This window comes from Chlorocebus sabaeus, chromosome 7 (genome assembly GCF_047675955.1).
Source record: "Chlorocebus sabaeus isolate Y175 chromosome 7, mChlSab1.0.hap1, whole genome shotgun sequence".
Classification (NCBI taxonomy): Eukaryota; Metazoa; Chordata; class Mammalia; order Primates; family Cercopithecidae; genus Chlorocebus; species Chlorocebus sabaeus.
Window position 1 is genome coordinate 39,425,652 of NC_132910.1, and position 121,896 is coordinate 39,547,547.

The 121,896-nt window shown below is 40.1% G+C and overlaps 2 protein-coding genes, 1 long non-coding RNA gene and 1 other non-coding gene across 10 annotated transcripts; 3 read left to right on the top strand and 1 right to left on the bottom strand.

Annotated features, from left to right (window-relative positions):
• The first annotated feature begins 17,568 nt into the window (after positions 1–17,568).
• Positions 17,569–25,401, top strand: SPP1 (secreted phosphoprotein 1). The gene is made up of 7 exons (XM_007999203.3): positions 17,569–17,764; positions 18,839–18,906; positions 19,016–19,054; positions 22,014–22,094; positions 22,361–22,402; positions 23,445–23,768; positions 24,477–25,401. The coding sequence occupies exons 2-7, from the start codon at positions 18,853–18,855 to the stop codon at positions 24,879–24,881; spliced, it is 945 nt and encodes a 314-aa protein (XP_007997394.1). The 5' UTR covers positions 17,569–17,764; positions 18,839–18,852; the 3' UTR covers positions 24,882–25,401.
• Positions 25,402–27,057: 1,656 nt separating this feature from the next.
• Positions 27,058–50,561, bottom strand: LOC119621176 (uncharacterized). 6 transcript variants are annotated; one of them, XR_012093378.1, is made up of 5 exons: positions 50,441–50,561; positions 41,775–41,928; positions 33,940–34,034; positions 31,389–33,312; positions 27,058–27,168 (listed from the first exon to the last, which is right to left on the bottom strand). It is a non-coding gene; the product is annotated as an uncharacterized lncRNA (long non-coding RNA). The 6 variants fall into 6 exon arrangements; XR_012093382.1 differs by lacking the exon at positions 27,058–27,168 and having other exon boundaries at positions 29,960–31,536; positions 33,034–33,312; XR_012093379.1 differs by lacking the exon at positions 27,058–27,168 and adding an exon at positions 37,797–37,885 and having other exon boundaries at positions 29,960–33,312.
• LOC119624103 (U1 spliceosomal RNA) lies at positions 41,767–41,931 on the top strand. The gene has a single exon (XR_005240186.1). It is a non-coding gene; the product is annotated as a U1 spliceosomal RNA (small nuclear RNA).
• Positions 49,686–121,079, top strand: PKD2 (polycystin 2, transient receptor potential cation channel). Of its 2 annotated transcripts, XM_007999207.3 has the most exons (15): positions 49,687–50,403; positions 62,203–62,316; positions 79,322–79,455; positions 81,333–81,583; positions 86,313–86,537; positions 89,875–90,103; positions 95,258–95,425; positions 99,202–99,383; positions 101,072–101,192; positions 105,055–105,153; positions 108,104–108,225; positions 108,489–108,606; positions 110,613–110,776; positions 118,104–118,251; positions 118,751–121,079. In XM_007999207.3, the coding sequence occupies exons 1-15, from the start codon at positions 49,806–49,808 to the stop codon at positions 118,985–118,987; spliced, it is 2,910 nt and encodes a 969-aa protein (XP_007997398.1). In that variant the 5' UTR covers positions 49,687–49,805; the 3' UTR covers positions 118,988–121,079. The 2 variants fall into 2 exon arrangements, with proteins under 2 accessions (XP_037845767.1, XP_007997398.1); XM_037989839.2 differs by lacking the exon at positions 95,258–95,425 and having other exon boundaries at positions 49,686–50,403.
• Positions 121,080–121,896: the final 817 nt, after the last annotated feature.

The window sequence follows — 121,896 nt, forward strand, 5'->3', positions numbered from 1 at the left end:
TGAGGCCTTACTAAGTTCCAGGCACTTGGAACTAAGTAATCTTTGTATGTGTGAGCTCATTTAATCTTTACAACAACATTCTGGAGGAGGTGCTATTTCTGTCCCTATGGACAGAAAGGCCCAGAGAGGTTACAGAGGCCCAGAGAAAGTAAATAGCTTGCTCGAGTTGCCTCAGTTAGGAAGTGACCAATACAACATTCGAACTAAGGCAGCCTGACCACAAAGCCCTTGCTCCTAACGGTAGTGCTGTAATAAAATGTAGAGTAGTGAATGGATCTGTGATTTATGAAAAAAATAATTTTTTTGAGACAGAGTCTTACTCACTCACCATGGCTAGAGTGCAGTAGTACAATCATAGCTCACTGTGGCCTTAAACTCCTGGGCTCATGCAATCCTCTTGCCTCAGCCTCCCAGGTGGCTGGAACTACAAACACACGCCACTGTGCTTGGCTTATTTTTTGTAGAGATGGGGTCTTGCTATGTTACTAGGGCAGGTCTTGAACTCCTCAGCCTCCATAACTGTAAGAAATAAGTTCCTTTTCTTTATGAATTTCCCAGTTTCAGGTATTTTATTATAAGCATCAGAAATGGACTAAGACATCAGTACATTCCCATTTTCTCTTCCACTTTTCTGTGGCTACATATAGTCATCCTTTCCCATCAGAGAGCTATTACTCAATCAAATTTTAGAAATTTTAGAACTCATGTAGTAACTGGTCAGTCATCCAATGATATTACATCATGAGGATAAGCTTCAAGGAATAGTGCATTTAAAATTGCAAAAGAAAATATAATAAATTAATGTGCAAAGGACCTTGACACAAATGCTCCATGCTTTGGGACATTTATTGAAATTTAGTTGCAGACTATTTCCTTATTGAGTTTTGCTTTTCTGCTTTCCTGGAATACAGTCATAAAGCCAAATTTGACAACTTTATGCTGGTAAATCACATTCTGCCGCATTACATTATTTCTTTATACTCCCACAGAGATATTTAATGACTATTTTAGAAGAATAAAAAAGATGATAAAGACTCAAAAAATGTAATGTTCAACTTTTATAAAGTATTTTAAAATAATTTCTCAGTTTCAAAAATATTCTTACCTTAAGCACTTATTATATGTTATTTAAAAAAAAAATTCTAGGATGTGTTAAAAATCACCCCCAAAACAGTAAAGTTTATAAGCTAATAGACATTCACGGCAACTTGCTCTGTTCTTATCCAATTGATACTTTCTTATCTTTAGTCAAAACAATGGACATTTATAACAACTTGGTCTGTTTTTAATAAATTTGGCACTTTCTTACCTTTAGTCATTCCCTCAAAAACTCCTATAACAGGCTTCTCTGTCTACGGAGTAGCCATCCTTTTATTCCTTTACTTCCTTAGTAAACTTGCTTTCACTCTACGGACTTGCCATGAATTATTTCTTGCCTGACATACAAGAACCCTCTCTTGGGGTGCGGATCCAGATCCCTTTCTGGTAACATCTTTCTGGTGACCACGGAAGGTACTATAGTGAGGAAACCCCCAACTCAAAAGCTACCTTTGGGTAAGTGATGGGGTCTGGTAGCATCTTCCTGGCAAACCCTGAAGGGACAATATTGAAGAGACTCCTGACCCAAGAGAAAATCATCTGTGTGCACCAATTGGCTGACTTTGGGCAAGTAGGATGCATATACCTGGGCAAAGGATGGGATTGGGTTAGAGGCCCAATTTAGGGGAGTTACATTCTCTCCTAAAACAGAGTGGGTAAAAGGTCCTTCTTAAGAAAATGCAAGGATGCTTGACCAAACTTGGGTCTGAGCCCCAACTTAGGAAGGTTAGAGTCCTTCCTAAGATTTAGGGAGTTAGAGTCCCCTCTCAGTAAATGGGTTTGGCACTATGGGATGTTAATTACTATCCTCTTTGGATTAATCTGCCTTGCACTCTTTGCTGATCACTGTGGGTAACAGAATTAGGCATGTACAGGACCATGGGACATGAGGAGCTTTTTCCTCCCCAAAAAGGGAAACTGGAAAGCTGATGGGTCTGCTGGAAGAGATCCCTTCACTACCGACAAGTGGAAAATGCCATATTTTCATTTGCTAAATCTGGCGTCCCTATTGTCTAAGTCCATTTGTGCTGCTGTAACAAAATACCTAAAATTGGATAATTTATAAAGAACAGACATTTATTTATCACAGTTCTAGAGGCTGGGAAGTCCAAGATGAAGGCACTGGCAGGTTTGGTTGTCTGGTGAGGGCTTCTTTCTGTTTCCAAGATAGTGCCTTGTTGCTGCATCTTCCAGAGGACAGGAATGCTGTGTTCTCACTTGGTAGAAGGGAGAAGGGCACAAGAGGGGCAAACTTCTTCTGTCAAACTCTTTGATAAGGACACTTAATCCCACTCTTATGAGGGTGGACTCCTCATGACTCAATCACCTAACGGCCACAGCTCCCAGTACTGTTGAATTAAGGATAAATTTCAACATGAGTTTTGTAGGAGACAAACACATTCAAACCATAGTACTTACCATAGGGTTAAATACAAGTTCCTGTTTTATCATGGGTTAAAAAATGGTGATGGCCACCCAATAAGATTTGCCAGGTATCAGTGGAGAAACTAGTATTGATCATCCTTATAATCTTTTAAACTTTTAAATAAATTATTTGAATAAAACAATTTAGTTTAAAAATAAATAACTTGGATAGAAAAATCTTGGCTGTTCAGGCAAACCATCTTCTGAGACCTGGTCCTGCAATTAAGTAAGTATATGCCATTGGAAAACCATTTATCCTCTACAAGTTTGTATTAGTAAAATGAACATAATTCCTTTCTTATTGTGTTGCGAAGGAAAGAGGTAGATTCAATTGTGAAAGTTTCTTTATACCCATTCGTCTCTCACTCTGCTCCGTAGACATAATCATTGCTGACCATTGGATGTGTAGCATTCTCACCATTTTGTATACATTTGTATATTTGTGTGTATGTGCACATGTTCTTTTTTATTTACAAAAATTGAATTATATTTTACATATTGTATTGAGACTTGTGTTTTCATTTAAGTCTTGGATATCTAAAAGCACTTTTATGTATTTAATTTTACTAAATAGGTAATACATATTCTTTGTGCTGGGCTGAGTCCAAAATAGCCCACCATGATCCCCAATTTGTGGTATTCATGTCCCCCGTGTAATTCCCTCCCCTTGAGTGTGGGATGGCCTAACAACTTGTTTTAAGGAATCGAATATGGCAAAAATAATGGGATGACATTTTCATGATTAGGTAACACAAAATTTTGACTTCTGTTTTGCAAGCAGACTCCCCTATTGCCTTCTCAGCTTGTGTGCTTTGATAAAGCAAGCTGTCATGTTGGAGAACTAGGGATGCCTCCAGCAAACAGGTAAGTGGGAATTGAGGCCCTCAGTCCAATAGTCCTCAAGGAATTGAATCCTGCCAACAACTATGTAAGCTTGGAAGCAGATCCTTCCACAACCAAGCCTTTGAATAAGACTCAACCCTGACTGACACTTTAATACCAGCTTCGTGAGACACTCTGATACAGAGAACCTAGTCAAGCTGTGCTTGCATTCCTGACCCACAGAAACTCTGAGATAATATATGTGTGTTGCTTTAATCTGTTAAACTGGTGGTAGTTGGCTACTCAGCAATAGGTAGCTCATTCACACATTATACAAAATTTAAAAGCTATAAAAATTATTTCTCTGAAAATTTGTTTCCCTCCCATTCTGTCCTCTAGCCAATCAGATCCCTTTCCCAGAAGCAAACAAACACTGTTACAAGCATCAATTTAGATAGTCAATCTGAAAGCGCTTCAGATTTTTAAAGGACCATGCATATTAAAGGTACTGATACTATTCTTATTACAATTCAGAGATTTATAGATGATTCTAAGATCTTTGATTAGTGAAAGTGAGAACATGAGACCAACCTGGGCAACATAGTTAGACCTCATCTCTACCAAAACAAAAAAATTAGCTGGGCAAGGTGGCATGTGCCTGTAGTCCCAGCTACTTGCTAGGTTGAGGTGGGAGGATCACTTGAGCCTAGGAGGTCAAGGCAACAGTGAGTCATGATTGGGCCACTGCACTCTAGCCTGGATGACAGAGAAAGACCCTGTCTCAAAAAAAAGAAATTTTTTTTAAAAGAAAGTGAAGACAACAGGGATAACTACAGAAATGTCTCACAAGAAACTGTAAAGAAAAGGCAAAAAAATTAGCAGGTAAGTAACAGATAAGTGTCAGATAATTTACATGTCAAATGCAAGTAGGAATACTTACACCTGGTATAAATTCAAAGTACATTTACAAGATTTTGTAAAAGGAACTGTTACTTATTACCAGAAAGGGATCAAACAATTATTAAATACTTATCCCTAATACCATTGATTCAGTGACCCATGCCGACCATAATGCAAGACATTATCAGGATGCACGAAAACAAAAGACAAAGCATTGTATTGAATGGTTCAAAGCTATGCTCATGCATCTGACACAGTATATGGAATACAGTCCATTGCACCTCAAAACTGATTTGATGTAACTAGAAATGACAGGGTGGGGATGAGGGTGAAGGATTGACTCATATACTTGAGCTAAATAATAGACTAAAATTAAAAAGATGTTTCATCTGGAAGAGAGGTGAGCAGACTTTTTCTGTAAAGGGTCAGAGAGCAAATATTTTAGGCTTTGCAGGCTATATGGTCTCTATCACAACTATGCAACTCTACCGTTGTAGCACTGAAGCAGCCATAAACGATGCGTAAATGAATGGGTGTGGTCATGTGCCAATAAAACTTCATTTACAAAAATAATCTATGAGTGGGTTTGGGCAAAGGGCTTTTGAGCTCCTGATATACAAAGATAAAGACAAATGATGCAAGCAGCTGAAGTCTTTTAGTTTCATATGATTAAAAGCTTGAAGATATCAGAAAAGACCCAGATGCCAAGAAGAAACCCATCTCTCCACCTCATAATGTCAATTCCAGTACTGCTTTCTGAGTACATGGAATCGACTATCATTGAGGGCATCTTTTTCTGTTTGAACTAAATCTGCTCTAATCTTCATTCCTTGTGATTTTCTGCCCTTTTAGAATTTAAGTTGTCTTAGAGCTGAAATGAAGCCACAAGTCAAGAACCATCCCCTTTTTTCTCAATGCCCTGCCTTCCTACCATCTGTCTTCCAGCTGGGAGAGTCTAGGACTGGAATCATAGTGCTAGATAGGAAATACTGTTTTTAATAGAGGTCTCATTTTTATCTTTTGAGATTCCTATCACCCTTTTTTTTCAAAAATGCATTTTGGTTAACTGCATAGATACATACAATGCATATTTTTAAATCATAACAACTGAAATTAATATTTTTATTTTGTTGTTTCAAAGCAACTAAAATTAACATTTACATGTCAATGTGTAGAACTAAATGTTTTATATTTTGTGCAATATTTACTCCAACACTTAGCTTTCTTTTAGAATTCTTCCTGAATTCTTAGCTTTCTTTTAGTAAATTCCTCAACCGTTTACTATATACTTTTATGTTTCACACATTTTTGTTAAAAAAAAAAAAAAACCACTCAAATCCTGTGTGTGAAAGAAAGATCTACACACAACCGTGTACCCACTCAAACCTGGTACAGTAGGATAAAAGTTTAATCTTATTTCCTAGTCCTAATCTGCCTGTCCACCTGGTTAACACTCAGACTAGAAGATGGGACCACGAAAAATAACAAGTCAGCTGCCAATTTTGTAAAACTGCTGTGGAAGTAAAACATGTTTTAGAAAAATAGATTTACTGTATGTAGGATTTCCATCCTTCTTAAAAAGTAAAATTTTTATACTCATTTGTATTCTAGTCAGGGATTACAAAATGTTTGTAATCTTTGTAATCATCATCTTTGTAATCTTTGTAATGAAACTCTGTCACCCTTTTCTTTCTAAATTCAGAATAACATCATCTCTACCGTAAGCCGGATTCCTAAGAGACAAAGCTTGATGAAACAACATGTATGTTTTAAATCTTACTAGAGGTTAAGACACCACAATTTCACTTGTGTCTGAACCAACTCCTCGTAAACAAAAATAAAGCTGAAACCCCAGTCTGAGATGCTTTGGCACTGTCTAAAAACAGAAAAAGGCCACTTTGCTGATCGCAGCCTCCACTTCCTCCCCAACCCAGACAAATGGGTGTACCCACTCTGCTGATATGCCACACATAACCTCTTTTGCTACTTCACTAAGAACTCTGGCTAACCCCTTAGCCCAGCTGTGACCCACAGACCAAAAGACCACCAAAGGTTTAGGAATATCAGTGAAATAAATATACAGGAAAGGATCAAAACTTCAGCCCCCAACAATAAACCGTTTCTTACATAATCTACTGTTTCCTCTAATTATGGTCATCTCCATATGAGGATGGTAGAGTGCTTTAAAATTCTTCAAGTTTCCTAGAATTTACCTCCCACACAATATTTGATCTGGTGAGAGGCAACTAAAACTAAAATTAATCTGTGAACACATCCTTACTGGTAAACGGAAGTCATTCAAAACTTTCAGAAAACATGACTTTAAGTTCTCAAATATAACTAGATGGGTTGATTTTAACTTGATCTCTTATTTATTTATTTATTTATTTATTTATTTATTTATTTATTTATATAGAGACAGGGTTTTTGCCATGTTGACCAGGCTGGTCTTGAACTCCTGAGCACAAGTGATCGAAGTGCTGGGATTACAGACTTGAGGATGGAGCCTGGACAATTTAACTTGATCTCTAACTGCCACTGTCTACTTGTTAGCAGGTCAAAAAGCAAAAGGTATCAAAAAAACAGGTAGCCTAACTAAGAAGTAAAAGCTTCTTTTTTAAGCTTTAAATGATGCTGTGCCAACGATTCAGAAGCTGCGAGATGAATTTATCATTTAGTGGAAGGCAGTTGTAGCCTCTTTCTTCTCAGAAACAAGCTAACTTAACAATATTTAATTATGTGGTATAGGCAAGATAAAATTCAGGTTCCCAGATTCCCAACGTTGGACACTATCCACTAAAACCTATATCGAAGCTGATTCTCTTCTTGCAAAAGTGGGAAAAACAAAAACAGAGGATCAAGAGAAGCCCACTATCCTAATCACTTATCTCCTGATATTGCATACCATTTTCTTGTGGAAATAAATGAGTCACCTATCTATTGTATAAAATAATCAACTTCAATTTTAACATATTAGTAACCTCGCATAAGCTTATTCTGGCTTTCAGAAATGGGGGAGCAAAAATTAATAGAAAATAGATACATATAAAGTTATAGCACCATAACTTAAATTCAGTTTCACGAGTCTAGTGACCTGGAACACAGATGATAAAACCCAAAAGCTATGAACTGAGCAATATTATGCATGTGACATTGTGTCAATTAAGGTAACATCTGCTGTCGTAACAGATATCAGACACTTAAGGCAATAGAAATTTATTTCTCATTCATACTGATGGCAACGGTGGGCCATCTGGAGCAGTTGCTGTCACCTTGGCAGCTGCAACTGGGAGGCGCCAGCAGTGGTGGCAGGAGCAGCTGTAGGAGCAGCCCTGAGGGGGAGGGAGTACCTCTGTGTCCTGTGTCCTGTGTCCAATGTCCAGGAGGCAGCAGACTGTGCCACCCCCACCCTAGCATGGCCGGGCAGGACACACCCCCAGGCCCAGAGCCTCCGTAGCTCGGACCCTGGCCCTGCGTTGCTGCTCTCACCCGCTGCTGCTGCAGGGAAGACGTGTGGAAGAGGCGGACAGTCCCCGAGCCCCACAGCCCTGGGGGCCACCACAGTGGGTCCAGGCCAAGTCGTTCGCTGGCAGCGGAGCAGCGGTCAGGCAGAGGGGGTCTCCAAGGCAGAGCTGGGTCCGGGGCAGTGTGACGCTTGCACACAAAGTGTGGTGGCCAGGCCAAGGCTCTGACCTGAGGTGCACTTCAGGGCCCCATGGCTGAAAGTGGGAGCAGTGCCCGCTTTAGGACCCGGCCAATGGTGCAGTGACAGCCCCCACCCCACCAAGCCAGGTTCCTGCACCTCGGGAGAAGACCCTGCACAGGCTGACTGGGGCTGGGACTGTGTCCAGGGGGTCCGTTCAGCATTGAAGTGGCCACCGGGCCTGACACTGTCGACTGCGGGGCCGGGTCCCCGATCCACTCCCAGAGGGTCCCCCTCAGACAGGGCTGCGAGCTGGGTGGGCAGGATCCCCGCCCTCCCAGGAGCAGGAACTGGATGTCTCTGCAGTCTGCACCCTAGGGGGCCTGTCTGCTCCTGCTGCCTGGTCTCTTCCCACTCCTGGCACCCACTCCAATCTTGGAGTGGGGTTGGGGCCAAGCCAGAGAGCTGTCACAGCCCTGCCAGGTGTGCACATGCTCGGGACAGCACTGACACACCAGCCCCCTGCCACCTCGGCCTCCTCCAGACTTTAGGCACTGATGAGTGTTGTGGGGAGGGAAGTGGAGGTGAGGATGAAAGCAGCTCAGTGCTGACTTGCAGGTGCCCCTTTGTGCAAGCAGCCTGGGTGCCACGGACAGCCACAGGAGGCAGACCAGCTCCTGGGCAGAAGGGGGCAGGTCCAGGTGAGGCCCCACCTTCAGGCCAGGGAGAGCCTGAAGGCAGGGGGCCAGGCTGCCAGTCCCACAGACTGGAGTGGAGAATTGTGGTACCTTTTCCAGGCCTGTCCATGATTGCCCATGGACCAATTGGTATGCACTTCTTCACCTCTGAGGTCCGTAAATGCCCTGGGCTCAGCAACACCAGGGCAGAGGATGGAGAGATAACGGGACAGCCAGCAGCAGAGAGGAGCTACCCACTCTGCTAAGAACTGAACACTTTTCGGGATGACCTGCCTATATCTCTGATAGGAGCTGAACACTTATCAGGACACCCTAGCTATGGAGAGGAGCTACCCACTGTGGGTCTTCTCTGAGGTGTTCTGTTGCTTAATAAAACTCTTCTTTGTCTTGCTCACCCTCCACTTCTCTGCGTACCTCATTCTTCCTGGTCACAGGACAAGAACTCAGGACTTGTGGAATGGTGATGCTAAAAGAGCTGTAACACAGACAGAGCTGAAATATGCCCCTTGCTCACCACTTTGTGGGCAAAGAGGAGAGAAGAGCTGCAGCCCTTCAGGGAGCCCAGACCTGGGATCTCCCTGAGCTAGGGCTGTGACTCCCTTTTTGAGACCTTGTGGTTCCCGGTGTCTCTGAGCCTCTGAGCACCACCGCATTCCCTAGTATGAGCCAGGAAAGCTGCAGCCTTGCAGAGAGCTGGCACCCATGTCAGCACCTGGAGCTTCCTGCCCCACAGCAGCAGCTGGCATGTCTGACTGCATAGTGGCCAGACCCTATGCTCACTCACACCCCATTGCCACTCCATGCCTGACTCGTGGCCTCCCTTGGAGGCATGGGATCCAGACCAGTAGCATGAGCTGAATGCAGCCTGCCAGGCTGAGTGGGCAGAATGAGTCCAGTGGGCCAGAGCAAAACTCAGGCAAAGGCACCACCGGCTGCAGGTTTCAGGCCAAAAAAGCAACACTCCAAAGATCCTATAACAATATGATATCTAATGCTAGGGTTCCAGATCAGCAGACAGCTCAAGCCATGTTCCCTCCGGGCTCTGCTATCCAAAATGCTTGAGTTCTCTTCATCTGGTGAAAGGGTAAGGAATAAGACTATGGGGGAGGCACACTATTTGAAGTTTTTAGGCACTTCCTCCTGGAAATGAAACATATCACTTTGGTTTACATTCCCTTAGCAAGAACTAGATATGTGGCCACATCTAAATGCAAGGGAGGCTGAGAAATATAGTTTCAGCTGCTTCCCAGCAACTACTCTGAAGACAACACATCTTTGGTGTACAGCCAACAGTATCTGCACAATTATTATTGTAGGTGCTACAAAGAATTCAAATGTAGTAAAGACATAAGCCTATGAAAGGTGTCTTTCTGTAGAAATATGATACCTGTTAAAATATAATAAGCAATTTGTTCAAAGTTTAGAGAGTTAAGAAAACTAATATTTAAGATCATTATATCTATTAAGCATGAAGCTAATGATATTAACCCACAATCAGTAGGTGTGTGTTTTGAACAGGTGACTCACAGCAGTTTGAGATTAGCAGAGACATACTGACATTCTCCCACACTGTATGACTCATGACCATAGCGTGGCATTAGCTGGGTGGCATATGTGAAAAAAATAAGCTTTTGTTCTTATTAGATTTGAACTTGTTAGAGGCAAGATTTTTGAAAATCCTTACAAAATTTCTCTCGTCAGTATCACTGGAACTTACAGCTTTTGATGTATGGTTATTTAGATTTCTTTTTTTTTTTTTTTCATTTCAATCATGTTTGGTCAAATTTGGATGCTTATAATTTTGATTCGCATCTTAGAAGTTAGCCTCTGGGGCCAGGCATGGTGGCTTGTGCTTTCAACCCAAGACCACTTTGGGAGGCATTTTAGGAGCTGAGACAGGAGGATCTTTGAGTCCGGGAGTTTGAGACCAGCCTGGGCAACATAGGGAGACCTTGTCTCTATAAAAATTTAAAAATTAGCCAGGTCTGATGGTGCACACCTATAGTCTCAGCTATAGGGAAGGGAAGGCCAGCTACTGGGAAGGCCAAGGCAGGAAGATCGCCTGAGCCTGGGAGGTCGAGGCTGCAGTGAGTCATGATCACACCACTGCACGCCAGCATGGGTGACTGAGCAAGATCTTGTCTCAAATAAATAAATAAATAAGTTTGTCTCTAAACATTAGCTCCTCAACTGAGCTGCATCTTAGCATCCTCTTGAAAGCTTTTGTTAACACTGGTATGTAGAACTAAACACTTCCTTCCCTGGAACCCTACTGACCCTGTAAATATATACCTAATATTTCTGCAAAGAGTAAATGCAATCAGGTAAACAGAAGTGACTGGCACATTAAATGGCTTCTATTATAGTTATCTGAAAAAATTGAAGTCATAATACCAAACTTATGTCATCGTTAGGAATATTAGACAAAATGCATATTTTTAAATCTAGTACTTTACAGGTTTCCCATAAATATATATACAATTACCATTATTGTTGCTGTTATTATTGTTGTTGTTATTTTGAATATCTCTCCTTTTAAAAGGCAAAGACAGAAGTTTTGGGCTTGCTCTTTGCTACCGTAGAAAAAGTAAATGTTAAGGGCATAATAATTACAAGAAAATTCCCTTGTTTCTTAGGGAAAAAACAAGCAGCAGAAATTGTGTTAAGCATGAAATGGGTGAAAAGAGGACAAACTGATTCTGAATGACTCGTGAACAATATCATTAGATACAAAGGGAAATTAATAGGTTGTCTAGACTAGTAAAATCCACAGATGCTTGGAAATGAAGGAGATGTGAATGCGGGAAAGAAAAATCTAAAAACATCTCCAGATTATGGTGAAGCCCTATATGCCTGACCTGTTTGGCAGCAAAACTACCCCCAAAAACCACAAGAGGCATTTTCCAGGAAAGAGGCAAACCAGTCTCTCAGTTTCTCCTTGATCCCCCACTCTGGGTAGTGAAATCTGAAAGAAATTCATGTGACCCATACTGGGAAAATGCCTCTAGAAAACCCATATTGTGGGAGGTAAGAATAAAAAATTCTCAGAACATGAAAGATTGATTTATTAAAGTTGTATGTTGGGATTGATTTACCTCCTTTTTTTAAAAAAAAAGTTTTATTTTTACTAGTATTATTGTAATAATGCTCATTAATTTTTATCTATAGTTTAAAATAAAGCAAAATACATGATATTTTTCTTAAAAACATCATAATTCTTCAACTTTCACCTGTCCACTGGTCCATTAAAGACTCTTTGTGTTAAAATCTTTCTTCAGTGTGAACTTCTCTCAAGACCATCTCTGCTCCTACCATCTGTTTACTCCTCTTGTTGTAATGTCAGTATTTTATTCCTCATGAACTTGAAAAGGAAACATAAATCACAGAATTTTACAGCTGAAATTGACCTCTAAAATAATCCAGATTAACTCTGTCAAGGAACCTGGGACCCAGACAAGAGAAAGCATACCCCAGAACCCCACAGAAAAGAATTTGAGATGGGAGACAAGAAAATCTAGCCTCTTCAAATTCTGCAATGGCAATTTTAAAATGTATATATAAATTATTTTAAGAACCCAGTAAGAGCTCCAGCCTCTTGGAGTTTATACTAAATGTACATGCTACCTGTGGCTACCATAGGATTAAACATTATTAAAATAATGCTCCTTCATTCACTTGTTCCTCTAAGCATTTACTGAGTGCCTAGCAGGAAATTGTGGATACAAACATGAATAAATCCCAGTCCCTGACTGCTGGGAGTCTACTTTTTGGCGTGAGGAGGACAAACATTTAAGGCAATAAAGCATCATCGGTGCTATGCTAGATCAAGTGCAGGCTGTAGGAGGGGTTAAAAAGTGGCAGTTGGTTGTTTCTATTTAGACCAGAAAAGGCTTTATAGAGGATGCTTTGATGCGTGATGTGCAAATATTTCGGAGACAGGTGAGGATGAGACTGGATGGATATTCTAGATATAAGGACCATGCAATGTGAGTAAAGGCATGGAGACCTGAAACAGAACGACACAGTGGGGAACCCACATGGCTCTGCATGATTTTTTTAGGGAGTACAATGGAGAAGTTGGGCAGAAATAAGGCTGGAGAGATGGAGTAATGCCAGACCCCAGAGGACCTCCATGTTATGTAAAAAATAGCAATCACCTGGGCAGTCCTTTTTGGGCACAGAAAGCATGCCTGAAGTTCTCAGGTGTAATTCACTCAAGCTGAACACTACCTCTGTTTGAATCTAAAGACGTTTAATTTAGGGAGCCGGGGGCAGTGGTTCACGCCTGTAATCCCAGCACTTTGGGATGCTGAGGTGGGCTGATCACTTGAGGCCAGGAGTTTGAGACCACCCTGGCCAATATGATGAAATTTCATCTCTACTAAAAAAAAAAAAAAAAAAAAAAAAATTAGCTGGGCATGGTGGTGCATGCATGCCTGCAATCCCAGCTACTTGGGAGGCTGAGACACAAGAATTGCTTGAACCCGGGAGCCAGAGGTTGCAGTGAGCCGAGATCGTGCCACTGCACTTCAGCCTGGGCAACACACAGAGTGAGACACTGCCTCAAAAAATAAATAAATATGCTTAATTTGGGGCTTTATGAAAACACCAGAAAATAATCAGCAAGAATAATTCAATTTATGTAAGAATTATATACATTTCATAAATGAGCTAAATTTCTTCACTGAATAAATATTTTTGGCGCATAAACTGCAGAGGGATTAGCATATCATGGAACGTACACTCTATGAGGAATTCAAACATTAAAGAAGAAATCAAATTTTAATATAGAATATTTTAAATTATAGGTTTAAGAAACATAAATGTTATGCCATGGGATCGGGGCATTAATGTAAATTACGCCTTGACAAGAATTGTCGAAACAAAAATCCTTAGCCAAATGTGACCAGAAAATATCTGATTGAGCTGCTTTTGTTGTCTAGTTTTGCTCCCCTTTCTTCTGATTTTGTTTTCTCTTTTGCACTGAAATTGTCACCTTTTCATATCAACCTTATGATAGATTCTCTACCAAAACTACTCAAACGTCAGATTTTAAGTAAGAATTCTCATAAACCAATTTCGGAGAATGATTTTCTCCCCTCAAATACATTCTGCAAAATGACTGTCACTGACCGCTTATTGCCACAAAATGTCTTTTTCTGAACAAACAAGGTCCTCTTGCAGCTGCTAGACTTTCTATTTGTGTTTTTCCACCCTGTTCTACCTCCCTCTTTGGGTCCTCCCTGATTACAGCCTCCTCTATTGTTCCCCAGGTTGTTACAGATCTTATGTTGCTATGATTGATGCTGAGTGGGAAGAGGGACTTTCTGTTTGAATCCAATCCCAGAATACCGATCCCTTCAACTCCAATGTGGACACAGGGTCTCTACCATATACCTTCTCTACCCAGGGTGCTGCCAAGTTTACTGTTTAGCCACACCCTCTTAATCTCATTGGTTACTCAAGTTTCAAATTTCCTAGCTGATTTTCATGAATAAATGGGCTCCATGAGGGTAAGAATGGTGTCATTTAAGAAAAAAAAATTTAGTAATTTAAGTCCACTTTAAAGAATCTACCATTTAAAGAGCATTAGAATGCCCTCAGAGTTACTAATACTACTTTAATGAAGAAATGCTAGATTTCTAGAGTACTGGCAGATATTAGATATCAATATATGAGATATACTCTGAATTCAAGCATAGTGCCTATGCATTGTATTCATAAGCAAAAACTCTAAGGTCAGAATTCGTTGTCATAGATGCAGGGCTGAGTAGGTAATCACCAACAATTTATTGAGCACTCATTCCATAACAGTTCTATGGGTCTAAAGCAAAACTTTTTTTCATTTGTTTTAAATTGAAACTAATGTTTACCAATAGCAAGACTACTTTTTCAGGAGCTGACTTTTATTGTCTAAGTTATTGAGCAATGGAATAAAAGGTTTTATGGTTTTTTGGGGTTTTTTTTGTTTTTTTTTGGGTTTTTTTTTGTATTTCTGAAATGCTCTAATTTCATGTCTGAACTTGAAAATAGCACCCTCTTATTATCCACCTTTGCTTGCTACCCTGTGATAAATAATGCCCCTTTTCCCAGTCTATATATGATGAATGGTGCTAGGTTTCCAAATAGCTTTAATGCCCAACTTGTTTATGACAGATTTGTGGTGTTACCAAGATATCAGAGTCATATCTGAACCTTGACTTGAGGGAAAAAGTAATTATTTGTAGAGCTGAAAATGCTGAAATAGTTGGTTACACTTTACTAAGTAAAATATAATTAGAAATGTTCAAATAAACTAGAAGTCAGTTTAATAAAGTTGTCCACCAAAGTAGTGACATTGAACACTTACTTTTTATTATATGGGAATTTTCATGTAATTCAGGAAAAAGACCATAAGGCTCTTTGTTTCCATGTGTCCTCTTAGTGTCTATAATTTAAGATCACAAATTACTCTTCGCATTCTAGTTTGACAACTAAACATTTTTTACTTTCCACATACAAGATTTACAGGGAGTTTGTGCATTTTGACCTTTTGATTCTAACAACCAATCATCAGCCAATCAAGAATGGAAATTTTGGAAATATTACAGATAGAGCTACTGTGATTTAAATCATTTAACATGTCAATTCTGACAGAAAATCCTACTCAGAAAAACAACCAGCAGCAGCACTTTTGAGTGCAAACAGCATGAAACATCAAGAAATATGAGCCTCCCCAATAGTCACAATGACGCAGCATCCATTCCCTACTTTACAGAATTGCCTCCCATTATAAATCACTTTATCTTCTCAACTCTGAAGCATCCCAGACACATTCTTTACCCGTGAATTCACAAGACTCTTCTCTGAGAGAGGCCTTGGGACTAGGAACTTTCTGAATGAGTGTAGAAGTCCGGAAGGAGACAATAGTGTCAACCTGGGATTGCCTAAGGCAACAACAGAGCAAAACAAGAACGCTTTGGTTCTCTGGGTCTCTGTCCCTGATTGCATAGTGGATCATTGTTGGGAAATATTTCTTCACCTGGCATTCCAGGAAATGGAGCGCTCTACAGCTGTATATAGTTCTGTCATTAAATACACTAGTGTTCTATCCGGCTGGAATAAGAAAATTCATAGAACCAGATTGTGGTCTGAAATCTTTTTTCAGAAATGCTGCCATCGTGTGGTACTGTGGAGCTATGACCAGAAGAGTCCTGTAAAGGGTCATATGGTTCATCTCAAGATGGTTGGGCTCCAGCATAATCTATTCCTATAATTAATTCTAGCTTCATATTGAATCATTCCCGTGGGCACAGAGTAAACTACAGTAAATCCTGTGGAAATTTTGTTGTTTTTAGAATTTTCGGACTTCCCTCCACTAAATTGACAACATGACAAGCTTATGTGGGTAATATGTTTAAAGGAAAAAAATAGTTTTTAAAAGCAGAAAAAAGAAGTCTATTTTGCAACTTTATAATCCGTGTGCTTTCTATTTTATAGAGAGAGTTGTCATCTTACTTATTAAAATGGGTGCTTATTACCTACAAGCCAATAATATCAATTCATCTGGAATACATCCAATTTAAGAGAGACATATTTCCCCCTACCAAATGTTCATGAAACCTATTTATTAGCTATATACTAACACTGCAAGAAATTATTTAATCTATATTTATGTTAAAAGTAATATTTGGCAAAAAGAAGCTGACACTTTAGAACTAATAAAAACCACAATTACTTTTGCAGCAACCTAATAATAAATAGGACCATTTATTTTTCATCTTAATCACACACAAGTCTTACAATAAAGGTGTAAGGTAAATAAATAGTGCAATCTGCATTTCACAACTGAGAAAGCAGATGAAGTAATCTCAAGACAATGTTAAATATTTTAAAAGGACCCAGAGCTCTGCTATCCCTGAATATTCAGACTTCCCCTGTAATTTTCTTTTATTCAAATACCTTTTAAATACCTAGTAAAGTGTTTTTTAATACAGAAATTTTTAAAAATCTTTTTCTTTTTAAGTAGCCTAATTTACATACCCTGGGAGAAAAACTAGAAAAAAAGATGATTCCAAAATCGAATCTGTTCCTTTAGAAATGTGCAAAATTTCCTTATTGATGCATACCATTTAAAGATCTTACATCTACTCTCATTTTAATAACCTATTCTTTTTAAAGACATTACAATTCGTGACTGCCTGCCCCTCTTAAAAATTTCATACTAGTTAACACACATACACTCCTTAAGATACGCAGGGTATTTGCATCTAATATGTGCTAAGCATTGTTAGTTTAACATACTAATTCATTTAAACCTCTCAAAAATCCCATGACCTAGGTAATAGTATCTGCATTTTATGGATGAGGAAACAAGGATAGGTAGGCTGGGCGATTTGCCCAAGGTTGCACAGGTCAGCAGTGACACAGCGGAATTCAGAGCCACAGTCTGGCTCCTGAAGCAGCCCTTTCAAGCAGTCATCCTGCTCTCAGTCAGAAACTGCTTTACTTCTGCAACATCTAGAATAAAATACCATTCTTCTCTTTTATATAGAACTTTGTATTTTAATGTCACTAGTGTCTTTTGTCTAAGTAACAAGCTACTGCATACTTGAAATCACAAAGCTAAGCTTGAGTAGTAAAGGACAGAGGCAGGTTTTCTGAACTCTTTGCAGGCTTGAACAGTAGCCTTCTAGAAATATAGTTCTTCAATAAGTATAATCATATAGGCAAGAGTGGTTGCAGATATTACTTTTATGTTACTTAAACCGAAAGAAACAAAACTCCTTTCTATTTAATTTTACATTAATGTTTTTCCCTACTTTCTCCCTTTTCCATGGGATCCCTAAGTGCTCTTCCTGGATGCTCAATGCCCATCCTGTAAATGAAAAAGCTAGTTAATGATATTGTACATAAGTAATGTTTTAACTGTAGGTGTGTGTGTGTGCGTTTTTGTTTTTTTGTTTTCACCACAAAACCAGAGGGGGAAGTGTGGGAGCAGGTGGGCTGGGCAGTGGCAGAAAACCTCATGACACATCTCTCCGCCCCCCTGTGTTGGTGGAGGATGTCTGCAGCAGCATTTAAATTCTGGGAGGGCTTGGTTGTCAGCAGCGGGAGGAGGAGGCATAGAGCACAGCATCGTCTGAGACTGGACTCCTGTCAGGCCAGTTGCAGCCTTCTCAGCCAAACGTCGACCAAGGTATGCCTTCAGTTTGCTACTGGGTTGTGCATTCAGCTCAATTTCATGGGGAAGTTCAAGTTCTAAGGAAAAATATTTTTAATTGTAATGCTGTTAAACAGATTTAAATTTTCTAGCCTTTTTAATAAGCAGATTAGATACATTGCAGGTCTCCTGGAACAAAGGTGTCTAGATATTTGGAATGCCAATCAAATATAAAACTTTAAAATACTTCCACTGGGTCCTCAAAAGAACGGAAACTACTGCGGCTAATCAGAAAATAGTAGAATTCAATTCCCCTTTGGAATAATTATACCTATATCATTTTCAATGGGTGACTGCAGGAATGTAAAAGAAAAGGGATCTTTTACACTAAATAAGCCAATTACAATGCTATTTTTAAAATGATGTATCTTATTTTCAAGGGGAAGAAAACCCTTTCTGAATATGTTACTGCTAAATTTAGCTGTTAAAATATTCACCAAGATACCTGCATGACACTATGTAGGCTTATTATTACAAATAGAAAAGTTGTTGGCTATTTTCAATGTTTTCCTTTGCATTTCAAATTTTTAGAACATCTTACTTAAATAACAAATTTCAGAGATAGTTTCATTTCACCTAAGTAGCATCTACTTAATAATTTAAGCTAAAAATCACATTTAAAGTACATATTGGAAAAACGAATAAAGAAAATTTTTTTCATTTTTTTCTCTGTGCTTTTTCTTCTCTAAAAAGTATTCCCATACTAGCTTATTAATAGAATTAAGTTACTGTTGATCTGTTTGTAGGTTTAGTAGAGCTAGATATATAAGGTAGCAATCGTATAATTTCTAGAACTCTAAATTTAAAAGTTGAATAAATATAGACTTGTAAAATTTCCCTTTCCCTTGCCTAATAAAGATGGAGAATAGGTGGCAATATAAATATTAACTTGAAAGACCATAATACTAAAAAGAAAAGGCTTCTTTAAGTAGAAAAGATTTTACAGAAAATATATTTTATTTGTGATTATTTTGTAATGTGGTAGTACAAAAAGGTACCATTGTTTTAACCTATGAAGATGTCAGCTATTCCTTATGAAATGTTTTGCAGGAAAACTCACTACCATGAGAATTGCAGTGATTTCCTTTTGCCTCTTAGGCATCGCCTATGCCCTGCCAGTGAGTACAGCTGAATCTTAAAGAAAATTCCTGAAAATAACTGAATTGTGTGCTTCTATGTGCTAGGAGGACATTCTTGTAATCTTTCTTCATCTTTTCTGTTTCAAAGGTTAAACAGGCTGATTCTGGAAGTTCTGAGGAAAAGCAGGTAAGCATCTTTTAGGTTTATTACATAGTGAAATCATTTACTCAATTACAGCGAGAGGCGCAACAAACATATTTGCTGCAAAATTACTTATCTTCTCAGTCAAATCTATTGGTTTACAAGTATGTATTGACTGCCTGCTATGAATCTAGGCCAGTACCAAGCACAGTATAGTTTTTAATAAATATAAGTTTGTAAAACCAACCCAGATATTTTAAATATAATAATGTCTAGGCCAGTATAGCATGTAAGATGAGTTATATGAAGTTGTGTGACTTTTTTCCCATTAGTCCACATATTGATCTAAAAGCAGAAAATTCCAGCTTTTGCTTTATTTAGTGGATTGCTAAGTTTAAAATTCACATCGGATATTAGCCAGAACTGTTTGTATGACCATAATATTCACAATATCGTCTGAGATATTAGCTGAGAAGCCCATTGTGAAAAGAAAGTCTATGTGTGCTGTTTGTATCTATTGTGATTGTCAGCTGATGTTAGATCACATTTTCTAACCAAACATAAGACCAACCAAACTCTTTATTATAATTATTTGACCAGCACTAAAGATGTACCTACCCCTCCACAACAGATAAAACCGTGCCAACCAAACAACAAATGGGCATTGTCCCCAGAAGCTTGGACAAAAAGGCACACAGAGTTCAATTCCAGTTGAACAGAATAAAGGCCAAAATAGAGTTGCCTTGGGGGTCACTGCAATTAGATTTCTTAATGAAGACATTAAAAGAAGTATTCTGTGTGTGTTTGTGTGTGGGTGTGTGTGTGTGTCTGTTTTCCAACTGATTTGAAAACACAGGTGTTGAATCCTAATAATAAAGCAGAAAAATTAACATCTCCAGAGAAGACAGAGGTCATACTATTTCAGGCAAGAATTAGTGCCTTTTTAATAAATGAAAACATGGCAAAGATGCATTTTAGAAGGCACGTGGAGTCATAACAATTTAAGAAATAAGTGAAGAGCTCAAGGTCCAGCCTTCTAGAATCCCAGAAACTTAAAGCTAGTAAAAAATTGGGGAAGTCTCTAAGGATATATGCCTGAAAATACACACTGGTTATCTGTGAGTGTTAGGATTACTGGATGGTTTTTAGTCTATTCATTTTGCTTACCTTTATTTTCTTCATATTAGGTTTTAAAAATTATAAATTTAACTTATAAATCCATTCTCTCCGAGCCTGTATTACATGTGTCATGAGAATAGATAGACAGATATGAAAAAGTGAAGAGAAAAACTCTGAACCCATCTAGTCCCGTTGTTTTTGCATCTTCTTTTTTTTTCTGGGACAGAGTCTCGCGCTGTCACCCAGGCTGGAGTGCAGTGGCGCAATCTCAGCTCACTGTAAACTCCACCTCCCGGGTTCACACCATTCTCCTGCCTCAGCCTCCCGAGTAGCTGGGACTACAGGCGCCCGCCACCACGCCCGGCTAATTTTTTATATTTTTAGTAGAGACGGGGTTTCACCTTGTTAGCCAGGATGGTCTCGATCTCCTGACCTTGTGATCCACCAGCCTCAGCCTCCCAAAGTGCTGGGATTACAGGCGTAAGCCACTGCGCCCAGCTGTTTTTGCATCTTCTTAAAGCAAGGAACCCCTTCTTTCAGCAAAACCTTTCAGAGAAGCTCAGTATGAAGCCCCTCTGGTTAGAGCCAGCCGTGAGAGAAACTCTAGTACTTCTGACTGGTTTTCTCTCTACCCATCCACCCCTTAGGTGGCTGCAGAAGGGACTCTGTACAACCCCCAGAGTTATTCTGAATGACAGGGACATGTAATGATTGGCCCTGGATGATTCAGCAGATCAGATGACACTTACATAGAACAATTTCCACTCCTCTGCAGTAGCATATTATCAGTATTTTCCAGATAAATAACTTGGCTAAAGAAAAATCCATTTCATTTACATCTTTGGCACCTTAGAGCTATAGAACTTTTGTGCAATGATTTTAATATTATATTTCTGCATTGTCTGGTAAGATAGCTGCCAGATACATATGGCTATTGAGCACTCAAAATGTAGGCTAGTGCAACTGAGGAACTGAATTTTTACCTTATTTCTTTGTTTTTTTTTCTTTTGAGATGGAGTCTCGCTCTGTCGCCCAGGCTGGAGTACAGTGGCACGATCTTGGCTCACTGCAAGATCTGCCACCTGGGTTTACACCATTCTCCTGCCTCAGCCTCCTGAGTAGCTGGGACTACAGGTGCCGGCCACCATGCCCGGCTAATTTTTTTTTTTTTTTTTTTTTTTTTTGGTATTTTTAGTAGAAAGGGGGTTTCACTGTGTTAGCCAGGATGGTCTCCATCTCCTGACCTCATGATCTGCCTGCCTCAGCCTCCCAGGATTTCAGGCAAGAGCCACTGTGCCCGGCCATTTCGTTTTAATTAACTTAAATGTAAATAGCCCCCATGTGGTTAGAGTATACTGTATTAGACAGCACAGCCTTAGAGAGTTCCTTCTTGCTCCAGGGACTGGACACAGTGAAGATCAACAGTAATTAAAGGCACGTCTGGTTTAGATGTGCTTTATCTGAGAGGAAAATTCAGCCAGTAAACATACAAAAAAAAAGCACAGTGTGAAGTTCAGGGTTAAGAGCTAGTTTGCCTGCGTTTGAACCCTGCCTGGCTCTGCCATTTCCTACCACTTAACTGCATTGTGGCTGATTGTAAGGTGGGAATATTAATGATACCCATCTCATAGGGGAATGAGAGGATCAAATGAGTTCATATTTGTAAAGCAATTTGAAAGAGTGCCTAGCCCACAGTAAGTGCTACATAAGAGTGTATTAAATGAATCTGCAAGAAAAAAAAATTACAAAAAGGTACCTAAGGGTCTGAGTGACTATATGCATGCATATTACGCTTATCCATCAAGACTGGTGAAGAATGGTTGTTTTTTCCATTCATCCCTACGTTTCTTTTTTAAATAATGATAAACATGCAACTTTTTTATAGCTTTACAACAAATACCCAGATGCTGTGGCCACATGGTTAAAGCCTGACCCATCTCAGAAGCAGAATCTCCTAGCCCCACAGGTATTTTTAAACTTCTCATAATTAAACTACAACGATGAAAGATAGCTACAAGCAGGCCATTTGGGCTGCTCAGATGAATCCTGCCTGCCCGCTGGCAAGGGTGTGCTTAGGACACTGACTGATCTGCCATGTTGGCTTCTTCCCGTGTTAAGCCATCCACAGATGAGGCAGAAAAATAAAAACTGCTTTGGATTCAAAAGGTTAACTTTTGAATAAAAAAGCTAGGCATGTGTCATGCACACTAACATGTGCCATTCCTTCTTCAGAATGCTGTGTCTTCTGAAGAAACCAATGACTTTAAACAAGAGGTAAGTTCTCATTTTCAATCAGAGGCCCATCATACCTTGAAGAAACGAAAGAAGCCATTGCCTGGATTCTCTTCTGATGAAATTTCATTAGCTAATTTTCCAGTAAATTGGAAGTCTTTAAAACTTGCTCAGAAAGAAAACATGTATTTACTAAATATCAGAAATACTAGGTTTCCTCAGATAAATTTAGCATTACAGAAAATGTTCATTAATGCCTGTTATTTGAAACATTAAGCTGATTGCAATTTATTTAAGGTATTCTGTAGATATCAAATATCTAATAAGCATCTAATTAATGCCTATCAAAGCTAAGATTTTGCCTTTAGGAAAGTTCTCTTTCCTAATAAAATAGTTTATTTGACAACTATTCTTTTTATTAGGATCATTCATATATTTGCTAAGCAAAGAGTAAATTTATTTTCCTTAAGATTCAATTTGAATATACTAAGAATATTAAATCAAGTTAGATAAATTACCTAATATATTTGTCAATCTGAAATTTAATGGACATTAATTGTTTAATTCAAGGACAGTTTTGAGCTGCAGTTTATACACACATGCATAACAGTCACCTTTCAATTATCCATGCTAATAGGAAAGTGGTTATAAATTTTGGTACACACATTAAAATAGGGATACTCTTCTCTTTTGATAAATCTCATTTCAAATTTTAAGAAGTCTCATAATTATGTGTCTGTATCTATTACATCATTGAATTTAGTAAATTAAATAATGTTTAATATGTATAAGGCAAAACAATGCTATTGATATGAAGATTATACTCACATATTTGGCTTGAAAATATCTATGAAAATAATTTTTGTTGGAAAGTAGGAAAAGTTCCTCAGAATGTTATTAATCCCTGTGTTAAAAGAGAAATTGGAAGATGCTCACTTTAGCTCCTAAAAGCCATGGTGTGTACTGTGAATGCAAAGATTCTGAAACTAAATAAAAAGAAAGATAGTAAAAGACTAATGTGCTATCAAGACTAAGGGAAAATAAAAACCCTTACACTAATTTTCCTGGCCATTTTAATTTTCAGACCCTTCCAAGTAAGTCTAATGAAAGCCATGACCACATGGATGATGTGGATGATGAAGATGATGATGACCATGTGGACAGCCAGGACTCCATCGACTCGAATGACTCTGATGAAGTAGATGACACTGATGATTCTCACCAGTCTGATGAGTCTCACCAATCTGATGAATCCGACGAACTGGTTACTGATTTTCCCACAGACCTGCCAGCAACTGAAGTTTTCACTCCAGTTGTCCCCACAGTAGACATATATGATGGCCGAGGTGATAGTGTGGCTTATGGACTAAGGTCAAAATCTAAGAAGTTCCGCAGACCTGACATCCAGGTAAATCCTTTAACAGACACACCTGATAGTTCTGACTAGAGCTCAAGTCTAGGAAACCACAGTTTGCATATTCATTCATTCATTCATTCATTCATCCATTCATCCATTCATTCATCCATTCAGCAAGAATTCATTCATATTCTACTTTATGATCATTGAATACAAATCTTTTTCTGCTTGGTGGTTTTTGTAAGTACATAATTTCTCTCTAGATTTGATTCTCAAACACAATTCTACTTTTTGAAATCCTGGATCACTTATTTTTAGATTAAAATAAATGGAAAACACCAATTATTTAAAAAAATATAATGGTCATGTTTTGAGGTTAAATACCTAAGAGGAGTTGTAGTTGCAAATTACACTGAATCCTTAGTCACAGAACCTGGATTTGACATAGCCTTGCCATTTACTATTCTCTTTATTTTTTAACTTCCAATTCACTTCCTCTTTATGTAGGTTTCAATATAATGAAACCTACCTGATAAGTTTCATTACATATGTAAGTGATGTACTTATTAAACTAAAGGAGACGACATATGTGAAACGGCTTGGTAAAGTACTATACAAAGTAACATGCTAGTATAATTTCAGCCAGATTTAGCCAATTTTTAGTATAAGATGGCCTAAAAGCTAGAGAGCAGAAAAGGATTACCGTATTCCCATCCCTAGCTGTTCATATAATTCTTCTTCATTTGTGCCATGATTCAGTACCCTGATGCTACAGACGAGGACATCACCTCACATGTGGAAAGCGAGGAGTTGAATGGTGCATACAAGGCCATCCCAGTTGCCCAGGGCCTCAACGTGCCTTCTGATTGGGACAGCCGTGGGAAGGACAGTCATGAAACGAGTCAGCTGGATGACCACAGTGCTGAAACCCACAGCCACAAGCACTCCAGATTATATAAGCGGAAAGCCAGTGATGACAGCAATGAGCATTCCGATGTGATTGACAGTCAGGAACGTTCCAAAATCAGCCGTGAATTCCACAGCCATGAATTTCACAGCCATGAAGATATGCTGGTTGTAGACCCTAAAAGTAAGGAAGAAGATAAACACCTGAAATTTCGCATTTCTCATGAATTAGATAGTGCATCTTCTGAGGTCAATTAAAAGGAGAAAAAAAATATAATTTCTCACTTTGCTTTTAGTCAAAAGAAAAAATGCTTTATAGCAAAAGGAAAGAGAACATGAAATGCTTCTTTCTCAGTTTATTGGTTGAATGTGTACCTATGTGAATCTGGAAATAACTAATGTGTTTGATAATTAGTTTAGTTCGTGGCTTCATGGAAACTCCCTGTAAACTAAAAGCTTCAGGGTTATGTCTATGTTCATTCTATAGAAGAAATGCAAACTATCACTGTATTTTAATATTTGTTATTCTTTCATGAATAGAAATTTATGTAGAAGCAAACAAAATACTTTTACCCACTTAAAAAGAGAATATAACATTTTATGTCACTATAATCTTCTGTTTTTTAAGTTAGTGTATATTTTGTTGTGATTATCTTTCTTTTGTGGTGTGAATAAATCTTTTATCTTGAATGTAATAAGAATCTGGTGGTGTCAATTGCTTACTTGTTTTCCCACAGTTGTCCAGCAATTAATAAAACATGATCTTTTTTACTGCCTATATAATGTTTTTAAAGGTTTATTTTGGTTTTAATTGATACATAATAATTGTACATATTTATGGGATACTGTGTGATGTTTTGATACATACATACATTGTATAATTATCAAAGGGTAATTATCATATCCATCACCTCATACACTTGTTATTTATTTGTGGTGAGAACATTCAGTCTTCTTTTCTGGCTATTTTGAAGTATACAATACATTATTATTGACTATAGTCAAGCTACGTTGCAATAGAATACTAGAATTTATTCCTCCTAGCTAACTGTAACTTTGTACCCATTGACTAACCTCCCCTCATCCACTTTCCCACTCTCCCAGCTGCTGGTAATCACTATTCTACTCTCTACTTCTATGAGGTCAACTTTTCTAGATTCCACATGAGTGAGATCATGCAGTACTCATCCTTCTGTGCTTGGCTTATTTAACTTAACATCCTCTAGGTTCACCTATGTTGTCAAAAATACCAAGAGAAAACATGCACGAACTATACATCTAAGAAGGAATTAAAATCCAGAATACATAAGGAACTCAAACAACTTGACATCAAAAAAAAAAAGAAAGAAAAGAAAACCCAAATAATCCAATTTAAAATGGGCACAAATCTGAATAGACATTTCTCAAAAGAAGACATGCAAATGGCAGGTATATGGAAAAAATGTTCAACAACACTAATCATCAGGGAAATGCAAATCACAACCACAATGAGATAACATCCCACCCAAGTTAAAATGGCTTTTATCAAAGAGAAAAAAAATAACAGACACGGGCCAGGATTCGGGGAAAGAAGGACACTCTTACACTGGTAAAAAACGTAAATTAGTACAGCCACTTTGAAAAACTGTATGGAGACTTCTCAAAACAACAAAAATAGAACTACTATATTATTTAGCAATTCCACTGCTGAGCATATAACCAAAAGAAAGCAAATCAAAATGTGGAAGAGATATCTGAACTCCCACGTTTACTGCAGCACTATTCACAATACCCAAGATGTGCAATTAATGTAAATGTGCTTTATGATGAATAGATAAAGAAAATGTGGTATATACACACAATGGAATACCATTTGGCCATAAAAAGAAATTAAATCCTGTAATTTGCAGCAACATGGATGGAACTGGAGGTCATTACGTTAAGTGAAATAAGACAGGCACAAAAAGACAAATATCGCATGTTCTCGCCCATACGTGGGAGCTAGAAAAGTGGACCACATAGAGACAGACCATAAACTGGTGGTTCCACAAGAGGCTGGGGAGGGTGAGGGTAAGGGGCAGATGAAGAAAGGTTGATTAATGGGTACAAATATACAGTTAGGTAGAAGAAATAAGATCTAGCATTAGACAGTACAGTAGGGTAACTATCAATACTTTACTGTATATACATTTCTTGAAAACCCTAAAAGACAAGAATTCGAGTGTTCCCAACATAAAGGAAAGATAAATGCTTGAGGAAATGGATATCTCAGTTTTGCTCATTGAATCACTACACACTATATGCACGTACCAAAATATCACGTGTCCCCAAAATATGGACAACTATTACGTATCAATTTTAAAAAAATCAATAAATTTAAAAGGAAACTATGAAGACATTAGATAAACACATGAGAGAGTAACTTCACAGTCTGGGTGTGGGGAAACCTCTTGTAACGACGAGAAGACAATACCATGCCATAGTCCTCGTAGACGTCATTAGTCAGGTGCAGCAGCCCCTTAGGCTCCCAGCGTCCTTGCTTCAGTGGGCGCTTCCTCACACTCACCTGCAGGAGATGCCTGAATTGATGGTGCTGTTCCTGCAAGCTTGGCAAGGGGCTTGGCACAGTGCCCAAATCCAAGGGCATGACCAAATTCATCCTGGAATCGCTTATTTGAATAGTGGTTCTATTTACCAACCATTCCCTGCACCACTTCTCTATTAGTCAGGGTTCATTCAGAAGACAGAAAAGAGACCAGTCATTTGAACAGGGAAAACTTAATTTAAAGAATTATTAACTAGAAAAAGGGGATTAACCAGAGAGAATAAGAGAAGGTTAACAGTACCATGGGGCTGAAAGTGCCCATATAAGGAACAACTTCCAAAAGGAGGGGCCCTCTCCCCAAGCTGAGATTCAGACTTCACTGGAAAGAGTACAGTCACAGTCCAAGGGATGGCAGAGAAGTCTGCTGTGTTATCCTCAGTCAGAGCTGGTCCACAGTGGTCCAACTGGTGGGGTCAAGTTGGAAAACAAGCAACTTCCCACAGGGGTGACTGAGGCCAGCAAAGAAGGAAAACCATGGGGCAGGCCAGCTGAGCAGGAGGCTAGCTGGAGGGTGAGTACCACAAGGTGCTCTGTGTGCACAGCAGTGTCCCTCCAGTGCCCTCTACTGACAAAGCTTGCCACTGTGCCAGCTGGCAAAGGAAGCATGTTCACAGGGTCCAACTCCAGCAGTATCACAGAGCAGGGCCGAGACAATGGATTTGGAGCAGGGAGGCACAAAACTGACAGCTGGCACAGGTCTTTGGGGAAAAGGCTGATTCCTCCTGGACAACAAGAGTACAAAAATGAGCCTGGGACATTTTTTCATGATAGGATGAAAGCAAGCACGCAAGGACAAAATGGGGTTATATCCAAGGGACCACACAGCAGACTTGCAAGGGGCTTCCATTGGCCAAAACTGGGGTAATTTGAGCAATAACAGAATAATGACAGTAACGAAGTATAACAAATTGAATTTTTAAAATTCCATTAGTATATAGTGATACTACAAGAAAGACAGCATTAAAGAAGGAAAATTCTTCTTTATAGATGAATGTCAACTAGCAATAAAAGGAGAAGGAATGCTAACATTAAAAAATTATTTCATAATCCACAAGGAAATAATTCAGGAAGTGATCACTAATGAATGTTAAAATTATTGTGCAGAAGATGATTGAGAACATTTCATCTGGTCTCAGAATATTCACCTGCTCTCAGAATATTACCCCACAATTATTTAATAACTCACAAAGACAGAAAGCGCTTTTAACCAGAGAGATTTGTAGTTACCATCTTTAGTCAGTAACCAAATTTAATTTCACAAATGAGACTTGTAGATATGTACCACCCAGTGTGATGCAATAAGAAATATGCAACATCATCTAGAAATTTTTGTAAATGTTTACAAAATCAAATCACTAGAAAACAAGCAAATCCAGAATTTGAACTACTCTATAATAGAACTGGTCCGAGCTTTTTTTTTTTTTTTTTTTGAGATGGAGTTTCGCTCTTTCACCCAGGCTGGAGTGAAGTGGCGTGATCTCGGCTTACTGTAACTTCCTCCCTGCCCCGGGTTCAAGTGATTCTCCTGCCTCAGCGTCCCCAGTAGCTGGGATTACAGGCATGAGCCACCGTGCCCGGCAGTCTGAACTGTTTAAAAAGCAGAGTTGTTACATAAAATACACGATACTGAGTTAAATTTGATTTTCAGATAAATAACAAATTAGCTTTTAGTATGAGCACAGGACATTTTATGCTAAAAGATGATTCATTGTTTATTTGACATTGAGCATCCTTTTCTAAATTTTCCAAATCTGCCAATCCAACAAAAAAGACAATTTGATAAGAGAAAAAGGGCAAAAGAGGAGATAGTATTCTAGATTAAAAATATACCAGGTATAAAAGGTAAAACATAGGTCAGGCGTGGTGGCTCACACCTGTAATCCCAGCACTTTGGGAGGCTGAGGCGGACAGATCACCTGAGGTTGGGAGTTCGCGACCAGCCTGACCAGCATGGAGAAACCCCTTCTCTACCAAAAATACAAAATTAGCTGGGTGTGGTGGCTCATGCCTGTAATGGTGGCACATGCCTGTAATCCCAGCTACTTGGGAGGCTGAGACAGGAGAATCGCTTGAACCCAGGAGGCGGAGGTTGTGGTGAGCCGAGACAGCCCCATTGCATTCCAGCCTGGGCAACAAGAGCGAAACTCCGTCTCAAAAAAAAAAAAAAAAAAAAGGTAAACATGAACCTTGATTGGCTCCTGGATTGAAAAAGATACACAGTCATAAAAAACATTTTGGGGACAATTGTGGCAATCCGAATATACACAGTATATTAAATGATATTGTGGAATTATTGAGAATTTTCTTAGATGTGATCATTGCATTGTACATGAAAGTGAATGTTCTTACTCTTGAGAGAAGTATAATGAAATATTTAGGGATGAAGTGCCATGCTTTTTGTAATTTACTTTCCACTGGTTCAGGAAATACCGGCTGGGAGAGGAAACGTGAAGATGTAGGTTAGAGGTTACAAAGTAGCAGACATGGGGAATTAGCAAGTCTAGAGACCCAGTGTACAACATGAGGACCACTGTTAATAAAATTCTACAGTATTGGGGATTTCTGCTAAATGAGTAGATTTTAGCTGCTCTTGCCACACACATAAAAAAGGGTACCTATACGAGATGATGGGGGTACGTTAATTTGCTTCACTACAAAAGCCATTTTACTGTCTATATGTATCCCATAACATCATGTTGTATACATTAAATGTACACAATTAAATTTCTTGTTAGCTTTTTGGAAAGTGGAGACTGAGTCTGCAAATGCTACCCCAGGAGTGGGAGCTATCATATCCCCTCCTCTTCCAATCCATGTTGCAACCAATAAAGGCTGTTTCTACAGTGTTAAAAAAAAAAAAATTCAATGGTAGCCTGTCATGAGGGGAAAAAAAATTATTCAGAAGTCAGAAAAAAGGTATACAGAAAGAGAAGAAACTATGGGCAAAGCATATTATTCTTTTAACTTTTCTCAAGGTTTAAAAATGCTCCAAAAATTGGGAGAGGAGGATAGAGTAGGGAGAACAGAAAAATGTACAATGAATAATGTCCATGAGATAGTGTCTCAGCCGTTGATATAGAAGTCTCAGAACAATTCCTTCATTATTCACCTCACAAGATCATAAAAAAGGCATTCATAAATTTTTGTAAATAAAAAAATGTCAAGACCAATTTCCCATCACCTATGCATTCTTCAATAACCCTGTAGACACTCCCTTTGATGCAGGTCTTCTTTAGTGAGAGAATCTTTTCATCCCCTGCCCATGGCAATCATATGGCCTAATTGTGAATCAAAATATTTTTCCTGGTTCCTGGCATGGCCTTTTCTCTTCTGCCACCCCTAATTTCTCAAGTTTCTGGTAACAATGGCTCCAAATACTGTTTGATTGCAATTATAGCATAATGGCCAAGTTTCCACGGGATTCAGCTTTGTCAGTGGAGCAAGGCAGAGGCAAAGAACTATAATGAGCAATTCTGATATTGACCTGTACTAAGCTTGCAAAAAGGACCTTAAAAACCTATTTGTAAAGATTAAAGAAAAGATCAATTTTCTACTTCACAATTTCATAAGGTGGTTTTTTATACTTCTTCAATTTAGTAGCTCACTTACTGAAGCATAATTATATTTTCCACTCAAAACATCCAGAAAGCATGCATTCTCTAAAACATTGCCAGTTGAACTTCAATATTATTTCGATGCACTCTCTTTGACTTATCTATTTTATTCTAAATACCATAGTGACTCGTGTTTGACTAATCCAATGTGATTATTTTAATCCAGAGTGTAGATAGATATTGCATATTAGATCCAAATTTCTGAGAATATTCCCCCAAAGATGCAAACACATAAGTCCCAGAGACCTATGTAGCTGAATCTGCTCTTCTAGTCACATTGAAAGAGCATAGATCAACAACCAGAAAGAGCAAAGAGCGTTTGCCTCTGAGCCTCCACCAAAAAAATGCGGGGCAGACCTAAGGGGAAATCTAAAAGTAGGGTGCCAAAGGTGTCCTTAGTATTACCGACATCATTTATAATGTATCGAGGTTTCATTTTGAAGTTATTATTGAGTAAAAGAACAAAATTCTTGTAAGGACATGATACATCCAACTTTTTGAAGGTTGGGAGAAAGAGGGAGGGGAGGCCTTATCTAGATACAGCTCAAATACTTGACTTTCCCATACATCTTCTTTATCATTCCAGACACAGGCGGTGGAGAGGAAGCAGAGCAGGTGCTGACGCCATGCAGAATGCAGCCAGGCTGGACTTCGCAGTGCCTCCTGAGACTCCTCGGGTGGTGGTGGGGGTCCAATAAATGATCCAAGTTCCAATCTCAGGAAACCAGAAGAAAAGCCAAACCAACCATCACAGGCAGAAGGAGGCAGATAGTAAAGATATAAATGAAAACCAATTAAATTGAAAACAGGAAAGCAACAGAGAAAATTAAATAAAAGGCTGGTTTTTCTAAAAAATTAATAAAGTTGAAAATCTTCTAGCAAGATGGACATAGATAAAAAGAGAGAAGACACAAATCTTCAATATCAGGAATTAAACAGGGGAGATCACAACAGATCCCGCAGCCACTAAAGAGCTAATAAGAGAAGACTACTGTTATGAGGTGAATGTATTCCCCCCACCTAAAAAGAAATGTTGAAGTCCTAACCCCCAATATCTCAGAATGTGACCTTATTTGGAAACAGGGTCATTGCAGATGGAATTAGTTAAGATGAGGTCATCCAGGAGCAGGGTGGGCTCCTAATCCAGCATGATGATGTCTTTATAGGAAGAGGCCATGTGAGGACAGAGATATACAGGGAGAATGTCATGTGACAATGAAGGCAGAGGTTGGAGTTAGGCAGCTGCAAGCCAAGAAGTACTGCAGACTGCCAGCAGCCACCAGAGCTAGAAAGAGACAAGCAAGGATTCTCCCCATGGGTCTTGAGGGAGCATGGCCCTGCTGACTCCTTGATTTCAGGCCCTGGCCTCTAGAACTGTGAGACAATAAATTTCTGTTGTTTTAAACCACCCTGTTTGTGGTACTCATCACAGCAGCCCTGGAAATCTAACACACTATGAAAAACTTTATACTCATAAATTCAACGACTTAGAAGAAATCAAACAACCTCTTAAAAACCATAAACTATCAAAATTCAGTCAAGAGGAAGTTGATAACCTGAATAGTCTTATAAGTAGTAAAGAAATTCAATTCATAATTTAAAAGTTCCTAAAAAAGAAATCTCCAGGCCCAGATGGTTTCACTGGAGAATTTTACCAAACATTCACAGAAGAATTAACACTAATTCTACACACTGCCTGTCTTCCAAAAAAATAGAAGAGAGCATTCTCCAATACACTTTAAGAGACCAGAATTACTCTGATATCAAAACCAGACAAAGATAGCATCAAAAGAAAAAGAAAGAATAGCATAGATCAATCTCTCTCACAAGTGTAGACACAAAAATGTTAGCAAATCAAATTCAGCAATAGCAAGAATAATGCACCTCGATCAAGGGGGATTTACTCAGGTATGCAAGGCTTGTTCGATATTTAAATCATCAAACCATATATTTTATTATATCAAGAAGCTAAAGAATAAAAATCATGGTAATATCAATAATGTGGCTAACGTATTTCACAAAATTCAACATCCATTCAAAATTTACCAAAAGACAAAAACAAAAAAGCCCAGAAAGTCTCAGGAACAGAGGGGAAGTTCTTCAGCCTTATAAAGAGCATCTGGGAAAATCTACAGCTAACATCATTCTTAAGGATGAATACTTAAGGCTGAATGCTTTTCCTCTAAGATTGGGAAAAAAGCAAGAATGTCACCTCTTGGTCGGGCGCAGTGGCTCACACCTGTAATCCCAGCATTTCAGGAGGCTGAGGCGGGCGGATCACAAGGTCAGGAGATCGAGACCATCCTGGCCAACATGGTGAAACCACATCTCTACTAAAAATACAAAAACTTAGCTGGGCGTGGTGGTGGGCGCCTGTAGTTCCAGCTACTCGGGAGGCTGAGGCAGGAGAATGGTGTGAACACGGGAGGCAGAGCTTGCAGTGAGCCGAGATCATGCCACTGTACTCCAGCCTGGGCAACAGAGTAAGACCCTGTCTCAAAAAAAAAAAAAAAAAAGGAATGTCACCTCTCATCACTCTTATTCAACATAGCACTATAAGTTGTATGAACTGTAATAAGGCAAGAAGAAGAATTAAAAGGCACACCGATTGGAGAAAAGAAAATGAAACTGTCTCTATTTTCAGATAACATGATTATGTGGAAAATTCTAAGAAACCTACAAAAACACTCCTAGAACTAAGAGTTCAGTAAGATTGCAGAATGCAGATCAGCTCACAAACATCAACTGAATTCCTATATTCTAACAATGAGCAAATGGAAACCAAAATCAAAAACACAATACCATTTATAATTGCTTCAAAGAAAATGAAAAATGTAAGTGTCTGTCTAATAAAGCAGTGGCCTTTTTGGCACCAGGGACCCATTTCATAGAAGACAACTTTTCCACAGACTGGCAGGAGGTGGAGTGGGGAGGATGGTTTGGGGATGAAACTGCTCCACCTCAGATCATCAGGCATTAGATTCTCATGAGGAACATGCAACTTTGATCCCTCACATGAGCAGTTCACAACAGGGTTTGTGTTCCTGTGAGAATCTAATGCCACTGATCTGACAGGAGGTGGAGCTCAGGTGGTAATGCCTGCTCGCCCACCACTCACCTCTTGCTGTGTGGCCCAGTTCCTAACAGTCCGCAGACCAGTACTGGTTTCTGGCCCAGGGGTTGGAGACCCCAGTAATAAAGCATGTACAGAATCTGTATGAAGAAAGTTACAAAGTGCTGATTATAAAAAAGAAGACCTAAATACCGGGCGAGACACAACATGTTCACAGATTGGAAGGCTCAACATAGTAAACAGGTCAGTTCTCCCTAAATTGATCTGTAGGTTTAACACAATTTTTATCCAAAAATCATCAGCATTTTTTGCAGACGTAGAGAAACTTATTCTAAAATTTATATGGGAAGGTAAAAGCTTTAAGAATAACCAAAACAATTTTGAAAAAGAATAATAAATCACTGTTTATGATTTTAAGGCTTACAATGTAGCTACAGTAATCAAGAAAGGGTGGTACTGGCAGGAGAATGGAAACGTAGATCTATGGAACAGACTGGAGAATCCAGAAATATATGTACATAAACATGCCCAATTGTTTTTGATAAAAGAAGGAAAACAATCTTATAAAGAAGAAGAGATTGTCTTTGCAATAAATAGTGTTGGAGCAATTGAATATCCACAGGCAAAAACAAAAACAAAACCCTAACCTCACACTTTGTACAAATATTAACTCAAACTGGATCAGAGACTTAAATGTAAAATATAAAACTATAAAGCTTCTAGAAAAAAATAGTAGAAAATATTCAGACTTAGGACTAGGCAAATAGTTCTTAGACTTCATACCAAACGAATAATCCATAAAAAGAAAGAGTTATAAATCAGACTTCATAAAAATTCAAACCTTTGTTCTGTGAAACTTCCCACAAAAAGGATGAATAGACAAATTACAAACAGGAGAAAATGCTTGCAAACCACACATCCTGCAAAGAACTTTTATCTAGAATATAAAGGTCTACGCACTAACTACTCATAGTGCAGAATCTACAAGTTAAAGGGCTTAGACTCACAAGACTGTCCTCATTTCAGACACCAGTCCTCACCAGTCCTGGGTCTCCAGGGTACCCATAACTGATGTCCAACTTGGCTACAAATTCAGGGGTTTCTATGACCTCCTTTCAGGTTTAACACTCTGCTGAAAACAACTCAAAAAAAACTCAGAAAAACATTTACTCATGTTTACCCATGATATAGTTTGGCTGTGTCCCGACCCAGATGTCATTTTGAGTTGTAGTTCCCATAATCCTCATGTGTCATGGGAGGAACACAGTGGGAGGTAAATGAATCATGGGGGCAGTTACCCCCATGCTGTTCTCATGATAGTGAGTGGGTTCTCCAGAGATCCGATTTATTTATGTATTTATGTATTTATTTATTTATTTATTTATTTTTAGATCGAGTTTCGCTGTTGTTGCCTAGGCTGGAGTGCAGTGGCACAATCTCGACTCACTGCAACCTCCACCTCCCAGGTTCAAGCGATTCTCCTGCCTCAGCCTTCCTAAGTTGCTGGGATTACAGGCATGCGCCACCACGCCCGGCTAATTTTGCATTTTTAGTAGAGACAGGGTTTCTCCATGTTGGTCAGCTGGTCTCGAACTCCCAACCTCAGATGATCCGCCCGCCTCAGCCCCCCAAAGTGTTGGGATTATAGGCGTGAACTACCACACCTGGATGATCTGATGGTTTTATAAAAGGCATTTCCCGCCCTTTGCTCTGCACTTCTTGCTGTTGCCATGTGAAGAAGGATGTGTTTGCTTCCCCTTCTGCCATGATTGTATGTTTCCTGGGGCCTCCCCAGCCATGCTGAACTGTGAGTCAATTAAACCTCTTTCCCTTGTAAATTACCCAGTCTCAGGTATGTCTTTATTAGCAGCATGAGAACGGACTAATACAACCAGCTTATTATAAAAGGTACAACTGAGGAACAGCCAAATGACATAGATGCATTAGGCAAGGTATGGGGAAAGAGGGGTGTGCAGAGCTTCCATGCTCTTTCTGAGTGTATTACCCTCCCAGCACCTTGATTTGTTCACCAACCTGGAAGCTTCCTGAAATCTATGCTTTAGGAGTTTTTAATAGAGGTTTTACTGCACGGATATGATTGATTATACCATTGGTCATTGGTGATTGAACCCAGTCTCCAGCCCCTCTCCCCTTTCCAGAGGTCAGGGAGAGGGACTAAAAGTTTCAACCCTCATAACCATGGTTTGCTCTTTCTGGTTACCAGCCCCTGTCCTGAAGCTATCCAGGGACCCTGGCCACCAGTCATCTTACTAGCAAACAAAAGATACTTGCCACTCAGGACAGTAAAGTGTTTTACAAGCTGTATACTTGGAACCAAGGACAAAGATGAAATATATTTTTTATTAAACCACAATAAAGAATTCTCAAAAGTCAAAATTTAAAAATCAAACAATCCAGTTAGGGAATGGACAATAGACATGCCCTGACATTTTAACCAAAGAGGACACGCAGATGGGAAATACACACATGAAGAGATGCTCAACATCCTTAGCCATTAGAGAAAAGCACGTTAAAATCGCAATAGCATATCACTACGACACACCTATCAGAATGACTAAAACTAAAATTAGTGACAACATCAAATGCTGGCAAGGATGTGGAGAAACTGATCATTCATACAGCTGGTAGGAATGTAATATAGCATAACAACTCTGGAAAATACGTTGGCATTTTTTTTTAACTTAAACAGACTTACTTATGATCCACAAATTGCGCTTTTGGCTATATATCCTAGGGAAATGAAAACTTATTTATTTTCATACAGAAATCTGTATATGTTTAGAGCAGCTTTATCTGTAATAGTCCAAAACTGGAACTACCCAAATGTACTTCAATGGGCAAATGCTTGAACAAAGTGTAGTGCTGTATGCATTCTATGGAACACTCAGCAACAAAAAGTAATAAACTACTGATACACACAACTTGGATGAACCTTGAGGAAATTATGCTGAGTGGAGAAAACCAACTATAAAAGGACACATAGTGCAAGAATTCATTCATATAACATTTGTGAAATAATGTAATTATAGAGATGAAGAACAGATTAGTGGTTGTCAGAGATTAGAGATGGAGGAGATGAAACAGTATAGCTAGAAAGTTGTAACATGAAGTAGTTTTGTGGTGATGATACCTTTAAGTATTTTGATGGTGGTGACAGTTATGCAAAGCTACACATGTGATAAAACTGCATAGAGCTATGCACACATGCAATAACTGAAATCTGAGAAAGCTCTATTGATTGTACTGACATCAATTTTCTGGTCCCAATATTGCACCTGGTTTTGTAAGATGTTAACACTAAGGAAGCGTTGGTGTAGGGTACACAGGACCTCCCTGTATATTTCTTGGTACCTTCCTGTAAATCTATAGTTATTTCAAAGTAAAAAGTTTAATTACAAAAAAAGATACATAACTAATCTCCCATCATACCGCCTTTTCTAACTTTCACTAAAATGCCCATGAAGACAGAGAATAAAGACGAAGATTTACACCAACGAATCATCTGAGTATGTCCTAATCTCTCCTAACTATAAGACAAAAAAGTGTACACAGATTTTTCCTCCAGATTTCCCCAGATTTTGCTTAAGGTAAAAGAAATCAAGAAACAGGAGGAGGAGGGAGAAAAGGAAAAAGAGGAGGATAAAGAGAAGAAGCAGAAAGAAGAGGTGAGAGAGGGAACAAAAGAGAGTCAGGGGTGATGTCATGCCTATAGTCCTAGCTACTCAGGAGGCTGAGGCAAGAAGATCCTGTGAGCCCAGGAGGTCAAGGCTTCAGTGAGCTATGACCGCACCACTGCATTCCAACCTCAGAAACAGAGTGAGACCATGTCTCAAGAAAAAAAAAAAAAAAAAAAGAGGAGAGAAGACAAAACCACTTCATACCTGCCCACTGTCTGATGGCTAACTCAAAGATGAAGAACTTGTGCCAACAAGAAAGGGTTGCAGTAATTCCTCCATCTTCCATTAACGATCTGAAAGACAGTAATGTTCTGTACTGTACCCTTTCCCTGATATCTTTATTTATCAGAGCAGAGATGCCAAATCCCAGAAAACAGTTGAACAGGAAATAGAGAAGGAAATAAGCCTATGTAAAATTCTGAAAATTAATTTTCTTGCAGATAAACCAATATATGTGGATTAGAGATAAAAATAACCCTGGTAGCAGTATGCACAAGGATTTTACACACATATTTTTGGTTTTATTTTATTTTATTTTAGACGGAGTTGCTCTGTCACCCAGGCTGGAGTGCAATAGTGCAATCTCGGCTCACTGCAACCTCTGCCTCCTGGGTTCAAGTGATTCTCCCACCTCAGCCTCCCAAGTAGCTGGGACCACAGGTGCGTGCCCCCACACCCGGTTAATTTTTGTATTTTTTTTCAGTAGAGACAGGGTTTCGCCATGTTGGTCAGACTAGTTTCAAAATCCTGACCTCAGGTGATCCACCCACCTTGGCCTCCCAAAGTGCTGGGATTACAGGCGTGAGCCACCGCACCCAGCCTACACACACACTTTATGTTGACAAATTCTTTCTTTACTGGGACATTAGAAAATTACATGTCAAAGAATGCTTAAAGATATCCATTAATAGAATTTAACAGAGGCTATATAGCTTGCAAAATATGAAGGACAAAATAAAGAAAATGGTACATAAAGGGCAACTAAATCATTGAATAACAAGAACATATTTTTAAAGAGAAAACACTGAAATAACAGAATGATGAAAGAAATCAATTGTAACAACAAATATAAATAGACGAAGCCTCTGCATTAAGACAAAGATTCACATAATGGAAAATAATAATAATAGATCCTACATCATTTTTTGTTTCACTTTGGTTTAGGTGTTTTCCTTACAAATAAATTAAAATATTTTTAAAGATTTGCAACATTATTGTCAAATAAGAAGTAAAATGTAAAAACAAATAGCATGAAATGAAACAAAGAATTTATTCCACATTGTTAAAGATCCAATAAAGATATAAATATCATAAACCATGATGCACCAAATGAAAGACCAACAAAACATTATAAAGCAAAAACTATTACAACCACAATGAATAATAAAAACATACAAAGAGTGAAAATTTTTAACTGATTAGATGGAATAACTTAGATTCACTTAGAAAATTGGTGACATACTTAGCAGAATAGTTTCACAAGGAGGCACACAAGACAGATCAGCCTTTACTCTAGACCAGTTTGGTCCTACTACAGAGGCATTGTCCTTTTGAGTATTCTCCTCAACACCTCATATAGTATAAGATTTCTCCCCCTCAGACGACAAAAACTTGAGAAATTTCTCGGTCTACGTGAACACCAGGAATTTTTCCACCTGCTTCTTTCCGGTGGTTCTTTCCCTTGCCTCAGGTGGGTTCCCCAAACGCATGCTCTAAAAACTCAAGGGAGACTCTCTGGAGGGAGCCAGAGCTCTTTCTCTGTGCCAATACTCTTTTTTCTAGCTCTTTGTGAATTCTGTCCACTTTGATTTTCCCCAAATTCTCAACAAACTCTGTCTTCTCAATTGAGTGAGACTTGTAGCTTGGAATCTCTCTCTAGGGAATCAGTGGAGAAACCATAGGGTTTACTTCCTTTGTTTATCTTCTTTGAAAAATTACTGTTTATGCTCCCTGTTGTCCTATGTTTGAGAACCATCCTTTATAAATTTTGTGTGTATTTTTTTTAAGTAAGAGGGTAAATCTGTCCCTGTTGCTCCATCAGAGCCAGGAACAGAAATCCATTAAAAATAATTTTAACTTTAAAAAAGAATGAAAAATATAAAATAAAATACATGACCATGGAAAAATGAGAAATGAGCTGGCAGAATTCACAGGAGGAATTAAAGATTTTAAATAAATAATTAGGAAAAGAAAAGCCACATTTAAAACCACAAAATCATGAATGGTACAATAATATGAAGGTCAAGATTTATAAAAATCCTATTAAAATTAAAATTAGAAAATGACAAAAAGAGAAATTAGAAAGGAGATAATACAGAAACATGACACAGTAGCTCAACATATGCATAATAGGTATTGCTAAATTTACAGAATTAATGAAACAGCAGATTATTTGAAATTATAAAAAAAGAAAACCTTGTTAAAATAAGTGAAAATTTGAATTTGCTGATTAAATATGCCAATACCTCCTAGGTAAATAATTATGCTGAACAATCAACAGAAAGATGTATCTGACAGCAGGATAACAATAACAAAAGTAATAATAATAATTTCACTAAACAGACATAACTTTTGGGCCAAAAAATACTACTAATAAAATAAAGTCATCTACTCAGCCTAAGAGAAAAACAATGGGTTTAATCTGACCTCCTACTTTTCCCATAACAACATTTAATGGCAGAGGAAAGTGGAGGAATATTTAGAAAATCCTAAAGAGAAGGAGAAAAGATTGAGCCAAAAATACAATGCCCAATCCATTCGTTTTATGTCTATGGTAACAAAAAGGCTTTCTTAATTTTGAACAGATTTGGGGAATAATGAAGCTTTAATGGGTTGTTCTTTGGGGAAAAAAAAAAAATACAACTAATAAAAAATCTACTCAAGAAGGATTAAATCAAGAGAAAAAAATTCAAGGAAGAAAAATTCATGTTCGTAAAGTACTGGTAGTAATTAACTATTGGGTACTGTGTTCAGGACCTGGATGACAGGATCTTTCACACCCTAGATCTCAGCATCACACAATATACCCAGGTAACAAACCTGCATATGTACCTCTGAGTCTAAAATAAAAGTTGAAAAAAAAAAGAGAAAACTAGCTTTATTTTTAATGGTTTGCTTTGATATAACAGTGGTGTGTAACTCAGTACAAACATTGAAGGTGAACAGAAAACTCATGAATTTTGATTATAGGAACTGTGGAATATTCTATACATATCTGAAACTTATAGTTACTTGTTTTAGGAGATCCATAATAAAACTCTTTCATGTGGTTTTCTGGGTCATTGTTTTCAGGAATAAGCTTGGTGTATGATATTGAATGCTCTTGGAAGTTGGATCTGCGTATTTTCTCTTTTATCTCTGTAAATTAAACAGTATTAGGAACTATCTTCTATAAAACAGGAATTTAACAAATGTGTTAATGACTATCTATAAAGATAATGTGCTTTTAAAAAAGTACTGGTAGTGAACAATGAAAAATTAAAATATATAAAATAAGTTATATTTACTGTTGTACAACAAAATAAAAGTTTATAGACTTTGGCAGTGTAATAGATATTTATTTTAAAAGGTGTTTGTTGGTAAAAAGTTTACATTTGCTAATATCCTTCTCTTTAGAAGAAAGGTCAAAGGCTACTGTTTTAGTCCGTTCTCACACTGCTATAAACATACTATCCAAGACTGGGTAACTTATAAAGAAAAGAGGCTTAATTAATTGTGCACAAGTACCCTAGAACTTAAAGTATTAAAAAAAAAAAAAAAAAAAGGGTTTAATTGACTCACAGTCAAGGACCTTCTTTACCTGGTGGCAGGAGAGAGAAGTGAGGATGCAGGAAAAACTGTCATTTATAAAACCATCAGATCTCATGAGAATTCACTCACTGTCACGAGAACAGCATGGGGGAAACTGCCTCCATAATTCAATCACCTCCCTCCCTTGACATGTGGGGATTACAATTGGTGATAAGCTTTGAGTGGAGACACAGAGCCAAACTATATCAGCTACTGAAAAAGTTGATAAATTTAAAAAAAAAAAAAAAAAACTGAAGATAAGCCACAGACTAAGAGAAAATGTTTGCAAAAGACCTATCTGATAAAGGATTGTGATTCAAAATACACAAAGAACCCTTAAAATTCAATAAGAAAATAAGTCACCCGACTGAAAAATAGGCCCCAAAGACTTACCAGGCAGGGTAGATACCATGACCACAAGGGTAGTTTTTCCTAGGACAAGGCTTCTCTAGTCCACTGAAGACTTGCTGATCCCTGTGATTTCTCCAAATGTGGGAAACTCAGCTGCGTAATTTGTGGTAGTAGCATACTGCAGTCATGCTTTTCCCTGGTAAATAAAAGGAAAAAAAATGAGCCAACAACCTGAACAGACACCTCACCAAAGAAGATATACAGATGGCAACTGAGCATATGAAAAGTGCCCCACATATATGTCATTAAGGAACTGCAAATTAAAACAATGAGATCCAATTGCCTGCCCATTAGAATGGCCAAACTCCAAAACACTGATAATGCTACTGCTGTTGAGGATGTGGAAAAAGAACTCTTATTTATTGTTGGTGGGAATGCTGTAAATAATATTACAAAGACATATGTACCTGTATGTTCACTGCAGCACTATTTATAATAGCAAAGACATAGAATCACTCTAGGTGCCCATCAATGATGGATTGGATTTTTAAAAACATGGTACACATACACTATAGAATACTATGCAGCTATGAAAAAGAACAAAATCATCTCCTTTGCAGCAACATGGATGCAGCTGGAGGCCATTATCCTAAACAAATTAACATAGGAACTGAAAACCAAATACCACATGTTCTCACTTTTAAATGGGAGCTAACCATTGGCTGCCCATGGATAAAGATGGCAACAATAGACAGTGGGGAATACAAGAGGAGGGAGGGAGGGAAAGGGGCAAGGGCAAAGTCGAAATTTTTAAAAAAATTTTTTAAAAAGGATATTTTTTGGTTCATGGAGTCCAGGGGTGGATCTAGCTTCAATCAGTGCTAACTCAGTGGCTCAAATGATGTCCTGAGAACCTGGTCTTTCTCTGTCTCTTTGCTCTGCTCTCTTAAAATACAGATTCCTAGGACCTAGCTGAGACATAATGAATCAGAATCCCTAGAAGTTAGACTCCAGAATCTTTATTTAAAATAAAACAAAATAAAAAAACCTTCCCAGAAGAATGTCATACAGCTCTTATTGGTTAAATGTTTTATCCATGTATAGCAAGCTAGTTACAAGCTTCTTGCAGGCATAAACAACTTCTTTAGCATCCTAATCATATCTAAGATTGTACAAAGTGGACATAAAACAGGTACTCTGAAAAGTCTGGTAGATCTGGGAATGCTGGAAGCCTCATTCATGTTGGCATCAAAAGGTATTTGAAAAAAAATTCTGATAAGCTTTGGAAAAATCTGGGCTATTGAAAATTGGATTTAAAGTCTTTAAAAAAACAACTATACCCAAAGGGTATTAGTGAATAAACTAGAGTTGATGAAGATAAGAGCCTCACACAGTATTTCAAAGAACTCCATTCTTGGCCCCACATTGTTCAAAATTCTTTTGAACCTGGATAAAAATATAGATAATAAATATCATATCTGCATCTGACAAAACCAGGAGATGGCACATAATAAAAATGTATTTCATAATGTTCTTGAATAGCATGGCCACCCAAACATTAGTTCCATTTTAGTATTGTTCCAGTATCCACGTTATAAATATTTTTTGTATCTCTAGTGTTGGCGCCATTTTTCCCCTGGGCATCAACATTTTGGCTGCCAGCTTGTCTGGACTTACATCTTTACAACTCTAAATCTGGTGGGAAGAAAAGCTTTTCTTTTCCAACAACTGGAAAAAAAATTTCTGGCCTAATCTTTTTTAACAGAACAGGATAACATACTTGTGAAATACCATTCACAGGGGCCAAGGGGACGGGATGCTGATTGGCCAAGCCCGAGCTCCACAGTCACCACTTGGGAGCTAGCAGTGGTGTCAGCCACACCTGAGACACACATAGGCTAAGAATGGCAGCTGGCGTGGGAGGGTGCGGCTGTCCCCAAGAAAACTTGCACTAGAAAGCGGACTGGCTGCTGAGCAGCTAAATGATGGATTCAATAAGCCAGGGTCCCTGCTCTCCAGGAGCTTATGTGCCACTCAGGAAGATGTTTATGTGAACAGATACTTTCAGTATAAGGTGGCAAATGTTGGAATAAAGGTTTACAGGGTAGAGAGGCATGTAAATTCAGGCTAGGGGTCAAGATTGTGTCTATGGAAGGTTCCAGGGACAGATGAAGTCTGAGTCTAGAAAGATTCCTAAGTTTTTATGGGTAGAGAAGTTGAGAATGATCTAAGGATGTTTCCAGGCAGTTTAACTATAAGATTTGATCCTGTTGAAGTTGGGAATCATGTCTTATCTTTGTCACTCTGGAATGCAACACAGTGCCTGGCATGTAGTGGACACTCAGTAAATGTTTATAAATGTATTAATATTCCTTCATTAGTCCTCAACAAAAATCCCGTGGGGGATTTATAAGATGGGTATTTAACCTCATTATCCACAGAAGGAAATTGAGATAGAGAGATTAGGTCATTAAAATCACGGTGCTTGCCAATTATGGTGCCAAGATAACCCCCACAGAGACAGGGATGTATGCAGGTCAATCCAAACCAAAACCTAGTCATGAAGAAGGCCATAAATTCTAGCTTTATGTTATTAAAGCAGCAAAATGAGAAACAAAGTAAAGTCAAAGTCTTACTGTGGTTAGCAGTTCTTCTCACAAAGCCCAAAACACCAGATTTTCTTCTAATGATTTCAGATGTCAAGTGGTAAAAACTGATTTTACAATGTTCTTGAGTAAATAAGTACTGGGGAAAAAAATGAGGAGGAAACATGTTTGTTTGGGTAAATTGCTAAGCAACACCACACATGCCAGAAACTCCTTTTGGATTTCCTTTCGAGGTGGAGACCGCAAAACCAACGGGTACTTCAGTTCGTGTGTTTCATTAGTTCACACTGGAAAATAAAAGCCAAACAGGCAATTCTAATAATACAAGAGTCAGAGGTGTGGAGGCCACTAATATTAAATTAGACTGAAGTGCTTAAGGTTGCCTTTTAAAACGGCCCATTCCAGAGTCCACGGTGGCACTAAGACTGAGGTGGGATTTGTGCAGCGTGTCCAGGAAGATCTAGCACACTGATGGGAAAAAAAAAAGAAAACAGCAGCCAGGCCATGTTATCTATCCCACTTGATAGTTCCAGACTCTGCAGACGATGGAAGTTTGTAATGTGACAACAGGATTGTGGCAATGAGATGAAAAAAAAACTTGGTGCATGTCACTTATTTAATAATGGAAAACTTCTTATGAGAAGTAACGTCTTCAGATGGATATTAAAGGAAGGAATTCTGTGGGTAGGGAGAGAAATTTACAGCCTCAGGGCCTGCTTGAGCAAAAGCTGGGCACTCTAAAGGGGAGAAACAAATTAACATAAAAGCACAAAAGGGAAACTTAGTAAGCCAGAAGGAATGAGTAAGTATTTGAACAGGAAATCCATGAGATGGCTGGTGCTGGGTTTATGAAAGTTAAGATTGAAATTAATATTGAAACTCCAAAATGTAAGATTTAGGGTGCAATGAACCAAATGCTATTTAGGTGGTATTATACACAAATTGCTGTGAATTTTTAATGAGTACATTTCTTGCAATAATTTGTAAAGAAAATTTTGGGTAAGCACACATATAACTCTGAATTATGTATGTGCAGACACATTTCCAATCAATTTGAATTCTTTTAAGGGTGAGAATATAGTTTCAGGAAGAAGATTCCAGATTTTGTTTTAAATAGGAACTGACACTGTAGAAAGAAAAAAAAAAGGCCTATTTATGATATCATTAACTATAGATAGTCTGTATTCCTTAACATGCATCTGAGGCTTCCCATGATCTGGCCCTACCTACCTTCCCTACCCATGCCAGCCTGGGCAATCTCTCTTCTGAATCCCCTCAAACCCTGTAAAATATAAGCTCACCTCTATTAGAGCTCGGCTTTTCCCCTATTTAATGAATTGCCATCTCTCCTAGTATTGTGCCTGGCATATAGTAGGTGCTTAGTAAGTATTTGTCATGGAAGCCTCTAGGATGGGCATGGAGCCCTCACAGCCTCACAGAAACTCACAGCCTAGCTGGAACAAGGATAACCATAAAAACAATTATAATAGATGAAAATAGTTATCATAATTAAGATATAAGAGCTAAGACTAGTTCTAACACTATTAGCACGTACATGTCAGACGGTGTTGTTCCACATGCTATGGTCTGGGTGTTTGTGTTCCCCCATAATTCATACATTGAAATCCTAACCTTCAAAGTGATGGTATAAGGAGGTAGGACCTCTGAGAGGTGATTACATCATGGGGGTGGAGCCCTCACAAATGGGATTAGTGCCCTTAGAGAAGAAGTTCAAGGGAGCTCTTTTGCCCCTTCTACCATAAGACATGGCTAGGAGGTACAGCCTGTGAACCAGAAAGTGGACCCTCACCAGACAACAAATCGGCTGGTAGCATGATCTTGGACCATCCAGCTTCCAGAACTGTGAGAAATAAAGGTTCATTGTTTATAAGCCACCCAGTATATGGTATTTTTTATAGCAGCCCGAATGGACTAAAACACATGTATTAATTCACCTAATCCTCACAACAACCCTATGAGGTAGGCATTATCATTATCCTCATTTTTGGAGGCACAAGGCGATGAAGTGACTTGCCCAAGGTCACACAGCTAGGAAGTAGGGAGCAAAATCGGAATCCAGGCAGTCTGGTTCCAGGGTCCTTACCACGAATTAGTGACTGCAGGCACAAGCACAGAGTAAGTGTGACTCAAAGACCACTGAAGTTTCTTCTAAGTCTGGGATTCCAGATGATTGCTTCACTAGTGCTAACAGTGAGGTATAGAAATATGGAGGAAATATTTATGAAACCTCTTCCATTTGGAACACACTGGTGCTGCCCAAACTTCGGATGCCTGATATTCCCCTGTGAAGATTCAGAATTTCAGGACTGGAATCCGGAAGATTCTGAGTCAATAAGGTTGGAATGGGGACCCAGTATCTATATTTTTAGCAAGTGCTCCAAGTGATGCTGGAGATCTTCTGATCACAGTTTGAAAACACTGTACTAGGCCTATTCTCCAGAGGACCCTTTGGCTCAGATTCTGCATTCTCTTTCCAGGCCTGGCTCTCCTCTATTGGAATGTGTCTGTAATAATCCTTTGACTCTGCAGTGCTTGTGGTGCTATTCAGGGCATCTTCAGCTTTAGAAGTTCCTTGGATGACAGGCACCATAACCCTTAACCCACTTGGTAATCTCTCATTTTTGGTCTGTCTCCTCTTGAGGGCCAGGGCCGTATCATACCCCACTCTACATGCCCAGATCTTAATTCAGGGCACAGGAAATGTCTTCAGAATGAACTGATGAATAGCATGAGCCAGGGCTGTGCTCCAGACCCACCAGTCTTGCCTTTGAGAAGCTCACAGTTAAGAGAAGTGTGGGGAAAAGAAAGAGATCAGCCTGTTACTGTGTCTATATAGAAAGAAGTAGACATAAGAGACTCCATTTTGTTCTGTATTTGAGATGCTGTTAATCTGTGACCCTACCCCCAACCTTGTCCTTGCAAGAGACATGTGCTGTGGTAACTCAAGGTTTAATGGATTTTGGGCGTGCAGGGTGTGTCTTTGTTCCTAGAAAAGCTAGGTATTGTCCAAGGTTTATCCCCATGTGATAGGATGAAACAAGGCTGCTAAAAGGTTTATCTCAAGGCACAGGATTTTCCTTTAAACTTATTCATGTCACAGAGATCCTTGTTCTTATGTCTTACTGCTGATTTCCTCCCTAAAAACTATCCTATTGTCCTGCCACTCCCTTATCTTTAAGATGGTAAAGATAATTATCTATAAATACTAAGGGAACTCAGAGACTGGTGCCAGCGTGGGTCTTCTGTAAGCTGAGCGCCGGTCCCCTGGGCCCCCGCTTTTCTTTCTCTATACTTTGTCTCTGTATCTTATTTCTTTTCTCAAGTCTCTCGTTCCACCTAACGAGAAACACCCACGGGTGTGGAGGGGCAAGCCACCCCTTCAAGAAGAACATGAATGTCTAAATTAACAAACTGCAGGATCAGGTAATAGGTAGCCATAACTACCTAAATATTAGCAGCATGTTATGTGTGCCTAGGGAACAAATGAATAATTTGCTAAGGGGGATGGACGGCATGGGAGGCCATGCTAGAGGAGTAGATTAAGAGCTGTTATAGCTAAATTGTGTCCTCCCCAAAATTTCTGTGTTGAATTCCTAATCCCCAGTACCTCAGAACATGACCATACTTGGAGATAGGGTCTCTACAGAAGTAATGAAGTGAAAACAAGGTCATGAGGGTAGGCCCTAATCCAATATGATGTATAAGAATAGACAATTAGGACACAGACGCATACGGAAGAGGGTAGAGGGCGTGAGGACACAGAAGCGGGGCCATCTGCAAGCCAAGGAGAAAGGCCTCAGAAGAAACCAGCCCTGCCAACACCTCCTGAGAAAATACCTTTTTTTCTTTTCTTTTTATTTCCTTCCTTCCTTCCTGTTTTTCTTTCTTTCTCTCTTTCTTCTCTCTCTCTCTTTCTCTCTTTCTTTCTCTATGAGACAGAGTCTCACTCTGTCTCCTGAGCGCAGTGGCCCGATCTCCGCTCACTACATCCTCTGCTTCCCGGGCTCAAGCAATCCTCCCACCTCAGCCTCCTGAGTAGCTGGGACCAAAGGCATACGCCACAAAGCCTGGCTAATTTTTGTATTTTTTGTAGAGACGGGGTGAGAAAATAAATTTCTGTTAAACCACCCAGTCTCTGGTACTTTGTTATGGCAGCCCTAACAAACAAATACACGAGCAGAATACGAGAATTTACTAAACCAAACAACGGAAATTAAATTTTATCCTTTAAGCTGCCAGAAGCCCACAGAGGTGTCTAAGCATCAACGTGACAAATATAACCTGGAAATAGTGAGGACACCGACGTGGAGAATAGAGATGGATTCGACAGAGATCAATTGTTCTAATGTGCAATAATGCAAGACATAAGATCAAGCCAGCAGGAGTGAGAAACAGCGATCATATCAGAGAGATATTTGTGGGACAAAAGTAACAAGAAGATGAGGTGTAAGCGGTGGAGGGTAAACGGCGAGCCTTCCCATGAAGAAGAGTGGCCTGGGAAGTGAGGAGGACAGCGAAGCCCCAACCCCCACCTGGGAATACCAGAAGGAAGTGAAGCAGGTTCCAGAGAAGGGGACAAGATAATGGCTTAGGGTAGGATAAGTTTCAGACAATTGCAGAGCATCACGTTAGATGTGTTCAGAAGAGTGGAAACAAAGTCCTGTGCCTAGGCCCTCACGCAGGATTCTGTTGCTATAAGTCAGTGCTGGCCGCGGGGAGATCGAAGATCACGGTGGAGGCACCAGCGATCCGAGAGTCCTAAGACGAATCCCTGGGTCCCCACAATGTGTGGAGAGAGAAGCCAACTAAAGATCGAGAAAGCATCTCCAAACCAGCAGAATCAGGGACAGGAGGCCCGTCAAATGCACAGCAAGTCAGCCTTGGTAGTTTGCAAATGAAAAGATTTCTTTGCCCCGCTGGAGACTTCAGCTCAGGCTGGATGTCGCTAATTCACACCATCTCACCAAAAGGTTCTTTCCCTGCACTTTGGTAAATCGAGGCAGAAGTGGCTAGTGGTTAAGGGCACCCAAGAGTTTTCTCGGCGTCGGGCAGGCAGCGACAGCTCCAGGAGCCCTTTCCCTGCAGGCGGGCGGGCGGGTGAGCGGGCGGGCCCTTCCCAGGCCTTCCTGGGAATGGAATGTGGGCGCCCGCGCCCGGGCTCCGGTTCCACTTGGAACGCCGGCCCGGGAGCCGCAGGGCAAGCGCGCAGACCGCGGGGGCGGCTCCCGCGCGCCTCCCCCTTAAGCGCGCCGCGGCCGATGGGCGAGGCGGGGCGAGGCCAGAGGGAGGCGGGCCGAGGAGGCGGGAGAGGGTACGCGGGACCCCGGGTAGGTCGGGGGCGGGGAGCAGGAGGCGGCGGGCGCCGCAAAGAAAGGAACATGGCTCCTGAGGCGCATAGCGCCGAGAGCGGCGCCGGGCACCCGTGCGCCGGACGCCAGTGACCGCGATGGTGAACTCCAGCCGCGTGCAGCCTCAGCAGCCCGGGGACGCCAAGCGGCCGCCCGCGCCCCGCGCGCCGGACCCGGGCCGGCTGATGGCGGGCTGCGCGGCCGTGGGCGCCAGCCTCGCCGCCCCCGGCGGCCTCCGCGACCAGCGGGGCCTGGAGATCGAGATGCAGCGCATCCGGCAGGCGGCTGCGCGGGACCCCCCGGCCGGAGCTTCGGCCTCCCCTTCTCCTCCGCTCTCGTCGTGCTCCCGGCAGGCGTGGAGCCGCGATAACCCCGGCTTCGAGGCCGAGGAGGAGGAGGAGGAGGAGGTGGAAGGGGAAGAAGGCGGAATGGTGGTGGAGATGGACGTAGAGTGGCGCCCGGGCAGCCGGAGGTCGGCGGCCTCCTCGGCCGTGAGCTCCGCAGGCGCGCGGGGCCGGGGGCTTGGGGGCTACCACAGCGCGGGCCACCCGAGCGGGAGGCGGCGCCGGCGAGAGGACCAGGGCCCGCCGTGCCCCAGCTCGGCCGGCGGTGGGGACCCGCTGCATCGCCACCTCCCCCTGGACGGGCAGGCGCCCCGAGTGGCCTGGGCGGAGAGGCTGGTTCGCGGGCTGCGAGGTAAGAGCGCGCGACCCGCAGCTGCCAATGCACAAACCTGAACGGCCGGCGCCAGCCGGGGCCATCTCCCGCGGCGGCCGCTCCGGGGGTTCCATCTCGCATCCCCTCTGCGTTGCGCCTCCCTTGGAAGCGCATTCCCCACCTCCGCTAATCCTGCCCTATTTCCGGTACCCAGCGCGGAATTCCACTGCGCTCTTGTTGGTGCACATTTATTGAATACCTCCCTCTTTAGGATATGTCACCATAGTCTTTTTTTAACTGAAAATTAGTGAAAGCCTAATTAGAGTGAAAGAGTACATCTGGGTTTTTTTTTTTCTTGTAGGGGAAAAAATGAACATTACTTGTAGTATAACTGATGGTAGTTGCAACTGCATATTTGATAATGTCACAGAATCTAAAGGAAAACGTTACAGTCACGCGTGGTTTCCTTCTTACCTGGATGCTGCATTGTCCCGGGCTGAAAAGGGTAGCAGTGCAGAACATATAATGTCAAGTTGTGGGAGGAGTGTGGCAGATTGTCATTGATGAATTTTTTTGGTGATGTGTGTGTTTGGTTGGGGGAGTGGGAGCTGTTGAGAACACCACAAATAGAATAAAATAATATCCGTGAAGTTATTTGGCCGTTTCTGATTCTAGACATTTTTCTAAAAACAGTTGCAAAGGAAAATTACATTGTTTTAAAAAAATTTGATGTTTTTAAATAACTAAATTAATGTTCTTTGAAATGCCACCAAAATGATGAAGTCACCAGATAGCAGCTGATAAATGTATCTGGGTCCAGTGCGCCCAGCTCTACAAAAGGCAGAAGAGGAATTTTCAAATTTGCCAGTGCCCCAGTAAGAGGACATGAATTTTCCAATACCAGAGGAAATTATCTTTTTACAAATTTTGTCAGAGGTGTCCTTGGAAAAGTGTCGCGTTTGCTTTTACCCTCCAAATTATTTTAATCTATATTTTTAAGAGTTTCCATTCTCAGTTGTTTTGAGTTTTTCTTGTTCTTCCCCTTATGTCAGTTTTGAAAGTCTTGCACAAAAACAATCCAGGTGTTGTTACAGCAATGTGATTAAAACCAGGTCAGGCCTACACAATAATCCCAGTTCCACCACTCATTTGCTGTATGACCTTGAGCAAGTTACTTAACCTCTCTGAGCCCCGATTTTTGGATTTTTTATTTTAAAGATATGATCATAACGCTTAGTCCTTGACTCGTTGAGAGAATTAAATGAGCGAAGACATAAAATGTGCAGCATGTATTTGCCATGTGTTAGCACTTCAGAAATATACATGTAAACATTTTGGTACTTCTTTTATGGAGGTACTTACACTAGTTAATTCAAGGCATGGTGGGGAACAGAAGATCCTTTTTGGATAACCTGTGTTAGTAGATTAATGATTAATAAAACATACTTTTTAAGGTTCAAAACTAGATTAATTAAATTATATGTTATTTTACACCATTTAAAATGTGCAGTTAAAAAATATTCACTGAAGTGAAACTGAAGTTCCTTTTAAGTTAATAAATAATGGTAAGTTGCATGATCCTTTTAACTCGGTTTAAGAATTTGATAACACACCTAACTTTGTTTGAATAAACTTAATAATAGAATATAGAGAAATGAAATATATATTTCATATTGAGTATGTATGTAAATTTATTTCTTTTAAAGAAAAATTTCAGGAAACAAAATGAATAAGCTCATAGTCATAAAACCTCTAGTGAAAGTGTGTCAGTGGTCTGATTTGTAGGCCAGCAGACTCAGGACTCAGGAATTTTTTTTTTTTTTTTAAGAGACAGGGTCTCATTCTGTCACCGAGGCTGGAGTGCGGGGAAGCGAAAGTAGCTCACTGCAGCCTCAAACTCCTGGGCTCAAGCTGCCCTCCCACCTCAGCTTCCCAAGTAGTTGGGATTACAGGTGCAAGCTGCTGCTCCTACCTGAAGAGTTTTAATTATATAAAATTTTTAAATAAATTGTTATTCCTTTCTTTTATGAAGAAATATAATTGATATTCTTGTCACTTATTCAATAAGCACATTTGTTAAATATTTAGCACCTACTGTGAAGATAGCACTGTGCTAGCTGCTATGAAGAAATAAACTAGAATAGCATATCACTGTTTTCCTATGAACGAAAACCCAGAAAGGTAACATAAGTAGCCATGAATGGGTTGAGATTCCCCCCGCCCCCTTTGAATACTAATGACAGAAATCTTATATGCACTATGTAAGCAGTGCCCTAGGGTCAGAACAGAAAGTAACTTGCAATTTTTAAAGGTAGGAGAAATGACCGAAGTTTGGAATGGTCAGAGTTTCCCTGGAAGTCTCTTGCCTTTGTGACTTCGTATGACTCACTCAGACTACCTGAGCCTGAGCTCCTCATTTATAAAATGGAGGAGTTGAACCTAGCCTCCAGGGTCCCTTCTAGGCTCACCATGCTCTGGTTTGTTGTTTAATGATATGAATCCAGGATGGACAAATGGTCGATTTTGCTTCTTCTACAGTAGAGAGATCTATCTTCTTAGGAGAAGTAAAATAGTAAAGAAAGAAGACATGTTTGAGGCCTGTTGAGGCCATTGAGATACAATGCAGGATGCATTGTATCTCATCAAGGAATTGAGAATGTATCCCTAAATATTAGGAAGGAGTTGAAAGTTTCTGAGCAGGAACAGAACATGCTGAAAGGAAATTGAGTCAGCAGCATGGTGTACAGGAGAGCTTGGCAGAGGGAGACAGGAGGCAAGAAGACCTGTGGGAGGCAGCCAGAAAGGAGGTGAAGAGGGCCCCGACCAAAGGAAGCCAAGGATGATTGAAAGATTTAAAGACGAAGCACAGACTTAAAAGTATCCTCAGGTATTTGTTTATTCTTTTCTTAACAAACTCTTTCAGTACAAAGATAAAATGTGGCACTCTGAGTCATAAAATTTTCTGAATTTCAGAAGTTGAATATTTTTCTGAATGTATCAACCTGTTAAAGTCAGTTCCTGTTTGTTATTTTAGGCATATATTATTGGGCTTTTTTTTTTTTTTTTTCCCCCTAGAGAAACTATGAAGTACTAGCTGTAAGGGTAGGCTAAGCTGCCAAAACAGATACCTCCCTCCCCTTCAGTACCCTGAAGAACAAGAAGTTAATTTTTTTGCTCATGTAACATTTCGGAGAGGGTATTCCAGGTTAGCAGCGGCTTTCCCCCATATGGTTGTTAAGGGATCCAGGCTTCTTCCCTGCTGGCTCTCCCAGGGCCCTGTCATTGCCTCTGTGGTCAAGGCTTAACAGCCACATGTAGGTTCCGGTGGAGAGTGTGAAGAAGGCTTGCCACTGCTGTTTTCTTAAAGGCCTTGTCCTAGAAATGGCCCACATCACTTTCAGTCATGACCCATTGGCAAAGTTCTTAATTATTTAGCCAAGGATACCTACAAGGGAGGCTAGAAAATGTGATGTAGCCATGTGCCCAGGAGGGAAAAAATGAGTTTCAATAGATGGCTAGCGATGGCCTTATTGGTGCTCAGGCTCAAATGAAATAGTAAGTCAACTCTTATTTCTCCTAAAATAATTGGGTCTTGACATTGAAATTGGTGTGCTGATTGTGTTTAATAAGTGACCTCCAGTGCAGTTATTTTATTTTGCCACACTTTATGTAATTTTTATTTTTTCTGCCTTCCCTTTTGATGTCTAAAGGGAAGCATAACTAATTATTGGAAAAGTTATTAAAACTTAAAAAAAGATTTGAACTTGGCTTTGGTTGATGCTACCACACAGAAACTGCAAACATCCAACTCACCACTCTTAGTTGCTGCTAGTGATAGTCTATACACAGTGACTCATGAATTTAGCCTGTCTTGAGGCTTCAGAACTTAGTCTTAGGTCGTCACCAGAAGAGCATTATCCTAAATTACAGCTTTTCAATGGAGGGGAGGGGCAGTCTTGCCCCTCAGGGAACATTTAGCAATCTCTGGAGATATTTTTGATCGTCATACCTGGGGGGATGCCCCTGGCATCTCCTGGTTTGAGGTTAAAGATGCTACTAATCTACAATGCACAGTACAGTCCCCGCCACACACCCTACAAAGCATTCTCCCACCCAAATTACCAGGAGTGAGGACTTTGAGAAACCCTGCCCCAGACTGGTAAATTCAAAAAGAAATAATGGTTTATTGCTCACTGTGTGCCAGGCACTGTGTTAAAATCCTTATATTCGTAGTGTCATTTTTATCCTCACAACAACCTGTGAAGAAAGAACTATCATCCATCACCACTTTACTGTTGAGGGCGCTAAGCCTTCTAAAGGTTAAATGACTTGCCCAGGGCCACAACTAGTAGATGTTGCAGTCAGGACTTAATTCCAGGCACTTTGTGTTCAAAATGTTTCTCATCCACTGTACTGTATGCCAGTAGTGCCCAAACCTAACTTTAGCCAGCGATTGTCTGCATCTCTTTAGTTTATGAACATTTATTTATTAGGGCATGTAGGATAAATCATACCAACACAGTCCGTGTATCCAGAATTCTAATTGATCTAGGGAGTGGGAGAGCCTGCCTCTCTATAATTTTTTTTTAAATTGGTGTGACATATATATAACATAAAATTGGCCATTTTAACTATTTTAAGTATGCAATTGAGTAGCATTAAGTAGATTTATTATATTATGTAAATGGACTTAACACAATTTATTTCCAGAACTTTTATCATCCCAAACAGAAACTCTGTACTCATTAAACAATAGCTCCCTGTTTCCCCATTCCCCTTTGCCCTAGTCCCAGGTAACCTCCATTCTACTTTCCCTGTCTGTGAGTCTCCCTATTCTAGCTACCTGATATAAGTGAAATCAGACCATGTTTGATCTTTTGTGTCTAGCTTATTCACTTAGCATAATATTTTCAAGGTTTATCCATGTGTGAAAATTTCCTTCCTTTTTACGACCAAATAGGATTTCATTGTGTGTGTACACACACGTTGTGCACACACAGTGAAATCCTATTCGGTCGTAAAAAGGAAGTTTGCACACATATGTACACACACACCACATTTTGTTTATCCATTCATCAGTTCGTGGGCATTTATGGTTTTTTTCCACCTTTTGACTGTTGTGACTTTCCCTTTATTTTTAATCTGAACTTTACTCCATCACTTCCTCCCTTTCCTTTTTTATTTGCACCATAATTTTGAACAAGCAGACTTTGTATTTTCATTACTCTGGGGATTTTTTTGAGGGAGGCTTGCTGCCCTTGGGGTTATGATAAGGTTGTGCCAGTAACAGAATTCATGCAGTAAAAAACTTTTATGGGACTTTCTTTTGTGATAGGTACTAGGGATGCAGAGATGAATGGTACAAGGTCTCGACCTTCAAGGAGCTCAGGGTTTAGTAGGAAAAACAGAGGTATAAGTAAGTCATTGCAATGCCAGTTCCCAGATATGGGAGGATTCCAACAAAGAGAGGATCAGGCCAGGCACAGCAGCTCATGCCTGTAGACCCAACACTTTGGGAAGCTGAGATGGGAGGATCACTTAAGCCTAGCAGTTCAAGGCTACCCTGGGCAACATAGTGAGTGGAAAAAAATACAAAAATTAGCCAGGCAGGTTGGCACATGCCTGTAGTCCCAATTATTTGGGAGGTTGGGGTGGGGGAATCAGCTGAGCCTGGGAGATTGAGACTGCAGTGAGCTGTGATCACACCACTGTACTCCAGCCTGGGTGACAGAGTGACAGCCTGTATCTTAAAAAAAAAAAAAAAAGAGAGAGAGAGGATCAGATCTACCTGGAGAGGTCAGAGGTTTCCAGAGAGAATAAAACTTGAGCTACATTTTGAAGAATGAGGGGGGACTACAAGGAGAGAAAAATAACAGGAACAAGACCTGTTCCTGTTACAGCAAACCTGTAACTCCCGCCATGGAATGGGCACATTTTCCTGTAGACAGTTGGAGCAAGTGTGGGCTTCAAGCTTAGGGGGCTGATATGATCACTTGTCAATCTGAAGATGACTCTTGCAACAGTGTAGAGGATAGGGGAGGTGGATAGGTTGGCGGCCGACAGACTAGGTCAGTGTAGAGGATAGGGTGAGGTGGATAGGTTGGCGGCCGACAGACTAGGTCAGTATAGAGGATAGGGGAGGTGGATAGGTTGGCGGCCGACAGACTAGGTCAGTATAGAGGATAGGGTGAGGTGGATAGGTTGGCGGCCGACAGACTAGGTCAGTATAGAGGATAGGGTGAGGTGGATAGGTTGGTGGCCAGTGTAGAGGACAGGGTGAGGTGGATAGGTTGGTGGCCAGTGTAGAGGATAGGGTGAGGTGGATAGGTTGGTGGCCGACAGACTAGGTCAGTGTAGAGGATAGGGTGAGGTGGATAGGTTGGTGGCCGACAGACTAGGTCAGGAGAGGGCTGACCAAGAGGAGGAGGGGTGACGAGGGCTAGAACCAAGGCATATGAGCTGGGATGGAAAGAAGCTAGATAGAAGGGAAATAAAAACCGTCAGAACTGTGGAACCAACTCCGTGGGAGGGATAAGAAGAAGGCCTATTCTAGGGTGAAACCCAAATTTCTGGTATGGTACCATTAACCCAGATAGAAAGAGTAGATTTCCAGAGAAAGAAAAAGAAATTTTTGGGGAGGTGAGTGTGAGCTGTCTAGAGAATATGCAGGTAGAACTACATGTTAATTGTAGCATATACTTGTCTGCACCTCAGGAGATGACTGATTAAGAATTCAGGATTCAGGCCAGGCACGGTGGCACACACCTTTAATCCCAGCTGCTTAAGAGACTGAGGCGGCAGGATTGCTTGAGCCTGGGAATCCGAGACCAGCCTGGGCAACATAGCAAGACACTGTCTCAAAAAAAAGAGAAGAAAAAAAAAGAAATTCAAGATTCAGGAGTCAATATTACTTAAGGTAGCAACTGTCTTTTCTATAGAAAATGGACAAATATAGATAAAAGCCACTTCCCTTTCTAAAAGTGTCCCTACAATTCAAATGAATACTAGGAAGGATTGTATTCATTCTTGTAAATGAGACTCACATGTGTCTTAGCACAAAAAGAGGATTCTTTTATGATATAAATACACTGAGAATTTGGTCAGGCTATCACAATGAACTGATAGTTCATACGGATTTGAGTCTTTATACCACTCTGAACTCTGGACCAACTGGGCCTCCAAAAGGCCATTTTGCAGATCTGGGCTTGTTTCTGAAGCTACAGACAGGCCGCTTCCAAGCACTCTTAAGTGCTCCACAACTAATATTTCTAATTCCCAAGGACAACCCCACAAAAAGGTACTCTTACTCCATTTTTAGATGAGGAAGCGGAGGCTCATGATGTCAGGTAAGCTTTCTCAGCTCCCAAGTGGTTAAGCCCTCAGTTTAATATCATTTGACTCCAAAGCCCTGTGTTGCACCATGCCTTGATAATAGGCCATACGGGTTTCATGTATTTCAGATGGGGCAGTGTAGTGTGAGGTGAAAGATCCACAATTAACCTTGTAACCATGGAACCGAAATATTAACAGATGAAGTGATACAATAGCTGGAATTAATTCCAAAATAATTGGGGTGGTAATGGTCTGTGACCTGTTAGGACCCGGGCCGCAGAGCAGGAGGTGAGCAGCAGGCTAGTGAGCATTACTACCTCCTGTCAGATCAGCAGTGGCATCACATGGGTGAGGATGTAAATGAACTAGGATTGGCATTGAGTTGAGATTGTTGGATCTAGGTGATAGATTTGTCATTATATCATTCTCTCTTTGTGATATAGCTGATATTTTCTAAAATAAAAAGTTGTAGTTATTTATTTATTTATTTATTTATTTAGACAGAGTTTCACTCTTGTTGCCCAGGCTGGAATGCAGTGGTGTGATCTCGGCTCACTGCAGCCTCCGCCTCCCGGGTTCAAGCGATTCTCCTGTCTCAGCCTCCCGAGTAGCTGGGATTACAGCCTCCCGAGTAGCTCGCCACCACACCCAGCTAACTTTTGTATTTTTAGTAGAGACGAGGTTTCACCGTGTTGGTCAGGCTGGTCTCAAAACTCCTGACCTCAGGTGATCCACCCACCTCAGTCTCCCAGAGTGCTGGGATTACAGGCGTGAGCCACCGTGCCCAGCCAATAAAAAGTCTTTGAAAGGATTTAGATAAAATAGTTGGGGAAATGACATTTTTGTTCAAAGCCAACTATTTATGTTTGGAATATCTTTTGTGCTTGGAGTTCTCCATTACAGAGTTCCCCAGTGTTCATATTAAGAAGTAACATTGTGCAGAGGAATGCACTGTTTAGATCAGCAGTCCCCAGCCTTTTTGGCACCAGGGACCAGTTTCATGGAAGACAATTTTTCCACAGACCTGGGGTGGGAAGTGTTTGGGGATGAAACTGTTCCACCTCAGATCATCAGGCATTAGTGAGATTCTCATAAGGAGCGGGCAATCTAGATTCCTCACATGCGCAGTTCACAATAGGGTTGTCACTCCTGTGAGAATCGAATGCCACCGCTGATCTGACAGGAGGCAGGGCTCTGGCGGTAATGCTTGCTCACCTGCAGCTCACCTCCTGCTGTGGAGCCCGGTTCCTAACAGTTCATGGACCAGTACCCATGTGCAGCCTGGGGACCGGGGACCGTGCTTTAGATGATGTACTCTGGCTTTGCATTCTGGCATTAGCTAAGCACCCTCTTAAAGGAAGTTGAGTCTGTACTCATTCCGTGTTCTCCCTAACAGCTGGAAACATTGAATACCTGCAGTGCTGGGAAGTTACTGCCACCACAACTAGAACAGCTGTGGGAAAGACAACAGTTGGTTTTGAAGAATGTCATCAATTTGCACATGATTCCATCCTTAACCATTCTTATCCTAACAGCTCTGCCAAACATGGAGAATAGTTGGCTGCAGGATAGCTATTTTTCCTACTTGTAGATGCAACTATTTCTCACCCATCCGGATGTAAAAGGTCCTTGTACCCTAAGATTGGTCCTACATACACACCCAATGGGAAAATAGGATGAAAAATGTAAAGCAGTAAATATTTGAGGAAGTAGATAGAGTAATTTAGAAAAAGAAAATACACAGGGCCAAGCACAGTGGCTCACATCTGTAATCCCAGCACTTTGAGAGGCCAAGGCGAGAGGATTGCTTGAGCCCAGGAGTTTGAGGCCAGCCTAAGCAATGTAGTGAGACCCCACATCTACAAAAATTAAAAACTTAGTTGGATTTGGCAGTATGTGCCTGTAGTTTAAGCTACTTGGGAGGCTGAGCTGAGGCAGGAGGATTGTTTGAGCCCAGGTGGTCAAGGCTGCAGTGGGCCGTGATTGTGCCAGAGTGTTCCAGCTTGGGTGATAGAGTGAGACTCTGTCTCAAAAAAAAACAAAAAACAAAAAACAGAAAAAAAGAAAGAAAATATATGGAGGTATATAATATAAAAATATAAATAAGGGAGGCCGCGTGCAGTGGCATGCCTCTAATCCCAGCACTTTGGGAGGCTGAAGCAGGAGGATTACTTGAGGCCGAGAATTCGAGACCAGCCTGGGCAACATATTGAGACCTCATCTCTGCGAAAAATCAAAAAATGAGGTGGAAGGATGGCTTGAGCCCAGAAGGTCAAGGCTTCAGTGATCTGTGATTGCATCACTACACTCCAGGCTGGGTAACAGAGAGAGACCCTGCCTCAAAATAAATAAATTCATACATACATACATATGAGGACTTGTTTCTTTCCATTTGAAATGTTTCATTCAAAGGCTAGAATTAAATTGCCATAGGCCATCACAAGTTTAACTTGAATAAATTATTATTATTTTTTTTTTGAGATGGAGTCTCACTCTGTCACTCAGGCTGGAGTGCAGTGGTGTGATCTTGGCTCACTGCAACCTCTGTCTCCCGGGTTCAAGCGATTCTCCTGCCTTAGCCTCCCATGTAGCTGGGATTACAGGCGCCCACCACCACACCTGGCTAAGTTTTGTATTTTTAGTAGAGACGGGGTTTCACCATGTTGACCAGACTGGTCTCGAACTCCAGACCTCAAGTGATCTACCCGCCTCAGCCTCCCAAGTGCTGGGATTATAGGCGTGAGCCACCGCACCCAGCCTAGCTTGAAGAAAATTTGATAGGAGTTTGTTTTTTCTATTTATAGGCCAAGCAATACCATGTATAAATATTAAGAATCATGGCTGTTCCTTAGTGCCTAGTTGTTTATAAACCATGAGAGAGAATGAAATCATTGACCAAGTGAGACAGGGCAACAGTCTTCCCTGGGAGTAAAGAGACGAGCAGTTTCTGTTGACATATATTTTAGGCCTGTCCTCCAAAAGAAATTTACCCAAAGCAGTGGTGTGTTTGTGTCCAGGGCTACCGAGCCTAATCTTTGGCTGCCTCTGTGTTATTCTAAGTTGTAATTTTCCGTGTCATCTAAATTTGTAATAATTCTTTAGTATGATAGTGTTTCAGTGAACAAACATTCTGCTTGCTGCATTTCTTCTGAGTGAGTAATTCCCTGACAACTACCAGATCTTGGCAGAAGCAAAGTTGGTCATAAGTTATACTCCACTCTCAGTGTTGGTGAAACATATGATGCGTAACACAGTGTTTTTGAATTCAGTGCTGATTTTCCTAAAGGACATTTGGGAGGAAAAAAGAAAAGGAAAGGGAATACCCAAATTCAGGAATAGAACATATATATTATTATAAGACTTAAAAAATACATGAACAGTAATCATGAACTCATTTCTTCTTAGTAAAAGACCTTATGCTCTTTTTCCCATTTCTCTTTGTGGCTTGATTATGGTGAAAGTGGCTGTGTGAGTTTCCATTATTGAAGGAGTTAAGGTCTGTGGAATCAAAGTGTGAGACAACATGCAGGGACCAGGTTGGTTTCCATTTAACAGCCAACCTAATGTAACTGAAAGGATTGAGAGGTTTGTCTTTTTTGGAAAATGTTAAGGTTCTTCCAAGTAACCAGCAATGTGACTTTACCACACTGTTCATTAACAGGGGTTTGGATGATGACCACCATGTCTGCTGCTGGCTGAGTCCAAAACTGCGGTCACTCTCTCCAGCAAGCTCAGGGAGGGTTACGTCATCTTCACTCAGCCAGCCCAACGCTTTTTCCATCTGCTAAAATGTAGAACATGGTTGCTGATTCTACCCTTTCTACAGAGAGAGAGGGAACATGGATGAGTTGCTGCTTTTAAAGATTGTATGTTAATTGCTGTTTTGAAAATCTGCTAAGCCAAGCACGCTTAGTGTAATCAGTCACCATGGAGTTTTTTAATAGGACAGCTTCTGCTCTTACAGAGCAGAGCTTTTATGCCGGTGGGTTAGAAGCATAACATGTTTCTATATTGAAATGATTCTCCAACAAGGACTTCTTTTCATCAGGGGTGACCTAAAAGGTATTACTTGAAATACAGTTACATCATGTTCTTAACTGGGTTTAGTAGTAGGATAATTACAAGGTTGTATCCACCTCAAATGGGAAGAACTGATAAGTTTTGCACAATTATTTGACTCCTCTGTTAGGCCTTCCTTATTTCCTGTTCTCTTTTTAAAATTTGACTAAGATACTCCTAATGGGCTTGGGAGCCTATAAAATGATCAGGATTGTTGCCTTATGTTTTGCATGTTTGGGGTAACAGTGGAGCCAGATGTACCCTTAAATAAAAGGTAGGCCTACAAAACCAGTTTCTCGTTGCATTCAAAATGTGATTAAAAAAAAAAAAAAGGAGACTCTCGCTTACAGGTGATACTGTTTAGTTTGTTCTTATTTTCCCTTTTGCCATTCATGAGATTTCTTAAATAAAATGACATCTTTTCTTTTTTTCATTATTATTTTAAAGGTCTCTGGGGAACAAGACTCATGGAGGAAAGCAGCACTAACCGAGAGAAATACCTTAAAAGTGTTTTACGGGAACTGGTCACATACCTCCTTTTTCTCATAGTCTTGTGCATCTGTAAGTAGAATATTTCCTTCCACTTATGGGAAAGTTTTGAAAAGATCTGACCTGTCCAAATCATCGTTAAAAGGAATGTACCAGAGGGGCAACTCGGAAGTTACCTTCTTACCTTTTTTTTTTTAATTTGAATTTTGTTTTAATTTGGGCATTTGTTTATTGACTATCTTCCTATGGTAGAATGCAAGCTTTATAAGAGAAGGGACATGATTTGTTCTCTGCTATAACCCCATTTCCCAAAACTGTGGATGGCAACAGAAGGCTCTGAAAAATATGCAAGAAAGAGTTTGACCAAGTGCTAAGTGACTGTGGACTTGCGTTTAACACGGGAAGGGAAAGGCAAAGAGTTCAATTCCAATTTAGAATTTGGTCAGGTTCTCTTCTGCACTCTGGTAAACATTAATTAAAAATCAGCATTATCTAACCAGCCAGTTCATCGTCAGTGGTGACGATTTTCACTATGAGATACTCGTGGCAACTTGCCAGACACCAAGAAACCAAGTTAGAGGATTTTTGTATTAGATTTCTTAACAATGAATACAGTGTCACTATTATTACAGTATCATCATTATTGTCATATTGTTATTATATCAGGTAACATAAAGTCTGCATAAGAATTATTTCCAGAAAAATGACTTTCCAAACTTAACTTTCAGAAAATACAAATAATCCTACTAATATTGCTTTTATTGGTGTATACATGTAAAAGTCTCCTTCTTTTAGATTTGGATAGGTTGTGTCATTGCCTCATTTTAATACATTATTTCTTGTCAATCTTTAATAATTGCTGGACTTTTACTCCACAAGAAACTTGCTATAGGCCAGTCTCTTTCCTGTTCTTTTCTTCTTTCAGTTTGTCTTCCCATCCTCTGGTAGGGGGAGGGGAGGGACGCCTGAGCTAGATTAGCTGTAGGAACCATTTGTCTCAAAGTCCAGAAAGCCACAGGTGATGGATTTGTCCTCTAAATCAAAGGGCGTTTGATGATGGATTTCTGTCATGTCTCATCTAAAGTCTTCGCGAGAACAGATGAAGAAGCAGATTTATGACCCCAGAGCCTCCTACCAAACTCCTCTGATAAAAGGGTTCCTTTTTTTTTTTTTTTTTTTTTAAATTAGAAACAGAGTCTTGTTCTGTTTCCCAGGCCAGAGTGCAGTGGCACAATCATAGCTCACTGCAGCCTGGAACTCGTAGGCTTAAATGATCCTCCCACCTCAGTCACCCAAGTAGCTGGGACCACAGCTGCATGCCACAATGCCCAGCTAACTTTTAAAAACTTTTGTAGAGGTGGAGTCTCACTTTGCTGCCTATTCTGGTCTCCAACTCCTAGCTTCAAGTGATCCTCCTGCCTCAGAAGTGCTGGGATTATAGACATGAGCCACTGCACCCAGCCTGGATGTGATATTTTTATGTTTTAAATTGTTAGAGTTTAGAAACTGAGAGTGAGTTTGTCGCCTGCGTTAAAATGGTGCTTAAATATTAAACTGCAGAGGCCTTAAATATTAACAAGTTGATTAGAATTACTAAGTTCTTTTCAAGCTTTACATATACAGACAAATGTCTTACACAAAATAGAAGGTAATCCCTGTACATAAGTCTAGAATTTCAGCAGTGCCCCAAACTGACTGAGCATTAGAATCACTCAGTGATTTTAAAATACATATGTGGTTTGCCCAGATCTACTAACAGACCCTCCATAATACAGCCTAGAGAAATGAGTTTTCAGATACAGTGATAAATTTGGAAAGTAAGCCAGAGAAGTAAGCTGAAGACAGAGAGTTTTAGGAAACATGCCTAAAGTCACATTTGAATTGATTTTCTTGTTTATTTGATAATATTGTTGCTTTTTGTTCTTTTTCACACGAATCACATTTTATTTCTTATGTGAGTAGCTATATATTTAAAAATTTTGTTTTTGGAATATTGTAGAATCTCTGGTTAGGAAGATATCCTAGCAATCATATGGTCTGACCTCACTGAATGCTAAAATTCTCTTAAACAACCCTCTCATATGGTTACTCATCCTGCCTCTGATTGAACAAGAGTCCCAGGTTAAGGGACTTACTTCTTTGAAATTGTTCATTTCATTTTTTTATAGCTATATTAGAAAGTTCTTCCTTCAGTGAAGCCAGAGTCTGTCTCTTGTGACTTCTACCCAGTTGCACCCTCTAAACCTACCTATACCAAGTATCTTTTTTCCATGTTGCTTTTCCAATTCAGCTCTTCGGAAGTTTGGAGACAAATACCTAATCTCCCCTAAGCCTTCTTCAGGTTAAGCCTTTCTAGTTCATCCAACTGTTGATTATGTGATTGGAGACACAAGTTTGAGTGACTCCCTTGATGGAAAGTCCCTCTGGTGCATGTTCTGTTCATCAGAGTCCCTGAGAAAGCACACGAGCCTCACCACAGTGACTGGGGCCATGAGATTCCTAAACCCGACGCTACACTGTGGCTTGTGCAACCTGCCATGGCCAGACTCATGAGACTGTCTCATCATATAAATAATTCTTTAGTCTCTTCACCAAAAACTGTGAATCACTGTATCCCCCAGCTATATGTGAGCTAGCCTGGGACCATAGTGGAGGACTCCTCTTTGAACCCTGTTAAATTTCATCTCATTAGGATCTGCCCATTTTTCCATTCTGTTGAAATTATCTTGGATCTGGATTCATTCATCTCAACATCAGCTACTCCCTGAAGCCTCACAGTATCAGCAGAGTTATTATCTGTATCCATATCCTTGTAAATTATTAAACCAAAAAAGATGGGTCTAAGAACATCAGTCCATTAATCAAGGCTCTTTGGTTGGAGTTCACTTCATTATATTATCATCCAGCTCAGAGTGTTCATAAACAAGATGATAGGAAAGACTTCTCCAAATGCCTGTCTGCGTAATTCCACCATTCCTCTGATCTGTGAGCTGTTGACCAGATTAAAAAGGAAGTGAGAATAACCAGGCAGGGTTTACTCCTAGCCAAACCTTACTGGCTTCTAGTGACTGAGTCCTTTCCCTATTGCTTACCAGCAATCTTTTTAATTACTAGTTTTAAAATCTTGCCAGCAATGTCAATATCAAATTACCAAGAATATCAAACTCATTACTCAGTATATAAATAAGATAATGTATTTACCCCTATACCTTGGGTATTAGGCTGTTCTTGCATTGCTGTAAATACCCGAGACTGGGTAATTTATAAGAAAAGAGGTTTGGCCAGGCGCGGTGGCTCAAGCCTGTAATCCCAGCACTTTGTCAGGCCGAAGCAGGTGTATTGCTTGAGCCAAGAGCTCAAACTTAGCCTGGACAACAAGGTGAAACCCCCTCTCTACAAAAAATACAAAAATTAGCTGGGCATGGTGGCATGCTCCTGTAGTCCCCGCTACCCAGGAGGCTGAGGTGGGAGGATTGTTTTGAAGCTGGGAGTCAGTGATTGCAGTGAGCCGTGATTGCACCACTGCACTCCATCCAGCCTGGGCAACAGAGCAAGATCCTGTCTCAAAAAATAAAGAATAAATAAATAAGTAAAAAGAGATTTAGTTGACTCATGGTTCTGCAGTCTGTAGGGGAAGCATAGCTCCAGCATCTGCTTCTGGGGAGGCCTCAGGAAGCTGTTACTCACGGCGGAAGGTGAAGCAGGAGCTTGCACATCATGTAGCAAAAGCAGGAGCAAGAGAAAGAGTGGGGCGGGGAAGAAGCCACACACTTCTAAATGACCAGATCTCATGAGAAATCACTCGTTACTTCAAGGACAGTACCAAGAGGATGGTACTAAATTATTCCTGAGAAATCCACCCCCATGATCCGATCACCTTGTACCAGGCCCCAGCTTCAGCATTGGGGATTACATTTCAACATGAGATTTGGATGGGGACAACATCCAAACTATATCACCTTGCATAGAAGGTGATTTTAGGGTTTTAAGGTAGGTAGGGTTTTAGAAAGCAGTTTGACATAGTAAGAAGAGTACAGGTTTTTTTTGCATCAGACAGACCTGAGTTCAAATCCCAGCTCCGCCGCTAACATGCTAGGTAAATGTGGGCAAGTTAATTAACCTTTCTAAGCCTTTGTTTCCTCACTCGTAAAACAAGTATTTGGAAATATCATTGTGAAGATTAGAAATAATACATGAAAAGATCCTAGGATGCTGTCTGTCATACAGTAGTAGTAGTAAGAAGTTATTCTTGCCAAAGATTGTTGAGAATGGCAGAATTATCTCAGTTCTAAGAGCTATAGTTTCTGGAGCTCAGTCTCAGATGGATTTGGAGCAGCTAACTGCTCACCAAGAGCTTATTTTCCATCTTACCAATGAAAATTATGTCCCCTGTGTTTTAAAAATCAGTCTACTTAACCAAGAGAACAGAAATGACATGAGAATTAAGTAATCTAACTTTCTCTGTAATTTAGGATTTATTCCTACTAGAAACCTGAGAGTTGCTATGAATTCACCATTAAGCACTTACCAATATACATGGGTTACTGTTATAAATAGCAATAGTATTGCTATTGTGTGAGTTAGGTGTTGAAGTTAAAGAAGGGAATAAAGAATATTATAAGATCTTTGAAAACAGTGGCTGTGTATGGTGGCTCATGCCTATAATCTCAGCATTTTGGGAGGCTGAGGCAGGCAGATCACTTGAAGTCAGGAGTTCAAGACCAGTTTGGGCAACATCGCGAGACCTTGTCTCTGCAAAATATACAAAAATTAGCCGGGCATGGTGGCTTGCACCTGTAATCCCAGCTACTTAGGAGGCTGAAGCACAAGAATCACTTGAACCTGCGAGGCAGAGTTTGCAGTGAGCCAAGATTGTACCACTGCACTCCAGCCTGGGCAATAGAGTGAGACTCTGTCTCAAAAAAAAAAAAAGAAAGAAAGAAAGAAAAAGAAAGAAAAAATGCAAGGAAGGTATTTGGTGAATGTATAATAAAAATATATTTACCATTTCCTTTTTCTGTGTTCTCTACTCATTCTATAAAATTGAGTAAAAAATCTATAAGTTTAAACAATAATAGAAACCACAAAAGTTAGCTGAGTCAACATTGTAGAAATGTAATATTTCTCTCTGTCAAAGAAATAGGCAACATTAAAAAGCAGAAAAGCAATTACAAAGAATGATTATAAGAAACATCACAAAGGATTAATATTTTAACACGTGAAACTCAAAAATCACTTGAGAAAAACAGTAGACTTCCATAAATATTTTACAGAGTAGAAAAAATAGGCCGGGCACAGTGGCTCATGCCTGTAATTCCAGCACTTTGGGAGGCTGAGGAGGGTGGATCACGAGGTCAGGAGTTCAAGACCAGCCTGGCCAAGATGGTGAAACCCTGTCTCTACTAAAAATACAAAAATTAGCCAGGCGTGGTAGCAGGTGCCTGTACTCCCAGCTGCTCAGGAGGCTGAGGCAGAGAATTGCTTGAACCCTTAAACCCGGGAGGCGGAGTTTGCAGTGAGCTGAGATCACACCACTGCATTCCAGCCTGGGTGACAGAACGAGACTCTGTCTCAACAAAAAAAAAAAAAGAAAAACAATCCAGGGGCAGGCACAGTGGCTCATGCTTATAATCCCAGTACTTTAGGAAGCCAAGGTGAGAGGCTCACTTGAGGCCAGGAGTTCAAGGCCAGCCTGGGCAACATAGCAAGACTTTGTCTCTATAAAAAATTTTAAAATTAGCCAGGCACGGTGACACACACCTGTACTCCCAGTTACTTGGGAGCCTGAGGCAGGAGAACTGCTTGAGCCCAGGTTTGAGGCTGCAGTGAGCTATGATTGGACCACTGCACTCCAGCCTGAACTACAGAGTGAGACCTTGTGTCAAAAAAGTAAAAAAATGAAAATCATCCAGGCATGGTGGCACATACCTGTACTCCCAGCTACTCAGGAGGCTGAGGCAAAAGGATCACTTGAACCTGGGAGATGGATACTGCAGTGAGCTGTAGTAATGCCACTGCACTCCAGCCTGGGTGACAGAACGAGATTCTGTCTCAAAACAAATAAAAGAAAATAAAAATAAATACAATTTATTCAAATACAAAAGTGATATGGTTTGACTCTGTGTTGCCACCCAAATCTCATCTCCAATTGTAATCCCCATGTATTGACGGAGGTTCCTGGTAGGAGATGATTGGATCATGGGGATGGTTTCCTCTATGCTGTTCTCATGATAGTGGGTGAGTTTTCATGAAATCTGGTTGTTTGATAGGTGTCTGGCACTTACCCCTTCTTTTTCTCTCTCCTGCTGCCTTGTGAAGAAGGTGCTTCCTACATCCTTTGCCTTCTGCCATGATATTAAGTTTCTTGAGGCCTTCCCAGCCATTTGGAACTGTAAGTCAATTAAACCTCTTTCCTTTATAAATTACCCAGTCTCAGGCAGTTTTTTATAGCAGTGTGAAAATGGTCTAATATAGAGACTTGGTACCAGGAGTGGGGTACTGCTATAAAAATAACCTGAAATTATGGAAGCAACTCTGGAACTGGGTAACAGGCAGCAATTGGAACAGTTGGAGGGCTCAGAAGAAGACAGGAAGATGTGGGAAAGTTTGGAACTTCCTAGAGACTTGTTGAATGGCTTTGACCAATACACTGATAGTGATATGGACAATGAAGTCCAGGCTGAGGTGCTCTCAGATGGAGATGAGGAACTAATTGGGAACTCAAATAAATGTCACTCTTGCTATGTTTTAGCAGAGACTGGTGGCATTTTTCCCCTGCCCTAGGGATCTGTGGGGCTTTGAACTTGAAAGAGATGATTTAGAGTATCTGGCAGAAGAAATTTCTAAGCACCAAAGCATTCGAGAGGTGACGTGGCTTTTCCTGAAAGCATACAGTTATATGTGCTCACAAAGGGATGGTTTCAAGTTGGAACTTATGTTTAAAGGGGAAGCAGAGTGCAACAAAAGTTTAGGGAGTTTGCAGCCTGACCATGTGGTAGAAAAGAAAAACCCATTTTCTGGGGAGAAATTCAAGCTGGCTAGAGAAATTTGCATAAGTAATGTGAGTTGCCAAGACAATGGGAAAATGTCTCCAGGGCGTTTCAGAAAATCTTCAGGGCAGACCCTCGCAACACAGGCCTGGAGCCTAGAAGGGAAAAATGGTTTTATGAGCCAGGCCCAGGACCCAACTGCTCTGTGCAGCCTTGGGACATGGCACCCTGTGTTCCAGCCACTCCAGCTCCAGCTGTGGCTAAAAGGAGCCAAGGTACAGCTGGACCATTGCTTCAGAGGGTGCAAATCCCAAGCATTGGCAGCTTCTATGTGGTGTTGGGCCTTTGGGTGCGCAGAAGACAAAAGTTGAGCTTTGGAAGCCACTGCCTAGATTTCAGAGGATTTATGGAAACACCTTGATGTCCAGGCAGAAGTCTGCTGCCGGGGCAGAGCCTTATGGAGAACATCTACTAGGGCAATGCAGAGGGGAAATGTGGGGTTGGAGCTCCCACACAGAGTCCCCACTGGGGCGCTGCCACATGGAGCTGTGAGAAGAGGACCACCATTCTCCAGACCCCAGAATGGTAGATCCACCAACAGATTGTACTCTGTGCTCAGAAAAGCTGCAGACACACAGTGCCAGCCTGTGAAAGCAGCTGTAGGGGCTGTACCCTGCAGAGCCACAGAGGTGGAGCTGTCCAAGGCCATGGGAGCCCATTCCTTGCATTTGCGTGCCCTGGATGTGAGAAAGGGAATCAAAGCAGATTTTGGAGATTTAAGATTTAATGAATGCCCTGTTGAGTTTCAGACTTGAATGGGGCCTCTGACCCCTTTGTTTTGGCCAATTTCTCCCATTTGGAATGGGAACATTTACCCAATGCCTGTACCCCTGTTGTGTCTTGGAGGTAACTAACTTGCTTTTGATTTTACAGACTCATAGGCGGAAGGGACTTGCCTTATATCAGATGAGACTTTGGACTTGAACTTTTGAGTTAATGTTGGAATGAATTAAGACATTAGGGGACTGTTGGGAAGGCATGTTTGGTTTTAAAATGTGAGAAGGACATGAGATTTGGGAGGGGTCAGGGGTAGAATGATATGGTTTAGCTCTGTGTCTCCACCCAAATCTCATCTCCAATTGTAAGCCCCGTGTGTCAAGGGAGGGACCTGATGGGAGGTGACTGGATCATGGGGCCAGTTTCCGCCATGCTGTTTGCATGATAGTAAGGGAGTTCTCATGAGATCTGGTTGTTTGGTAAGTGTCTGGGGCTTCCTCCATCTCCCTCTCTCTCCTGCTGCCTTGTGAAGAAGGTACTTGCTTCTCCTTTGCCTTCTGCCATGATTCTGTTTCCGGAGGTCTCCCCAGCCATTCAGAACTGTAAGTCAATTAAGCCTCTTCCTGCCTATTCTCAGGCAATTCTTTATAGCAGTGTGAAAATGAATTACTACAGAAAGTATTTAACTTTAAACTCAGTAGTATCCAAAGAAGTAATGAAAATGGAGAACTGAACAACAAAATCATAGTACTGTGTGGTGTGTACTAGGACAGGAAGAGCCCTTTTAAGAAAAGATCTATGTATTTCCATTTATTTATCTCTGAAAGAAGGAAACTTTGCCTTGTGTTCTGAAAAGGAAAGGAATATTTTATTTTACTTGTAAATATCTTACACGGATGCTAGTCTAAATATATAGTTTTCCTAATTTGCCAGAGATTTCATGATGATCGAGTTGATATCAAGATCAGTGAAGTAAAGGTCAGTGAGTTAATCTCACAGCAGCTGCAAGCTAATTCCATTTCCAGTGAAAAATATCCTGATAGCTCCCCACATATCTTTTCACAACAAACAGTTTCAGTCTTAAGATCACATGTTGCAATCCATGAGAAGTAACTATTAAGCCTTGGACTATGGCTGGAGGGCTCCTCACCCTTTCTGATACATTGACTGGACAAAAACTCAGTTTTAAAATGACAGGAAATAGAAGACATATAGATGTACTTTAAATGTGACCAAAATGGGGCCGGGCACAGTGGCTCAAGCCTGTAATCCCAGCACTTTGGGAGGCCGAGACGGGTGGGTCACGAGGTCAGGAGATCGAGACCATCCTGGCTAACACGGTGAAACCCCATCTCTACTAAAAAATACAAAAAACTAGCCGGGCGAGGTGGCAGGCGCCTGTAGTCCCAGCTACTTGGGAGGCTGAGGCAGGAGAATGGCGTAAACCCCAGAGGCGGAGCTTGCAGTGAGCTGAGATCCGGCCACTGCACTCCAGCATGGGTGACAGAGCGAGACTCCGTCTCAAAAAAAAAAAAAAAAAAAAAAAATGTGACCAAAATGGGTTGTGAAAACACAAGACAATATCCAAAAGTGCTGGCAACACAGTATACTGTAGAGTATTGGTTGTTTACCCTTGCTATTATGTGGCTGAGCTTATTGCCACTGCCGCCCCTTGCAAGAGCATCAAACTGCCTATCACTAGTCTAGGAAAAGATCAAAATTCAAAATTCGAAGTACAGTTTCTACTGAATACTTATCACTTTTGCACCATTTTAAAGTCAAAAAATCAGTAAGTTGAACCATCATATATCCAAGATTGTCTGTATGTAAATATTATACATCTTTCTCTCACTTTTAAAACACAATGATACCAGCCAATACTACCATTCTCAGAAGCACTTGTATCAACAGCCTTTACCCCTTAAAGATTTTCCTCACAATTTTACAATTGTTACTTACAATTTTCTTTGAAATGTTGACCAAACCTGGATTAAAAGATTTGGGGGTTTTAGTGACTGTATTTCACAAACTCTTATTGATTCTACAGTCTCACTTCTGCCTCCTAAAAAAGCCCTCACAAAGGTCACTGGGGATGGCTCTTTTCAGCCTCTTCCTGGCATTTGGTCCAGTGGAGTTTGGCATTCTAGGACTTCCCTCTTTGGCTTTGGTAACTCTCTCTCTTCCTGTGTTCCTCCTTGCTGTGTTCACTTGCTTCACTTTCTTCTCTCTGAAGCATGTTTACAGAATGTTTTCTCTGATTGGGCCTGTGACGTTCTTTGGGTCATTTTTTCCACAGACAATGCTTCAACTAGTACTCGCGTGCCGGTGACTCCCATGTCCCACTCATGAGCTCTGAACCTAGTACCAGCTTCTGCTGGACATCTACGATGGGATCTCTCACAGCCCTCTCTCACTGGTAACATGCCCCATCCTGAACTCATCTCCCACCCATCTATCCAGCCATGCTCTCTAGTTCACTTGAACCCTGGGTGTCATCCTGGATGCTTTCCCTTCCCAGTCTTCTGTGATCATTCTGCCTCTTCAGAGGCTCTCTAATCTGTCTTTTTTCCAATGTCACTCTTGTCCCTATTTTAATCCTAATCATCTCTTTCCTGATTTGTTCAGTTGGTCAATAATTTAATTAAAAACAGATTTAGGCCCTGTCCTTAAATGTGATAAGTGATATGAAAGGAGATGATTGGGGAAAAGGGTTTCCCTCAAGGAAGGGCTCTCTGAAGCCTGAAGCAAGATTGAGAACAGAGGAAGAGAGAATTGTATGAATGAAGGCTCTGAGGCAGGAAAACACTCAGATCATTCCAGAAACACTCAGAAGCCAAGTGAAGCCAGTTCCTGGAGATCAGATCATCAGATGAAGATGGAAAGGTGACCAGGGGCCAGACCTGTAGTTCTGGTTGGCCTTGGTGAGGGATTTACAGTAGAACACCCCATGGTTTAAGTATGAAAGGGACAAGATTCCTTTAAGTTTTAAGAGGCCTCGAAATATGAACCACAGATTAGATGAAAGCTGGTCTCCCCGTGTCTGGACTTTTTAGAATTTCCAAGCACTGCTGTTTCTGAAACCAGATTAATACAAGTCACTCTTCCATTTATTTATTTATGTATGTATTTGAGACAGGGTCTCACTCTGTCACCCAGGTTAGAGTGCAGTGGCATGAACACAGCTCTCTGCAGCTTGGGGGCTAAAGAGATCCTCCTGCCTCAGCCTCCCATGTAGCTGGGACCACAGGCACACACCACCCAGCTAATTTTATTTGTTGTAGAAATGAGGTCTCATTTTGCTGCCCAGGCTGTTCTTGAACTCTTGGGCTCGAGCGATCCTCCTGCAACATCCTCCCAAAGTGCTGGGATCACTCTTCCATTTAACATGGTATCTCAATGTCAAGATAAACTTTAAAATCTTTAGACAATAGGCTGGCATTTTACCAAGCGATCTTTACTTACTTCTTTAGAACTGCCACTCCCTATAAATATCTGGTTCTTCAACCACATCAAACCACTTGTGATCTCAAAAAGCCTCAGTGTACACTGTTCCTTTCTGTCATTCTAATTCCTCCTCATCCTTCAAAATCAGCTCAAGAACCAGATCTAGGCAGAAGCTTAGCGGTGCCCACCCGAACCAGCCCCCACCTCCGAGTTGTGCTGCCATTCAGGCCCACCTCTTCACACAGGGTTATCAGACCAGACCAGCTCATGCATTCACCCCCCTCGCAGGGATGGGATGCAGCTGTGCACCTCTCAGTGCTGACACCTGGAGAGTCTCACGAACTGCTGACAACATTGCCTGTTTCCATTTCTTGTTCGCTAGCACTTCTCATTTCCTAACACACAGAATTTCCTGTAGTATGTCCACTTAATCAATTCAAGCCTAATAATTCCTTGATTTGTGTATAGTGCTTTGCATTTATATACTGATGGTCCCCAACTTACGATGGTTCGATTTATGATTTTTCAACTTCATGGTGATGTGAAAGTGATACACATTCTATAGAAACCATACTTTCAATTTTGAATTTTGGTCTTTTTCCAGGCTACCATACTCTAGAGATGGAGCCACAGCTCCCAGTCAGCCATGTGGTTATGAGGGTAAGCGACCAGTACTCTACGGTGTATTGTATTGCCAGATGATGTTGCCCAACTAGCCTAATGTTAGTGTCTAAACATGTTTAAGGTAGGCCAGGCTAAGCTGTGTTGTTCATTCAGTAGGTTAGTTATATTACATGCATTTTCAGCTTACGATATTTTCAATTTACAATAGGTTTATCAGGATGTACCTCCACTATAAGTCAAGGTTATCATCTTGTATAGCACTTTGAGTTTATAGAGTCCCTTCAAATGTTTGTTTGCATTTTATTTCCACTGCATCCCTGTGAGGATATCATATAATACACAGCTAGCAAAGCTGTTCGTTTTCCTGTGCAAAGTGATAGCTTCATCTTGTGGCAGATTACCTGAAATACTGCAGCCAAGGCATCTTGGTTCTACTGTCTTTGCATCTAGTATGGTTATATTTTTATGGCAGATCTGATTTCTTCTTTGGCCCAAGGGTTATTAAGAGAGGGAAAAATTTTAATTTCTTAACAGATATATGTATCTATGTCAAGTCATATACTTAATTCAAACCCTTAATATTCCTAGGTAATTTTTGTCTACTTTATCTGTCAAAGATTGAAAGATACAGGGTTTTAAGTTTCCAACTGCAATTGTGGTTTTGATAATTCTTTTATTACTAACAGGTATTGCTCTATATATTTTGATGTTCTGTTATTCAATACATAAGAATTCATTACAGTTAAGTCATTATGTATAGTATAATTGACCAATGTAAAATAACCTGTTAATCAAACTGAGTGTTCACCTTATAATGTCCTCTGTCAGAGGATTATAATACCACTTAAAACCTTTTAAAAAATATTTTGTCCCTGATATATTTTCCCATTCATTTATTTTTAGCTTTGAGTGGGTTTCTTCTAACAATTCGAGAGATGCATTTTTATTTTTTAACCAATATTTAAAACTTTGTCATTTAGTAAGAGTCTAAACCATTCATGTTTCATGTTTTTTTGTCAAATTAATATTATTTAGTATTTTCCTCTCTTTTATATGTTCCTGTTATTTTCCATTTATATTCTTTTGCTGGATGGAAATCTTTTCTTTGCTTTTTTATCCTAATGATTTGGAATTTATATAATATATACTATTCTACAATACCCTTTACTTGTTTTTAATATTTGAACCTATATTTTTCAACAATATTAACAATAAAATAGTATTTGTTGCTATTTTGAAATGATAGACCATGTTTTTAAGGCAGCTTTTGTTCACATGCTGGTTGTTTGGTGATAGTTTCTTTTTTTTTTAAAGTTTTTGAGACAAGGTCTCGCTCTATCGCCCAGGCTGGAGTGCAGTGGTGCAGTCTCACCCTGTTGCCCAACCTGGTCTCAAACTCTGGAGCTCAACGGTCTGCCCACCTCGGCCTCCCAAAGTGTGGGGATTACAGGTGTGAGCCATTGTGTCTGGCCGATACTGTGTTTTACTGTATTTTGCTCTAGTTTATTTTATGGAAAATGGAAATTCAGGGGTTAAGACAAGGATTAAATAGCAGAAGAAAGATGTGTACATATATACAAATGTATGTGTCCTTTATGTATTTTTTAATACTCTTGTCTCCTTTCTGGTCCTCATTTAAAGTTATCTATTTCATGCACTAAATTTTTCTTCACAATTCATTTCATTTAGAGAGTGAATGCTACCTTCAAGTGGGCTTTCTCCAGTTTCCTTTCAGGGACTTAAAGGAGAAGTGATGTTAACAGTTTTATATTTCCATTGCATTTTACAGTGTGCAAATGTCTTCACATATATTTCTCCATTTGAGCTTTACAAAAGCTCTTGGTATTATTCTCATTTTCTGGTTTCCAAAATCAGGCTTAGAAGAGTTAAATAGTTGTCCAAGATCTCAAGATGCAAGACCCGCCATCATGAACAGAGGCAGATGTTCAGGATGGAGGCAAGCTGAAACTCAAAACCAAATCAGTATGACTCCAAATTCAGGGGGCTTTTAGCTGCCACCTGCATGGGCTCATGGTGTAGCTGACCACCAGAGTTTGTGAGCTGTCACTCAGGTGTGCCGTGGACTTCCTTGGGACCTGGCACAGAAGGACTGAGTTAATGTTTGCTGATTAAATATCTGTTACAGGCTGGGCGCAGTGGCTCACGACCGTAATCCCAGCACTTTGGGAGGCTGAGCAGGGAGGATCACTTGAGCTCACAAGTTTGAGATAAGCCTGGGCAGCATGGAGAAACCCCATCTCTACGAAAAATTTAAAAATTAGCTGGCCATAGTGGTGCATGCCTGTAATCCCAAGTACTCGGGAAACTGAGGTGGGAGGATCACTTGAGCCCATGAGATTGAGGCTGCAGTGAGCGGAGATGGTGCCACTGCACTCCTGCCTTGGCCATAGAGCCAGACCTTGTCTCAAAAAAAAAAAAAAGAAAGAAAGAAAAGGTACGGTAATCATCCCTTCAAAGCTGGAAGGGATTATTTACCTGACTGTCTAGCAGATGGTGCTACATAACCAAGAGAATCTGTTGCTTGCCCTTTGGCGAAGCTATTAAAGCCAATATAGATCTTGAGAATTTCAAAAGCAAAAATCAGTACTGGATTATGAGTGGTCTAGGAAAATAAAGGGATACATTTTCAATTCAGTATCTAAGATCCTTATATTTACATACTTATATATAGTTATACCATATTTATAAATAAAAATATGTAAATAATTTATCAAAATTCCTTTTTAACAACAACCACAGTAAACCCACAGGTTAAAAACTCCACAACAGTCTATATTAATCAGTCAATCCAAAGTACATTCCAATTCCAAGTTAATTGAAAATAATCAACTTAATTATTTGGTTGGTTCTTAGCAGCCTTCACTGCTTGCTCTTGTGTCATGTCCCTTTCTCTCCTCGATTGACTGTAGACTGACAGGCCTTTGCAGAGGACAGTGTACTCATGTCCATCCTTTGCATCCTTTGTGGGAGTTGGCTAGGCAGCACTCTCTGGGGACCCTATGAACTCTTCTGAGTGCAGAGATCACATCTTGTTCATCTTCATGCCCAATACCTTGTTCCATAAATATGAGTGGATTAGAATTCTAAACTCTTAACTCTTGTCGCAAGACAGTTCTGAGAGGTAGTAAGTCATGTAACTCCTGAAGAGGACTGTTCTTGTCCTAATTACATTAGGTTATAGGATGACAGGTGAGGGAGCCAAACCAGGGGGACTGGACATTTTTCATACGTCTCTAGATACAGTATACAAGTTGTGTGTATTATGTGTATTTACTGCTTAATTGATTGCTTGAGATGAACTCCCAAACACACTCGTGTTTGGATCATTATTACCTACCCTTCTTAAATAATCTTAATTTCCTATGATGCTTGAAAGGGGAAGAGGGGCCAGGTGTGGTGGCTCACACCTGTAATCCCAGCACTTTGGGAGGCCAAGGCAGGTGTATCACCTGAGGTCTGGAGTTCAAGACCAGCCTGATCAACATGGTGAAACCCCGTCTCTACTAAAAATAAAAAATCAGTTGGGCATGGTAGCACATGCCTGTAATCCTAGCTACTGGGGAGGCTGAAGTGGGAGAATTGCTTGAACCTGGGAGGTGGAGGTTGCAGTGAGCCGAGATTGCTCCATTGCACTCCAGCCTAGGCAACAACAGTGAAACTCTGTCTCAAAAAAAAAAAAAAGAAAGAAAAATGCAGAGTGGGGAGAAGACAGCTGCATGAAGGAGAGATTTGCTAAATAGTACTTAATCCCAAAATAATTTCTATAGGTTTGAATATGATCCCTGAAATGTATTATAGTTTCAGGTAAGTATTAATCATGGGTATTCAGAACTGTAGTTTTTAAAAAGCATAGAACATGTTTCCTTCCCCTTGAAACGTTTTATCAGCTAATAATAGGAATTATATTATACCTGCAATCATTAAAGTCCAGAATGAGAAAGTACTTGGTAAAGTGCTGAAATTTATAATAAATGCATTATAACAATCCAGTTAAGGAGGAAGAGCCACCATATTGAACATTTGTTAAGTGTCAACCACTGTACTAGATAAATTTTAGTTACTGTTTTTATTTAGGCACCAAAAAAATCCATGGGATAGTTGGTTATCCCCATCTTACTGAAGAGGAAACTGAAGCTCAGAAAGTTTAAGCAATTTGCACAGGTCGTATAGCAAGTAAGGAGCATGGCCATGAGTCAGACCCTGATCTCCTTTGGTCTACTAAGCTTGTAAAGGATCTTCCCACCTCCCTCCAAGACCATTCAAAATAATCAGTAAATGTCCATGGCAGGGATGTAGTTCGAGTTATAGGGTTCCATTCAAGATTTGACTGGTAGGTGGGAAGCAGATATGTCTGTGTCAGTCAGCATCCTAGAAAAAGGAGATGATGAACTCAAGTGGTGATTAAGGGAAGTTTAATGAAGGGACTATTTACAGAGATGTGGTGGGGTTAAGAGAATCAAAAAGGGGAAGTGATGCACTCAAAAAAAGTTACCACCTCCAGGCTTTAGGGAACTGGGGGAGGGAGTGGCATAGTGGGAGCCCAGTGTGGTTGTGAGAAAAGGGATTCCCTCAGCACCCATGGCCAAGATTAGAGTCTCCACTGCCAAACTGCATCCAGATAGTGAGGGTATGGAGAACAGGGGTGGGGGAACAAACTCTGTCCTTGATATCCCCGTAGGGCAAAGGATTCCAGTTGGTACAGTTCATAAAGGTTAGCCTCAGGGCACAGAACAGGGCGGAGAAGAATGGAGAATGGATCTGGAGGAAACAAACAATGGCTTGCCCATGTTACTGCAGGGAGAGTAGGCAGGTGTGCACAGCAGGAGGGTGGGGAGCCCAGCATAGCTATGACCTTGTGCAGATCAGCCTCACTGGTATGGAGGATCTGAGCCAAGAGGTGGTGGATGATGAAATTGAGTAGGCATGTTGGAAGTCCCAAATGTCAAGTAAACGTTCCTGATCTTACACTGATACTCAATAGTAAGCCAATGTTGTTTCACATGAGCCAATATTAATATTACATATTTCTTTTATAAGCCAGAGATATAGGGAGATATCCTAGAAGAATGATAGGGGGAAGGAAGGCAGGGGTGAGAGAAGACCTTGTGTGGATATTTGTCCAAACTGTTTATCCACAGGAACAATCCCTTCGTGAAGGCTGCTGTTGTGTGAATGTGTGCCGATTCCCTTGGGGCGTTCATTTGGATCTTTCTGTGTTCCAGTGACCTACGGCATGATGAGCTCCAATGTGTACTACTACACCCGGATGATGTCACAGCTCTTCCTAGACACCCCCGTGTCCAAAACAGAGAAAACTAACTTTAAAACTCTGTCTTCCATGGAAGACTTCTGGAAGGTATTTGCAAATAACTTTGAAAGTACCTCTTTATCACAGAAAATTTTTCATTTGGCTTCGTCATTTCAGTGCATGAGTATCGACAGGACCTACTTTGCATTTAACACTGTGTGAGACGTAAGTTACGGTGAGTTGTTAGAAGTTACTGTTCCTGCTCTCAAAGAGGGGTAAAGTTAACACTGAGAACTTTGCCTGTGCCTTGCACTGTGCTGAGTGTTTCATACCTTACCTTATTTAATTTCTATGATAACTCTATAAGGTAAGTACTAAGAGTATGCCCTAGTTCGTTAATGAGGAAAATGAGATTCAGGATGCTTAAATCATATGGTCACATGGCTAGGGAACAAGAAAAATCGATTTTTTTCTAGCCTGACAGCTACTTCTTCATCCTAGTTTATAATTCATTCCATGAGTCAAGATTCAATAAATATTTATTGAGAATCTCCTAGAATGTATGGCCAATGAAGGACAGTGTGGTTCTTCTGTCTTGCTTCGCCTTTTGCATTTTGTCTCTTTGTTGATGATGGCATGTATCCCCAGCTCTTAGAACAGTGCTTGACACAAAGTAAGGACATTCTTTCAAAGGTCTGCTGTTGGTGGGGCTTGGTGGCTCACGCTTGTAATCCCAGCACTTTGGGAGGCCAAGGCAGAAGGATTGCTTGAGCCCAGGATTTCGAAACCAGCCTGGGCACAACATGGTAAGACTTTGTCTCTCCAAAAAAATTAAAGAATTAGCAGGGTGGGGTGGCACACACACGTAGTCCCAGCTACTCAGGAGGCTGAGGTAGGAGGATCACTTGAGTGATTGCTTGAGGTCGAGCCATGACCATGCTACTGCATTCCAGCCGGGGCAACAGAGTGAGACCCTGTCTCAAAAAATCCAAAAAAAAAAAAAAAAAAACCCAAAAACAAACAAAAGGTTTGCAATTGTGAAGTTCAACCCAGTCCAGCCCCTTCCCAAATTCCAACATAGTTAACAGTATAGCAGTGAGTGATACCACATGAAAAATATTAAACTTATCTGAGGGATATGGGGCTTGGAATCTAAGAAAATTGGAAGGGAAATTGAAAAGGAAATTATTGTTTCTCCTTAGGGAGATAGTTTCTAAAATTCTTACTAAACCTTGGGGTGAGAGCTATTGATTTTAAGGATAGAGACAACTGGGTCACAGGAACCTATTCATATACAAAAGTACTTGGCATCCAAAGCCACACTTGTATAATATGAATCTTTCACCATCTGAGAGGGCAAATCAGTCTATCTCTGTTGATCATCTGATAAGGATAGCACACTGAGAAATAGATCTGTTTTCCCTACAGGCATAGCTAGTTGTACAAACTAACAAGAGACTTCTGTATACACATTCCATGATGATAAATGTCAATCTCTAAAGGGGTAAGGAGGGATTGGAGAGTTCACCATACAGCAAAATAGTCCAGACAGGTAAAAGGTCTATCAGATGCCAGGCTGGTAATCAAAACTGTAGCCTTTTCTCTAAACAAGTTTAGAACCATGATTATGTGAGACATTATTTTAATAAGGGGAAGTGGAGTTAATTATGACCCCACCTTTAGTCCAAGAACAAAAATCAGAGCTGCCACATATTAAGTACCCACTCTGTGCCAGGTGCAGTGACTACATAAAAGATGGGTTTTCCAGATGCAGGAACCTTGGTTCAGAGGACCCTGCTCAAGGCCTCATAGCTAACAAGTGATGGGGCAAGATGCTATCCCAAATCTCTCTGATGACAAAACTCATTCTTATCACTCTACTATTTTCATAGAGTTGCCAAATGCTTGGTTATGCAAACGTTCAGGCAGGAGCAAGACAGCAGCTGAGCTTGGAACTTTTTCAGAGATGTTTCCTGTGCTTTTAGTTCACAGAAGGCTCCTTATTGGATGGGCTGTACTGGAAGATGCAGCCCAGTAACCAGACTGAAGCTGACAACCGAAGTTTCATCTTCTATGAGAACCTGTTGTTAGGGGTACCACGAATACGGCAACTCCGAGTCAGAAATGGATCCTGCTCTATCCCCCAGGACTTGAGAGATGAAATTAAAGAGTGCTATGATGTCTACTCTGTCAGTAGTGAAGATAGGGCTCCCTTCGGGCCCCGAAATGGAACCGCGTAAGTGTCTGGGACTCATTGCCACTTGGTGATATTCACTCATTTATTCTCTGACCTCCCACCATTCATTCATTCATTCCCTGACACCTTCACCGAGGCAAAAAGAAGTTCAGTGACTCTTCAGTGCTTATATTTAAACCTTGGCCAACTTGACCTTTGGCTTCTCAAGTTTTCACTACTTTTTAGCCTTCTTTCAGTTTCTACATGCATATTTTTCAAAAGACTAAATTGTTGACCATATGACCCACAAAAAATTAATTATCTGAGCCTTTGAAAATTTCATTTAAGATGCCCTGGGCCCTGTTTTTATAGGTCCAGTAACATCATCCACTAAGTTATTTAACAGCAAGTTTTCAGGTGCAGGAACTCTTTTTTTATAGGTCTTACAAACAGGTTTTTGTTCAGAATGGAGTTATTTAATGTGTAAGCTTGTGAGGCCATTTTTTGTTTGGTTGAAAGCCCATTTTACTCAAATGTTTGAGATTTTAAGTATGTATTTGTACACATGCATATTTACAGGGGCTTTTTGTACACTTTGGTACCCATACTTCAAACATCTTGTGTATTAAGGGAGGGCACTTACTATTTTAGAAGTATTGTAGTTATTATAAAGAAACAGGAAGACCTCCCAGGCCATTTCAGCGTGGGCCTTTGGGGTTGCTGTCCCTGGGTACGTCACTGGTCAGAGTCATCTTCTAAGCCTTGCTCAGCTAATTCTGTCAGTTCATCTAGGTTCTTTTCTTGGAAACTGAGTTGCCCAGAATCCACATTTGTTACTATACAATGGGCAATCACCTTTTCAATTAGTATATTCTTCTTGTACCATCCAGTGTATACTCTATTTAATACCAGAACCCATAAGAAACAAATTTAGTAAAAATCCAGGTTGGACACAGTTTCTCATGCCTGTAATCCCAGCACTTTGGAAGGCCAAGGTAGGCGGATCACTTGAGGTCAGGAGTTCAAGACCAGCCTAGCCAATATGGTGAAACCCTGATTCAACTAAAAATACAAAAATTAGCTGTATTGTAATTGTGTGGTGGCATGTGCCTATAGTCCCAGCTACTCGGGAGGCTGAGGCAGGAGAATTGCTTGAACCCAAGTGGTGGAGGTTGCAGTGAGCCGAGATCTCACCACTGCACTCCAGCCTGGGCAACAGAGCAAGAGTCCACCTCAGAAAAAAAAAAAAAAATTTAGTAAAACTCCAGAGCTTTAGAACAAAGGTACTAAATAATCTCAAAGAACATTATCATCCAAGTTATATTAGTGATTTCACTTTCTTTAAAAAAAAAAATTTATTAGAGATGGAGCCTCTTGATATTGCCCAGGCTGGCCTCAAACTCCTGGGCTCAAGCAATTCTCCAGCCTCAGCCTCCCAAGTAGCCGGGACTATAGAATATGCCACCATGCCCAGCTTTATTTTGCTTTCTAGTGTGCCTTTTTGTAGTAAGCATAAGCATGGCTTCCATCTGTGGTACCCTTTCCAATATTTTATTTATCTCACATCACTAAGAAGATAAATTTATACAGCCACGGCTCTGTGCCAGACATTATTTAAGAAGTTATTTCACGCTTTAGCTCATCTACTTTCACAAAACAACTCTAAAATAGCTATCATCTCCATTTTATAGATGAAAAACCTGAGGCTCACTTGCCCAAAGTGTCACAGCTAGCAAATGGAACTGAACCAAGATTTAAGCAACCTGACTCCAAAACCCATGTTTCGTCTACTAAACCTCTTCCATATTAATTCCTCCTCCGTATTGATTACATCATTAGGGTGGCTTTTCGATGCTCTCAGCTCCCCATCAGTACTCAATCTTCCTGAGGGCAGGGATTCTATTTTGTTAACTGCTGTGTTCTCAAAGCCTTGAACAATGCCTCATATGTAAAGATACTAATAAATATGTGTTGGATGCATGTATGAATGAGTGATTTCTACTCCAGGGTGGATTGCCAAAGGAGACCTTCCCTGTCATATCTAAACCATCCCTTTATTCTTCTACATTCTCAAATCACTCCAATTTCTTCTTCCCCTCAACTCCAAACTTCTTGGAAGAATAGTCTTCATTTGCCACTTCCATTTCCTTACCCTCGATTTACCTCTTAAAGCTTAGGTTCTTGCTTTTGACATCTCACCAGGAAGCTACTAGGGACTTCTAGTTAGCAAATCCACTGAACAAATCTCAGTCTTTATCCCCTTCATCCTGTCTGCAGAAGGTGGCAGTGTTGACTGCTCGTTCTTTTGACTTCCATGAAGAACTCTATGCTTTGGGTTCTTTTAACTCTGAAACCCCTTTCTCTTACTTCTCCTCTCTTATTCCCAGGTTCTGTGTTTGTATCTCCATCTTTTCTTTCTTTACCCTCTTTCCCATGACATTCAGATGGCTTCCACTGGCATCTTTATTTGGTGACTCGTCATTTCTTTAACAATGTGCCAGGCATGTTCCCATTGCTAGAAGTCACCCCTCTTCTAGTCCCCGTGATGCTGAAGAAACAAAGCAGCAGGAAACAGAAGCAAACATCCTTTCTTCACAGAACTTGCATTCTAGTGATATAAGATACATCTCTATTCCACTTGGATGTCCCACACCTCTTGTGATTCAATATGCCCCAAATTAAACTTATCGTTTTCTTATGGGATCTGCTCTTCCTTCTGTTAATGGCACTGCTATCTTCCTATTTCCCTGAAAGAGACTCCAGAGTCATTTTTGAGCCATGTTTCCTCCTTGCCCCAACTTCCAAATGAGTTGCCAAGTTCTGCTGGCAGTCACTGTGGTGACACTCTCTCACTCCTTCCTTCTCCTTCCCATCTTCACTGAGTGAGTTCAGGCCTCATTACCTCTTGGTTATTGCTAATGGAGCTATGTCAGGGATTCCTAAGACCACCCCCATGTTCAGTGATTCACTAGAAGGACTCAGCATAGAGGCATCCTCATAGCTAAGGTTTATTATGGTGAAAGGATACAAAAGAAAAGGCACATGGGGAAAACCCAGTGTAGGCTTCCAGGGGCCCTCTCCCAGTGAGGTCACACAGGATGTGCTGAATTTCTCCAGGAACAAGTTGTAACAATGTGTGAAATTCTATCAGAGAGGTTAATTAGAGACTCAGTGCCTGGGGTGTTCACTGGATACTGGTACTGGTTTATGACTGGCATGTGCCAAAATTCCCGACTCCCAGAAGAAAAGCAGGTTGAGTGTAAAGCCACATTGCTTGTACAAATAGCACAGGCACAGCAAGCCTCTCTTACCGGTCAGGGAAAGTTGTACACCAGTGCAGGGAGCTGTTTATCAGTCAGGTTCCCAGATGCCAGCCAAAGTCCAACCTTGCAAACAGGCCTTCCTAAGGAAAGACCATCTCAGGCCTGCTGTGTTAACTCTTTTCTGCACATGAGCCCTCTTCCTCCCCATTCCAGTCTTCCCTGCCGCCACCAGAGCAGCCCTGTTCTGTGCCTCTCAGAACTTTCCCTTCACAGACTCCTTCACGTTTGCCCTTCACAAGCTGGCCACAGACTACCTTTCGATCTACCATTCTTTACCTTATGGAGCCAAACTGAACTACTTACTTCTTCTCTTGACCAATGGCTCACAGTTAGAAATGCCCTTTCCATTTTGTATTAGTCTTCCTCACGCTGCTGATAAAGACATACCTGAGACTGGGCAATTTACCAAAGAAAGAGGTTTAATGGACCTACAGTTCCACATGGCTGGGGAGGCCTCACAATCATGGTGGAAGGCAAGGAGGAGCAAGTGATGTCTTACATGGATGGCAGCAGGCAAAGAGAGAGAGCTTGTGCAGGGAAAATCCCCCTTGTAAAACCATCAAATCTCGTGAGACTTATTTACTATCACGAGACCAGCATGGGAAAGACCTGCCCCCATGATTCAATTACCTCCTACCGGGTTTCTCCAACAAAACATGGGAATTGTGGGAGTTACAATTCAAGATAAGTTTGGTTGGGGACACAGCCAAACCATATCAGCATTCACCTGTGCAAGTCCAGGTCCTACTCACCTTTCATGGCTCAGGTCCAACACAGCTTCTTCCTAAAGCCTTTTCTAATCTATCCCTTCATTGCCAGATCCCCAGATAAGGATAGCTTTCCTCTGATCTGCCAGCCTAATTTCTTTACTCTTTTGCTTCTTACTATTATCCACCTTGTATTTTACTTGTTTAATTACAACTTTTGTTTCCCTACTTGTTTTAAATTTGGGAGGGAAAGGACCTTTATATCCCCATTAGTGCCAAAGAAGCATCTGTTTTCTAAGAGATCCTCTGAATATTTGTGGATGAAATTCCCAAATGCTGACAATGCCACTTGATGAACTTGTCCCTCTTTTGGCTGTAAATTTCTCTGGGGACCTCAAGTTATCTAGTCCCTGAGCACAGTTACCCTGAGAAGGCAGCCATATAAACTGAGCAGAGGCTCTAGAGCAGAGCAGAGGCTCTAGGGACAGACAGCCCTGGCATTGGTTCGTGAGTCTACCTTCAAAAGCTTTGGGACTACATTGACCTCACTAAGCCTCAGGACCCTCATTCCTAAAGTGAGGCTAATAACAGTATGAGAATTAACCAAGAAAACACTTATGAAGTGCCAGGTCAGGCACATTACCCAGCTTGATAGGCCTTAATGTATACTTTATTTTACAAGGAACCAGCTGTCCTTGTAATTGCCACAAGTGTTCCACTGATTTTAACTGTTTGTTTTTTGGTTTTGTTTTTAATCAGTTGGATCTACACAAGTGAAAAAGACTTGAATGGTAGTAGCCACTGGGGAATCATTGCAACTTATAGTGGAGCTGGCTATTATCTGGATTTGTCAAGAACAAGAGAGGAAACAGCTGCACAAGTTGCTAGCCTCAAGAAAAATGTCTGGCTGGACCGAGGAACCAGGGCAACTTTTATTGACTTCTCAGTGTACAACGCCAACATTAACCTGTTCTGTGTGGTCAGGTGTGTACTGAGGACACGCATCCCTCCTATTTTTGTGTAGTTGTACGTACATCCTATCCTGGGGTTGGCCAGAAAAACCTTTGCCTGCCGTTAACTAAATGAGGATGCCAAGGACCCAGACAGATAGCAAGGGAGGGGTAAAAACTGAAGGCTTATTGAAATAAAGGATATTTGAGGAAGGAAGTTGGGATCCTGGAATATTACAAGTTGGAAAGAACCTTAACTCTGGTCCAAGTTCATCTCAATGCTGGAACCTTTCCGGATAAGTATTGTGTTTTTCTAACATCTGTCCTTACCCATTATGAGGATGATCAGTGCCACATGTTCCATCACCCAGTCCCCTGCCCATCAGATCTTGATTCATTCCCTGGAGTTTCTCACTCTCAGATGAGCCTCTGCTATTAGCACACACGCACAGTAATTGGAGTGCTTGTAGGATGCTCAGTAGGATACCCAGGTACCTGCTCATGCTAAGGGCTGTCAGAGTCACATAAAGTTCCTTCCTCAGATCCTGGGATGTTGCCATGATGACCCCTCTGGGAGACAGTAACGAAACTGACAAAGATTCCACTGGCTTGTCTGGGACTCAACTCCATTCATTTATTCAGCAAACATCTATTGGACACTTAATATGGGCTAGACATTGTTCTTGGCTCTTGGGACATGTCAGCAAACACAGCAAAGATCCCTGCCTTTGCAGAGCTTGCATCCAACCAGGAGGAGATAGAGAATAAACATTAAACAATAAACAATACGAATAATATAATAGTTATTATATAATATATAAAATATTAGAAGGTGATAGGTACTATTAAAAAGAAGGAAAAAGCAGAGCAAGAGGGAGTCAGAGTTCACCCACTTTAATCTTCCTGGTGAGCATGTCAGCAATACCCAAACATCACTAACATGGATTATTGCATGTATATTTACACACAAGATAAGAAGGGTTTATTCTCATAATAGTCTTTGTCATCGTTCTAGAGGTTAAGCTCAATTCTGCTTTACGTGGCTTGTTGGATTGTCCCAGTCCTTGTATTTAACAACGTTTGCAGAAAATAGTACCACATTAAATCAATTACAGGTTATCCCTTATCTAAAATGCTTCAGACCGGAATGTTTGAGATTTAAGATTTTTTTCAGATTTTGGAATGTCTGCATACATATAAAATGAGATATCTTGGGGATGGGACCCAAGTCTAAACACAAAATTCATTTATGTTTCATAAATGAAACTTCATGCACATAGCCTGAAGGAAATTTTATTTTTCCCTTAGGGATGTTGAATAAACTGCTGTGTGCCTGCATGTTGACAATGACCTGTCACATGAAGTCAGGTGTGGAATTTTCCACTTATGCTGTCATGTCGGTGCTCAAAAAGTTTGGGATTTTGAAGCATTTTATATTTCAGATTTTCAGATTAGAAACATTCAACCTGTCCTTGCTCACAGTGGCAAAAAAAAAAAAAGAGAGAAGGAGGGAGGGAGGAATGAAGCTAGGAAGGAGGGAGGGAGGTGGGGAGGGAGGGAGGGAGGGAGGGAGGAAGGAAGGAAGGAAGGAAGGAAGGAAGGAAGGAAGGAAGGAAGGAAGGAAGGAAGGAAGGAAGGAAGGAAATACTCAACCAGTAGTCCAGTAGTAGTTATCACTAGAAATGAATGAAAATCTATTGCAGTTATTATTGAGTTTTTCCTAAGTATTCCAGTGAAGATCAAAAGAACAGAATAAAAAGGAAGAGAATAAAAACAGAGAGGCAACTCTGATATTTTAGTAAATTCTATTTATAGAGGTATTGAGTATTTCTTTTGCTTCCTTGTTTACTTTAAGGATAAACATTGTTAAGACAACTGCTTCATTTCTCTATACTGTTTTTCTAAGCTTCTGGAAGTGGTTGACTACTGCAGGGCCAGAATGGACCAGAGAAATGACTTGACTCTTGAAGGCCACTTCCTTCCCTTTTGAGTTCCCAATGAGGCTGTCACATACAAGACTCTTGGCTTCAGTGTTGCTCTCCTGAGTTTTTGGTTCTCACCCCTACTCTCCAACACATCAAATAGGAAAGAAAGAATAGGAAAACTGACAATGAAAAGGAAGAAAAATGTTCACACTTCTCTGACCAGTTCTAATTTACCATAGTCCCTGTTTTTACTTGACTATTGCTCATGCATGTGTCCTGGATGCTCAGGTTCCAGGTGCGGCTATCTGTCCTGTAATGGCAGAGATAATGATGGCTGGTAGCTGACTAAAGGGCTTTTAAATATCTTAAAATGAAGCAGCTAGAGATTCTGTTTCTAGTTAGATAAGGAGTCTGTGTCATTAACTGAATCACCCAACTTTCTCAGTGTGACACCTACGAAATGGTGTTTGACCAAAAAAACCCTCAGTCCAGTTATGGTAAAGTGGTAAAGATCAGAGCCATTAGTATGGATGTAAAACAGTGTATGTTTTAGACAATCAGACATCTATTGAGTACACACCTATTCATTATAAGGCTCTGGGAAGAAGAGAGATTCCCTGGAGGACAATCTATTTGATGCTATTTAGGTTTTACCTAATGAACGAATGAGAGACTCAGTTCCTATCTTTACGTATGTACAAAATATATCCTACTTCTCAATGAGATCACACAAGTTTTGAGTGGATGGCTTGTATTTCTTTATATTCTTCATGTTGCCTCGGAGAAGGACTTGAATTTAATAGAAGTCCTAGGGCCAGGCACAGTGGCTCACTCCTGTAATTCCAGCACTTGGAAAGGCCCAGGCAGGAGTATCATTTGAGCCCAGAAGTTTGTGACCAACCTGGGCAAAAGGGCAAGACTCAGTCTCTGCCAAAAAAAAAAAAAATTAGTCGGGCGTCGTACTGCACACTTATAGTCCCAGCTACTCAGGGGTCTAAGGCAGGAGAATCCCTTGAGCCCTGGAATTTGAGGCAGCAGTGAGCTATGACTGCAACACTGCACTCTAACCTGGGCAACAAAGCGAGTCCCTAGCTCTTAAAAAATAATAACAGAAGTCCTAGAAAAGTTTGTGTGTTGATTTACTTTTACGTTAAAAGTATATGGCGTTTTGAGTAGCATAAATATAGAAAAGTAGAGGGAAGACTGAGCAGGAAGTACTCCTTTGGGACTGAAAGACCTCAGGAAGTCTTACTCCTTTGATGGCACAAAATTCTACAAGTATGGAATTATTAGCTATGATCAAAATGTTTTGCCACTAGTTTGAGGGGACTCATCGTAGCGGTTTAATTACCTTGTAGTGCACGAACAGAATAGATGGCCATCCGTTCCTGGCTATATTCATGTGTTGTTGTTGTTATTGTTTTAATTGTTCTTATTTCCATGCAGGTTATTGGTTGAATTCCCAGCAACAGGCGGTGTGATTCCATCTTGGCAATTTCAGCCTTTAAAGCTGATCCGATATGTCACAACTTTTGATTTCTTCCTGGCAGCCTGTGAGATTATCTTTTGTTTCTTTATCCTTTACTACGTGGTGGAAGAGATATTGGAAATTCGCATTCACAAACTACACTATTTCAGGAGTTTCTGGAATTGTCTGGATGTTGTGATCGTTGTGGTAGGTTTGAGAACAATACCAAATTTCCTATTCTGTCCTACAAGCATGTTAACTAGAGTCTTAGATCTCCTCAGCCTTGTGGATCTTGATATTCCTAAAAAAGAATCGAAAAGTCCCCTTCAAGTATATCAACTTCTATTACTAATTATTTTCTCATTTTGCATGAGTAACTTTTCTGAGTATGAAGTGGAGAGATACTTACAGTATGCTCTCAACCATGCTAATGAGAATATCTCAGTAATTCATATTTGGCTTTAGTATGCCACATGAGATGTGGAGGAGAAAACAGGCTTTTTTCTTTGTTTTTTTTTTTCACTGATGATATTTTTCTTCAACTGCTAGTAAAAATCAATTTGTATTTTCCTGCACATGTGTAAAGTTACAGCAAGAAAAACCTTGTCAGCCAGGTGTGGTGGCTCATGCCTGTAATCCCAGCACTTTGGGAGGCCAAGGCAGGAGGATCGTTTAAGCCCCAGCGTTCAAGACCAGCCCGGGTAACATAGTGAGACTCTGTCTTTACAAAAAAAGAAAAATTTTTTTAATTAGTCAGGCATGGTGGCACACACCTGTAGTCTCAGCTATTCCAGAGGCCGAAGTGGGAGGATCATTTGAGCCCAGGAGGTTGAGGCTGCAGTGAGCTATAAATGCACCACTGTACTGCAGCCTGGGTGACAGAGTGAGACCTTGCCTTGAAAAGAAAAGAAAAAAAAGAAAAATCATCCTGAAAATATTTTGGGCGGCAGAGAAAACTTTCTGCAGTTTAAAATTTTCTGCAAATAGTCTACAGGGTATAAAATGTAAGTTACATTCATCAAAGTTTTCTGTATGAGGTACAAGAAATCAAAGGCAGGCCATGCATGGTGGCTCCTACCTATAACCCAGCACTTTAGGGAACTGAGGTGGGAGGATCACTTGAGGTCAGGAGTTTGATACCAGCCTGGGCAACATAGTGAGACCCCCATCTCTAAAAAATAAAAATAAAAAATAAATCAAAGGCAGAGTCATAATCAAGACCATGACACCATGTAAATTCTGTGTCTGCCCTTGACTCTATTATAACTTCTAATATTTTTTCAAGATGTTTTCTTGTCATTCTTATCACTTAGTTAAGCATCAGTCACTTCCTTCCTATGGCCTCACTGTATAAAAGACATTTTACAAGCTTTTCTCCCTTCAGCAATAACAGGTAACCTTTCGCTAAGTCCAGTTTTACATTTAAGTATATAACAACATGCTTAATTGTTAGATGCTCACAAGCTTTGCTTGGCATAGGTGTACCATGTATTATTCTATGTCTTTCCTTCCCACTGCCTATGATAGCCATTACCTTCTGAAATCTCCGTAAATAATGCACTACCCTATTAGCATTCTCTCTTCTGTTAGCCCTCCTCATGAGAATTATTCTTTCCCTCATCCCACGCCTAAAAATTCATTTGGCCTTGTGAAGCATTTACATCAAGTCATTATTAAACTCTTCCCTGCTAGAATTATTACTAGTTGATAAAATATAGAAAATATGTTATTCATATGTGAGTGAAAGAACACTTAAGGTATAAAAAAGAACTACCTGGCCATATATTGCATGGCAATAACAATATTAGTAGCGATAATAATTGTAATAGTAACAATAATAATAGCTAACACTTTAGAAGCTACTGTGTTAGGCATCTCCGGGTGCTTTTCATGGTACAGAAACTCATTTGTTCCTCATAGTAACAGTTCCTCTCAAGCCATGGATATGTACACTTTAGAAAGAGTTTTTACTTAAAGTAAAAATTCCTATAGAATAGATGGTGTTGACCTCATCAGGTCATGATGCAGTTAGAAGTGCATCCCATCTTTTATGATGGCCATATAACATCACACAAATCAAGATAAACCCTTGATCCCCAAATTCTCAATGTATTAATAATGAACAGAGTTACACAAGAATGTTAGCATTTAAGGAAACAGGAGAGACAATAATACTGGAAATAATTTTTCAGAATATTTGTGTTCAGAGTGATGGCAGAGTGCAGGCCATATACATTGACAATTATTCCAGAACACAATTATTGTTTGGAACTATAAGCATGCAAACCCTGCCTCTTGGCTTACATGGATTTATTTATATTTAGGCCATTGAAATAGTGGTAAAAAAGTAAGTATGATATGCTAATTAAGAACAAACTTCCTTTTATTTTTTAACCAAAGAACTCAATATCAACAAAAGACTAGTCAGTGGTGTTCACCCTTTTTGATCATACACACCTATCAGTGAAAGCTTTGACTACACACCCTATTGTATTATCTTTATTTGTAAATTGTATGCATACATTGGTGTAACAGGTACATCCGTAAAACATACACATACATAGAATTTTAAAGATTGGGATAAAAATTAATACAAATAGAATTCCAACACTTTCTTACCACCTGCCTAGAAGTTGTAACATTTTCTTCCCATACCCCAGTGAATTGCCTTGTGCCGCTTTGGCTACCAATAGGAGAAAAGGCGATGATATCATGGAAATTGTCTCTTTGACTCAGCAGCCACAGCATTTTGCAAGTATTTCTTTGAAAACTTACTTCACTGTGCTTTTCAATTTTTTTTTTTTTTAAACAACACTTAATACTGCCAGACAACAATTCAGACAGTGTGCTTTTTGTTTATAAAGAACAAGGAAGAGCTACTGGAATCCCACTTGTCCTTTGAAACATTTGCTAATCAAGTGTAGAAGTGAGGGCATGCTTTCTGGTCACCCACAGAACACACCCTGTGCTCTACTGGACCTTCAAACCAATGAAAAGAGCCAACACTTTTTGTTTTATCTAGCCAAAATTTGCTTATGTTTACCAAAACCTGAAAAGAAATTATATTTTAAATATAAATATAATGACATCTTGAAATCACTTTGAAATTTTCTTTGTTTTCCTTTTTTGTTTCTCCAACATGTTCTGAAGTACACAGGCTGCATCAGTCAGCCATTTGTCCTGAGCAATAGTCTTTCAAAACTAGCAGAATTGCTTGAAAAAAGAAGACTATTAAGGAATTTAAACTCAAATAATTTGTTGACTGCTTGCTAGGTTTTACAGGGTAAAATGACTAATTCTTTTTTTTTTTTTTTTGAGGCAGAGTCTCGCACCGTCCCCAGGCTGGAGTGCAGTGGCGTGATCTCGGCTCACTGCAAGCTCCGCCTCCCAGGTTCAGGCCATTCTCCTGCCTCAGCCTCCCTAGTAGCTGGGACTACAGGCACCCGCCACCACACCCAGCTAATTTTTTGTATTTTTAGTAGAGATGGGGTTTTACCGTGTTAGCCAGGATGGTCTCGATCTCATGACCTCGTGATCCACCTGCCTCGGCCTCCCAAAGTCCTGGGATTACAGACACGAGCCACTGCACCTGGCCTGACTAATTCATTTATTCAACGAGTATTTTCTGAGCACCTACTATGTACTTGGCACTATTCTAGGCACTGGGGATATAGGAATGAATAAAATAGCCCAAATCTCTGCCCTCCTAATTTTCTGATATGGAGAGAAAGTTCTTTTATAGACAGGGATGAGAATCCCACAGAAAACTCAGGAGTGATGTAACATTGCAGATGCTCACAAAATCTCTTTCCTCATCTCTTCTTTCATCCCCTATTTGGAAGGAAACGTTTCAAAGAAATTTAGCATATTATGACGTTGTCGTATAAATGACCATCTTCTTCATAATTTTATAAACATTTGTCCTGTGCAGAGTAAAAACAACTGGACTACATAACAAATTATACCTGGTGAGAGTTGGGTAAAGAATTACCACTGGATCCAGTCCATCAACCCAAATGTTTTTCTACATGGATTAGCTGAGATGAGGTCCTCATCTCAGGACAAGTCCTTGGTTCACATATTCCCACTGCAGGACTTCTTGAGCCCACTGTGTTCATCATTCCCACCACCAACACAAAAATACAAAATTGGCTCTGGAAATCCTTCACAGATAAGAAAACGAAGATGGTGAGGTTGGCGTTTTAGCTGTGATCAGCAACCAGGCTGGTCTTTGCTATGAGAATCACATGGGGGACCATGATCTGGATGGCCATCTCAGGAAGGGAGGGCTAATGAAGTAGTCTCTGGCCATCATTCCTAAGAAGACAGAATGGACAGCAAAGATTGCAGCACCTGCCACAGCCCACCTGCTGCAGATTCAGATCCCCCAGTGGGGCCAGGTGGTTATGACTAACCCCTAGCACTGTCTACATTTAGTGGTGATGGATGCCAGGGAGGGGGCAGTGTCCCCTTGGATCTGGTTGTAAAGCCTAGAACCAAAGCATATGTAGAAAGTTGTAGGGTCATGAGTTAAGGGACAGAAATGAGCAAGAGAGAAGCCCTTGGCTCGGTTATTCCCACTGCAGGCCTTCTTAAGCCCTCTGTGTTCATCATTCCCATTGTCTTTCAAGCCCAAGTTCATTCTTTGTTCTCATGGGCACTCCTTTTTAGGATATCTTATGCTCCTCTTCACTTTATATTGTGTGATACCAACTCTTCAGTAGTTTTTTGTATTATTTAACTTCATGTGTTTATCTGCTCTTGAACCAGTATATAAGTGTCTTAAGGGCAGGATTTATGCGGTTTACTTCTGTTTATTCCTCTTAGCCCCTCGCACAGTGCTGTATACATAGACATGTTATACATACTATATTTTTGTTGAGCAAAGCGAAGAATGGCTGGCAGTTGGAGAATGAAGAGAAACTGGAAAATTTTAAATTTAAAAATCACAAAAACAAAGCAGGTTTAAGGCAAGAAAGCAAGAGGGTGGAAAGTGATTAAAATGAAGGTGGCAGAAAAAACAGAAAGCATTCCTCTTGGAGTTTGAGTCTGTTGTAGTGTGATCTCTTCTGTGTATGCATGTACGTGTGTGTAATGCATATGTGCACAATGCATGCATGCATGCCTTCATTGGGTTTCTATTCCGAACTAAGGAAATGCAAGCAATATATTGTTTTACTTATTTTATGGCAGGGCTTAACACTTTCCATTTGAGTGAATGACTTTTAAGAATGACATTGGGTAAGTATAATGGTGAACCCTACAATTAATACATTGGTGAAGAAAAGTATACTAGTCATATTAAGGTACGTTTTATATTTCTAAAACACTGTAATAAAATTTAAATCTTTTGCTTTCCAGCTATCAGTGGTAGCTATAGGAATTAGCATATACAGAACATCAAATGTGGAGGTGCTCTTACAGTTTCTGGAAGATCAAAATACTTTCCCCAACTTTGAGCATCTGGCATATTGGCAAATACAGTTCAACAATATAGCTGCTGTCACAGTATTTTTTGTCTGGATTAAGGTAATTTTTAAATTTCATGTTCTACATTTTAAGTAATATTTTCTTTCAAAAATAATTGAGTTCCACAAAATCATAGAATACTTGAATTCGAAATTCAAGTGACTGGCCAGAGCTGCTCCATATTTACTTGGTTTTGAGACAGGGTCTCACTCTGCCACCCAGGCTGGAGTGCAGTGGTATGATGACAGCTCATTGCATCCTCAACTTCCCAGGTTCGAGCGATCCTCCTACCTCATCCTCCGAAGTCACTGGGACTACAGGCATGTGCCACTATATCCAGCTAATTTTTAAATTTTTCTGTAGAGACAAGGTCTCACTATGTTGCCCAGGCTGGTCTTGAATTCCTGGGTTCAAGTAATCCTCCCATTTCTGCCTCCCAAAGTGCTGGGATTATAGGCATGAGCCACCATACCAGGCCTTATATTTTACATATGAAGTAAACTATTGAGACTCATGTGATCATTCCTCTCACTGTCAATGATATACTTCTCCTGCTATCTGAATTAGTGCAAGATCAGTCCCTATAGGTTTTGTTTAACAAATGCAGTAAGAGGCCTTTCAGTGTGTTAGCTGGGCCTGGGGCCTGGGGCTGCTCTGACACAGAGGCAGGTCTGAGTTTTACCTGATATGAGATGAACAGGTGAAGGAAAAGGAACTCAGAGATAGGGAAGGTTCAGGTGGAAGGAAGGGGAGAGTTGCTGCACTTGTAAGTGCTTGCTGGAAGGAATCGCCTCTTTTCCAGGTAGAGGCTGTAAGGGAAGCTTTACCTAGAATTAAGGTTGGAACAGACACCGCTTCCAAATAGTTCCTTCCTCACTCATTTCCTTATAGTCTCAAGACATAATGTGCATTTCCATGTGTGTGAAAGGTTATGACATTTCATATACAATGAGCCTCAATTCTGGAGATGGAGGAAATTTCAATAATTCTCAGGCAGCAGCTGCCGTCCCGTCACCAGCGCAGGCTCTGATTGTGCCGTCCAGACGTAACTACTAGCCACATGTGCCTATTTAAATTCACATTTAAATTAATTAAGCTTAAATACCATTAAAAATGCAGTTCCTTGGTCCTACTGGCCACACGTTAAGTGTTCAGTGGCTATATGTGGCTACTCTCTAGGACAATGGAAATGTAGAACATCTCCATCATCACAGAACGTTCTCTTGAACAGCACTGTTCTAGAAGGTACTTACCCATTATGTACTTTCCTGAGTTGGTATTCATACCTAGAAGACCTGAGGTTTATCAAAAGGCATAGATCCAGAGCAGGCACGGTGGCTCATGCCTGTAATGCTAGCATTTTGGGAGGCCAAGGTAGGCGAGTCCTCTGAGCCCAGGAGTTCAAGACCAGCCTGGGCAACATGGCAAAACCTCATCTCTATTAAAAATACAAAAATTAGCTGGGGGTGGTAGCACTTGCCTGTAGTCCTAGCTACTTGGGAGGCTGAGGCGGGAGGATTCCTTGAATCCAGAAGGCAGAGGTTGCAGTGAGCCAAGATTGCGCCACTGCATTCCAGCCTGGGCAACAGAGTGAGACCCTGTCTCAAAAAAAAAAAAAAACAAAAAACTGCATAGACTTTATCCTGTATTTCTTATGCTATTTATTTATTGACATGCTTGTTCAAGAGAAACCATCACTAAAGCACAAAACCTTGATTGCAACATAGTAATAATAATAGTAATAATAATCAAATAGCAAAAATAATGATAGTAATAAGAATGTTCTGTGGTGATGGAAATGTTCTATATTTCCATTGTCTTAGGCAGTAGCCACTAGCCACGTATAGGCATGGAACACTTAACATATGGCTAGTGGGACCAAGGGACTGAATTTTTAATTGTATTTAATCTTAATTAATTTGAATTTGAATTTAAATAGCTGCACATGTTTGGATAGCACAGTCAGAGCCTGTGCTAGTGACAGGATGGCAGGTGCTGCCTGAGAATTACTGAAGTTTCCTTGATTATTATTAGTTTAATAATAATAATCAAGATAGTAATAATAATCAAGATCTCAGCTGGGCACAGTGGCTCATGCAATTTGCGAGGCTGAGGCGGGCGGATCACCTGAGGTCGGGTTTGAGACCAGCCTGGCCAACATGTGAAACCCTGTCCCTACTAAAAATACAAAAAAAAAAAAAAAATTAGCTGGGTGTGGTGGCATGTGCCTGTGATCCCAGCTACTTGGGAGTCTGAGGCAGGAGAATCACTTGAACCCAGGAAGCGGAGGTGGCAGTGAGCTGAATTGTGCCACTGCACTCCAGCCTGGGCAACAGAGCAACACTTAGTCTCAAAAAAAAAAAAAAAAAAAGATCTCAAATGAATTGGGATTGTATTAAGTAATGTGATTACAGCAATCCTCAAAAAATATTTCACTGGCCAGAAACAATGTATAACAGACCTTTAAGTAAACTTCTAGAGATTTACCTGCAACATGTGTCTCAGGCTGTTGTGTTTTATTTAGTGCTTCTCTTGGAAATGTCTTGCCCCTCCGTACTTTATCATTAAGGTCTTTAAGGCAGGGATCATGACTCCACTTCTAATATCTCATCATGTGCTCTTCCACTGAGGCTTCTACCTAAAGCTACACAATCTGGGCAGCCATCCTCAGTGCCTTATCTACCAACATGCTCAATATGGCTTTGCAGGGTTCACTGTCTACCAGTAGGGTTCACTATCTACCAACATGCTCAATATGGCTTTGCAGGGTTCACTGTCTACCAGTAGGGTTCACTATCTACCAACATGCTCAATATGGCTTTGCAGGGTTCACTGTCTACCAGTAGGGTTCACTATCTACCAACATGCTCAATATGGCTTTGCAGTCAGGCAGAGCAGGCTTTGCAGTTCAGGCAGAGCAGCTGGCTGCAGGCTCCGGCTGACTCCTGGGGATAGAATGCCAGTATTTCAGACATTGCAGAGATTTGAGGCAATGTACATAAAGCCCTCCACACATAACTGATGCACAACAAATGACAATATTATGCAACAAGAATTTCCTGGGGGGTTTTATAATTAATTTTTATTTGTGTGGAGTTTTTTTCACTCTCTTTTACTTTAATCCTTTCTGGGGGGAAAGCATCACTAGTCACAGTTCATGGCAGCCTCGACCTCCCAGGTTCAAGCAACCCTCCCACCTCAGCCTCCTAAGTAGCTGAAACCACAGGTGTGTGTCACCACACCTAACTAATTTATTTTTATTGTTTAGTGAAACAGAATCTTGCCATATTGCGCAGGCTGATCTTAAAGTCCTGGGCTCAAGCGATCCTCCTGCCTCAGTCTCCCAAAGTGCCAGGATTATAGATGTGAGCCACTGCACTCAGCCTTTTTTTTTTTTTTTTTTTGTAGTGATACACATAGCATAAAACCTACCATTTTAACCATGTTTAAGTGTACAATTCAGTGGCATTAAGTACATTCACAGTGTTGTGCAACCATCACCATTATGCGTTTTCAGAACTTTTTCATTATTCTAAACTGAAACTTTGTATCTATTAAACACTGACTCCCAATTCCCCCCGTCCCTGGTAACCTCCATTCTACTTTCTGTCACTATGAGTTTGACTATTCTAAGTACCTCATGTAAGTGGAATCATACCGTATTTGTCCTTTTGTGTCAGGCTTATTTCACTTTGCATAATGTTTTCAAGGTTCATCCATGTTGTACCGTGTCAGAATTTCATTTCTTTTCAGAATGAAATAATGTTTTATTATGTACAGTCACACCACTTTGTTTATCCATTCATCTATTGATCAGTCCTCTCTCTCTTTTACAGCTCTTCAAATTCATCAATTTTAACAGGACCATGAGCCAGCTCTCGACAACCATGTCTCGATGTGCCAAAGACCTGTTTGGCTTTGCTATTATGTTCTTCATTATTTTCCTAGCATATGCTCAGTTGGCATACCTTGTCTTTGGCACTCAGGTCGATGACTTCAGTACTTTCCAAGAGTGTATGTAAGTATATATGAAATTAAGAAGAAAAATTTAATCAGAGTTGTCACTGCTTCTCAAGAATAAATCTTCATATGAGGTTGCTGTATGACCACCAAGTATTTAAAACTAGTTATTTTAAATAAGAATTAATTACCTTTTCCCAAAACATTGATCTACCAATGCAAAGAAGACGATGCTTAAGATAGCAGCCCAAAGTAATAAGATACAGTTAACAGCCGTAGGAAACCAACACTGTTCTAAAGACTGAGGGTTTCTTTGCACCAAATGCAAATGGTAGCTTCTAGAAGGCTGTTTGCCTATATTCTTACTCCTGCTGAATATTGTTGCCATATATTTAGAACTTCAAGTTATTTTCTAAGGAAAAAAGCAAGATATTTCTAATATTCTAGGATAAACTCAGACCAGTACAAGAATTTTCAGGTTTTTTTCCAAAGATCCCAAATGTGAAATAACAAAAAGCAGCCAATGTCAGATTTCTATGCCATTTAGAAAGGAGTTAGTTTAAAAAGGAATGGAAGTGATAGAGTTTCGTGCATAGATATCTCTAATTAATATTGCTGTTGATAAAAGCGATTTTACTAAGACCCAGCACTGACAACACTTAGCCACTTTGACCCCATTTTAAGTACATTTCAGAATATTGGATCTTTGAGCACAAACCATTTTGGGTTTTGGGCGGGAGTTGTTGTTTTGTTTTGTTTTTGAGGTGGGGTCTTGCTCTGTTGCCCAGGCTGGAGTGCAGTGGTGTGATCATAGCTCACTGCAGCCTTGAACTCCTAGGCTCAAGTAATCCTGCTGCCTCAACCTGCTGAGTGGCTGGGACTACAGGTATATGCCACCATGCCTGGCCAAGTTTTTACATTTTTTTATGAGAATGGATCTCACTGTGTTGCCCAGGGTAGGTACTGAACTCCGGGACTCACACTATCCTCTCACCTCAGCTTCCAAAAGTGCTGGGATTACAGGCACGAGCCACCACACCAGGCCCTTTTCTTTTTTTTAAAGAAATTTTTAACTTTAGACCCAGGGTGACTGTTGTCAAGGTTTAGAGTTAACATGTTTTACCTAGATTATGTGTTGGATTGTTATAGCCAATTGCTTTATAAGTTATTGAATAATAATTGTATTTTCTTTTTTGTTGTTGTTATTTTTGCTTTTTGAGATGGAGTCTCGTTCCATCCCCCAGGCTGGAGTGCAGTGGTGCAATCTCAGCTCACTGCAACCTGTGCCTCACGGGTTCAAGCGATTCTCCTGCCTCAACCTCCCGAATAGCTGAGATTACGGGCGCCCGCCACCACGCCCAGCTAATTTTTGTATTTTTAGTATAGACGGGGTTTCACCATGTTGGCCAGGCTGGTCTGGGATTCCTGACCTCGTGATCCGCCCGCCTCGGCCTCCCAAAGTGCTGGGATTACAGACGTGATCCACTGCGCCCGGCCTGTATTTTCTTTTTAATCAAATGGAAATAACCTCTGTAGCATGAAAGCATTTTATTATTATTGCAGAAGGCTTTAATTGCTGATATAAGTAGCAAGACTTTTTAAATGGGATTGACAGTTTTCTGTTATTTGGCAGCTACCTATACTGCTAAAAAGGTCCAAAAATATGAAATCATCTTTAAGAAATGTTGCATCTACTACTGGACATTCTTTGTTTTTGTATTGTGGTGTTTTGTTTTATTTTTATAGCTTCACTCAATTCCGTATCATTTTGGGCGATATCAACTTTGCAGAGATTGAGGAAGCTAATCGAGTTTTGGGACCAATTTATTTCACTACATTTGTGTTCTTTATGTTCTTCATTCTTTTGGTATGTACATTTTTATTTATAGTGAGGTTCAATTTAAACTTCATATTCATAAATCCTTGTCTTCTCTTTTCTCTCACACTCTATGTCCTATCGTTTTTAAATAAAGACTCAGGAAGTAGAAAAACGTGTGGATGTTGGAAAACTTGTTTTCCTTTTATTCACAGTTTTAAGACTTATATCAAATACCTTTTCCATGGTCTTTCATTGATCTGTATATATGTGTCTATTCAATGCAAAAAAAATTAGATCTTTTCCATGGTCTTTCATTTCTCTCTATATATGTATCTATTTGACGCAAAAAAGAAATTAGATCAAATACAAATTTATAAAGATACCTAAAATAGTGCTTTGCCTAAAAAGTAGAACATGCTTACATGCTTTTTAAACACGTGTCAGCACTTTTGTAGTCACTTGCTAGCATGACTTTTCTCTCTTCTGTTCTTTTTAAAAAATAACTGGAAAGCAAGCTAGATCTAGGATGTCAAGAGTAATAGTTGAGTGAATCATCGCATGTCAAAATTAGGATATTCTGTTTTAAATTATTTATATCCCATTCATCTAGAGACTGCCTACAGAGAATATTCGGATAATTAAGTTTAAAACTAAATGTGACAATGAATGGAAATTGCATTAAAATTACTTTCAAAAATAATTTGATTCTCTTGATTTGGTGCAAATGAACATTTTTAATGTTTTTGCCCTAAGTTAATTGAGATTTTTTTAAGGTGTTTTGGTTTTTTTCTTAACGTTTATATATTCACTTGTCTACTGAGAAAGTGTTAAGCCAGCTTAATTTAGGCGGTATTTTTCATCTAAACACTAACAGTCATCTTAAGAACAATTTTCTTAAGAAAATAACATTTTTTCATTTCAATAAATTGTGTAAAGATCCCTTGAGGAAGGTTGAGTGATCACATTTTCAGCAATTCAGTGTAATAACTCTAACGTGAGTCCAGGTATTACTGGTTAAGTGTATGGTATTTATTGATTGGGTATTAGATGTACTATATTAATTTCCTATTTTTTTAAGTATTTTTTTTCTGGGGAGACACAGCCTCTGGTGTAAAACAAAGGCATGTTCCCTAGCTGTGCTTTAACAGGACTGAACAGGTCAGGAATATTACTCAGGTCCATGTGTATCTTGCTGTATGCATGGATTATGGCTCGTGTTTAAACTTGCACCTCTTAAGCTGCTTCTTCCTATCATATATTAAAGAAAACAATAGAGAGAAGAATAAGCCTTTGTTACTCTACCGTTGGTAGTACTTTGGATTCTAGAGTACCTGAATCTCTACTAAGAAAGCAAAAACCAGGAATTGAGAGTCCTGCGCTGGACCCTTCAGTTGATCTCAGGCCACCTAGTTTTCTCCGTTCATCAATCTGCCAAACAAAGGATGGATAGAATTGTGGCAACTGGAAATGCTCAAATGTGGAGTTGTTTGAATGTGGTCCTTTAGTAGGCAGCCGTCTTACCAGATCTAGAGTATTCAGTCATCTTACCAGATCAGTCACCAGAACATGACAAGAAGCTCTTAGTTTCTATCTTTATACTAAAATTGTTTTTTGGACAACTGCACAAAAAAGAATTGCTCTCCTAGCACCTCCCAGAGATATAGATGGATGGATGGATGGATGGATGGATGGATGGATGGATGGATGGATAGATACATACATACATACATATATACATACATAGACACATAAATAGCTACATAGATAGAAGTCTACTTTCAATACACACCTGTCTTTTAAGAAAATAAAAAGCTGAGCATAGGGTTAGCCACCTTTCTGAGCTGATTGCCTGGTGTTAGTTTATTGCCCTGTTTAACAAGAAGGCACAGTGTTATGAAGTGGCTCAACTGAACCAGGATAACCCCACTCTTCCCCACATCAACAGGAAAGGTGTCCATCTGATAATTAAGCGAACCTTGAGAGACAGGATGGAGAGGAGGGTGAGCTGCTTCTTCCCACACCTTCAAGAGCCTTTCTCAAGCACTTTCCATTTTTTGAAATCTCTTTAGAGGTCGCAGCCTTTGATCCATTTCAATTAAGATATTGGCATGCATTAGTTAACAGCCACCTGGAAGCAAAACTAGAACATTAGATCCCTGAGTTGGAAGAGAGAAGGGAGAAGATGTTACTTGGACTGCAGTTATCTGCACTTGGAATTGAGCATTTAGTCAAAAACTTATATGTATTCTATATTATATTCTCATTTCTGCTACAGAATTGTAAACAATATTCTTCCTTAATACAGAGGTTAATAGCCAACTAAAATAAGAGCGTTCTCATTTGTTCATTTCTCAACCATTTAATAAGTATTTACTGAGCCACTATATGTGTGTGTATATATATAAAACATATATACACACACATATATAATATATATTATATGTACATATGTATATATAATCTATATATAATATATACCGTATAATACACCTTGTAGTGTTTTTTGTGGATTGTGTACTATGAAGTAGTATGTTAGATACGACCAGTACCCGGGTAAGGAAAACAGCCTGATTCGGCCTTAAGAAGATTCCTCAGACTTGGGGGAAAACAGACATTATCAAATAGAAATACTTGCAAACCACGGTTATGTGTTAAAAAGGAAAAACAAAGGAAGAGCATGTAAAAAAAGTGGGGGGACCTGATCTCCTGGATACAGTGCTTTGAGAAAGTCTGTTGTTGGAAATGCAGACCATTACTACTGGGGAAGAGAAAGATCAGAAAAATAAACTCACCATTACTGAATGGTAATAGTAGCTGTCAATTAGGTAGCACTTACCTGCATCAGGACCTGTCCTGAGCACTTTACATAGATTGTCTCACTAACCAGCCCAACAAATATGTAAGGGAGATACTATTATTTTTCCCATTTTATTAATGTAAAACAAATAATTCTTTAAAATTAGACTGAGAAAAGTGAAGCAACAATCTTAGCAGTGCTAGGACTGAAACCCGAGTTTGCTTGACTCCAAAGTCTGTCTCTCTTCCAGAAACTTTCTTTACTATCTTCCTACTAGGCCTGCTGTATTCCTATTTGCAACAGCCTTTTAAACTCTTCAAAAATGTGTCCTGTAAATTTCATATATGATTATATAAAAAAGCTTGGAATAAGCCTACAATTCTACTTATCTGTGTTAACCGTTGAAATTTGAAGAGCTTTTTAGAATTCTATACCCTCCAGTAGTGTATGTAAAAGTTTCTAAATATAGAGAACATAGGTAAGCAAAAATAATATTAAATAAAATAATCTCACCATTCATAGGTAAATATACTAATATTTTGTTGTATTTTATTCTTGTATCTTTTCACAAAGTCTATCACAAAATTTTTCCTGTGGCATGACTTAAGGGAGAAAATAATCTTCCCAAAACATGTGGCAGCAAAACTGTTAATTTATGACATCAGGCCGTGCACAGTGGCTCACGCCTGCAATCCCAGTACTTTGGGAAGCCGAGGCGGGCAGATCACTGGAGGCCAGGAGTTCGAGACCAGCCTGACCAACATGGTGAAGCTCCGTCTCTACTAAAAATGCAACAGTTAGCCAGGCGTAGTGGCACATGCCTGTAATCCCAGCTACTCAGGAGGCTGAGACTCAAGAATTGCTTGAACCCAGGAGGCAGAGGTTGCAGTGAGCTGAGATCACACCCCTGCAGTCCAGCCTAGGCAATACAGTGATATTCTTGTCTCAAAAAAAAAAAAAGTGTTTTTTAGTAAATAAATATTAATTTATGTCTTCATAAAGCACTCAGGAAAAAAAAAAGGATAAACAAAAAGGCATGTGTCAGTTTTTTTATTGATATTTCCAAATTATGTTTCTTCCTTTAATTTTTGCCCTCCTTTCATTTACAAACAGAATATGTTTTTGGCTATCATCAATGATACTTACTCTGAAGTGAAATCTGACTTGGCACAGCAGAAAGCTGAAATGGAACTCTCAGATCTTATCAGAAAGGTAGGAAAAGCCTTAATTCTCAGAATTCTTCTGTTTCTGACATAAAATGAGCATTGTCTCAGCCAGATTTTCAAATCAACATTGATCCAGTGAAATTGTTGAAATAATACATCGCTATATTTCAGGAATAATTTAAATGTTCCCTATCTTGGAGTCTTGATGGATGTACTGCTATCTTGAATTTTAATTCTGGGAATCCTTTTGTGTCCTGGAATTAAATTTTCAATAATCTTTTGACACTTTAAGAGCTGAGCTGAAGGTTCATTACCTTTATTATTTTGACATCTACTCTAGCTGGCTCTCACTTCAGGATCCTGAGTTGAGAATAAACTAGAAGGGAAGATTACCTAAAGGAATTCCCACCTCTTCTATCTCAATTATCATTTAAAAAAAAAAAAAGTTTTAGAGGAAAATACTTAGTAGTTCACCCTTTACCCTTGACCTTCCGTGGCAGTTTTAAAATAAACAAAGGAAAAGATTCATGAATTCAGGTCCTAGCCTGGGGCCTGAGAACTTTCACTTATGCACCATCTCAGGAAGGGTTTCATTGTTAAATAGAAGGGCAGGACAGGAAAGTTGGGCCTCTTTGTTCTTCTCAATGTAACTTCTTTATTTGGTTTAAAGTATAAAACGTATACAGCAACAAATAACCACATTTAAAATACACAGTTTGTTTCCCAACATCATTTTGCTAAGCCATAGTGACTCCTGAACTAGTTTTTTTTTTTATTGCCAAGACTTAGGATTATGTTATCTGTGATTTATGTTGCGATAGAAAACTTAAGCCTCTTAAAACAAAGTCCTTGGGATGGGACCTAAGAGTCACATTATCTTGATTCTGCATAACAGTTGCTTACATGTTAGCAAATCTCCAGTGTGTATGCAAGCACTCCTCATTTGGCACAATTCTGATACACACAAACTTCGGTTACTCCAGTTTTGTTATGTGACACCACCTTCAACAACACAGTTCACATTTCAGTTATCACAGTATATTAACTGTGAGTAACAGCACAAAGTACAAACTTCACTGCTCGCTCTTCAGTGTATAGATCGGTTACCTGAGTAACAGATGTGCAGGCTGAGCAGGCTTACTGGCAACAAGAGCAAAACTCCATCTCAAAAAAAAAAAAAAAAGAAAAGAAAAAGAGAATGGGCTAGCAAAGAAATGAATAATGGTAACCCTGGAAGTGAAATTCAAAACAGAGTAATGGATTTATAGAAGAAATAGCTGAGTGAAGAAGAAACGGGAGTGTTGACACTGCGATCATTCAAGATATCCAGATATGGAACCAGAAGAACTTAGGGCACGTATATCAACTTGAATGAGGAAAATAGGTGTGACAAAACGGATGAAGATGTCTTGAGGAAATGATGCCTGCAAAAAAAACTTTGCATTAAGGGAACTCTTATTAGAGATAATTCACAATAATGAAAGTCCAAAAGAAAAAATGTTGGGGCTGGACATGGTGGCTCACTCCTATAATCCCAGCACTTTTGAGAGGCCAAGGTGGGTGGATCACTTGAGGCCAGGAAGTCGAGACAAGCCTGATCAACATGGTGAAACCCCGTCTCTATTAAAAATACAAAAATGAGCCAGACGTGATGGTGCACACCTGTAATCTCAGCTACTCGAGTGGCTGAGGCATGAGAATCACTTGACAACCAGGGAGGCGGAGGTTGCCGTAAGCCGAGATTGCACCCCTGCAATCCAGCCAGGGTGACAGAGTAAGACTGTGTCTCAAAAAAAAGAAAAGAAAAATATGTTGGAAGCTGATCCACATTTAAGAAGGAATATGACAATTCACTAATGCATAGGAAAGAAGTTCACTCCACACATTGTAAAGTGTACAATGTAATATTATCCAATGAAAACAAGGCAAGTGCTATTTAAACTACTCTGGATACATTTTTTACAAATAAATAAAACACTTTAGTTTTTAATGTTTCTAATGTTTTACATTGTAGTGTATTAAATCAATATTAGTTTTCTTCTTTTTTAAACTCCCTATACATTTATAACTGACACTAAGGGAGTGTTTAATGTTTTGATTAAAAGTTTTATAGATCACAGAACAATTGTAATTCTTCCCACTGATTATTCAGATCATTTGGCACAATTTCAGCCTGCATGGTCACCTACAGTGCTGCACTATGTGCAAAGCAAGGTCAGGTCTGAAGTTTGCTAGTGAAAAATCCTTGGCCAGGGGCAGTGGCTCACGTCTAGCACTTTGGGAGGCCGAGGTGGGCGGATCGCTTGAGCTCAGGAGTTTGACACCAGCCTGGGCAACATGGTGAGACCCTATCTCTACAAAAAAAAAAAAAAAAAAAAAAAAAAATACCCAGGCATGCTTACTCACACCTGTAGTCCCAGCTACTTGTTGGGGGCTGAGTTGGGAGGATCACTTGAGCTCAGGAGGTCGAGACTGCAGTGAGCCAGAGTCACACCACTGCACTCCTGCCTGGGTGAGAGAGTGAGATCCTGTCTCAAAAAAAGGGAAAATACTCATCTACATTTCACTGGGTTTTTTGTTTGATTGTTTATACACACTTAAGGAAATTATTGTCTAGAAGATAGATAATATAAAAAATAAAGACACAATTCATGATTCGAGTTTCTTGGTATTCGTAAGAACGGTTGCACAGTCCTTTATGCTCTGAGGCAGACAGCTATAGCATATATAGTAATTTTTGTTTCTGTCACATAAACTTGAATACACATATGAGTTCTTCATGACTTACTGAAAGACCCTGACTTTTTCCATGTAACTCTTCCACAAGTGTTTTATGGAAAATTGGATACATTAACTATTCATTCATCCAGCACATACTTGTTGAATGGCCAGTGTATACCAGGTTTATAGTAGTTACTACTGTGAATGGAAAGTAAAACAAATGCAAAAGGAGAATACACTAAACTAAGTGTTTTATTTTTTTCTCTCTCTGATAGGGCTACCATAAAGCTTTGGTCAAACTAAAACTGAAAAAAAACACTGTGGATGACATTTCAGAGAGTCTGCGGCAAGGGGGAGGCAAGTTAAACTTTGACGAACTTCGACAAGATCTCAAAGGGTAAGAATCATGCTTCCTGAGGTTCTGAAAAATTCCTGCTTCTAAAGATAAATTCCTGGTGATAAGGGTATTTCTAGCCCAAGTGCTCATAGAGATACTTTTTTTTTTTTCCCCAGAGGCAGGTATCTTTCTAGAACATGTTATAAGAGGAAAATTTGCCCCCATTTGGCAATTTCTCCTTTCCTCCTGCATTTTGATGTCTCTGTGTTTAGGGTGAACTGGGTACAAGAATAATTTTATCTGTATCCTCTCTGTAATTTTAGGAAGGGCCATACTGATGCAGAGATTGAGGCAATATTCACAAAGTACGACCAAGATGGAGACCAAGAACTGACCGAACATGAACATCAGCAGATGAGAGACGACTTGGAGAAAGAGAGGGTGGGTCTGGTTTAGGAGAACAGGATTTGATTTGCTACCTACAACACCACAGATGTATCAAACACTATAGAAGTAATAGGTTATTGAGTCTCTTGCCCATCCCCGCCACGATCTCTTTCTGTCTCAGTCAGTTTATGTGTTAGTACCCTGTTTATTCCAGAAAGAATATATAACACAATTATGTATAAAAATGGATGGTTAGCATGATATAAAAAAGTCAAAATGAAAAGCAAGCAAAACAAAAGTAAAAATAATAGATTATTAATGAAGCTTAAAATGCATTCATAAAAACACATATGCTTATTAAGATTGGGCTACAAATTGGGCCCTAAGCTTGCTGGTAATCAGCTTGAAAAGAGAAGCCTGATTAGTTGCAGAGTCCACAATTTCCATGAGAGTGAAGAAAACAAAAAAGGACTTACCAAGAGATATGAAATTATTCTGGTTATTTAGTGGCTATTTAAATTGTTAACTTTTTTTTTTCCTTTTTGAGATGGAGTCTTGCTCCCGGGCTGGAGTGCAGTGGCGCAATCTCGACTCACTGCAACCTCCGCCTCTCAGGATCAAGCGATTCTCTTGCCTCAGCCTCCCAAGTAGCTAGGACTTCAGGCGCATGCCATCATGCCTGGCTAATTTTTGTATTTATAGTAGACACGGGGTTTCACCATGTTGGCCAGGATGGTCTCAAACTCCTGACCACAAGCAGTCCGCCCGCCTTGTCCTCCCAAAGTGGTGGGATTACAGGCGAGAGCCACTGTGCCTTTCCTAAATTATTAACATTTATAATAAAATAAAATTAGCAGCTGCCTTCCATTTGAATACTTTTTACAAAATACTTAAAAGTAAACGTAAGTGGGTTTTTCTAATCAGAAAAAAAAATAATTCAAAGCTTTACCATTAACTTTCAAAAATAAATGGTTAAACAGCAACAACAAAAATCTGTGGTAACTGAGGTACAGAGAATACAGATGAATGTTATTACAAAAGCCACTTACCTGTGAGGGGACGTCTAGGACAGTGGTTTCTAAATGCCGCTCCATAGAACAGTGCTAGTAGGTGACGGACTTCTCCAGTCACAATGAAATTTAAGCATAAAGATAATGAGGAAAATTTTTACAAGGCTATATTTAGACACAGTTCTTATTCTGACATTACATACTTCCTACTTTGGAGCTATTGAATGTATTATCTTTTATGAAAAGAAGATACAGGTTGAGCATCCCTAACCCAAATATGTGAGTCTGAAATGCTCCAGAATCTAAAACTTCTTGAGCACCAACATGATGCTCAAAGGTCATGCTTAAAGGAAATGCTCTCATTGGAACAGTTTGGATTTTGGGTTTTCAGATTAAGGATGATGAACCAGTAAGTATAATGCAAACATTCCAAAATACTTTTGAAAATCCCAAATCCAAAACGCTTCTGGTCCTAAGCATTTCAAATAAGGGATACTCAACCTATAATATATTTCTTCATTTCTTTATTTATTTTATTATTGTTTTAAGATGGCTCATGGCCCACTGCAGCCTCAAACTCCTAGGCTCAAGTGATCTTCCGACCTCAACCTCCCAGGTAGCTGGGACTGGAGGCATGCATCACCATGCCTGGCTAATTTTTTAAAAATTTTTTTGTGGAGACAGGGTCTCACTTTGCTGCCCAGGCCAGTCTTGAACTCCTGGCTTCAAGCAATCCTCCTGCCTCAGCCTCCCAAAGTGTTAGGATTACAGGTGTTACCACTATGCCTGGCCCATATTTCTTCATTTAGTATTTTCTTTGCCTGTTGTGTTTTTAAATGTTCTTTCTTGTTCAAACAAAAAGTTGGCTACTTGCTGTTTGTTAAATTTGCAAATCTATGAAACTGAAAAATGCAGAATTCCCAGCCTGGTGTTAAATACAAAGAAATCCCAGGCAAATGGCACGCACCCAGTTGCTTGCCCAAGCCCTTGGAGAAGCTTCTGTGGGGTCTCAGTGTTCTGCTCCTCACTCAGTGACTCCTTGTTCTTCAGGAGGATCTGGATTTGGATCACAGTTCTTTACCACGTCCCATGAGCAGCCGAAGTTTCCCTCGAAGCCTGGATGACTCTGAGGAGGATGATGATGAAGACAGCGGACATAGCTCCAGAAGGAGGGGAAGCATTTCTAGTGGCGTTTCTTATGAAGAGTTTCAAGTGTAAGTATAAATGAATTGGCAGAATTTACATTGACAAGATCCACATGAGACCAGGCAGTTTCCCTCATCTCTCTGAATTCAGTCCTTTCCATTATTAATCATCCGGCTTTTAAAAATAACTTGTATTGGCTGGCACAGTGGCTCATGCCTGTAATCCCACCACTTTGGGAGGCCAGGGCGGTTAGATCATGACGTCAGAAGTTCGAGACCAGCCTGGCCAACGTAGTGAAACCCCGTCTCTACTAAAAATACAAAAAATTAGCTAGGCATGGTGGTGGGCACCTGTAATCCTAGCTACTTAGGAGGCTGAGGCAGGAGAATCACTTGAATCCAGGAGGCAGAGGTTGCAGCGAGCCGAGATTGTGCCACTGCACACCAGCCCAGGTGACAGTGCAAGACTCTGTCTCAAAAAAAAAAAAAAACTTGTCAATTGGTGTTTTGTCTCTTACATAATATGTTTATTATAGGAATTAGCAAATAAGAGCAAAAGAAAACATTAACGTTCCTAATATTTCTACCAATGAAAAATGTTTATTAATATATCAGTGTTTGTGTCTCTATTTGCATGTGTTTATCAATGTTTTTATATATTTTTATGGCCTAACATATGGTTTGTCCTGGAGAATGTTGTGCATTTGAGAAGAATGAATATTCTGCTGTTGTTGAATGACGTGTTCTGTAGATGTTTGTTAAGTCTCGTTTGTTTATAGTTTTATTCAAGTCTCCCATTTCCTGGTTGATCTTCTGCCTAGATGTTGTATTCATGTTTGAAAGTGGGGTATTAAAGTCTCCAAGTATTATTAGTTGGAGTTCATCCCTTCAATTCTGTAAGGTTTTGCTTTGTGTATTTTGGAACTCTGTTGCTGGGTGCATACATATTTATAACTAATATATCTTCCTAATATATTGACTTCTTTCTCTCTCAACTTGATGAGGCTGAAGAAAAAAAGGAATTGACCCTTTTTTCATTCCAAGATGTTATCCACTTTATCTCTAGTAAAATTCTTTGTTTTAAGGTATTTTTGGTTTGATATTACTATAGCCACTCCAGCTTTCTTTTGGTTGCTGTTTGCATGATAAATCTTTTTCTAGCCTTTTACTTTAAACTTATTTATATCTTTGAGTCTAAAGTATGTCTCTCCTGTAGACAGCATGTAATTGGATCTTATCTTTTTATCCACTTTGACAATTTCTGTTTTTTGATTAGATGGCTTAATCCATTCATTTAATGTTATCATTGATTTAGTTGATTTCTGTCTGCTATTTTATTTTTTGTTTTCTAGCTTATGTCTTTTTTATTCCTCTTTTACTGCTTTGTTGTACATTAAGTGAATATTTTCCAGTATAACATTTAAATCCTTTTAATGATTTTTGACTTTTTTTTTAGTCATTTTCTTAGGAGTTGCTGTAAGACTTAATTTATACAATTAACTTATGAAAAATTACTTCAGATATATATTAATTGAATCCAGTGAGATATAGAAATATCATTTCTATTTAGCTTTTTTCTCTTCCCTCTTTTTGTGCTATATATTTATCTATCTATATGTATATAGTCATCTATATATGTTGCAAATCACATTGTTACAATAATATTACATTTTTATAACACATTGTGTAATATATAGTATATAGTTTTATATCTCTTAATGAAACTGAGAGAAGAGAAAGTATATATTTTAAAATTTGTGTATTAACCTACTTTTTTACCATTTCTAATTCTCTTCTTTTGCTCCTCTGGATTCAAGTTATCATCTGTTGTCGTTCACTTTCTCCAGTACAGCTTTTCTACTGCCTACCTCCTATTATTGTCGAAGATATTACATTTCTATTGTAGACCTTCAGATCCAACTACGTACATATTTTTACACAATTGCTTTTTAAATCAGCTAAGGAACAAAAGGAGAAATATACATATATACTATATTTTATACCTACACAATTATCTTTACCAGTGTTTTTTGTTGTCTTTTCATGTGAATTCTGATTACTATCTGGAGTCATTGCTTTCAGCTTAAAGAATTTCCTTTAGTATTTTTTGTAAAGCAGGTTTGCTAGCAATGAATTCTTACATTTTTGTTATCTGAGAATGTTTTTCTTTCTCCTTCATTTCCTCTGACCTGTATTGTTTCTGATGAGAAGACAGCTGCTAATTTTACTGTGGTCCCCTTGTACATGGTGACTCAATTTTCTCACACTGCTTTCAAGATTTTTTTTGGTTTTGTCTTTCAGTATTTTTACTGATATGTCTGGGTATAAATCTCTGAGTTCATCCTACTTGGAAAGTGTTTTTTCTGCTTCTCTCACTTTCTCTTCTCCTTTGGGACCCCCATTATGCCTATGCTTAAGGGTATCACATATTTCTCCTACGCTCTGTTGATTTGTCGTCATTTTTTTCCCTCTCTGTTCTTCAGATTGCATAGTCTGTGTTGATCTATCTTTAAGTTCACTGATTTGTTCTTCTGTCAGCTTGCTCAAATCTTTGTTGAGCTCCTCTAGTTATTTATTTATTTATTTATTTATTTATAGAGACAGGGTCTCACTCCATAACCCAGGCTGGAGTACAGTGGTGTGATCATGGCTCTCTACAGCCTGAACACCTGGGCTCCAATGATCCTCCTGCCTCAACCTCCCAAGTAGCTAGGACTACGGGCACATGCTACCATGCCTGGCTAATTTTTTAAAAAAAAATTTGTAGAGATGGCATCTTGTTATGTTGTCCAGGTTGGTCTCAAACTCCTGGCCTCAAGTGATCCTCCCACCTCAGCCTCCCAAAGTGCTGGAATCACAGGTGTGAGCCACTGCACTTAGCCTGATTTTTTATTTATTATACTTTTCAACTCCAGAATTTCTATTTGGTTCTTTTTAGCAATCTCTATCTTTTTATTCTGTGTTTGATGATATCCTGTATTTGATGAGACAATGTTATCATAGCTTCCTTTTTTTTTTTTAAGAGATGGAGTCTCTCTGTCACCCAGGCTGGAGTGCAGTGGCATGATCGTAGCTCACTGCAACCTGGAACTCCTGAGCTCAAGCAGCCCTCCCACCTCAGCCTCCCAAGTACCTGAGACTACAGGCATGAGCCACTGTACCCAGCTGATTTTTATTTTTTGTAGAGATGGGGTCTAAGTTGCCCAGGCTGGTCTCAAACTCCCGGGCTCAAGTGATCCTCCCTGCTCAGCCTCCCAGAGTGCTGGGATTACAGGCATGAGCCGCTGGACCCAGCCTGCTTTATTTCTTTAACCATGATGGAGTTTTTTATTATTTGTTTGTATTAATCTCTTTGAGTATATTTATAATAGGTACCTTCAGGTCTTTGTCTGCTAAGTCTGACATCTGGGCCCCCTCAAAGACAGTTTCAGTTGTCTTTTTTTTTTTTGTGTATGGGAACATTTTCCTGTTTGTGTGTGTGTGTGTGTGTGTGTGTGGTGTGTGTTTTGTTGTTGTTGTTGTTGTTGTTAAAGATTGGACATGTTAGATAATATATTGTAGGAACTCTGTATAGTGATTCCCATTCCTCCCCAGGACTTGTTTTTATTGCTCTTTGCTTGTTTACTTTTTCATACAGTCTGTTTCCCCACAGTGTCTGCCTCTGACATTATTCCTTAGAGGGTGCAGCTGTGGCCGTGTACATAGTCACTCTGGGAAGACAGTGGTTTTAGCAGGGTACTCACTGACTTTCTCTGACCTCTGTTATACCTTCTGCCTCTGTGGGTATTAGACCCAGTTATTACATTTCATTGTTTACTGATTGGTCTATTGTTTTCAAAAATGCCTTGGGATATAATTTGCTTCACAGTGTGATCCACTTAAATTCAGGCCTCTTTGCAGGGCTAGTTTTAGAGGCCAGTCATTGTTTGTTTGTTTGTTTGTTTGTTTTTGAAACAGTCTCACTCTGTTGCCCAGGCTAGAATGTAGTGGTGCAATCTCAGCTCACTGCAGCCTCAACCTCTCAGGCTCAAGCAATTTTCCCACCTCAGCTTCTCAAGTAGCTAGGACTACAGGTACACACTACCATGCCCGGTTAATTTTTGTATTTTTTATAGAGACGGGGTTTCACCATGTTGCCCCAGCTGGTCTCAAACTCCTGAGTTCAAGCAATCCACCCACCTCAGCCTCACAAAGGGCTGGGATTACAGACATGCACCACCACGCCTGGCCCCTGAGGCCAGTCTTTACCCGTCTTCTTAGCTGTCTCTTTCCCTGGTTCTCTCCGGTGAACTAGCAAGTAACTTGTTGATCTCATGAGGCTACCAGGTTCCTCCTAAATGCTTATCCGCACAATCTCCATTGTGAGCATCCTTTGTCTTTAATTTCCTCACACTTTATTCCAAATAAAGTCAGGTCACTTGAAGACAGCTCTGTATTCCTATGACCTGTGTCTCCCCATGAGCAAAACTGTGCCACTGCTTTACAGAGCTAGGGACAGTGGCCCACCTCTCTGTGACATCCTGCTTTATGAACAAGTCACTGGGCTCAGATGGCAGCCTCTGATTTTCTCACCTTGCTTCTTCTGGCATGGAAACTCTACCTTACAAGTGAGAACTGAGTGGAAGAGAGCCCCATACCTCTTAGCCACTCTTACCAGGATTACAACCTCTGCAACATGTATTTAAGAATGGGAGCAGGCTGGGTACAGTGCCTCACGCCTGTAATCCTAGCACTTTGGGAGGTCAAGGCGGGAGGATTGCTTAAGCTAGGAGTTCAGGACCAGCCTGTGCAACATGGTGAGACCCTCATCTCTACAAGAAATAGAAAAATTAACTGGGTGTGGTTGTGCATACCTGTAATCCCAGCTACTTGGGAGACAGAAGTGGGAGGATTGCCTGAACCTGGGAGGCAGAGGATGCAGTGAGTCAAGATTGCACCATTGCACTCCAGCCTGGGCAAACCTGTCTCAAAAAAAAAAAAAAAGAGTAGGAACATTGAGGCTGGGCATGGTGGCTCATGCCTTTATTCCTAGCACTATGGGATGCCAAGGCAGGGGTATCACTTGACGTTAGGAGTTCAAGACCAACCTGGGCAACATAGTGAGACTTTGTCTCTATTTAAAGAAAAAAAGCTTTAAAAAACTTTTTTTTAAACAAGAGTGAGAAAGCCGGGCACAGTGGCTCACGCGCACTTTGGAAGACCAAGGCAGGCGGATCGCCTGAAGTCAGGAGTTCGAGATCAACCTGGCCAACCTGGTGAAACCCCATCTCTACTTAAAAAATACAAAAATTAGCTGGGCATGGTGGCGCACAGCTGTAGTCCCAGCTACTCAGGAGGCTGAGGCAGGAGAATCGCTTGAACCTGTGAGGCAGAAGTTGCAGTGAGCCAAGATCGCGCCACTGCACTCCAGCCTGGGTGACAGAGCAAGACTCTATCTCAAAAAAAAAGAAAAAGAGTGGAAATGTTAGGATGAGACATGCTGGCAGCCTGCCCCTCCCTGGGAGATACTGTAGCCCTGGACTGGAAGCTGGGGGAGGAGGGAGCCCTGTGTTCTTAGCTGCACCCATGTGAAGTTGTGCTTCTATCACATGAGCTGGGGACAGGAGAGGAGGCTCAGATTATGGCTTCAATGCCCCAGAATCTCTTCATACTAACATGTAGTAGATTTTCTTGAATAAATGCTTTTTCATTTGCTGTATGCCCTTAAAAGTTTCTAGAAATTTTAAATATTTGAGTTTTAAAAAATAATTTTCAACAGTTACAGTTGTTCCACTAAAGAGAGAGTCTAAAGAACCCTCTTGCCACCATTGCAGAGGTTGTCTTCGGCTTACAATATTTCAAAGTATTTGTATACATTTTTTAAGTTCAAAATAATAGAATTATAAGTGAACATGCTGTTTTCATACTGTTTTTCAAGCTTTATTTAACATACTGTGAACCTAATTCTGTTTCATTAAATAGTCTGCCACAGTATGATGTCTGATGTCTCCTTAGAATTTTATTGTATGGATGAACAATGATTATTTAATTTCCTATCAGTTGTTGGGTGTTTGTTTGTTTGTTTGTTTTTGTTTTTGCTTTTGAGATTGGGTCTCACTCTGTCACCCAGGCTGGAGTGCAGGAGTGCGGTGGAATGATCACGGCTCACTGCAGCCTCAACCTCCCAAGGCTCAGGTGATCCTTCCACCTCAGCCTCCCAGGTAGCTGGGAGTACAGGCACATGCCACCATGTCCATCTGTTTTTTAGAATTTTTAGAGATGAAGTTTTGCCATCCTGCCCAGGCTGGCTCAAACTCCTGGCCTCAAGCAATCTGCCCACTTCCGCCTCCCACAGTGCCAGGATTACAGGCATGAGCCACCATGCCCCACCCCCCCATTGGTTGTTTGATGTAGCCATTTTTCAGTGATCCACTATTAAGAGGCAGCACTCTTTTATAGCCAAAAAATTACACATATACTTATAAAATTTTCCTTTAGAAAATGTTCTAAAAATGGAATGTCTAAATAAAGGGTTAGGTGTACATTCTTAAGACTTCTGATATGCACTGACTTGCAGGAAAGTTGTTCCAGTTAACACTTCCACCAGCGGCATCCGAGAGTTTATCTGTAAAGCTTGAGACAATTTAGAATGGAAAACAGTATGGCGATTCCTCAAAGATCTAGAACTAGATGTACCATATGACCCAGCCATCCCATTACTGGTTATATACCCAAAGGATTATAAATCATGCTGCTATAAAGACACATGCACACGTATGTTTATTGCGGCACTATTCACAATAGCAAAGACTTGGAATCAACCCAAATGTCCATCAGTGACAGACTGGATTAAGAAAATGTGGCACATATACACCATGGAATACTATGCAGCCATAAAAAAGGATGAGTTTGTGTCCTTTGTAGGGACATGGATGCAGCTGGAAACCATCATTCTTAGCAAACTATCGCAAGAACAGAAAACCAAACACCGCATGTTCTCACTCATAGGTGGGAACTGAACAATGAGATCACCTGGACTCAGGAAGGGGAACATCACACACCAGGGCCTATCATGGGGAGGGGGGAGGGAGGAGGGATTGCACTGGGAGTTATACCTGATGTAAATGACAAGTTGATGGGTGCTGATGAGTTGATGGGTGCAGCACAGCAACATGGCACAAGTATACATATGTAACAAACCTGCACGTTATGCACATGTACCCTAGAACTTAAAGTATAATAATAATAATAAATAAATACATAAATAAATAAATAAATAAATAAATAAATAAAAGTGTTTCAAATGATTGTGTTGCTTAAGAAAAAAATCTTAGCACTTCCATTCGAAAAGCCAATGGGCCTGAAAAGACAATGAATGACAAGCGCTTTGTCCCTCTATACTGTGTTTTCCTTGCAGCCTGGTGAGACGAGTGGACCGGATGGAGCATTCCATCGGCAGCATAGTGTCCAAGATCGACGCTGTGATCGTGAAGCTGGAGATTATGGAGCGAGCCAAACTGAAGAGGAGGGAGGTGCTGGGAAGGCTGCTGGATGGGGTGGCCGAGGTCAGTAGTCATGAGCTGAAAACACCACTGCTGAGCATGGTGTTATTAATGAAAACATATGTTGGTGACAGTTGTATTTGAAGTATTGAAGAAGAATAAAAAAAAAAAATTACATTTATAGAAATTCACAATGATGTTTCCATTTACTCTCATTTTCATGTTTTTTTCTCTCTGAAACAGAAACACTCTTTCTATAAGATATCTTTCTATAAAACATCAAGGGAGTCTTATTGTCTAACCCTTACGCTGGGATGTTTATCTTCATAACTACAGGTTAAATTATAATCTGGAGGCGTTACCTTCTTAATACTCCGTATGCTAATGGTCCTGCCTTCACTGCAGGGTAGAATTAAGTGAAAAATTACTCCAGCAACTCTGAGATTTGCTATTATATGCTGTAAATCTCCAGCCTTACCAACTGCACATTATTTGGTCCCTGGACTTCCTAACGCATTTCCTTCTACTGCCCCCAACACCTGGTTTCTTTTTCCCTTTCTAGGATGAAAGGCTGGGTCGTGACAGTGAAATCCACAGGGAACAGATGGAACGGCTAGTGCGTGAAGAGTTGGAACGCTGGGAATCCGATGATGCAGCTTCCCAGATCAGTCATGGTTTAGGCACGCCAGTGGGACTAAATGGTCAACCTCGCCCCAGAAGCTCCCGCCCGTCTTCCTCCCAGTCTACCGAAGGCATGGAAGGTGCAGGTGGAAATGGGAGTTCTAATGTCCACGTATGATATGTGTGTGTTAGTATGTGTGTTTCTAATAAGTGAGGAAGCGGCTGTCCTGAGTTGCTGTAACAAGCACAGTATTTATATGCCCTGACCACCACAGGATGCAAGTCTTTGTGACTGATTGCTAACCTTCTGCACTTTAATTTATTTTATATAAACTTTACCCATGGTTCAAAGGTTTTTTTTCTTTTTCTCATATAAGAAATCTAGGTGTAAATATCGAGTACAGAAAAAAAAATCTTCGTGAAGTGTATTGAGTGGTACGCCCAGTTGCCACCATGCCTGAGTCTTCTCAGTTGACAATGAAGTAGCCTTTTAAAGCTAGAAAATCGTCAAAGGGCTTCTGAGTTTCATTTCCAGTCACAAAAATCAGTATTGTTATTTTTTTCCAAGTGTGTGAAGGAGAATGGGGCATTCCTTTCCACTCTGGCTTAGTTCATGAGCTTAATACATAGTTTTCTTTTAAGAAAGGAGCCTTTTATTTCAACTACCTTCCTGGGGTAAACTTTTCTAAAAGATAAAATGGAACAGAACTCCAAATCATAGAATGGGTATGTAGTCATTAATAGAATCTGTGTGAATGGTTAAGATGAATGTTAAATACTATGCTTTTTTGTAAGTTTATCATATCTGATGTCTGTGGGACTACCTGTATCACTTAATTTTTAAATTATTTTGGCTCTAATTTGAATAAGCTGAGTAAAGCCACCAAAGGTCAGTTATAGGATAAAATGGCATCTCTAACCATAACACAGGAGAATTGGAGGGAGCCCTAAGTTGTCACTAAGTTTAATTTCTTTTAATGGTTAGTTTAGCATAAAGATTGATCTACATGTTCTTTTTCCCATGTGGCTCTACTCATTTGCAACTGAATTTAATGTTATAACGAATCTAGTAGGAACAAGTTACTAAATTTTTAGTATGCACTGAAAGTTTTAATTCAACAATTATGTTCATTTTAAGCAAAATCTTAAGAAAGTTTTGAAATCCATAAAGCATTTGGTTTTAAACTATTTTAGGAATATAGTACTCAGTCAGGTATGACAGCTCACACCTATAATCCCAGCCCTTTGGGAGGCCGAGGCAGGCGAATCACTTGAGCCCAGGAGTTCAAGACCAACGTGGGTAATGTGGTGAAACCCCATCTCTACAAAAAATGCAAAAATAAAAAATACAGTACTCAAGTATTCTTGATCCTGTGTTTCAAAACTAGAATGTATAATCCAAATGGAGCTCAATCTAATAAGAAAGAGATTTTGGTATTGAAAGTTCATACATTAGTATCAGCCAAAATTTGAGTTAGCAACACTGTTTTCTTTACGAGAGGGTTTCACCCAAATTTATGGGGAGAAATCTGTTTCTCAAAAAGAAAATCTTTTACAGAAATGTTGAGTAAGGTGACATTTTGAGAGCTAATAAGCAAAAGAGCATGCAGTGGTGTTGAATAACCCTCACTTGGAGAACCAAGAGAATCCTGTCGTTTAATGCTATATTTTAAATTCACAAGTTGTTCATTTAACTAGTAGAATGTCAGTCCAATCTCCAATGAGAACATGAGCAAATAGGCCTTTCCAGTTTGAAAGTGAAACATACTGGGTTTCTGTTAAGTTTTTTCCTCATGGCTTCATCTCTATCTTTACTTTCTCTTGAATATGCTACACAAAGTTCTTTATTACTACATACTAAAGTTTGCATTCCAGGGATATTGACTGTACATATTTATGTATATGTACCATGTTGTTACATGTAAACAAACTTCAATTTGAAGTGCAGCTATTATGTGGTATCCATGTGTATCGACCGTGTGCCATATATCAATTATGGTCACTAGAAAGTCTTTTAATGATACTTTTATTATACCGTTTTTCATTTCACTTGCAAAATTTCGCAGAATTCCTCCTTTCTACCCATAAATTACATATATTTTTCTTCTTTAGTCATGGAGAATTCCCCCCTCATCTCTTCCCTATTATCTTTCCCTGTGTACTGGTATTATTAAAAAGATGTTACATATGCAAGTCTTTCTCGACAATCAAGAATGTTATTAATGTGTAATACTGAGCACTTTACTTCTTAATAAAAACTTGATATAGTAGCAGATGTGAGACTTGTCTGTTTTCTAAGTTGTAACAGGTAATGTGCCTTTTATCATGAGACTTTGTTCTGTATGTCCAAAAACGACATTAATTGGCACATTTCTCTGTTTATTACACCAGCTACACATTTCAGGTATCCAATTAGCCTTTAAGCACAGGCTGTCATTTATGGCATTTTTGTTTGCATTTTCCTGAAACGAAGATTCCAGGACAGGTGGTTTATTTGAGAGGTGTAGGCAATAGGGATAGTGGAGTGGCAAAGATGGGGAGAAGAAGAGAAGGTGCCAGTGAAGGGCGTGTCATCTAGCTGCATAACAGCATAGGCTGCCAAAGCCTAATTCCTGTGGTAAAATGCTGAGAAACAGTGTAGGAAAAACTGGAACAAACAATTCAGCCTTATCCCAGCTGAGGGGCCAGGACTTTGGTTGGAAGACCACTCTGGGATAATGGTAGTAGTTCCCTAGCACGTACAATAGACAAAGCAGCCTTTGCTGGCTTCTGAGCAAGCCTGCAGGCAAAGAAATGCAGACACTGGTAGACGAAAACCAGCAGGCATACACGGAAGTGCCACACGGGCAAAGTGCCCACATTATGCACTATGGATGATCACAGTGTTCAACCCTAAGGGATTCCATCCCCTTAGGATACTACAAATGGAGCTCCGTGGAGTTGTGCCACATGGTGACTCTTTGTAGACCACCCATAAAACAGGTAAGTTTAAAAGCATAAAGAAAACAGCACTAGGCTAAATCTCCGGTCCCCACTCTGTACTTACTAGTCATGTGATTATGCCAAGACAACTGGTCCAGTTTCCCT

Bases quoted from the DNA above. Each gene is read 5' to 3' on its own strand.
- SPP1 (XM_007999203.3), top strand. From the start codon at position 18,853: ATGAGAATTGCAGTGATTTCCTTTTGCCTCTTAGGCATCGCCTATGCC. The intron at 18,907-19,015 runs GTGAGTACAGCT...TCTGTTTCAAAG, and splicing joins GCATCGCCTATGCCCTGCCA to GTTAAACAGGCTGATTCTGG. The intron at 19,055-22,013 runs GTAAGCATCTTT...ACTTTTTTATAG, and splicing joins GAAGTTCTGAGGAAAAGCAG to CTTTACAACAAATACCCAGA.
- PKD2 (XM_007999207.3), top strand. From the start codon at position 49,806: ATGGTGAACTCCAGCCGCGTGCAGCCTCAGCAGCCCGGGGACGCCAAG. The intron at 99,384-101,071 runs GTAAGTATATAT...TTATTTTTATAG, and splicing joins AGTACTTTCCAAGAGTGTAT to CTTCACTCAATTCCGTATCA. The intron at 105,154-108,103 runs GTAGGAAAAGCC...TCTCTCTGATAG, and splicing joins TCTCAGATCTTATCAGAAAG to GGCTACCATAAAGCTTTGGT.